Source organism: Hemitrygon akajei, chromosome 11, assembly GCF_048418815.1.
Source record: "Hemitrygon akajei chromosome 11, sHemAka1.3, whole genome shotgun sequence".
Classification (NCBI taxonomy): Eukaryota; Metazoa; Chordata; class Chondrichthyes; order Myliobatiformes; family Dasyatidae; genus Hemitrygon; species Hemitrygon akajei.
Genome location: NC_133134.1, coordinates 158,253,257 through 158,392,953, shown reverse-complemented (window position 1 = coordinate 158,392,953; position 139,697 = coordinate 158,253,257). Strand labels below are relative to the sequence as shown.

General features: G+C 40.8%; 1 protein-coding gene and 1 non-coding gene across 2 annotated transcripts; both read right to left on the bottom strand.

The window, feature by feature from the left end:
* Nucleotides 1-27,734: 27,734 nt before the first annotated feature.
* Nucleotides 27,735-98,662, bottom strand: top1b (DNA topoisomerase Ib). The gene is made up of 21 exons (XM_073062027.1): nucleotides 98,472-98,662; nucleotides 98,329-98,353; nucleotides 85,148-85,277; nucleotides 69,225-69,351; nucleotides 68,185-68,249; nucleotides 67,478-67,570; nucleotides 66,266-66,335; nucleotides 62,473-62,561; nucleotides 59,294-59,409; nucleotides 51,338-51,459; nucleotides 50,145-50,267; nucleotides 47,372-47,559; nucleotides 44,975-45,119; nucleotides 44,198-44,341; nucleotides 43,314-43,499; nucleotides 40,217-40,285; nucleotides 39,833-39,947; nucleotides 39,083-39,210; nucleotides 35,755-35,849; nucleotides 34,870-35,019; nucleotides 27,735-32,515 (listed from the first exon to the last, which is right to left on the bottom strand). Exons 1-21 carry the CDS (start codon nucleotides 98,493-98,495, stop codon nucleotides 32,413-32,415), a joined length of 2,307 nt encoding a protein of 768 aa, XP_072918128.1. The 5' UTR covers nucleotides 98,496-98,662; the 3' UTR covers nucleotides 27,735-32,412.
* On the bottom strand, nucleotides 54,583-54,701 carry LOC140736408 (small nucleolar RNA SNORA26). The gene has a single exon (XR_012100941.1). It is a non-coding gene; the product is annotated as a small nucleolar RNA SNORA26 (small nucleolar RNA).
* Nucleotides 98,663-139,697: the final 41,035 nt, after the last annotated feature.

Genomic DNA, 139,697 nt, shown 5'->3' with positions numbered 1-139,697 from the left:
TTTTCCCAGTGAGTGGTGAATCTGTGGAATTCTCTGCCCAGGGAAGCAGTTGAGGCTTCTTCACTAAATATATTTAAGATACAGTTAGATAGATTTTTACATAGTAGGGGAATTAAGGGTTATGGGGAAAAGGCAGGTAGATGGAGCTGAGTTTACGGACAGACCAGCCATGATCTTATTGAATGGTGGGGCAGGCTCGATAGGCCAGATGGCCTACTCCTGCTCCTATTTCTTGTGTTCTTATGACTTATGTAAAAGGTTGGAGAGAAAGGAATCTGATAGGAGAGGAGAGTGGATCGCAGGAGAAAGGGAAGTGGGAGTGGCTGGACCCAATCGTACTGCTCAGTTCAAATCATTAATGTCAAATGTATAAACACTGTTGTCACCTTTTTGGAATAATTTCAAGACAAATCAAGTTCAAGTTCATTGTCATTCAATTGTGTACATGTATACTGCCAACATTCCCCTGGACCAAAGTGCACAACACAGTACATAAAATGGCATGGTCGTGTATTGGTTAGCACAACACTTTACAGTACAGGCAGCTTGGGTTCAATTCCCCTCATTGCCTGTAAGGAGATTGTATGTTCTTGCTGGACCATGTGGGCTTCCTCTGGGTGTTCTGGTTTCCTCCCAAAGTCAAAGGCATACCGGCGGGTGCGTTAATTGGTCATTATAAATGGTCCCGTGATTAGGCTAGTGTTAAGTCGGGGATTTCTGAGCAGCTTGGCTGGAAAGGTCAGAAGGCCCTATTCTGTGGAGAATCTCAATAAAATAAATAAATCACACACTCCACAGTGGAATCCATTCAATTTGGCCATTGATTAATCTGGGCCAGCTGCTTATTTGGGACAAATCCTAAAGAACAAAACTATTTTCTAATAGCCAGGTTTCCTTCATCTATTTGGGGCACTATGCCACACAATTGGGACAGGAACAGTTCCTACCAGTGTCAGTTGTGTGCAATTGTGTGTGGCCATTAAGCCCTACACCATGTTTAGAGTGAACAGTTTTTAAATAGCTTCAGTTTCATGTGCTTGTGTTCAAAAAGCAGCGATTTTTGTTACTGATATTTGGGAAGAAATAAGCAATAAGACCATTCAGAACTCTTCTGTTCACTGCGGTTTCAAGCATTCAGGATTGGGGATGCTAGAAACAGTTATGAGAATGAAATGATTTTACTACTTCAACAAGTTGAGAACCATGAAGAATTTGAAGGTATCAGCAACCATCTTGAATGTTACAATGAAAATGAAAATTTCAATGATGCAATTGTCAAAAGGTTCGTAAGAAGGCAACCCAGCTTCTGCACTTGGTGTCTGTGCTGATTTTGTTCTTTTGCAGCCAATCAAAAAACAAGGAAGCATACACTGGATGAATTCCTCTAATGATAACTATTAAGAACTAATACACAGTTTTATAGTACAGTATTAGTAGTGGTAGCGTTCTAGATTGTTCTGTTTTTCAGTTAAATATATCATTTGTTACTCAGTTAAATGGTAGTTTGTCTTGTTTAAAGCTTTTTAACTATTTCCATGAAACTTTGACTAATTGGGGCAAAAATGTACTGGTCCCAATGTGCCCCAATTAACTGGAATCCACTGTATTACTGCAAATAAGTTGACAAATATATTCCAGAAGGTTGATGTTTAGCATAAGGAGCATTTACGACACAGAAGTAAAATGTATAACGCTACCTGTGCTTCATGATTGATGAGACGTGGGTGGCGGCAGACAGTTCAGTGGTCTCAGGCCTGAGAGATAAAGCTGCTTCCCATCCTAACAGCTCATGTTCTAACGTTATGGCACCTTCTGACTGTTAGAGGTTTCCTCGGATTCACTTTGGGAAATAACATGTAAAACCTGTAGAAGAAAACCTATGTTTATCCACCAAGAAGTGTAAGGGTTTATAGTCAATTACATCAAATCATCTCGCTAATCTCACAGACCACATATTTCTCTGCACTCTGTATGACAGCTTCAAATATGCCAATAATTTTTCCTCAAAGAAGCTGGTTTAATTATTCTTCATGGCATTTTGAAGACTATTGGGGATGGGTATTACATCTGGGATTTGTTCCGTGCCTAAAAATGTAGAGACAATACCTTTCTAAGACAGGGTGGTGTTACGGATTCAGCAACAATAAATATATGAGTGAGGCAGGGTTTCTTATAACAAATAAAACATTTATTAAACACTGAAAAACAAACCCCCAAAAGTAAACAAACAACTAACGCAACCGGAAATCAGATGTTGTGCGGCAGCTTAAACAGTTCTTAAAGCGATAAAGCTTAAACAGTTCTTAAAGGGATAAAGCGAAAACAGTTCTTAAAGCGATGTTGCAAAACCAGTTCTTCAAAGTAGTACTGCAAAAGTTCAAAATGCTTACAGTCCATTAAAGGAGAGACTTTTTAGACGATTTAAATTCTCTTTCACGTCGTGTTGCTGCAGTTCACAGTCGAACTATACTTTTCCCGGAGAATTTACGAAGATGAAAATGAAACGGCTTAAAGGCACTGACCTTTCCTCGACAAAACTGTACCCAACCCTTTCTGCTATTATTTGCAGGGGTGACCACAGGCACAGCCAACGAATTCCTTCTAAATGAGGATCAAACAAGGTCGAACCTGTTTCACAGTCGAAATCAACTTTCCTTGATCTTTTAGCTCCCGAACTCCGACCTTCACTCTCCACTGATTTTTAACTGGCAGTATTATAAAGAAACTGCCGGCAATGACCTTCTAAACTTTAGGCATTAAATAAAACTCCACCTTTCAACCAAACTGCGTCATAATATTGGACCACGCAGTGGCATGGAGTCAAAATGGCAAATCCAGCCACGAACTGCCCCTCCTCACAGGGAGGGGTCCTCCTTTTATACCCTGAAAAAAAACCTGTCACATGACCTCTACTGGCGGGAAAATGACGTCACTCCACCATCACAAGACCACTACCTTAAGTCCAGTATAGCTTCAACACCACTGTCATGTGACAAGTACAAGATACCCATGGGTATATAACAGTGGAAATGGTCATAACTCTATGCTTAATATAACCATATAACTATATAACAATTACAGCACAGAAACAGGCCATCTTGGCCCTTCTAGTCCGTGCCGAACGCTTACTCTCACCTAGTCCCACTTACCTGCACTCAGCCCATAACCCTCCATTCCTCACCTGTCCAAACACCTATCCAATTTTACTTTAAATTCACGACTACGTTGAGTGATTGAATTTGTACTGAAATTCTATGGACGTCTATCCTCCAAACACACTGGGTTTCTGCTCAGATTGGGAGATGATGTATTTGCCTTTTTGAATTCATATTTATCTGCTCATTAAGGATTCAACATCAAAGCACGTTTATTATCAAAGTGTGTATGCAGTGTACAACCCTGAAATTTGTCTTCCCGCTGACAGCCATGAAACAAAGAGACACCATGGCACCTGTTCACAGAAAGCATCAAACACTCAACGTACAAAAAAAAGGAACAGATTGTGCAAATGACAAAAAAAGAATGAAAAACACACTGAATATTAAACATCAAACCACAGAGTCCTTGAAACAGCCTAGGAATGTTCAGTTCAGTTCAGTTCAACTGCGCTGTTCGTTGATTTGCAAAGCCAGACTGCTCTGACCAAAATCGCACAAAATTGCAACAATAAGGGGAATAACCAGAAACACATAAAACATGATCTGCAAAATTCTCTAACAATTCACAAACCACATGAATCAAACCTTGTCCAAGACCCAAAACCCCTGCACCTTCCTCTGGCAGCAGCAAACGAGAGGGAGAGAGAGGGAGATCAGTCAAAAGCAGGCAGATGGCGCTGAACATCTACTCACTTTCTGCCCTCATCCTCTGTGATTTCAATCTTGCCCGGTGCTTTAATTGGCGAGTTGGTTGAGAATTGGAGTCGATCATGGTCTTGCGCTCCTCCATTAGTCCGCAAACTCCATTCTCAACCTTGCTCTCAACCACACTGAACTCCCTCAGAGACAGCAAAAGCACCAGATCGCTCTGTTGGCCCAAAGAACGGGTTATCAAAGTGTAACTTTACAGGCTCCAATGGCACACAGATTAGTAGCAGAAGCATATTTAAAAGAAGAAGGAAAAGAAGTAGATTCGTGAACCGCCTGCAGGATGTCAACCTTAGTCACATCGGTTGCTGGTGCCCCCTTGAGAAGATAGACTGTTTACTGAGTAAAAAATAATGGTTTGTTATTATTATTGTTGCCACGTCTATCAAAATACAGTGAAGAGGTTTTGTTTGTCTGTCATTCGGCAGATCACAGCGTACACAGGAACACTGAGGTATTGAAAGAAAACAGAATGCAGAATAGAGTGTAGCATAAGAATATAAGAAATAGGAGCAGGAGTCGGCCACCTGGCCCATCGAGTCTGCTCCACTATTCAATAAGACCATGGCAAATCTGGCCATGGACTCATCTCCACCTGGAGTAAGTTTGGTCTGTATCTTTGCTATTTCCTGGCACACTCTTGGGCTCGGTGACGGTACCAATGCGCCTTTTTTTCCTGGTGGGGGAGGGGGGGTTGTTGTTTGCTGCATCTTACACGTGGGAGGGGGGAGCTGGGGGGATTTTGGGGTTCTCACATTTAACTGACGTTCATTCTTTGGGGAACTTCTCTGTTTTTGTGGATGTTTGCGAAGAAAAAGTATTTCAGGATGTATGTTGTATACATTTCTCTGACATTAAATTGGACCTTTGAACCTACCTGTCTTTTCCCTATAACCTATAATTCCCCTACTATGCAAAAATCTATCCAATCCTGTCTTAAATCTATTTACTGAGGTAGTCTCCACTGCTTCATTGGGCAGAGAATTCCACAGATTCACCAGTCTCTGGGAAAAGCAGTTCCTCCTCATCTCCATCCTAAATGTACTCCCCTGAATCTTGATGCTATGTTCCTTAGTTCTAGTCTCACCTACCAGTGGAAACAACATTCCTGCCTCTATCTCATCTATCCCTTTCATAATTTAATATTTCTATAAGATCTCCTCTCATTCTTCTGAATTCCATTGAGTGCAGTCCCTGGCAACTCGATTTCTCCTCATTGTCTAACCCCCTCATCTCTGGAAACAACCTGGTGAACCTCCTTTGCACCGCCTCAAGTAAGGAGACCAGAACTGCACACAGTACTCCAGGTGTGGCCTCACCAGTACCCTGTACAATTGCAGCATGACCTCCCTGCTCTTAAATTCAATCCCTCTAGCAATGAAGGCCAATATTCCATTTGTCTTTGATGCACCATCAATAACTCTCGGAGACGTGAGGCGAGATATAGGCTTTTATTGGCTGGAAGAAAGAACAAGCAGCAAATGACCACCACACTGCATCCTGGAGACTGAGGCCGGGGCTGTGTCTCCAATCGCCTTTATACCGGGGTCCGTGGGTGAAGCCACGGTCTGTGGGAGGAGCCACAGGAACAGTCAGCGGTGGGGGGGGGGGGGGGGAGCGTGTCCAGACAGGTATATGTAGTTCACCACAGTCTTCTTGATAGCCTGCTGCACCTGCAAACCAACCTTTTGTGATTTATACACAAGCACTCCCAAGTCCCCCTGGAATATTTACCATTTAAATAATTATCTGCTATTTAATTTTTCCTTCCAAAGTGGATGGTCTCGCACTTACCAACATTGTACTCCATCTGCTAGACATTTGCCCACTCACTTAACCTATCTATATCTCTGCAAACTCTCCATATCTTCTGCACAATTTGCTTTTCCACTCTATTTAGTATCATCACCAAACCTAGATACACTACACTCAATGCCCTCTTCCAGATCATTACTATATATCATGAACAGTTGCTGGTCCAGCACTGACCTCTGCAGCACACTGCTCACCACTGATTGCCAACTAAAGAAGCACCCATTTATTCCAACTCTCTGTTTTCTGTCAGTTAACCAATTGTCTATCCATGCTAATACATCACCCCAACTCTATGCATCCTTATCTTATGGATAAGTCTTTTGTGTGGCACCTTATTGAATGTCTTCTGGAAAGCCAAGTCAATAACGTCCATCTGTTCTCCTCTATCCACTGTGCTTGTAATATCCTCAAAGAACTCCAGTAAGTTTGTCAAACAGGACCTTTCTTTGCTGAATCTATGCTGCATCTGCCTGATGGACCCATTTCTTTCTAGATGCCTCGCTATTTCTTTAGTGATAGCTTCAAGCATTTTCACAACTACAGATGTTAAACTAACTGGTCTACAATTGCCTGCCTTTTGCCCACATTGTTTTCGAACAGTGGCGTGATATTCACTGTCTTCCAATTCGCTGAGGTCTGCCCAGAGTCCAGAGAATTTCGGTAAATTATCACCAAAGCCTCTACTATAACTTCTGCCATTTCTTTCAGTACCCTGGAATGCATTTCATCAGGACCAGGAGACTTATCTATCTTCTGGCTCACAAGTTTGCTCAGCACTAGCTCTTTAGAGATAGCTGTTGTACTGAGGTCCTCACATCCCGTCACATCCATAATATCTCTCTTGGCATGTTGACGTGTCCTCCACCCTGAAGCCGAACACAAAATAGTCATTCAAAGCCTCTGCTATTCCCTCATTACCCAATACCAATTGCCCCTTCTCGTCCTCCAAGGGACCTGCATTCACTTTAACCACCCTTTTCCACTTTATATAATTATAAAAACTTTTACTATCTGTTTTTATATTTTACGCTCGTTTATTTTCATAATCTGGCTTCCCTTTCTTTATTGCTCGCTTTGTGGTTCTTTGTTGCTTTTTAAAGTTTTCCCAATCTTCCCGTTTCCCACTACTGACTTCCCACGAGAGAAAGTGCAGTGCAGATGACTAATCAGAATGTAAGTCATGACAAGGTATTTTGGGAAATTGAGAATTCATCTTCAGCATAAAAGAGGTCTGTTCCTGAATTGGACAACAGCAGAATAAAAGCTGTCCGTGAGCCTGGTGGTACGTCCTGTCATAATTTTCTATCTTCACCTGACGGGAGAGAGGAGAGAATGTCTGGAGTGTGAGGGACCCTTTGATTATGTTGACTGTTTTTCCAACATGGCTGGAAGTGAATGCAGAGTCAGCAGAAGGAAGATTGGATTGTGTGTTGGACTGAGTTGCATTCACAACTCTCTAACTCCATGTGGTTCTGGACAAAGCAGCTGCCATACCAAGCTGTGTTGTGTCTGGGGAGCGATGAATTGAAGTTGCACACTACGCAATCAAATTCCTTCGCATAGACGACAAACACACCTGCCAATTCCCTGGCTACCACAGATTTGTCAATTGAATTTGTGGAAATTCTGGTTTGTCACACAAGGTAAGAAAGATTTTTGCATCATCCCTAATTTATGGTCACAGCATGTTATAATCTGTCTGCGAACATGAGCCTGAGTGAGCGAATGCTGTGGCCAGTTGCCAGGCACATGCCTTCTCCACCCCCGCGGGGAAGGAGGATGCGAGACAACACTAAAGTGGGAGGGAAGCTCAAATAAAATAAGCGAAATTTTATATCAGAGAAAACTTTGCAGATTTCTACAGATGCACGGTGGAGAGCATTTTGACTGGCTGCATCACTGCCTGGCCTGGAGGTTCCAATGCACAGAATCACAAGAGGCTGCAGAGGGTTGTATCCTGGTATTGGAGACAAAGGACAGCACAGATGCAGGAATCTGGAGCGACACACAATCCGCTGGAAGATCTCAGTGAGTTTGAACAGCACTTGCGTGTGTGAGTGTGTGTGTCGTGGTGATTGGTGGCAGGGTGCAAAGGAAATGGTGGTTTGGTTTAACCAACCCCTGCACAGGGTTTCAACGTGCCATGTTGACAATTCCTTTCCTGCCTACAGATGCCGCTGGACCCTTGAGTTCCTCCAGCTGTTATAAGACTATCACATAGTTCTACAGCACAATAAGTTGGACTCTTGACTTCACAATCAACTTCATGATGATGTTACAAAGATTGTTTACCTGCATGCCATTTTCTCCCTAGCTTTTATACTTTATTTTGCATTGTTATTATTTCACCTTGTTCTAGCTCAGTGCACCGTGTAATGATCTGATCTGTACGAACAGTGTGCAAGACAAATGTCTCACTGTATATTGGCAAATGTGATAATAATAAACCAATTCCAATTCTAATTGTGGGCTTCCTGACATTAAGGCCATAATTCAGTTAAACTGCCGAAAAAGACAGTGTTACTCTGGGGCCAAGGTGCAAAAAGACAGCACTAAGCACACGCATAGCACGTACAAGATATCAGTAAATAACCGCCACTACAAAAAATGTAGCCTGAGCACTGAGTCCATGAATGCCACAGAAATCTGCAGTTAACCACAATACCACTTGTCTTCTCCCAAATGAACACTGGGGGCAGCACTGACTCCAGCCTGGACAAGAGCTACACTGCCCCTGGACATAGGAGCAAAATAAGGCCATTTGGCCCATCGAGTCCGCTCCACCATTCCATCATGGCTGATTATTTATCCCTCTCAATCGCGTTCTTCTCCCTTCACACTGTAACCGTTGATGCCTGACAAATCAAGAACCTATCGACCTCCACTTTAAATATACCCAATGACCTGGCCTCCACAGCCACCTGAGGCAATGAATTCCACAGATTCATCACTCTGCCAAAAGAAAATTTGCCCCCACCCCCATCACTGTTCTAAATGGACATCCCTCTATTCTATGGTTGTGCCCTCTGGTCCTAGACTCCACCATTATAGAAAACACCCTCTCCACATCCACTCTGTCTAGGCCTTTCAATATTCAATAGGTTTTAATGAGATTTCCTCTAATTCTTTCAAAGTACAACAAGTACACCAGAACCATCAAACATTGCGCATACTTTAACTCTTTCATTCCCAGAATTGTTCTCGTGAAACTCCTCTGGACCCTCTCCAATGCCAGCAATAATTTTCTTACTGCTCTCCAATAATTTACCAGCAAATTTGCTGATGACACAAAGCTGGGTGGCAGTGTGAAATGTTAGGAGGATGTTATGAGAATGCAGGGTGACTTGGACAGGTTGGGTGAGTGGGCAAATGTATGGCAGATGCAGTTTAATGTGGATAAATGTGAGGTTATCCACTTTGGTGGCAAGAACAGGAAGGCAGATTACTATCTAAATGGAGTCAAGTTAGGTAAAGGGGAAGTACAACGAGATCTAGGTGTTCTTGTACATCAGTCAATGAAAGCAAGCATGCAGGTACAGCAGGCAGTGAAGAAAGCTAATGGTATGTTGGTCTTTATAACAAGAGGAATTGAGTATAGGAGTAAAGAGGTCCTTCTGCAGCTGTACAGGTGAGACCTGGTGAGACCCCACCTGGAGTATTGTGTGCAGTTTTGGTCTCCAAATTTGAGGAAGGACATTCTTGCTATTGAGGGAGTGCAGTGTAGGTTCACAAGGTTAATTCCCGGAATGGCGGGACTGTCATATGTTGAAAGATTGGAGCGACTGGGCTTGTATACACTGGAATTTAGAAGGATGAGAGGAGATCTGATTGAAACATATAAGATTATTAAGGGATTGGACATGCTGGAGGCAGGAGGCATGTTCCCACTGATGGGTGAGTCCAGAACTAGAGGCCACAGTTTAAGAATAAGGGGTAGGCCATTTAGAACAGAGATGCGGAAAAACTTTTTCACTCAGAGAGTGGTGGATATGTGGAATGCTCTGCCCCAGAAGGCAGTGGAGGCCAAGTCTCTGGATGCATTCAAGAGAGAGTTAGATAGAGCTCTTATAGATAGCGGGGTCAAGGGATATGGGAAGAGGGCAGGAACGGGGTACTGATTGTGTATGATCAGCCATGATCACAGTGAATGGTGGTGCTGGCTAGAAGGGCTGAACGGCCTACTCCTAGACCTACTGTCTATTGTCTATTGCTCACAATACTCCAAGTGTGGTCTGACCAATGCCTTATAAAGCCTCAGCATTACATCCTTGCTCTTATATTCAAGTACGCTTAAAATGAATGCTAACATTACATTTGCCTTCCTTACCACCAGTTCAACCTGCCAGTTATCCTTCAGGGAATCCTGCACGAGGACTCCAAAGTCTGAATTTTAATTTTTTTCCCCATTTAGAAAATAGTCCATACCTTTATTCCTTCTACCAAAGTGCATGACCGTACACTTCCCTGCACTATATTCATAACCATCTGCCGCTTCTATGCCAGTTCTCCCAACAGGAAAACTGCTCCAGACCACTCCATCAGGTGGCTGTGCTGAAAAAAGTTGATAGTAAATAATTAAGATGCAGACAAGACTGAACAACAGCCAGGTGATGTAAGTGAAAGGGCAAAATGTGATGCAATAAATGGGACCAAACAGAGTAGGTGGGGAAAAATACTGAGCTACATTCAGATCAATGATTGCACATTTTGTGCACAAGTGTCAACAGCACCCCCTGGAGGTAAGGGCAGTGTAAGTCCTTCTGATACTTCCTTTCAACTGTTTCACGTTTTCCAGCAAATTCAAAGTTCAAAGTAAATTTATTATCAAAGTATGTATACGTCACCATATACTACCCTGAAATTCTTTTTTTTTTGCAGGCATTCACAGTAGAATAAAGTACAACAGAACAAAGGAATACAAGAGAATCAATGAAAAACTACACACAAAGATTGACAACCAACTGTAAAAAGACAAGCTGTGCAAATATATAAAAACAAATAATAATAAATAAATAAATAGTAAATAAATCATAGAGAACATGAGTTGTAGAGTCCTTGAAAGTGAATCTAGAGGTTGTACTGTCAAAATGAATCCAAACTCAGGTTGGAGGAACAACACCTTATATACCGGCTGGGTAGCCTCCAACCTGATGGCATGAACATTGACTTCTCTAACTTCCGTTAATGCCCCTCCTCCCCTTCTTACCCCATCCCTGACATATTTAATTGTTTGCCTGTTCTCCATCTCCCTCTGGTGCTTCCACCCCTCCTTTCTTTCTCCCAAGGTCTCCCGTCCCATGATCCTCTCCCTTCTCCAGCTCGGTTTCACTTTCGCCACTCACCTTTCCAGCTCTTAGCTTCATCCCACCCCCTCCGGTCTTCTCCTATCTTTTCACATTTCCCTCTCCCCCCATTACTTTCAAATCTCTTAGTATCTTTCCTTTCAGTTAGTCCTGACGAAGGGTCTCGGCCCGAAACGTCGACAGTGCTTCTCCTTATAGATGCTGCCTGGCCTGCTGCGTTCCACCAGCATTTTGTGTGTGTTGCTAGAGGTCGTGGAATCAGTTCATTTTTGAAGTGAGTGAGTTTTGAGGTTATCCATACTGGTTCAGAAACCTGATTGCTAAAGGGTAATAATATTATTCCAATGCTTCTATAAGATAGATGCTTTAACCTGTGCAGTCAAACATGGACCACTTATACCTTATTCACAAAAGCTGCTATTTCAGTAGAAAATTGACTAATTTGATTTCTTCAAAGGAAGAAGAGCTTTCAGTTGTTTGTGTTGTATTACTGCCATTATAAGACCGAAAAACCATACGATATAGGGGTAGAATTAGGCCACTTGGTGCATCTGCTCCACCATTCCATCATGTCTGATCCATTTTCCCTCTCAGCCCCGATCTCCTGCCTTCTCCCCGTATCCCTGTATGCCCTGACCAGTCAAGCATCTATCAATCTCTGCCTTAAATATACATGAAGACTTGGCCTTCACGGTAGCATGTGGCTCCAAATTCTACAGATTCACCACTCTTTGGCAAAAGAAGTTCCTCCTCATCTTCATTCTAAAAGGATGCCCCTCTATTCTGAGGCTGTATCTTCTTGCTCCAGACTCCCCCACCATACCAAACATCCTCTCCACATCCACTCTATTGAAGCCTTTCAAAATTCGATAGATTTTAATTAGGTCACTCCTCATTCTTCTAAATTCCAGTAAATAAAGGCCAAGAGTAATCTTTCTTCATATGACAAGCTGTTTAATCCTGGAGTTGTTGAAAGCCTTCTTTGAACCCTCTCCAGTGTCAGCAGAGCCTTTCTAAAATAGGGCCCAAAGCTGCTCACAATACTCTAAGTGAGGCCTCACCAGTGCTTTATAAAGCCTCAAGTCCTTCTGTAGCCTCTCTACTTCCTCTAAACTACCTGCCCCTCAACTTGCCTTCATATCGTCTGTAAACTTTGCAAAAAAGCTATCAATTCTGTCACCCAAGTAATTGACTAAATAATATAATGTAAAAAGGAGCGGTCCCAACACAGACCCCTGTGAAAGACCATTAGTCACTGGCAGCCAGCCAGAAAAGACTCCCTTTATTCCCACTCTTTGCCTCCTGCCAATCACCCACTGCTTTATCCATGTTAGTATCTTCCCTGTAATACCACGGGCTCATAGCTTGTTAAACAGTATCGTGTGTAGAACCTTGTCAAAGCCCTTCTGAAATCCAAATACACAGCATCAACTAATTCTCCTTTGTCTATCCTGCTTGTTATTTCTTCAAACAAATCTGTCAGGCAAGATTTTCCCATGAGGAAACTATGCTGACTACAGCCTATTTTATCATGTACCTCCAAGTACCCTGAAACCTCATCTTTAACAATCAACTCCAACATCTTCCCAACCACTGAGGTCAGGCTAGCTGGCCTATAGTTTCCTTTCTTTGGCCTCTTTCCCTTCTTGAAGAATGGAGTGACATTTGCAATTTTCCATTTTTCTGGAACCATTCCAGAGTCTAGTGATTCTAGAAAGATCATTACTAATGCCTCCACAATCTCTTCAGCCACCTCTTTAAGAACCCTGGGGTGTACACCATCTGATTCAGGTGACTTATCTACTTTCAGACCTTTCAGTTTTCTAAGAACTTTCTCCCTAGTAATGAAAACTTCACACACTTCTGACCCCTGACACACTTGAACTTCCACCATTTTGCTGATGTCATCCACAGTAAAGACTGATGCAAAATACCTATTCAGTTAACTCACCATTTCCTTGTCCCCCCCCCCCATTACTCCCTCTCCAGCATTGTTTTCCAGTGGTCCAATATCCACTCTCATCTCTCTTTTACACTTTATATATATGAAGAAAATTTTGGTTTCTTCTTTATTACTGGCTAGCTTACTTCCATATTCCATCTTTTCCTTCTTAATGACTTTTTTCGTTGCCTTCTGTTGGCTTTTAAAAGCTTCCCAAACCTCTAACTTCCCACTAAGTTTTTGCTCTATTATATGCCCTCTCTTTGGCTTTTATGTTGGCTCTGACTTCTTTTGTTAGCCACAGTTGTGTCATCTTGCCTTTAGAATACTTCTTCCTCTTTAGGATGTATAACATCCAGTGCCTTCCGAATTGTTTCCAGAAATTCCAGCCATTGCTGCTCTGCCATCATCCCTGCCAGTGTTCTTTTCCAATCAATTCTGGCCAACTCCTCTCTCATGCTTCTGTATTTCTCTTTATTTCAGTGATACATCCAACTTTTAACTTCTCCTTCCCAAATTTCAGGGTGAAGTCGATCATATTCTGTTGACTTATCCCTAGGGTACTTTTACACTCAGTGGCCACTTTATTAGGTACACCTGTACACCCGCTAGTATGTAATCAGCCAATCACGTGGTAGCAACTCGATGCATGAAAGCATGCAGACATGGCCAAAATGTTCAGCTGTTGTTCAGACCAAACATTAGAAAGGGTAAGAAAAGTGACTCTTGGCTGGAATCATTGTTGGTGCCAGACAGGGTGCTTGAGTATCTCAGAAACTGCTGATCTCCTGGGATTTTCATGCACAACAGTCTCTAGAGTTTTCAGAGAATGGTGCTAGAAAAAGAAAAAAAAATCCAGTGAGTGACTGTTCTGTGGGTGAAAATATCTTGTTCATGAGAGAGTCAGTGGAGAATGGCCAGACTGCTTCAAGCTGACAGGAAGGTGACAGTAACTCATGTAACTATGCATTACAATAGTGGTGTGCAGAAGGCCATCCCTGAACATACATGTTGAATCTTGAAGTGGATGGGTTACAGAAACAGAAGACCACAAACTTACAACCCGTGTATTTTTACTCAGAGTCTGAGATCCAAAACTCATTGTCTAAAATCACAGTAGAGGTAGATCACCTCAGCACACCTGGATGTGTATTTGAAAACCTGTGGCCTGTGGGGCTATGGTACTGGGTGCTGGAATAATGTGACATCTTTCTGAACCATGCACCTTCTGTGATTTAAATTATTTACAGTTCCACAATTCCAAAGATGCTCTGTGTCCTTTAAGTACTACTGAAGCATGACCACCAGCAAGGGGGGTGTGGCAACCAGTTTGCACTGATGATAAGACAGAGGAACAAAAATAGGCCATTGGCCAATTGAGGCTCCTCCACCATTCGACCACAGCCTTGCTCCCCAAACCTTTGACACCCTGACTAATCAAGAACCCATCAACCTTCACTTTAGGTATACCCAAAGACTTGGCCTCTACAGCCACAGACTCGGCACCCTTTGGCTAAAGAAATTCCTTCTCATCTTCTGAGGCAATGCCATCTGGTCCTAGAATCCCCCCACTATAGGAAACAGCCTCTGCACATCCACTCTGTCTGAGCCTTTCAATATTTAGTAGGTGTCAACGAGTTAACACATTTCACAACATTTAAGACCATAAGACATAGGAGAAGAATTAGGCCATTTGGCTCATCGAGTCTGCTCCACCATTCAATCATGGCTGATCCTATTTTACCCTCCTCAACCCCATTCCTCGGCCTCCCCATAACCTTTGATGCCATGTCCAATCAAGAACCTACCAATCTCTTGCCTTAAATACACCTAGCGACCTGGCCTGCACAGCTGCCTGTGTTAACAAATTCACCACCCCTGGCTAAAGCACTTTCTCTGCATCTGTTTTAAATGGACACCCTCCATCCTGAGGCTTTGCCCTCTTGTCCTAGAATTTCACATCATGGGAAACATCCTTTTCACATCTACTCTGTCTAGGCCTTTCAACGTTTGAAAGGTTTCAATGAGATTCCCGCCCCCTCCCCCCTTAGCTTTCTAAATTCCAGTGAGTACAGACCCAGAGCCATCAAATGTTCTTTGTATGATAACCCTTTCATTCCCGGAATCACCCTTGTGAACCGCCTCGGGACCCCTCCAATGCCAGCACATCTTTTCTGTTCACAATACTCAAGGTGAGACCTCACCAGTACCTTATAAAGCCTCAGCATCATATCTATGCTCTTGTATCCAAGACTTTTTGGAATGAATGCTAATATTGCATTTGCCTTCCTCAACACTGACTCAAACTGTAAGTTAACTTTTCAGATTCAGATTCAGAACTTTTAGGATGTTCTGCACAATTCTGCCAAGTCCCTTTGCATCTCAGATTTTTGGATTTTCTCCCCGCTTAGAAAATAGTCTGCACATTTATTTCTACTAACAAAGTGCATGACCATGTATTTTCCAACATTGTATTTCATTTGCCCATTCTCCTAATCTGTCTAAGTCCTTCTGCAGTCTACCTGTTTCCTCAACACTACCTGCCCCTCCACCAATCTTTGTATCATCTGCAAACTTGGCAACAAAGCCATCATCTAAATCATTGATACACAGTATAAAGAGAAGTGGTGCCAACACCGACCCCTGAGGAACACCACTAGTCACTGGCAGCCAACCAGAAAAGGATCCTGTTATTCCCACTTGCTGCATCGTACCAATCAGCGACTGCTCTAACCATGTTAGTAACTTCTCTGTAATACCGTGGGCTCTTGTAAGCAGCCTTGAGTGTGGCAACTTGTCAAAAGCTTTCTGAAAGTCCAAATATACAACATCCACTGCATCCCTTTTACCTATCCTACTTGTAATCTCCTCAAAGAATTCCAACAGGTTTATTAGGCAAGATTTTCTCTTAAGGAAACCATGCTGACTTTGTACTATCTTGTCCTGTATCTGCAAGCACTCCATAACCTTATCCTTAACAATTGACTCCAACATCTTTCCATCCACTGAGGTCAGGCAAATTGATCCGTAATTTCTTTTCTGCTGTCTTCCTTCTTTCTTAAAGAGTGGAGTGACATTTGCAATTTTCCAGTCCTCTGGCACCATGCCAGAGTCCAGATCATTACTACTGCCTCCATAATCTCTACTGCCATCTCTTTCAGAACCCCAGGGTGCAGCTGGTGATATTAATCCTGATCCCAATTCTGATTCTGGGATCCACCCTCATTTTTCTAAACTTCATCAAGTATAAGCCCAGAGCCATAAAGTGTTTCTCATACATTAAACATTTTAATCCTTGGATCATTCTTACAAACCTCTTATGGACCCTCTCCACTCGATTATAACCTTAAACCTAATCATGTTTTCTTGTGAAACTTGTGTATAATCTATGTTTAATTTATAGTGAATTCTGCTTGTACGGAAGCATTGCTCTGGTGCTTACACGTCCTTGTGCATTTGACAATAAAGTTGACGTTGAACCACATTAAACACTTCATTCAATGCATGGCTAACAGAGCCATATCAGTTTAGGGAAATAAAGGTCAAACTTTACGTCATCAGGGGCCAGTATTGGCAACAACTGCAAAATTGTAACACTGATCAGACCGATCCATGTATTCAATCGACTTTTTGAAACAGTGAACGTTGAGACTTGGAAATCACAGCAGGTACTCATCAGTTCTTTAGGTTAAGAGGACCGTATCAGAGATATCATGCTAATGAGTCCCATTTCTCAAGTTTCTCAAGTGAGTAGCACACACAAAATGTTGCTGCAATTCAGCGGGTCAGGCAGCATCTATGGAGGGAAATAAACAGTTGACATTTTGGGCTGAAATCCCTTCATTAAGGACGCCCATCACCCAGGACATGTCCCCTTCTCATTGCTGCCATTAGGATGGAGGTACAGGAGCCTGAAGGTACACAATCAACAGTTCAGGAACAGCTTTTTCCTCTCTGCTGTTTGATGTCTGAATGGTCATTGAACCATGGACACTACCTCACTTCTTTTTTGCACAACTTATTTAATTTAAAAAATATTATATGTTTACCGTAATTCAAGTTTTTCCTATTATGTATTGCAATGTACTGCTGCCTCAAAAACAACAAATTTCACAACATATGCCGGTGGTATTAAACCTGATTCTGATTTGTCGGGACTGGAAAGGAAGGGGGAAGAAGAGAGAATGAGAAGGTGGGGGTGGAAAAGGTGCATAAACTAGCAGGGGATAGGTGGAATCAGATGAGAGGTTGTGAGGTGATAGGTGGAAAAAATAAAGACGGGCTGAAGATGGAATAGGAGAGGACAGTGGACCAAGGAATAATGTGAATGATGTGCCATACTAGGAGGTGGTGATGGGCAGGTCATGAGAGTGGGGAGAAAAGGATAGAGGGAAGGATTGGGGAAGGAATTGTTGTTGCGTGAATGAAATCCTCGGAGAGAGTTACTAGTAGATACATAGAAACATAGAAAATAGGTGCAGGAGTAGGCCATTGGGCCCTTTGAACCTGCACCACCATTCAGTATGATCATGGCTGATCATCCAACTCAGAACTTTGTACCTGCTTTCTCTCCATATCCCCTGATCCCTTTAGCCAGAAGGGCCATATATCTAACTTCCTCTTAAATATAGCCAATGAACTGGCCTCAACTGTTTCCTGTGGCAGAGAATTCCACAGATTTACCACTCTCTGTGTGAAGAAGTTTTTCCTCATCTCGGTCCTAAAAGGCTTCCCCATTATCCTTAAACTGTGACCCCTCGTTCTGGACTTCGCCAACATCGGAAACAATCTTCCTGCATCTAGCCTGTCCAATCCCTTTAGAATTTTATATGTTTCAATAAGATCCCCCCTCAATCTTCTAAATTCCAGTGAGTATAAGCCTAGTCAATCCAGCCTTTCTTCATATGGAAGTCCTGCCATCCCAGGAATCAATCTGGTGAGCCTTCTCTGTACTCCCTCTATGGCAAGAATGTCTTTCCTCAGAGTAGGGGACCAAAACTGCACACAATATTCTAGGTGCGGTCTCACCAAGGCCTTGTACAACTGCAGTAGAACCTCCCTGCTCCTGTACTCAAACCCTTTTGCTATGAATGCCAACATACCATTTGCCTTTTTCACCGCCTGCAGTACCTGCATGCCCACCTTCAATGACTGGTGTACAATGACACCCAGGTCTCGTTGCATCTCCCCTTTTCCTAATCGGCCACCGTTCAGATAATAATCTGTTTTCCTGTTCTTGCCACCAAAGTGGATAACCTCACATTTATCCACATTAAATTGCATCTGCCATGAATTTGCCCACTCACCTAACCTATCCAAGTCACCCTGCATCCTCTTAGCATCCTCCTCACAGCTAACACCGCCGCCCAGCTTCATGTCATCCGCAAACTTGGAGATGTTGCATTTAATTCCCTCGTCTAAATCATTAATATATATTGTAAACAACTGGAGTCCCAGCACTGAGCCTTGCGGTACCCCACTAGTCACTGCCTGCCAATCTGAAAAGGTCCCGTTTACTCCCACTCTTTGCTTCCTGGCTGCCAACCAATTCTCTATCCACATCAATACCATACCCCCAATACCGTGTGCTTTAAGTTTGCACACTAATCTCCTGTGTGGGACCTTGTCAAAAACCTTTTGAAAATCTAAATATACCACATCCACTGGCTTTCCCCTATCCACTCTACTAGTTACATCTTCAAAAAATTCTATAAGATTCGTCAGACATGATTTTCCTTTCACAAATCCATGCTGACTTTGTCCAATGATTTCACCTCTTTCCAAATGTGCTGTTATCACATCTTTGATAACCGACTCTAGCATTTTCCCCACCACCGATGTCAGGCTAACTGGTCTATAATTCCCCGGTATCTCTCTCCCTCCTTTTTTAAAAAGTGGGGTTACATTAGCCACCTTCCAATCCTCAGGAACTAATCCAGAATCTAAGGAGTTTTGAAAAATTATCACTAGTGCATCCACTATTTCTTGGGCTACTTTCTTAAGCACTCTGGGATGCAGACCATCTGGCCCTGGGGATTTATCTGCCTTTAATCCCTTCAATTTACCTAACACCACTTCCCTACTAACATGTATTTCCCTCAGTTCCTCCATCTCACTAGACCCTCGGTCCCTTACTATTTCTGGAAGATTATTTATGTCCTCTTTAGTGAAGACAGGACCAAAGTAGTTATTCAATTGGTCTGCCATGTCTTTGTTCTCTATGATCAATTCACCTGTTTCTGACTGTAAAGGACCTACATTTGTCTTGACCAATCTTTTTCTTTTCACGTATCTATAAAAGCTTTTACAGTCAGTTTTTATGTTCCCCGCCAGCTTTCTCTCATAATCTTTTTTCCCTTTCCTAATTAAGCCCTTTGTCCTCCTCTGCTGGTCTCTGAATTTCTCCCAGTCCTCAGGTGTGCCGCTTTTTTTTGCTAATTTATATGTTTCTTCTTTGGACTTGATACTATCCCTAATTTCCCTTGTCAGCCACGGGTGCACTACCTCCCCTGGTTTATTCTTTTGCCAAACTGGGACGAACAATTGTTGTAGTTCATCCATGCGATCTTTAAATGCTTGCCATTGCATATCCACCGTCAACCCTTTAAGTATCATTTGCCAGTCTATCTTAGCTAATTCACGTCTCATACCTTCAAAGTTACCCTTCTTTAAGTTCAGAACCTTTGTTTCTGAATTAACTATGTCACTCTCCATCTTAATGAAGAATTCCACCATATTATGGTCACTCTTACCCAAGGGGCCTCGCACGACAAGGTTGCAAACTAACCCTTCCTCATTGCTCAATACCCAATCTAGAATGGCCTGCTCTCTAGTTGGTTCCTTGACATGTTGGTTCAGAAAACCATCCCGCATACATTCCAAGAAATCCTCTTCCTCAGCACCCTTACCAATTTGGTTCACCCAATCTATATGTAGATTGAAGTCACCCATTATAACTACTGTTCCTTTATTGCACGCATTTCTAATTTCTTGTTTAATGCCATCCCCAACCTCACTACTACTGTTAGGTGGCCTGTACACAACTCCCACCAGCGTTTTCTGCCCCTTAGTGTTATGCAGCTCTACCCATATCGATTCCACATCCTCCAGGCTAATGTCCTTCCTTTCTATTGCGTTAATCTCCTCTCTAACCAGCAACGCTACCCCACCTCCTTTTCTTTCCTGTCTATCCCTCCTGAATATTGAATATCCCTGGATGTTGAGCTCCCATCCTTGGTCACCCTGGAGCCATGTCTCTGTGATCCCAACTATATCATATTCATTAATAACTATCTGCACATTCAATTCATCCACCTTGTTATGAATGCTCCTCGCATTGACACACAAAGCCTTCAGGCTTGTTCTTACAACACTCTTAGCCCTTATACAATTATGTTGAAAAGTGCCTCTTTTTGCTTTTTGCGCTGGATTTGCCTGCCTGCCACTTTTACTTTTCACCGTACTACTTTTTGCTTCTACCCTCATTTTATACCCCTCTGTCTCTCTGCACTTGTTCCCATCCCCCTGCCACATTCGTTTAAAGCCTCCTAACAGTGCAACTGTTAACAGTTAACTCCTAACAGCAGTAGCAATGTCCCCTAGGACATTGGTTCCAGTCCAGCCCAGGTGCAGACCGTCCTGTTTATACCGGTCCCACCTCCCCCAGAACTGGTTCCAATGCCTCAAAAATTTGAATCCCTCCCCCTTGCACCATTTTTCAAGCCACGTATTCATCTGAAATATCCTCCTATTTCTACTCTGACTAGCACGTAGCACTGGTAGTAATCCAGAGATTATTACCTTTGTGGTCCTACTTTTTAGTCTATCTCCTAACTCCCTAAATTCACCTTGTAGGACCTCATCCCGTTTTTTACCTATATCGTTGGTACCTATGTGCACCATGACCACTGGCTGTTCACTCTCCCATTCCAGAATGTCCTGCAGCCGCTCAGAGACATCCTTGACCCTTGCACTAGGGAGGCAACATACCATCCTGGAGTCTCATTTGCGGCCGCAGAAACGCCTCTATTCCCCTTACAATCGAATCCCCTATCACTACAGCTCTCCCACTCTTTTTCCTTCCCTCCTGTGCCGCAGAGCCACCCATGGTGCAATGAACTCGGCTGCTGCTGCCTTCCCCTGATAAGACATCTCCCCCAACAGTATCCAAAACAGTATATCTGTTTGGGAGGGAGATGACCTCAGGGGACTCCTGCACTACCTGCCTACTGCTATGCTGTCTAGAGGCCACCCCTTCCCTTTCTGCCTGTGTAGCCTTTACCTGCGGTGTGGCCAACTCACTGAACATGCTATTCACGACTTTCTCAGCATCGCAGATGCTCCAGTATGAATCCAATCGCAGCTCCAGACGCTCAATGCGGTCTGCCAGAAGCTGAAGTTGGACACACTTCCTGCACACATAGTTGTCAGGGACACTGGAAGTATCCCTGATTTCCCACATGCTGCAGGATGAACATCTCAGCTGCCATGACCTACCCAATACTTGCCTCAACTTTTGAAACTTTCTCCTTTGAAAGGAACTTACCCGGCCTTACCTCACTTGGAGTGAAGCTCGTCCTCAGCCTCTTCTCGTCGAAGCCTCTTGAGTCAAATCCTCAAATCTCCACTCCTTCACTGGCCCACTCACTCACTGGCCACTTTCCACGAAAGCGGTGTCTTTATTCGACAAAACAAGGTACAGCAGGCATCACACCGAGATGCTTTCGGTGGAAAGGTCTGCTGGCCCAACACGTGGCTTGATATTTATTTGCTAACCACAAAGGACAATTCCATATTTACAAAGTATAGACAATGCTTTCTTTTGAAGCTGCATACAAACTTCACACCTGATTTGCATCCATCCCACAGATGCCAGCAGGTCTGTGGACTGGGATTCACAGCTTCCAGGAATACATTGTTCCAAGTTAAATCCACAAGACATTGTCAAGGAACAGAAGACTGGTGGCCAAAGCCATTTGCTAAATGTAAATGACCTAAACCCAAAAATCACTCTAACATGGATAAACAGAACATGGGGGGAGGATGGAAAACAAAATGATTACTGGAAGTTCAAATCGAAGAGAAGAGAAATTGAAGTTTATGTAATTGGGTTAACCCAGATGAAAGCCAGGGAAGAACTCCCTCAGTGGCCTCATTGGCAATAACTTTCTTGGGCCTCATCACTAACTACACAGCCACTCAACCCTGCTTCACCAGACAAGTTCAAGTTTATTGGCATCAGACTATATATATATATATATATATATATACACACATAAATACATACATACACACAAACGATCAAAACAACATTCCTCCAGACCATGTTGCATCTACAAAATATATATCACACATAGCAAATAAAACAAATAGCCAGCCAGTGGTGTAGTGGCATCTGCACAGGACTTTGAGGCAAGTAATCCCAGTTTCAAATCGGGCCAGCTCCTTGCACACTTTCCATCTGCGCTGTGTTGAGCATTGAGCTAGCGACTTGGTCTACAAAATGCTAACGAAATGGCAAAGTTGATCCCCCATGCATTACAAGGCGCGGAGAGAACAGCACCATAAAACAAATTTTACCACAAATAAGTTAATAAAATATAATTCAAATGCATGTGAAGTGCACAGCACAAGTAAACAGTACAGTAAATAGGTTGCTGTCCCAGTGATGAGACCTTGTTAGTGGCAGTGTATTTATTAGTCTCACAGGCTGCAGGAAGAAGCTGGTAGTCCCTAGTCCTGATGCTCCTGTGCCTCCTTCCTGATGGTAGTGAATCAGAGATTGTGGGATAGGTGGTAGGGTTCCTTAACAATGCTTCGGGCCTCAACAGCATCAAGGTTGAACACTGACCTCAACTCTAATTTCTCAACCAATCCTATAAATCCTCACCATCTAGAAATCTCAAGCCTTGAATATGCATCATGACTCAGTCACAGATGAAAAAACTGGGTTGATCAGAGCACTGTGGAAAGGTGAAATGACTCAAAGATCATGTGATTGTGAATTCATCAATATTTATGAAGTGAGACATCACTTCACGTGAATTGATGTGAATTGCCAGCATCTCTATACATGGCACGAACTAGCACAACACTTCATAGTACAGGCTACAGTTACAATTCCTGCCACAGCTTGTATGAAGTTTGTATGCTTTCCCCATGATTGTGGGTTTCCTTCAACAGTCCAAAGACTGTGAGGTAATGCTACAGCTATATAAGACCTTAGTTAGATCCCACTTGGAGTACTGTGTTCAGTTCTGGTCACCTCACTACAGGAAGGGTGTGGATACTATAGAGAGAGTGCAGAGGAGATTTACAAGGATGTTGTCTGGATTGGAGAGCATGCCTTGTGAGAATAGGTTGAGTGAACTCGGCCTTTTTTCCTTGGAGTGAAGGAAGATTAGAGATGTATTAGATGAGAGACATTGATCACATGGATAGCAAGAGACTTTTTCCCCAGGGCTGAAATGGCTAACACGAAGGGCACAGTTTTAAAGTGCTTGGAAGTAGGTACAAGGGGGATGTCAGAGGTAAATTTTTCAGAGATATTGTTGGGTGCGTGGAATGCACTGCCAACAACGGTGGTAGAGGTGGATACAATAGGGTCTTTTAAGAGACTCTTAGATAGGTACATGGAGCTTAGAAAAATAAAGGGCTATGCGGTAGGGGAATTCTAGGTAACTTATAAAGTTACATGATCGGCACAACGTTGTTGGCCAAAGGACCTGTAATGTGTTGTAGATTTCTATGTTAATGTGCTGTATTGGAAAAAGACAAAGATCCATTTCATTAATCTGAACTGGGGCTGGACAGTTCGCTTGCTTTTAATGTTGGCACCATCTTCTTAAAACTCTATTTAACATCTTTATACAAGTAACATGCTGCTGAGATGTATAAACTTGATGATAATCAGACTTTCGTAGAAAAAGCTTCAACAGGAGTAGGCTATTGATGGCTGAAGAGATTGAATGACATTGAATCTTCGGAAATCTCTATGTAAGAGGGCTGTGGAGAATCAGTTGTTGAGTATATTCCAGACGGATATTATGGGAATCAATGGACATAGGATGAATGCAGGGAAGTGGTGCTGATGTGAATGATTAGCCATGATTTTATTGAATGGGGTAAGATGGCAAGGCTCTTTCCCCCCTCAGATAACATCAATCTCCAACTTTGAAAATCAACCAGTTATCCCCAAAGTGGGGTTTAAAATGCAAGGGCATTAAACAAGTTCCAAAGCTTTGCCTTGCAAATTTTAATGTTTTACATATTAACCAGTTAAGAGTCAATTGACTCAGAGGCAATGTTAGAAGGAACTATAGATTACTAAATATATAAAATTCCTTTTTGCTGCTCATTTTATCCTTTGGTTGAGAGGCTGTTAACCTAATTCAGTCTATAGCCATATACTATGCTGTTACAGAGATTCTGTGGTTCAGTGAGTAATCTGAAGGGATTGTGCTGGATTGTGATGATTAAATGCACAATGATGTCTCTGACCCCCAGCACAACTGTGGGCAAATGTCTTGAGCTAATTTATTTAAAGGTGAAGGGCCCCACATCTGATAAAATGAATTCTAACCCACATTCAACCCAAATAGGTTGTTAATTACATGTTAGGTTTGTGATCAAAAGGCTTCTTGTACTCTTGTTGTTCTGCCTAGCTTCGTGGATATGCTATGCTAGTGCCAGAATATCTGGTAATATTTGCGAGCTGCCCCCAGCACACCCTTTGGTGTGTTGGTTGTTAACACAAATTACACATTTCACTCTGTTTCGTTGAATGTATAGCAAAGTTGAAATCTGGAAAGACCACTAAACATGTTTAGTTTTTATGCTGTTTCTCAATAGTTTAAGCGAATGAAGGAAAAAAAGATACCCTGCTTCATCTTCACTCAGTTTAGACAAATTTCTTGAAGGTATACTCATTTTGGGCATTTCAATACTTTATCTTCTAGAATAAAAACACCCCACCTGCTTCAGTCAGTACTTGACAAAACCCACAGTGCCTATAAAATGTATTCACCCACACTCAGAAGTTTTCATGTTTTATTGTTTAACAACATTGAATCTCAGTGGACTTAATTTGGTAAAAACAGATCTCTACAAGGTCATCTGAATTAATTACAAATATAAAACAAAAAATAATTGTATATCCCCCCCTCTAATATGACACATCAAATCATCATTATGTAAGCCAATTGGTTTTAGAAGGCACATACTTAAGATCACAAGACATAGGAGGAGCAGGCCATTTGGCCCATCGAGTCTGCTCCACCATTCAATCATGGGCTGATCCAATTCTGCCAGTTATCCCCACTCTCCTGCCTTCTCCCCATACCCTTTGATGCCCTGGCTAATCAAGAAACTATCTCTGCCTTAAATAATGATTTGGCCTCCAGAGCCACTCATGGCAACAAATTCCACAGATTTACCACCCTCTGACTAAAGTAATTTCTCCACATCTCTGTTCTAAATAGACGCCCTTCAATCCTGAAGTCGCGCCTTCTTTTCTAGACTCTCCTACCACGGGAAATAACTTTACAATATCTAATCTGTTCTGGCCTTTCAACATTCAGTATGTTTCTATGAGATTCCTCCTCATTCTCCTGGGCTCCAGGGAATACAGCCCAAGAGCTGCCAGACATTCCTCATATGGTAACCCGTTCATTGCCGGTACCATTCTCATCAATCTTCTCTGAACCCTCTCCAATGTCAGTATATCCTTTCTGAAATAAGGAGCCCAAAACTGCACACATTACTCCAAGTGTGGTCTCACAAGTGCTTACAGAGCCTCAACATCGCATCCCTGCTCTTGTATACCTCTAGAAAAGAATGCCAATATTGCATTTGCCTTCCTCACCCTGGAGGTTAACCTTTAGGGTATCCTGCACAAGGACTCCAAAGTTCCTTTGCATCTCTGCATTTTGAATTCTCTCCACATTCAAATGATAGTCTGCCCATTTATTTCTTCCACCAAAGTGCATGACCATACACTTTCCAACATTGTATTTCATTTGCCACTTCTTCACCCATTCTCCTAATGGAGATGTTTTTGGAGACCTGTCTGCAGTCAAGGTGTTTCAATTGATTATAGTAAAAATACACCTGTATCTGGAAGGACCAACTGCTGGTGAGTCAGTATCCTGGCAAAACAACACCGTGAGGACAAAGAACATTTTGCACAAATTGAAAAGCACAAATCAGAAGATGGATACAAAAAAAATTCCAAGTCACTGAATATCCTTTGGAGTACGTTCATCAATAAGTGGCAGTAATATAGCACAGGTGTAAATCTGCCTACAGCAGGCCGTCCTCAAAAGCTGAGTGACCATGCAAGGGGAATAGTGAGGGAGGGCACCAAGAGTCCTATGACAACTTTGGAGGAGTTACAAGCTCCAGTGACTGAGATGAGAGAGACTGCACATAGAACTGTTGCCTAGATCTTCACCAGTCTCAGCTTGATGGGAAAGTGGCAGAGAAAGCCGCTGTTGAAAAACTCTCATGAAATCTCAGCTAGAGTTCGGCAGAAGGCATGTGGAAGACTCTGAAGTCAGCTAGGTTCTGTTGACAGATGAAACCAAAATTGAGCTTTTTGGTCATCAAACACTGCACATAATCAAAAACACAGCATCCCTACCGTGAATCATGGTGGGGCTGCATCATGCTGTGGGGATGCTTCACTGCAGCAGACCCTGGAAGCCATGTAAAGATATAAGGTAAAATGAACGCAGCAAAATACAGGGAAATCCCAGAGAAAAACCTGATGCAGTCTGCAAGAGAACTGCAACTTAGGAGATTCGTTTTCCAGACTTCAATCAGGGCTGTTCACTCACAATCCCCATGCAATCTGACAGAGCTTGAGCAGTTTTATAAAGAAGAATGGGGGCAAATTGCAGCATCCAGATGTGCAAAGCTGGTTGAAACCTATCCACACAGACTCAAGGCTGTAATTGCTGCCAAAGGTGCATCTACTAAATACTGACTTGAAGGGGGTGAGTAATTATGCAATTAATTATTTTGTGTTTTAGATTTATAATAGAGTGCAGAGAAGATTTATTAGAATGTTGCCGGGTCTTCACTTGAGTTAGGGGGAAAGATTTAACAGGTTAGGACTTTATTCCTTGGAGCGTAAAAGAATGAGGGGGGGGATTTGATACAGGTTTACAAAATTATGAGGGGTATGACAGAGTAAATGCAAGTAGGCTCTTTCCACTTAGATTAGGAGAGGCAAGTATGAGAGGACATGGCTTTAGGGTGAAAGGGGAAAGGTTTAGGGGGAACTTCACTCAGAGTGGTGGAGTGTGGAATGAGCTGCCATCTGATGCGGTAAATGTGGGCTCACTCAAGAATAAATTGGATAGATACATGGATGGGAGAGATCTGGAGGGTTATGGACTGGGTGCAAGTCAATGGGACTAGTGGAATAAAGTTTTGGCACAGACTAGAAGGGCTGAATGGCCTGTTTTCTGTGTAGTGTTTTATGGTTCTGTATTTGTAATTAATTTAGATCACTTTGTAGAGATCTGTTTTCACATTAACATGAAAGTCTTTTTCTGTTGATCAGTGTCAAAAAAATCTCATTAAATTCACTGATTCAACATTGTAAAACAATAAAACAGGAAAACTTCACGGTTGTAGGTAATGAATACTTTCAGTCAGCACTGTAAGCAATCTGCTAACTTAAAACCAATGCAGCTTCTTCACACAAACATCAAGGGCACAGAAATGGTCATGCATTTGAAGCATATAGAACATTCAAACATTTCATTCAAAAAATCATTAATACACACTCCAATACTGCATTCATAATGTACAATGTGTTTATTTAAAAATACAAATGAGCACAGTTCATCGCAGTATGTTAAATTTACAGAAATAATCTGTAAAAAAAACCTGGTACACATCAGTCTGTGTATGCTAGCTCATCGGTTAAAGCACATACTAAAGAGAATTTTAGGCAAGAGGAACAAAGAAAAATGTAGAATTTTCCCCATTACAATTCAGACTGAATAAGCATCTTTTAATATATATTTATATATACGTTGGCCAGTTTCACAAGTACATGATAAATGTGCTACAACGTTTCAACAATGATTTATAGACAGGGAACAGGATTACCTAACTGGATAGCTGAAGCACAGGAACATGCTAAAAACTGGTGCCCAAACACATCACCAACGCAGCGGCATGCTATGTAAATGATGAAAGAAATCCAGTTTAAATTAATTAATAATTTTTTTAATTTTTTTTTAAAAAGCCTGCATTTTAAAACTAAGCAGCTCAGTTTATATATGGCTCAACACCCTTTCAGGTAAGATCTAAACGGCAACTCATCTCCCACCCACCCTCCCAACATTAAATTGCAAAAATATTTCATTTCCTATAATGAGTGCATCTTGTAACAAGCTTTTTTCCCTACTTAACATGAAATTTTGAGGGTTGGGTGAAGGGATAGTGAAATAATGTTTACATGGAAAATGTTCAAGAGTTTAAAATGGAAGTGGAGATGGTCACAGCATGACAGGCTAACAGAAAGAGTTCCAGATCTTCATCCAGGACAGCAGGGAAGGAGTCCTAGAGGTTGGTGAGATGATGACAGCACCTGCCCAATGTGGATTTGTTTGTTTGTAAACAGAGGTTGGCCTGATAGTAATAGATAGCCTCCAACAGCTCCACAGCTGTTGATTTTAGACATCAGATTCCATTCCCTATCCAACAGTGAGGTGACAACAGGCAAAAAAAAAACATTTGTCCAACACTGCAGATCACCCAGATTTAAATATTGGGGCTGCTAATGATACCATCTGGAGTCCCAATGGCATAGCAAGAGTTCAGTGCAGATATTGTATTAATTTTCCACCACCCAGTCAATGACACACCAAATAGGGTTATAAGCACAGCAGAAAGGTCTGCAACAACTGCAGAGTTCAAGGTTTGTTAAGTATGAAGAGTGGATTGCATAGGGACAAGTTGGGAGAAAAGAAGATTTAGTTCCATAACACCCCTCCCACACTATATGCAATTTCAGTACCTAGATTTTAACAAATTCTAGGTTACAGGAGGATAACCAAACAGTTGGCTTTAAATCAGAATAGGCAATATTGCTGTGTATTAGCAAGCACACTCAGTTTCCACCATGGGAAGATTCCTTACTGTATGTTTAGTCAGTGCTGGCCCTGAGTGATTAACACTTTCTCCTATAGTGTCAGCTTCAAGTATTGTCAGTTTACATTAGCACAAGATGCAAACTAAAGCTTTTCCTGCAATACTCTTAATAAAAATGCATAGCTTTACCCCAAACCCAGTAAATAAACCCCACTTCCTAGTCATTCCATTCCCCTTTCATATGCCACCTTCTGGCCTGTGAAGCAGCCTACCTGTCAGTGTTGGATTAGGTGTTTGGTACCCATGGATGAATATATCCCCGAGTTGCAGTCTGTCTGCTTCCCTACCTCCAAAGTTACAAGTTACCCTTAATAATTGGTAATCCAGGACAGATTTGAACTGGGTCCAAAAAGGGAAAGAATCCAACCCTGTGCCCACTCCTTAGCTTCCCAAAAATCATGGAAATGGTTCCTAAATCAAATAAATTCCACTTATAATCCTGTTCTAGAATTCTGGATAGATAATGCAATGGTAGGGTATGGTGAAACCACCCTGTAACTTTGTATCATCTAATGCTGTGACATTTTGTTCTGCACATTGTCCTCTTGAAATGTCAATTTAAAACAGTATTATTCTTCTCCAACCTCTTTAACACCTAAAACAGGAATTCCCAATCTTTCTTATGCCATGGACCTCAACCATTGACTGAGGAGTCTGTGAACCCCAAGTCGGGAAGCCTGATTTAAAACAAAGCACAATTACCAAACAAGCTGTGAGAAGGTATTCTTAGCAACAGACACATCAAAATTTGAATCTGAAATCTGTCAAAATTCAATATTATTTACTCAGAGTATGGGCAAAGTAGTCCATACCATGGATGTCAAGAACGAACTGAGAGCACCAGATGGGGTGGACTCTTGCCAAAGACGACAGCATCAAGTCAGTTGGGTGGCCAAAAGGACATTGAGTGTTTGGTTTAGGGGAAGGTTGTGTGTGTACATTGGTTGGTTGGGGGAGGGGGGAAAAGAGTGGAAATCAGGAGAAAAGTTTGTTCCGCCTATTGATGTCTAAACTGAGCAAGCACCACCATATACAAACCCCTCCTAATTACAGCAAGCGGCACAGCATCTAAAATCGAGACAGAAAGAGAAAAATAAATAATGATGACACTCCTGATTCAGATTTCTGGGTCAGCTGTCCAGTTAGGCAAAAATGGTGCAGAGTTTTTAAATGGAAAAGGAAAAAAATATCACAAATACTGGAATTGTAGGCAAGTTCATTCTGGTACCCTTTCTCACTCGCTCGCGCACTCTCTAACCTGAGTTGAAGCATTAAAAAGTTGCATGTCTCATAAAAACAAAAGGAAAACCATTCACAGTTAAAAAAAAAAGAAAAATTATCAACTTAAACCAGTGGACACATTTAAATCAAGTCCCCTTTCTCTTTGGTGACAGGGTCTCTGAACGAGTTAACTTGTCTACTTCTGTTTTCCCCAAGTCAAGCTGAAATGCTTTTTTTTAAACTTTATAAATACAACAAAATACATATTCACAGCAATAAAGGCCTCTTAAGATGTCCTTTTCTCAAAATGGTTCAGTATCTGGAAATAATTATTCAGACAACCCAAATAATTACTCGATGGAGTGCAAGGAGCCTTTAAAATGCACTAGGAAGAAAGTACTAATTAACAGCACACCTTTAAAATTAATTACAATCGTAGTAAATTAAACCTCGAGCTGCAGGTACTTCCCACTGACAAAAGTCGAAAAAACTAAACATACAGCTTACAGCTCTGCAAGCCTCAGCTGGCTTGAAGCTGCTGTTGGGTGTTAATCACTATCCAATGTCTCTGTCTAAAAAGGATTTAATCTCAGTCACATATAAGGAAACCTTTTTTTTAAAAAAAGGGTTAAGAAACACAAGCACACACCAGATCTAAAAAGGTCACTGTTTACCAAATGCTCCCCCACATTACAGTTTGCTTGGACTGTTAGCATGGGAAATGCAACGGCACACTTACCACATTATTATTAGTTTCACAGTTTTTAAATGTTGCTCTGGGGTTTGTTTTTCATTTCTTTTTATCCCCCCCACCCCAATATTTCTTGGTGGTCCATTTACCTGCTACAATATTTAAGATAGTACCAATATTTCACTGCTTTTGACCTATTAAACCCTCAAAGACTTATTTCTCTCCATTTGCCCTTAAAAGAAACTGTATACAAAACCTCCCAGAGCAACAATCAGAGACTGAAAGACCATGGCTGTTCAAACACATGGCTCACATGGCATGGTCACTGAATGTGAACTACATAGATGATGTGACCCCATAAATTCTTCAAGTATTATGTTTTTTTGTTCTAGTGGGCTTCTTGCAACACAGGTGAAGTAGTTTCGAATCCTCTTCAGATTCAACTCAGTTCACCTGCAAATGGGCAACTTTCCCCAATTAATAAAAAAGGATTTTGTTTTAAAAGCATTACATTGTAGATATTGAAATAGCCTGCAATACATCCATTAAAAATCTATTTTACCAATTTATGGGAGAAGGCAACACACAATTTTAGTGGCAGAGCAGGGTAGTGGAGAGGTTGTTCAAAACACCTTGGGGTGGAGCTAGGGTGGGTGAATTGACTGTTCCCCGCAATGTCTTTTGACAGGCCAAGCTTAGGGCTCCAACTGAGTATTTTGCTCACTTAACTACCCTTTCTTTGCCTCCAGTAGTGGTACAAGATGTACCATACCAGCAAAAGGGGGAAGGGTAGGGTTGCTCTGCTCAAAGGACAATTCCTATAGATGACAGGCTCACCCACCACACCAAAAGCTCCAGGCTCTGCCACTGTGTCATTCCTAAAAATACATTGACATCAAATCATCCTTCTGGTAAAAATCTAAAATCATTGCTGTAAATACAATAGATTTTGCAGTTTACCACATCTAATGAATGCCAGGGTTTGTGTTCTAGTTAGCCATTGAGGGCATGGGTCAGAACAATTGTTTTAAGAAATAAAGAAAAAAAATACAGGATAATATGCATTCAGTCTCTAGTTCCGGCGGAACAGTCACGATTCCTTCCCAGAGCTCAACAGTGACCAGTTCTAAAGCAGGTGCACTTTTGATATATATATTTATTTTTTTTTAAAACAGGACCGTAGTTCTCAATTTAAAAAAAAGTTATTGCAAGGTTCTAACAGTATAAATGCACCAATCTAATCAGTGCGAATATATATATATATATTTTTGATTTGCTTTTCTTCCTCTTAAAACAGTAGCTACAGAACCACAGAGTTCTCCTCGTATCTGGTTACATAAAAATGCATCTCCTCCAGCAGGGAGGTGGCTTAGGCTGCGTTTCACCCAGCTTCAGCCACTTCAATGGTTAAAATTCGAAGTCTTCGTCAGCCATATCAATTGCCCAAGCAAACTTCTCTCGCTGAGTTTTGTTGTAGATCTTCTCCACTGGGATGCCCCACTTTTTACACCTAAGCCATGAGTGGAAGGAGGGAGGGAAAACGGACAAGTAGAAAGAAGTCAGCACTGAATAGTCCACTGCAAAAACTGCATCCATTTCTGTCATGTCACACTTTTCTACTTCAATCAATTTCCTAAGGTTTTAATAATACTGATACAGAAGGCTGCCCCATGCATCTTGATGTTCCTGCTCAGTAAATATGGTGAACTGACACTTTTTATTTAATTTTTATTAGGAAGTGGTTCAGGCAAAAGTAGAACATCACTCACACTGAAAATATTAGCTTTATTTGTCACACATACGTTGTTTGCATCAAATCAAATCACAAGGTTTGTGCTGAACAGCCCAAAAGCATCGCTATGCTTCTGGCACCAACAGTGTTCTCTTAACTCACCAATCCTATGCCTTGGGAAGGTGTGAGGAAACCCAAGTGGTCATGGGGAGAGTGGAAATTGAACTCTGATCCTACAGGTGGCACTGTACAGCGTTATGCTAACCACTATGCTACCATGCTGCTCACAGCTTTACTCCACAGCTTCACCTAATAGTTTGAAAGGTTTGCAGGGAAGCACAAGAGCATGGCAAAAGTACTTGTGCAAGCAACATTAAGCACACCCTACTTTTCCGTGCAAACAAAAGCCAATCATTCCCCACACCCTTTGACATCAAATGTAAATGACCTTCTCTTGTAGACTTTTAGTTTAGAGTTAAGAAATATACTGACATTTAAATCAAATTTCTTTAAGATATTCTTAGCACTGGTAATGTGATCTGAAATAGCACTCACAAAATGAAATGGAGGAAGACAGGTTTTGGTATTCTGATGAATAAATACACTTAGTGGTCACTTTATTAGGTATCTAATAAAGTGACCTCTGAGTGCATGTTTCTGATTTTCTGCTGCTGAAGTCCATCCACTTCAAGGTTCAATGCATTGTGGGTTCAGAAATGCTATTCTGCACACGACTGTTGTAATGCACAGCTGTTTTGAGTTACTATCGCCTTCCTGTCAGCTTAACCCAGTCTGGCCATTCTCCTCTGACCTTCTCAGTACTTAGTGTTCTTTTGTTTTTCGCACCATTCTCTGTAAGCTCTTAGACTATTGTGCATGAAAACCCCACAAGACCAGTAGTTTTTGAGATACTTAAACCACCCCACCTGGCACTAACAATCATTCCAGGGTCAAAGTCACTTAGATCACACTTCTTCCCCATTCTGATGTTTGGTCTGAACAACACCTGAACCATGTCTGAATGCTTTTATGCATCAAGTAGCTGCCACATGATTGACTGGTTAGATACAATCTCTGGAGTTTACAGGGTGAAAATGCTGTGTTAAAGAGAAGTCAGAGGAGAATGGCAGGACTAGTTCAAGCTGACAGGATGGCGACAGTGGTGTGTAGAACATCTCTGAAGTGGATAGGATTCAGCAGCAGTGACCACAAACATGTACTCAGTAGCCACTTTATCAGGTACAGGATGTGATTAAATAAAACCCTTCTTTTTCTTCCACCCAAATACCTCACTGAACTCAAGCCTATATCTGCTCAATAACCTCTGCTTCAGTTCAGTTCTTCAGAGCCCAGATTTTCTGCATTCTCATACTGGCAGCCACATCTCCAGCTTCCTTGGCCCTAAGCTGAGAAATTCCTTCTCAGCTTCTCTACCTACATTTTACCTCTTAAAAATTATTTAAAAATCTTCACCCTCTTTGTGATATCATGGAAGCACTTTGTGTCAAGTTTTATTTAACAAGGATCCTATGAATTGGCACAGGATGTTATTTTTTTTTATTACATGCAAGACAAATGCCCAGGCAGGAACACCAGGATGGATTTTTGTAGTGGTTTCCTCAACTATCTTTTTGTGCAGAATCTTACAAAGTCCGTGCAAATAAGAACACAAAAACAAGAAAAACATTAGATTTTTCAGATGGCAGATTGTGTGAATCAGGAACAACTTTTTCCAATGCCTGAGCAATCCATTCCCTCCACCCCCCATAAAAAGGTAAACCTAAACACAAGGGAGTTTCCAGATATTGGAAATCCAGAGCAACACACAGAACGTGGTGGAGTAACTCAACAGGTCAGGCAGCATAAATGGAGAGAAATACATTGTCAACATTTTGAACCTAGACCCTTCAAGCTAAATCTATCTTTTAAGTAAATTAAATCAAGTCTGGAAATTTTACTCTGAATGTTCTAGTTACTTTGTAGCTACTTAAATCCCTTTACCTGGAATTTTAAAATTGGGGGTGTTTAATAGCACCACCAGTAGGATTAAGTTACCAGAGAGGGGGAAACTCCCCAACAGGAGGCGGTTGACTGAATTACATCCTCATAGTGAGGCCTTTTTATGCACTTACCAAGCAATGCTGATTCTAGGATCAAGATAGTTGAGTTTGGAAGTCCCAAGAGCTATCTGCTTATTCTCTTCTCGGTCAGTAGCTTGAACTTCCAATTTCATCAACTGATCTTCAAGTCTCTGGAGGGCTTTCTTCTTGCTTTCCACAGATCTATGCAGAAAATACAAAATAACTCTCAACCATTAGTTCACTAGCAACAGCTGTTCTTTCTGCACAAAGGAATAACAGATCATTTCTCAAACCAGAGTGTGTGTGTGTGTGTGTGTGTGTGAGAGAGAGTGACTGAGTAAGTACGTGTGTAGGAGAGGGGGAGGGTGGTAAACAAAGAAAGGCACAGGAAAATTTAAACAGAGAACTAATGTTAGCAAGCAATATTCAAGTAGCCAGTTGTGCAAAAGTCCCACAGAGTCCTAAAGAACTCAAAAATGAACATTAATTTTCTAGACATCTCGGCCCACCTGGCTGAAAAGTTGAAGACAGTTACACCAAATTCAAATTGCTCTGTTACTGTTAGTTAAAGGTAACTTTAAATCAAATTTTATTGCACAAAATAAGCTATTAAATATTAGTAACGAAGATGATATACAAATGCAAGCTGGATTTTCTTGCAAGGGTTGGGGGCACCATGATTTATTACTTTCTGATCCATAAGCCAGAAAGTGGGAGAATCTGAAGGGCATCTGTAAATTGTATCCTAAAATACTCATTATAACAAGAGACCAGTGAAAAGGAGATAGTGAAAACCCAGGTGATTTACACTGCACTTAGGTTTTTTTTCAAACAGGTTCTAACTTAGCTTTTTGTTCCAAGTTTGTGTCACTAATCTAGACAGCAAATTAATGCTGTAAATAGAAATGAAGTAGGAATTAGTAAAAAAAAACTTACTTTCTACACTTTTCATCTTTTTTGACTTTATAGTCAGCTTTAGCACTCTTCAGTTCTCTTCTGGCTAGGCCAATTTGATCTTTCTTTGCATCAATCTAAAGAACAATGAGGGAAAAGAAGTTGCTTAAAACAGAGAATATAAAAATAGATTCTACTCAGAGGTGGTGGGTGGGTCGCCTCATTGTTGCGTTGGAAAGGGGTGATTAACAAACCCATTCATTATACTGCTCTCTGGCTCAATGGAACCAAACCATCGCATTTGCCCACTGCTAACGCCACATCAAAAAGAGGCTCCCTTTTAATTTGTTCTAAGGATGTGAGATTGTGGCAAGACTAGGTTCTAGAGTCCTTGACGTGGGCACAATCAGCCTTGAATTTCTGCAATGCTTGTTATTCACCCAGTTTCAGGATTTTAATCCAAGAACAGATCGAGAGAGCAAAACAGTCAAAATGCTGGAGGAACTCAGCAGGTCAGGAAGCAGCAGCCCCAATGAAAGGACTCACCTTGAAATGTTGACTGATTATTAATTACCATAGGTGCTGCCTGGCCTGCTGAGTTCCTCAAACATTATGCGTGTTGCGCTCTGTATTTCCAGCATTTGCAGAATCTCATGTTTATTGAAGAGCAAAAATAGATTCTGTGCCCTTATTTCAGGATAATAGTATATACTGGCAATAATTTCCTGTAGACGTTTTAAATAACCAGGCATTAGTGTAACTCTGTACTAACAGTGCAGCAAATAAAGGGTACTGGTCACATGTGCACTTACACCAAGCTTCCTTACATAGGAGAAAGACATTCTGCCCATCAAGTCCATACCCATTCACAGAGCAATCTCCCCTTCAATGGTCCCCAGATTCTACCATTCATCTATATAGCAGGGACAATTTATAATGGCTTGTAGTGGAAGAGTCTAGGACTAAAGGACACAGCCTCAGAATACTAAAATGTCCTCTTAGAACAGTCATGAGGAATTTCTTGGCCAGAGGGTGGTGAATCTGTGGAATTTAATGCTACAGACAGTGCAGAGGCCAGGTCATTGGGTATATTTAAAACAGAGGCTGACAGGTTCATGATTTTAGTAAAGATGTCTAAGGTTATGGGGAGAAGCAGTGGTTGAGAGGGACAATAGATCTGCTATGATGGAATGATGAAGCAGATTCGATGGATTGAATGGCCTAATTCTGCTCCTATGTCTTATAACCGATGTAGTTGTGGGTGGAAACTGGAACACTGTGGAATCCCACACAACAAGGAGAACAGCATCGAAGGATGGAATTGAAACTGGGTTGCAGGAGCCACGAACCACGGAATTCATTCCTTTCATTAAGCCAGCTGGAGGCATTTCACCGTGTGGTTAAATGAAAGAAGAGCAAAGACAGTACAAGCTCGACGATGCTTGCAAGTAACATTTTAAATCAGGACCAGCTCCTGTCACAAACAGCAACAAGCCTTGCTCCCCCAACTGCTACCTTCCATCAATACAGCTGAAATTCAAATCCGACTTTGCAGTGAATCTCAAGACACAGAACTATCTCTTCCCATATTGCTAATCTGCGTGCAATTTTGATTACAGTGCCCCAATAGAATGCAACTTTAATCAAACTCTGCAGAAACATTAAGTTCAAAGCAAATTTATTGTCAATTACACATACATCACCATATTTTATCAAGATTCATTTTCTATTGGGCATTCACTGTATTATCAATGAATCAATAAAAAAAACTACAAATACTGATAAACCACCAATGTGCAAAAAAAAGACATATCATGCAAATACATAAAAGGTAAATAAATAAAGAATAGCGAGAACATGAGTTGTCGTGTTCTTGGAAGTGACTACACAAGTTATGGTGAGTGAAGTTATCCATGCCGGTTCAGAAGCCTGATGATTGAAGGGTAATAACTGTTCCCTAACCTGGTAGTGTGGGATCTAAGGCTCAGGTACCTCCTTCCCAATGGCAGCAGCAAGGAGAGAACACGGCCTGGATGATGGGGGTCATTGGTGATGAGTGCTGATTTCTTGTGGCAGCAACTCTTTTAGATGTGCTCAGTGGTGGGGAGAGCTTCCCTGTGATGGACTGGGACTGTATTATTTCTAAGCCATGAGGAGGCACCATGAAATGGGTCAAAAAATTTACTCAAAGCAGAAAGCTTTTAAAACAAAATCTTTGAAAAGAAAGTGTGGCAGCAAAATTCAACAGCCCGTGATGTGGTGGTTCTAAGAATAATGGTGTGGCAATGAAAACTGAAGAATGCACAAGTGATCAGAACTGGATACACAACGATCTCAGAGGGTTACATGTCTAAGGGAATTTACAAACATGATGGGATTATCAACATGAGTTCAAACCAATGAGGATTTTAAAAGTGTGGTGGTACAGTTCAGAAGTGAGGATTGGTCAGCAAGCTCAGGTATGGGATATGGTGACAGTCAGGGTCAGATGTCTGTATGACCTCTTGCATCAAAGGTTGTGTGATACTGCAAACACCGGTTTTTGAATTTGAAGCTTGCACTTTTTTTTGGCGAACTTAAGTCTTACCAGAAGCTGAGCTTTTCAGAAGGGGAGGGGGCACGGTAGCATAGAAGTTATTGCTACACTATCACAGGTCGGGGCATCGGACTTCGGAGTTCAATTCCGATGCTGTCTGTAAGAAGTTTGTATGTCCTTCCTGTGAAAGGTGGATTTTCTCCAGGTCCCCAATTTCCTCCCACATTCCAAAGGCGCACTATTTAACTGGTTGATTGGTCATTGTGAATTGTCCTGTGATTAGGCTAGCATTATATAAGTGGGTTGCTAGGCAGTGCAGTTCATTGAGCAGGAAGGGCCTGTTCCATGCTACACCTCTAAATAAATAAAAAAATACACATAGAAAGACTTGGCTTACCTCAATTTTATTGAGGATGCCAAGTGAAGACTAGGTAGGATATCCAGGCAATAGTCATGCTCAGTGGTATGGGCCAATAACATTACACATTCAATCATCACTACACTTTCTTTTGTAGATCATCTTGCCTCTCGAGCTCAGGCCCCTCAAGGACTGTATGGGAAATCAGTAATTACCGACAGGATGATCAACCAGTATATTAGAAGTGATCAAATCGACCACACGTATCAGCCTACATTTCTAGTACTTGGTAGTAGAAATGTGGGCTGATATTTCCTCTTCCTGGCATATTAGGAGGGGCCTGTGTACCACATAACTCAGCCAAAGAATGCAATTCAAACCAGCTATATGTGGCTCCCGGTGGAAATTACAGGGTCCTCAACAAACAATTTCTTTGTACAGGGATTAGTGGGTGGTCAGGAAAAACTCCTACTCACTTTGGTCTGTAGGTTTTGCATCGACTTCTCAAATGTTTTTGGGGGTGCTCTCTGATGGTTACAAAGGATAGCAACTGCTCGGTTGGCACGATTGTAAGAGAGTATTTTTGCTGCAACATTTTCATCCGCTATAAACAAATAAGACAGATTATTAGGAGCTATGCAATCACGTTAATAAGTTAAAATATAGGAGGTATTGAGACAGTAAATAGTTAAAATAGAAGAGATATTGCCGCAGTGCAGAACACATCACCTGTTACAGTAGTCCAACACCACCATAAGGGCCATATTGAAGGGTTATTGAATTCAAAATTTATGGCAACAAAATGTCATGGTATTAGCTCTAAGACAGTAAATCCTTGAGGTCTATCTCCACTCAAGTCTGGTTCATTTGAACGTGAGCAGTATTCCTCTTGTAACTTTGGCCATCAAGGTCTCTATGGTCTGGCTTCATTAGGTTAAGTCTTATCAGCTGCACGAAATTCTGGACTCAAGAAATAAAAAATTGGTCCCTTAACTGAAGCATTAAAAATTCTCCCCCTGGAAGATGATGCAAATACACTTAAACCAGGGGTTCCCAAACTGTGGTATGCCATGGACCAATACCATTAAACAAGGGTTCCATGGACCCCAGGTTGGGAACCCCGATCTAAACAACTGAGACAAGCTCAACGAATTAAACCCATACTCAAAGGGTATCCATTCCCCACTTCAACAGTAGCATTAAGTAACAGTGCAACTAACACTTACGGTTGGTCAGTTCCTTCAGCTGCTGCTGCAGGGTGATAGAAGCATTGTAGGTACGGAATACTTTAGCGGTAAGTCCGTCCATTAGCTCCTGTAGATGCTTGTTGAGGATTGATGTCTATATAAAAAAAATTCAAAAGCATCAGGACTACATGTAACTTGAACCTGCATGTTTACTTTGTACAAAATGGCTCAATTGGCATCCCAAGTTATGTATCAAAATCCTACAACAGGGACTCAATCTAGCCGACACTCACAGAAAGGGAGTAGTGCCCTTTTGCAGGTACACTAACCCGCAGCAATAAATATATGTACTGGCAATTGATGACACTATCTGAAATAATCTTTAACAGTCAATGGCTCCTTGATCATGGCAGAAGTACTTACATTGAGTCGGTCAAAAAGGTCGTCTTCAGGTTGCTTGTTCTCCATAAATAATTGAAGATTCTTGAATACCTGAGAGAAGAATAATACCATGAGAAGCAGCAACCTCATTTACCAGAAGGTATTCATTTTATCAAAAGACCACCCCCCATGTTAACCTGGGTCCCACTGCCTTTCATCTGTTGGCACTTTCTCATCTCCATCCTTTTATTATCGAGGTAGTCTTGAACAGGATTGCAGCTGAATTAGATCAACTTTATCATAGACTGAATGGCTTATTTTTATACTGCAAATTCTATTTTAACTGAAAAATATTCTATAATGCATTTGGAATTTTTAGTTGTGGATGTTTTAGAAGGTTGCAGAGATTAGGAAATACGAGGCGGCATAATTTTAAGGTGTATGGAGGAAAGTATGGGGGGGGGGGGGTGGATTTCAGAGCAGGGGATTGTGCTGCCAGGGATGGTAGTAGAAGCAGATACACTTGAACACTTAGGAAACTCTTAGGCACGTGAATGAAAGAAAAATGAGGGACTATGTAGAGTGAGAACTTCACCATGGACAGTCCTAAGCCTGGCTGAGAGGAAGGCTGGGCATGGGGCTAGCAACCCCATTCTGTAAAAATCCACAGCGACAGAAACACCCATAAAAGCTCCAAAGACCTCACTCCTGGGAGAGGAAGGATCTTCACCGGGAGGTTGTGTGGTGAAAGCTGAAGCTACAGGGCTGATCTATTGGCCTTAGGACAAATCTGGCGAGCTTCTGTTGGCCCCAGTAGGGTGTGATAGGCTTAAGAAGATGTGGGAGAGAAGGGTAAGATTGATTTTAGATTGTCAAGTCAGTATAATGTTGTGGTCCAAAGAGCCTGTACCATTCTATGTAATACCTGATTGAACTGGAGTTTCCTTCATTTTAGTAATATTGCATACCAATATACAGACAACCAGAAAGTGATAGACCTACACACAGTGGCATTTCTCACATGGGGCTAGCATTTTATTTCTAGTTTCAAAAATAACATGGAGATTTTGTTTTGCATGTTACGCAACAAACTAAGTGCCGTGGTAGGAGTATAGATTGTATTGAGCAGTGCATACTAAGAGTACAGTTGGGGTTGGTAAACAGATTGAAAACGAAGTCTTCAGAGAAATGTTGTTAACTACAGATCAACAATACTGAAAAGGACTTACCAGTACCATTTTCAATGGCAAGACTTCAAATCTCCACAATATTTGGAACACGCAAGGCAGCATATGTTATCCATCAAACAGATAAAAGCCACATATTCATGGTACTGTGGACTATAATATGATTGCTTCTACAGACCCAAATAGCAAAAGGGATATTTCAATCTTGGTGTGATGTCCGGTAAATAATAGTCAATGCCAGTACACAAATAGTACAAAACTTCAACTATCATTAGCCAAGGGTTAAATAGCTAGGAAACATCTTGACATTGACAATGGCCTGGCAAAGCATTCTTTAAAAATTCAATCTGTTTTGAGCCTCACTGAGAAACAGGATGTGCTTAACTGATCTGCAGAAAGTCTTAATATCTTGCATACCACACAGAGGTCTGCAATGGACAGAGCACCATTGGCAAACTTATTATGCAAAACCTTATCACTGAATTACAACTATTCAAATCAGGGATCTGACAGATTCTGAGTTCAGATGGAAAACAAATTATATTCAGGGGCTATAGATATAGCATAGATCTTAAAGTTAAACAACTATTAGAAAAAAAGTTTTTAATATCTGGAAATATCACAAAGTTAGGTGGTATCTATAGAAAGAAAAATTAGGTTAATCAACCCAACTTGCAGAAAATTTCAATTTTAAAAAAGTTTCAGGCTTCTGGCATCAGAACTTACAAAAATTAAAAGAACAGTTCTGACTGCATTCAACTATTCTGCTGTTAAAACAATCTCTAGTGTGGTAAAAATAAATATTATACCCAATTTCTTTACCTTCCCCTCTAGATTCTGCACTTCACTATAGTACCTAGTAAAGCAAACGAGGTATTATCATCACTGAACTATTCAGCTGCAAAGCCTCACTGTGGAGACTCATTTAAATTCTCAAACCTTTTCAGAAGTAAAACTTGAAGCTGGTTAATTAGAAATGTTATTTTCTCTTGTATTTTCATTGTAATTTTACTTTCCTCTGCTTGCTTATTGCTTATAATTACAAATATACATTCAGAAGCCAACTTTATTAGGTACACTTAAAGAACCCAGTGTGGTTTTCTGCTGCTGTAGCCCAACCACTTCAAGGTTCCATGTGTTATGCGATCAAAGATGCTCTTCTGCACAGCACTGTTGTAACATATGGTTATCTGAGTTACTGTCACCTTCCTGTCAGCTTGAACCAGTTCAGCTATTCTCCTCTGACCTCCCTCATTAACAAGGCGTTTTCTTCCCCCACAGAACTGCCACTCCCTGGATCCTTTTTGTTTTTCTACATAATTCTCTGTAAACTCTGGAGTCGGTTGTGTGTGAAAATCCCGGGAGTTTTTGAGACACTCAAACCACCCTGAGACCAACAATCATTCCAGTCAAAAGTCACTTAGATCACACTTCCTCCCATTCTAATGTCCTGAATATCAGCTGAATTTCTTGACCATACTTTTATGCATTGAGCTGCTGCCACATGATTGGTTGTTTAGGTATTTGCACTAACAAAGTGTACAGGTGAACCTAACTGTTCAGTAAATTTTCAAATAATTGTAGCACAGCTGATTCTGTATTCTCTAGAATCTTCATGATCACATCTTACCAATGGAATGGGTTTTATCTCCAGTCTGAGTATGAGACAACCACTACTACTTCCTTTTGTCTCCTTTCAAAGTTTATCCTTTTATTTGCCAAGTTTTATGCCCCATTCTTGACTTCTGTAGAACCTCTGGAACAATATTACCAGATCCTACAAATCCTAATCCTGGGCACCCAATTTAGGAATAATCTTAGGCAAAAGGTCAGGGCCTTTTGGAAAACAATGAAAAGATCCTTCCTAGACTGTGCTGATGACTTGCTTATTGTTATAACTGCAGCGTTAGGCTACAAAGGATGAAAAAAACAATGGTCTTGCCAGATCTTACCCTTTTTTCCACTGGCACTTTGTTGTAATACCGAATGGAATCTTTACCCAAGAAATCAAATTCAACCACGTATTCCTGACCATCAACCTCAGCGTGCAGGTTTATATGTTCCACTCGCAGAGAGCAACAACCAACTGTGTCTGCAGTCTCTCCTTCTTCCTTCTCATTACCAGCTCTCAAAGCTAGCTGCAATTTGGGGGGGGGGGGGGAAGAGAACAAACAGGAAATAATTAACTGAAAAGTACTAATGTTAAAGATAGCAAGAAAGAAACTGCATAGATCATCTAGCACAAGGGTTCCCAACCTTTATGCTATGGACCAATACCAATTAAGCAAGGGGGCCATGGATCCTCTACTCTAGGTAAAGGCAGTGAATTAAACTTTATTCCGTGTTCGTTGCTCTGTACAGGGCAGAAGTGTTATCTACTGGATCAAAAGTAAAATTCTGAATTTCCCAACAGTTGGGAACCCCAGATCTAGGTAGAACATGCCCTCTGCACATTACTACCATCAGGAGGGCATGCTGGAGCCTAATGACACACATTCAAAGTTCTGCCCCTTTGGCATCAAATTTCTGATTATTCCATGAACTCATGAACATCACCTCACTTTTAGCTCTCTTTTGCACTATTTGTTAATATTTCTTACTGTAACTTGTAAAAAATGTATTACACTATACTTCTGCTACAAACAAATTTTGTGACCTCTGTGTGTCAATGATAATAAATCTGATTCTGAGCAATAGAAAAATGCAAGGGTGGGTCCAAAAGTGGAAGTAGTAGTCAAGTCTTCCTCCTGTCCTCCATCTCCGCCATCCAAGTCCATCTCCAACAGGGCCCACAGCACAGACAACATCTGCAGAGTATTTTGTGGCTCTCACTCACCTTGTCAATAAAGTAAAGTGCAACAGCACGCTGTCGGACTTTCATTTCCTTTGATTTCCAGTCTTCCCTGTACTGTGCACGTATCTTGTCAACGTGTTTCTTCAACGTCCGAGCAGTCTCGTATTTCTGCCAATCCTTTTCACCCTATTCAAGTAGAAAGAATATAATTAGATTCCCCCCTCCAATGACTGAGATTTGGGATTATTGATCGCAGGAAGGTCCTAAGCGAGGAACATGGCACCAACAGAAATCATGGGGATAAAATAACCAAACTCTGACAAAGGGATTCAGCAGATCAAAAGATGAAAACTAATGGGCCCTTACAGAAAAGACTGAATAATTACATTAGAAGAATGGATAAAGCAGAAAGTTGAATCAATATCTCTGCTTTAAATCAGACACACGATTAGTTAAGTTCAATATTCTTACCAATTCTCACCTATAATGATGCAATAGATCAAGGGCCATACCCCATCACTACCTATCCACTTCCTAGACCGGCAGCAAGATTCGTAAAGATATCAACAGTAATTCTGCTGATTTTAAGACTGTAATTCTATCACCTTTATTCTCTCATTGGTGCTACCTCCCTCCAGTTCTCACAGCTGGATAACATTCACCCGGACTTTCAACAATCCAGTCACATGTAAAAAAAATAATTTCTATAGAATAATGTTGACCAACATTAATATAGACATCAATACAGCAGATTAGCTGCAGGTCACTGTCCGTCAAGTAAGCAGCTCTCTCAGCCTAAAACAACAAATCTCATTATACCTTAATTCTGGAGCTGGGGTTCAGCATGATATATTTGATAGAACCCTGGATGTTCTCTGTCCACGAGACCAGCCATGTCACCTTGTTGTCGTGGCGGACCTCTTTCCATTTTTGGCCTGGAGGTGGTTGTGGAACCTTTGAGTCCCTGGAGACAACAGGGAAACAAGTCAGTAACACATTGCCAAAATTATTCATCAATCCAATTGTATCGTTAAAATGAAAAAAAAACCAAATAATTTACAAAACTCTAGTCTTCAAGGGGTTCAATGGAAGATTACTGCATATGGTTATAATAGGCCAATAAATGTAGTAGCAGTTTAGTTTGTTCTGTCGCTTCCAAAAGTTCTTTTTTTAAAAAAAAGTATTTAATAGTAAAAGCAATTATCACCACTCATGTCCAGCAAATTTGTCTGACCATTGTCTGCATTGTTTATGACTCTTAAGTTTCATTTACCCATCATCTCAAACATGCTCTCACCAAGACTTTGAAATTGAGTCCGATTTTGGTCCATGAATCAGCATGCTTTTGCCACCACTTGAGGGAGCACCCTCCAAGATCCAGCAATGCAATATCAGGGGTTTGGTTCATCCATAGAGCAACAGTTGGCCAAAACACTTGCTTCCCGAACGGCAGCAGAATTAAACTGAAAACCACTCACTCAGTATCCTATAGACCTTTCTAATCTTCTGAGGTTTCAAAATCTGGTGCTGCTGGCATGGGCAGCACTTTTGGCAATCCCTTAACACCATAATGGCTTCTGGTGAAGGAACACTCAAGTACCATTGGACAGAGAGTTCCAAGAACTAGATCAAGTATTACAAAGTAAAACACTAACAGCTTTTGGTGGCAGCAGCACGTAAACTCAATACCATTCTTATCAAATCTGTTAAATAATACATTCCCAAGTCAAAGTGGAAGGGCCAAGAAAGATGAAACAATCACTCAATGTCTGTAGTGAGATGCTGAAGATGTTCTATAGGTCAGTTGTGGAGAGCGCCCTCTTCTTTGTAGTGGCGTGTTGGGGAGGAAGCATTAAGAAGAGGGACGCCTCACGTCTTAATAAGCTGGTAAGGAAGGCGGGCTCTGTCGTGGGCAAAGTACTGGAGAGTTTAACATCGGTAGCTGAGCGAAGGGCGCTGAGTAGGCTACGGTATATTATGGAAAACTCTGAACATCCTCTACATAGCACCATCCAGAGACAGAGAAGCAGTTTCAGCGACAGGTTACTATCGATGCAATGCTCCTCAGACAGGATGAAGAGGTCAATACTCCCCAATGCCATTAGGCTTTACAATTCAACCGCCAGGACTTAAGAACTTTTTAAAAGCTATTATTAATGCTTTTTGAGATAGTGATTCAGATGCATATCATATTTTTTACTGAGTTAAGTATTGTATGTAATTAGTTTTGCTACAACAAGTGTATGGGACATTGGAAAAAAGTTGAATTTCCCTATGGGGATGAATAAAGTATCTATCTATCTATCTTAATTCTGATATCATTACAGTCAGTGTGGAAGTGTACATTCAGTGGCCACTTTATGTGATCTTCTGCTGCTTAACTCATTCACTTTAAGGCTCGACATGTTGTGCATTCATAGATGCTCTTCTGCACATCACTGTTGTAACATTATTCCCGTCAGCTTGAACCAGTCTGGTCATTCTCCTCTGATCGCTCTCATTAACAAGGTGTTTTCGCCCGTGGAACTACCATTCATTTGATTTTTTTTTGGTGGAAAATCTAGTGACCGTTTTTTTTTGAAAAATCACAGATTAGCAGTTTGAGATACTCAAACCTCCCCGTCTGGCACCAACAACCATTCCACAGTCAGAGACACTTTTGATCACATTTCTTCCCCATTCTTCTGTTTGCTCTAACAACTAAATCTCTTAACTATACATATTTTTATGCATTGAGTTGCATTGCTGCCAAATGATTGGTTGATTATATATTTGCATTAACATCCTGGTGTAGGTATACAAGTATATCTAATAAAGTATCCTTTAGTTTGGGGAAGTGATAATCTGTCCTGCAACTTTCCACAAACTAGGCCTCCTTTATGTACAAGGCACAAAGGTATCAATTCCATAAAATTCCAAGATGTCCTGAGCCAATCTTCATAAAACGCAAGCAGTAGGAACCAAGTAAAATTTAACAATAAGAACCCTTAATAAATCCACACCCCCACTAAGCTTCTCTAGATCTAGAGCCAACAAACAACTAAATACAGGCAGAATGTTGCTCAGCACAACAAATTAAAAATTGTTATTCCGTATTAGTTTGCTCTGTGCAGGGCTATAGTATCATTTACTGGATCAATAGTGAAATTCTGAATTTCCAAGTTTGCATGTTAACGATGCAATGGCAAAACCCCTGGCTTCTTTGCAGATACTCACTTGCTACAGTTGATGATGATGTCCTGAGGCCTGATCCTTCTCTTCAGCATGCCCATCTTTGGGTGGTTCCCACGGCCACGGAAGAGCCCTGGTGGCTCAATTCTGAAGTTTGCAATCCGCTCTTTATGGTTGTCCATTATACAATATCCATATTCCTGTACAAGCTTCTCATTTTCTTCTTTTAATTTCTGGGATAGGTAGGGCAGTGAAGGAAAACTTAAATCAGAAAAATCCAACTTCTTCCAGTTTTTTCTCCCCACAAGTCTAGCATCATACTTAAAATAGCAAAGCCTCAGAAATTACTGGCCACACAGTCCTAAGTTCAGAAGTTCACCCTTGGCACAGTAGCACAACAGTTAGAGTGAAGCTATTATTGCGCCAACAGCCTAGATTCAATTCTGTTGCCCAAAAGGAGCTTGTATGTTCTCCCTACACATGTGAGTTTCCTCCTGGTGTTCCAGTTTGCTCTCGTATGTCAAAGATGTACAGGTTAATAGGTCACATGGATGTAATTGGGCAGCGCAGGTTTTTGACCTGATACCGTGCAGTTTCTCTGAATCTAAATCGTGCAAAGTGTCTCTTAAGTTCTCTTTCAGTGACTCCCAGGGATCACCGCTTACCACTTTATAGCTTCTGGCAAAAAGCCCTGCAAATAACAAATACTACTAATTCTTTTTTTTTGTTTTTCCTGCTGCCAAGTTGCAGTTTCATTTTAAAGTTAATCCCACATTTAGGGGGAAACCTCAGAGAGGGGGTTCAATATCTGTATTTGTCATTTGACTGTGATTCCCAAGCATGTGTTTAATTTTCTGGGGGTGGTGAAGGAAGACCGAGTGGGTGGGGCAAATTACTATGTGAGTGATTCAGAAGCATTATCTGGCAGTCCAGGGAAACGAGTTAAAATGCATTTAATTAAATAATGTACTACAATGTTCATAAAACTCCAGGATTTCCTTTGAGCTGAGGGTAGAAAGAGAATGGAAGAATGTACTGTTTTTAATCAGTATAATAATCTTGTTGTATTACATTTGCTACGTTAAGACAGAATAACAAAGATTTACACTTTACAGTATAAGTGACCAAGGTTCAATTCCCACAGCTGCCTGTAAGGAGTTTGTATGTTCTCCCTATGATTGCATGTTTTCTTGAGGTGCTGGTCATTGTTAAGTCGACCCATGATTAGGCTAGGTTTAAATTGGGGGATTGCTGGCGGAGTGGCTCGAAGGGTGTATTCCGCATTGTACGTTAATAAAAAACACTGTAAGATCAACAATTAGCTTTATTTGTCTCATATACAGTATATTGACATATATAGTGAAATGCACTGTGTGTGTTAAACCAAAACAGTGAGGATTGTGCTGGACAGCCTGCAGGCGTTGCCATGTTTCTGGTGCCAATGTAGCTTGCCCACAAATCACTAACCCTATCCATACATCTCTGGAATGTAGGAGGAAACCCAGTAGTCACAGGGAGAATGTACAAACTCCTTACAGACAGTGGTGGGAACTGAATCTCAAACTTTTAGCTGACGCAACAAAGTGACTGCACAACTGCTACTGCACCGCCCACTTGATTTAGGGACATGAAACCAGATGCATCATCTGTCACTGATTTTGAAAATGAATTTCAATAAAGCAGAACTGCTCCTGATCACCATTACAGAGTAGTACAAAGAAAGACAAAAACAGTAAGCCACTAACTGCAGCTACCCTCTTATGCTCTGTTTTAACATCACTAGGCCCTCAGCATGGAACTTTCAAACATATGAATATCTGCATCACAAAGACAATGGCTTAAGGAGATGTCTCGTTTGGGAGAGCAATGTAAGTTGACCATGCCAGCAATGGACAAGATACAGAATAAAGAACAATACCTTGATAGCCTGGATGCACATACACTATCTTTTCAGTAGATTTATGTTGAAACACCGTATAGTATTAAGAGTGTACAGCTTAGGAGAATCAATGACATCTTGCATCTATGGAAGCAGCTCTATTTTCATCTTTAATATCTCTATTTCTCCCTTTCAGGGTTCTTCTGAAGACCCTGACCTGGAGTTACACACCGACTATGTTTCTTTGTGGAAATGTGCTCTCGGGGTTTCACGAACTGCTGTTATTCGGCACGCCAAGGGTGCGGCCCAAAAGTTTCACTTGCCTTTGGAGGACCGAATTTCGTACTACGGGGGGGGGGGGGAGATCGGGATCGGAGGTCAGAGCGATCGGTATGTTATGGGAGAGGGAAGATCTAAGGCTGTGTGCCCAGAGACCTGAGCTCAGAAAAAGTGACGCAACAGACTTTTAACATCGTAAACCAGTGAGTTGTTTGTTGTCTCACCTCTCGCTGTGAAATGGAGACACCTCTTTCTCCCTTATTGGGGTGGGGGGAGGGGGAGTGGGAGGAGAGAGCCTGTGGAATGTTGAGTATCGGGTGAAACACAAAGTCTTTGGGGTAACTGCAAATCTGTGGTTTTGCTGTTGCTTTGCTCACGTTTGAGTACTCGGTGCTGGGCGCCAATGCTCACTGCTGCTAACACGCAGGATGGAGGAGAACTGGGGGGGACTTCGGGGTTCTAACATTCAACTGTCATTCTTTCGGGGCACTCCTTTTTTTGTGGATGATTGTGAAGAAAAGCATTTCAGGATGTATATTGTATACACTTCTCTTGACATTAAATGTACCTTGAAATAGTGTAGATTATTGTCACAGTATCTGTAACCAGCAGACATTCACCAGAGTTAAATCACTGGTGAACCCCTCTCCCAGTACAAACCTGTTTCTCCTCTTTGGACATCTGCTTTCGAGCCTCAGACTGTGCCTTGAAATATTGGCTCATTTCTTCAAAGTTGCATTTGTTGAGATCTGTTATTGCCGCCTTCTCTTCTGGTTTCATTTCCTACAATGGATTAAGACCTTAATTACTTAAACTGCAGCAGAACCAAGAATGTAAGAAACTTTGGATCACAGTGCAAACATCCTAATATAGGAATAATGCATTCACTGGGTGTCTTTTTCATCAAATAGTATTCAACCACAGATGGAACTAGCTCAACCAACAAAGATGTTGGAAGAAGTTCAAAGAGCAATATATCGATAATAACAAGCAAACTGAAGTATTTTACGAAGAATTCGGCTAGGGTTAATCTGAGGGATGGGTGGTCGGCGTGCCTGGAAGGGCATATTTCACGCTGAATCTCAATAAATAAGATGGGAAGAACAAATGGCATATATGATAATTATCTATGATGAACAAAAAAACTATTTCAACTATGAAGTGGTCAGTTCTCAGCAGTGCAGTACCTTGAACTAACAGGATCAAGCACCAATCCAGGCTTTCAGATTTGCTGCAAGGTCATTTTCCTATCTATTTAATTTTATTTTAGCCTCTTTACTCTTGCAGCAAAATTTCCATGCATTCCCTTTCCCAAAAAAAAAGCACACTGGCACTTGAGGAATGCTTGCTAAAAGTTGATAGTTTAGGTGACAGAATAGCTCAGTTAGAAATGGCCTGAATTTAGTAGGTTATAGGCTTGAAGCCATCCTCAATATCCATGCTGACAAACCAGTACAGTCCTGGGAAATTTATGCATTGCTTTTGAAATTATTCTAATTTGAGAGAAAAAGAAACAAGCTCATGGAAATAATAACATGGAGCAGTAGATAGGATTTCAGAATTAATTCACAATCTAAAAGTAGGCTATAAACATACCAGATTCTGCAGGTGCCAGAAACCCAGAGTAACACATACAAAATACTGGGGGAACTCAGGCAAAGCAGCAACTATAGAAAGGAAAAAGAGTTGACGTTTTGGACTGGAAAAGGAGAGAAGCCAGAATAAGGTGGTGGTGAGAAGGGAGTACAAGCTGGAAGGTGTTAAGTGAAGTCAGAGAGCAGCAGAGGAAGTAATGGGAGAGGGTCTCAACGAAGTCCTGTCAAAGAGCAGACTGCTCTAGTCTGCAAACTTACCTTTCTCCAGTCCTTGAAAAAGTTCTTCCTAAAGATATCTTTCGTAGTGTACTCATGATCAAGCATTTTAGCGAAAAATGTTGCAACCTCTTCACTCTGAGGGCTCAACTTCATGGGCTTCCCTAAACATAAAAGATTGAAATTAGACACCACAAAAGCTAAGGTCAGCGGAGTACAAAGTTAATCAACAACCTCATCGACCTGTTCAATAATAGCTTAATTTATTGACTTAAAAGATTCTATGAGCAAACTAATACTGGATTACAAGACCATAAGATATAGGAACAGTATTAGGCCATTTGGCCCATTGAGTCAGCAACGTTGGGATTGCCGCCTGTGCCACGCAACAGTGAGGCAAGCAATAGAATGAGGTGGCAGATAAATGTGGCTGAAGAATTGGAGCAGGGGGCAGGGATTCAGATTTCTGAATAATTGGGATCTCTTCTGGGACAGGTGTGACATATTCAAAAGGGACGGGTTTGCACTTGATTCCGAGGGGACCAATATTCTTGTCAGCAGGCTTATTAGAGCTGAGGATGAGCCAGCAGGATTACAAGTAGATGATGAATGTAAGAAGAATGTAAGGAAGGACAAGCCAATGACTGGGTACAAATGCAGGCAGAGCCAAGAGTTAAACTGTACCACCACACAGGGAAAATTCAAAAGGGTAAAGAATACAGTACTGAAGGTATTGCACTTAAATGCACGTAGCCTTTGGAATAAGGTGGATGAACTTGTGGTACAATTAGAGACTAGCCATATGACGTTGTGGGCATCACTGAGTTGTGGCTGAAAGGCGGCCATAGTTGGGAGTTTAACGACAAAGGATATACTTTGTATCGAGAAGACAGGCGGGAAGGCATAGATGGTGGTGTGGCTTTATTGATAAGAGATGGAATTACAGCTTTAGAAAAAGGTGACATATGGTCCGAGAATACTGAATCTTTGTGGGTGGAGCAAGGCACAGGATAGATATGTCCCACAGATGTAGCAGTTCTCAAATGACAGGGGTGGACAAACGTGCTGACAAGGGAAGTTAAGGACTGCATAAAAGCCAAGGAAAGGGCATATAAGGTAGCAAAAGTGTGTGGGAAGTTGGATGATTGGGGAAGCTTTTAAAATCCAACAAAAGGTACCTAAAAAGCTATAAGGGAAAAGATGAAATATGACCATGAATGTCAGGGAGCAGGAGTGAGTGCCATTGCTGTTACAAAGGAAAAAGTGCAAGGCAAACTGAAATCTCTTAAGGTGGATAAGTCACCTGGACCAGATGGACTACATGAGAGAGGTCGCTGAAGAGATAACGATGCATTGATCATGATCTTTCAAGAGACATGATTCTGGCATGGTCTCAGAGGAATGGAAGATTGCAAATGTCACTCCATTTTTTAAGGCAAAAAAAAGGAATTTATAGGCCACTAAACTCAGTGGCTGGGAAAGAAATCTTACCTAACAAATCTGTTAAGAGTTCTTAGAGGAAATAACAAGCAGACTGGACAAAGGACAGGTAGTGGATGCCATTTACTTGGATTTTCAGAAGGCATTTGATAAGGTGCCACACATGAGACTGCTTAAAAAGGGAAAATCCCAAGGTGTTGCAGGCAAGTCTCTGGTATGGTTAGAGGAATAGCTGATAGGCAGGAAACAGCCAGTGGGAATAAAAGGAACCTTTTCTGGTTGACTGCAAGCGACTCATGGTGTTCCTTAGGGGTCAGTATTGGGACCGCTACTTTTCACATTGTTTGTCAGTGATTTGGATAATGGAATTGATGGCATTAAGGATAGAGGAGGGCAATTAATATGATTGCAACAGGACTTAAGACAAATTGGAAGAACGGCAAGAAAGTGGCAGATGGAATACAGAATTGGGAAATGTACGATAATGCATTTTGGTAAAACGAACTATAGTGCAGACTATTATCTAAGTGGGGAGAAGGTTCAAACATCAGACGTGCAGAAGGACTTGGGAGTCCTCGTGCAGGACTCCCAGAAGGTTAACTTACAGATTGAGTCTGTGGTAAAGGCAGCAAATGCAATGCTGACAGTTATTTCAAGGGCAACAGAATATAAAAGCAAGGAGATAATGTTGAGACTTTATGAAACACTGGTCAGGCATATTGAAGTATTGTCAACAGTTTTGGGCCCCATATCTCAGAAAGGATGTGTTGTCATTGGAGAAAGTCCAGTGGAGATTCAAGGGGATGTCTGTGAATGAAGGGGTTAACATGAGGAGCATTTGGCAGCTCTGGGCCCGTACTCACTGGAATTTAGAAAAAGTAGGATTTTTTTAAGCCAGAGAGTGGTGAATCTGTGGAATGCTCTGCTACAGACTGGGGTGGAGGCCAAGCCTGTGTGTATATTTAAGGCTTAAGTTGATAAGTTTCCTGATTGGTCAGGACATCAAAGGATATGGCGAGATGACAGCTGTATGGGGTTGTGTGGAATCTGGGATCAGCCATGATGAAATGGCGGAGCAGACTTGGGCCGAGTGGCCTATTTCCGCTCTTATGTCTTTTGGTCTTATAGGGTCTACTCCACCATTTCATCATGGTGGATCCATTTCCCTCTCAGCATCAATCTCCTATCTTCTCCCCATAATCTTCCAACCTCTGCCTTAAATATACACTATGACTGCCTCCACAGTCAATTATAACATAGTACTTTAAGATGCCAAGCCATAGATCATCTGGAAGCAATCCTGTATGCAAACTAGGAGGTCAGAAGCCAAATCCATTTGAGTGACTGGATACCAAGGCATCACGATCAGAGAGGGGGACACCATTCCTTCAACACTGATGTACAGTCTGTACACCACTGGAAACTCAGCTATGTAAGTCAGTGTAACTGAGTAGGGTTGTTTTACATAATGTACTCAGAGTGAACAAACCAGACTTGCATCAGAAACCCAGCCTCCACACAACTAATCCTTCCAAAAGGATGTCAAGAGATAGATCAAATATTTCATTCCAATTGATATCAAGCTTAGGCTAGCCATGAATGTACAATGGGAAAAATATCAGCAGGTGCACAAGCTCTGGAGAGCTCACAGACATCACTGTTTACATTCGCTCAGTGGAAGTTAATTAAGTAGCAATGCAGCATTTTATATTTCTGGGTTTGGCATCCTAATTGAGTTATTTTAGGCTATAACATTTTCGTTAACTATCAATCCCACAGTGTAGTTTTTAAAGCAGTATCTTTTTTTTCTAACTACTGTCACTTCCAGGTTAATGATACAACAATAATTTTGTCCTTCCTGACAGGAATCAAAGCATACAGTAGCTGATGCTCTGAGTTTTAAAGAAGAGTTTTTCTATCCCTTATTCATGGCCACTCAAAGAACAGAATTACAATGAGTGGGCAAAGCTAGAAGGGAAGTGTTCATTAAGTTCTTCAATAAATCCAATCACTTTCAATCCTATTGCTAATAGCTTATGCGAAACAGTAAACAACAGTACTGGCACCGAACGGCAACACAGCGAGTTCAAATCCCAGCAAGGAAGTAAACTGGTTAGGCTGTAGACTAAAAGACATTGAATTCTTTTCTTTCTTCCCCCTCCTTCTCTTAGAGGTGACTAAGCCCACCTTTACCATAGCAAGTGCTGCCATAGCAATTATTGCTGGCTGTACGTAATGGGGAAATCAAACAAAATACAGTCGGCCCTCCTTATCCGCGAATTCAACCAACCGCGAATCGCGAAAACCTGGAGGTGCTCTTCCAGCACTTGCTCTTCGAGCATGTACAGACATTTTTCTTGTCATTATTCCCTAAGCAATGCAGTGTAACAACTATTTTACATAGCATTTACACTGTATTAGGCATTATAAGTAATCTAGAGATGATTTAAAGTATATAGGAGGATGTGCGTGGGTTATTGTGAATCGGGATCGAAAAAAATCAGAGGTTCTCTTACTAAGCAAGTTGGAACAGGTACATCCGGTATTATTTAGCGTCAGTTAGTCAAACGTTTGCCTTAGTATTATAGCATATATTTTACCTCTCTATGCATATGAGACACTTAAGAACGTAAAGTTTCAGCGCCGGGCTCAGAGTTTGATCCAGTGACAGAACGCTCCCGAGTGCGCTCTCCACCGTGCCAGGTTGATGTGGAGGATCAAAAACCAAAAACCCAATAATTAACCACTGCGTTGCTTAGTAATAATTGTAGCTTTCATCGGGGCAGGGCCTTTCTCACTTTATCCTTTAAGATTGTTCCGATTGTTGACCGACTGTAGCCTAATGCTTTTCCAATGACCGATGGCGTTTCACCTCTTTCCAATTGCTTTATTATTTCCACTTTATTTTCAATCGTGATTTTGATTACTTTCGTGAACAGAAACACTGTGGATTTAGAGCTCTACCGCCGGGTCCTAAGGTCCACCGCATTGAGACAAGTTGAATAAGGGACTTGAGCATCCGTGTTTTTTGGTATCCATGAGGGGTCCCAGAACCAATCCCTCGCGGATAAGGAGGGCTGACTGTAGATGAACGACAGGGAGATTTGTACATGCTTTGTTTTTGACATATTATTCATCTTCCATAATGAAGCAGCACAACCAATTCAGTTCCCATCCTCATGACCCCCATTTCTTATCACTGTGTAGATTTCTAATATTTTGCTTAATTTAGCCAGTTCTCTACTGACATAATTACCCTTTCTACTAATCCCAGTTGCTCCCAACAAATCATTTAAACACTTAAAATGTGGCCATCACTAGTAATTATCCATCTTTAATTACACTGACGTGAGGGGGCCAGTTATAGCTGACCACTTTGGTTTCTTCATAGTTATAATCTATATGTCATACTGGTAAGGACACTTATTTCTTTATCTGACGAATATTCCAAACATTGATTGAATTTGAACTCCTCGGCTAAAGAGACAGATTCAACCTCATGTCAAAATTAACAGCTCATGCTTCCAGATACTAATTCCATCACTTAACTACTGTATTTATAGTACCCACCACCCAAATTGAACCTACAACTGAATTCCATGTCTTTGATGACTCCCTCTTTTGCTACTCCTTGTCTATTTACTATACCACAACAGGGATAAGCCATACAATTAGATTGTACCGATATTTCTACCATTCCTTTATACACCTTGGTAACTCCCATCCAAAACAAAATCTGACATTTTCAACTTCAGCAGCATTTTAGGGAAGGTAACTTCCGATTTTGATCAGTTGTACAGCAATCCTCCTCCCAGTCCCCACCCTTACCTGGAATTTTCTCCCGGTGACCGCCTCTCTAATTACATTGCTTTCCCTGCAGAAAGCAATTGGGCAACAAATCCAATTGACGTCCAAATTAAACAGACAGGCTTATACTACACAAAAATTACTGCTCCCTTAACTGAAAACCCTCCCTTCAGACGTGAGAACAATTGCACATCTGGGCACAGTACATTTAAGGATTACTGGAAAACGGAAAGGGGAAAGGGCAGAGATCCCACTCATAATTTGATTATTAAATGACTTAAAAGCACAGCATTATTGAACACCTCTGTTTCCCCACAGACAAACGACAATCATTCTGCCAACAGCTAGGGCTGATGCCGTCTCAAGGCAACTCCCACAATCCCTGCTATTTAGCCAATGACTCAATAAAAACTGAGCCTTTGCATTGAGATACTGAAAAACAATGAGTTAAAATTAGCATATTGGGAACAAAGACTGAGACTACGTCCACACCATACCAGATAAATCCATAACCGAAGCCTTTTCTCTTCATTTTTACCCTCCGTCCACACTAAAACGGCGTTTTCATCCCCCGAAACTGGAGCTTTTCAGAAACGCTTTCCAGGGTGGGTATTTTTGAAAACGCCGATTCGGCAGATCAGTGTGGACGGGGTAACCGGACAAATTTAAAACGCTGTCAGACGGTAGCGCGCCATTTCATTGTTTTCTTGAACGCAGCCTAACAATTTCAGAAGACGGCAACGAGACTGAAGCCAGAAGAGTTAGAAATGTACTCACCAAATACTTTGACCCATAATTTACTGAAGAAATAAGTATACTCACTTTGCCCTGCTTTCTGTCCTTGCTCGTATGAAGGTGGTTTACCTATTTATGCAAGTACTTCTCTGACAATAGATGTGCAACATACAATGTGTAACATTGTATGGAAATACACAATAATACTGATGCAGACACGTTTTACACATTTAACAAGGAACTCTATTAATGCAACAGAGTTTGTCAGTTTTTCGATGTTTGTCGTCAGCCGGGTCATACAGCCCATGAACTCCCTGTCGGTTGCCTCCATATGCTCCAGTATTTGTGTTTTTTTTTTACTTTTAAGTTCTCCTGCATGAAAGCCAACAGCTGTCCATCATTTTAAGTTTTTCTAGTCCGTAACTACACAAATGTGCACTTTTACAGCGAGATTCGACACGAAACATGTCGCTTGTTTTTGGTAGATGTGTTCTGCGCATGCACAGGAGGAGATTCGCCGAAATCTTCGTTTCAATGTGGATAGAGTTATTTTTAAAAACGCATAGTGTAGACGCCTATCGTTTCTACACGAAACTGGCGTTTTCAAAATTATCCTGTCTAGTGTGGATGTAGCCTGATAGGTGAGAACAGAATGCAAGTAGCTGCTGATACAGTCTTGTGCTCCCTATACCTGATGCTCAACATTCAATTCCTCAGCTTGCAACACAAATATCACTTAATGCCCAGATGCATCATGCAGACCTGAATGAAGTTACAACTGTCCACCCTCTACCTGGGTATAATTTCTGCAAAAAAAAAACCCCCGTCCATTTTGAGGAAAAGAGAACCAACATATCTAAAAACAACTGAACACTTAGAATATGTGCTTCTCACAGATTAATTTTCTCTCTTTTAAATACAAGTTGCATGGCCTGAAATTCCACATGCTTCTAGTATCTATTTCATCACCACAGCAATTAAGCAGGAAAACTTCCAGGGGGGAAAAAAAAAATCACAATTATAAAATTCTCAATCCGGTAAGAAAATTTTGTTTGGTCAGAAAGGCAGGTTATTTGCAAAATTAGCTTTTCTCCTCCCCTCCCCCCTAGAAAACTATAACCATTACTTACAGTAATGAAACAAGATGACAAGTTGTCTGTATCCTATGTACCACATTTACTCTACTACAGGAGGAGATTGGTTGTCTGCCAAAGCTATCAATTATAGCTGGTGTAGGCTGAATGACCCTCAACATAAAAAGCCACTTTGAAGCAAGGCTGTGGTTTTATAAGATGATAATGTGAGCAGAGCAGCCTTCAAGTCACACTGTCTCCCAACAGGACGAATATTGAAATTGATGGGAATCAGTTCTACATGTCACTGGTGACATTCGGTCAATTCCACTTACAACAGCAAACTGCTGGGGATATGGGCACCACATCAGAACATCTAGAGCCACAAGTGGAGATGGCACTGAACATACGAGGTCCTTCTCAAATTAAAAAAAATATTGGTTTTAACTGAATTGATCAACACTGCTATCAACTGTGAAGGGAGGATGACCAAATCTACACACAAACAACAACTATTTTGCCAAAGGACACGAGTTATCACCTGCACCCAAAATCCAGGGCTGTCACAACTCAATATACCATGAATCACAGTGAAGGTCCAGCCCAGCTTGTAAATGTCTGACTCGTGTGTAACCTGTAACATGGACAAGCATTTGGTGAGATGGACTTGCTGATTGCCAGGGGGCTGCAGGCATCTGAGACTCAGTTTGCGGCTAACATTTTCAACTGACAAACTATTCTGGTCATTAACAGCTCTCAGAAATGAAACCCTGCCATGAACTCTGAACAATCTGTACCACTTTCTAACAGCCTATCTTTGTTGTAATTGTATCTACAGTGATAAAGTTCCATGTATTCAACTCCTGATTTTGCTTTTCTCAGCCACCCCTCTGCTATAAATTGAGTACTGGAAACAACAGTATACTTATTTTTGCTCTCTTACCATCATAATAGAATTTAACATCATCTGGGAGTGGAATGTAGGGCGGAGCAAACACTGGGCCCTTGTGTTCCAAAAATTTCCATTTCACACCATCCGTATAACGTTCTTCTTCCCACCTGCACAAAATAAAATATACTTGAGATTGTCTAGAATTTAACTATACTACTGCCATGATGAAACCATCAATTCACTTCCTCATCTAAAGTCTCATTAAATGTTAGGCTTGTGATATGAAAATTGCTTGATATTGCATTAACCCCCTGAAAATTCTGTTCTCATCATCTTCTAGAAGCAGCAACTATGATATCTGGGGTCAGGTTCTCCTTAGTATGCATACTGAGTGCTGAGAATTGCAAAGGTTGCTCCAAGCAAGCTAATCTGCACTCATCCACACCCTACTCAGTACCAGCCGAGCAACACACACAAAATGCTGGAGGAATTCAGCAGGTCAGGCAGCATCTACAGAGGGGAATAATTTCCAGCATCTGCAGAATATCTTGTGTTCACGACCAGCTGAGCAAGTGGTTTCTCTCTTCCTTGACCCAACTCTCATCTCTAGTTCGCTAATTCCCTACCCATTTCTCCATGATCCACTGTGGGTTCAATTCTCACCACTGTCTAAAAGGAGTTGCATGTACTCCTCATGACCACATGGGTTTTCTCCCACATTCCAAAGACATACGGGTTAGGGGTAAAGTATATAAGCATGCTATGTTGATGCGGGAAGCATAGTGACACCTAGTGGACTATCCAGCATAATCCAAATGTGACAAATGAAGCTAATGTATCTGTTCCAGAATGATATGGTTCCTTTGAATTTCGCATTCAGCTGGGCTTTCAAACAGCTGTGAATGTGCCTCTCCCTTTCCTTGGGTATTTGAAAAAGGTCTCACATTGTTTCAATTTTTTTTAAACTTCGAGGAAGTTTGATATACTTTTTTCAATTAATATGACTAAAATGCATGAAGCAACATAACTGAAATTCTGAATAGTTTCCTAAATCAGGTCTAAAGAATTCTCAATTACATAGTGCACAAAGAACAAATTGGCAGCTACTAGAACCCAGCCCCAATTTTAATCCACTGTGTGGTCAAATACCAATTTCACAATAAGTGACATCTTACTGCTGTTGGATAAACAGAAAAGCACAGCACAGACCCTTTGGACCATGATGTTGTGTCAACCTTTTAACCTACTCCAAGATCAATCTATCCCTTCTCTCCCACAGTGCTTCTTTCAAACTTTCAGCTACCCAGTATATAGTACAAATGACAATTTCATCAGCTGTCTTTTCAGTAGTTTGGCATCAAACCATATTGAAGCACAGAAATAGTGCACTCTATGGAGATCATTTTTTAAAAGTGTAAATTAATGGAAGGAGCAAGAAATCCAGTCTGACAAATGCAGTTAGATTTATGGTGTTCAGTCTTATTACTGGTAGGGAGAGATGGGAAATGTTTTAGATTCCACTTAAAGACCCATGCTCAAAGTAAGAATAACGTCAAAGTGGTAAGAAACAGAGAATGCACTATTGTTGCTGAAATTTAAAAAAGAGAAATCTTTCTGCATCCTTCAGCATTTGAGATTTAATGTTATAGCTTAATTTAGCAAAACCATGAAGGTCAGTCATGACTGAGAATACACTGTCTAAACAATGGATGCAAACTTTTAAAAGGAAACAGATAAATACATGGAATCTGAAAGAAAAGGATCCACATCGAGAAAGGAGAAGTTTCTTCAGAGTTAATATGGCACAATAAACAAAATACTCTCCGTGCTGTTAGCCTAAAATCCTAACGCTATGACACTACTTATTATTTCAACTAGATGAACAAATTTTTGTTAAAGCCATGAACAGAAACTGCTTAGATGCTTTGACAGGGCTAATTCAAATACTAATGGTGATCTGTTTAATAGTAGCAGTAATGAGAAGAAACTTGCCACCTGACATTTTTTATAAGTGTGTTTTAAACTCAGACTAAAAATCCTGGAACAACACAATATTTAATAATGGAAAAGTAATTAGCTTTTGAACCAATTCTACTATCAACAAGGTTACTTCAATCTTATTGTATGAGCTTTGCTGTACAACCAAATATTAGATAGGAAAACATAGCAAAAAAATCTGTATATTAAAAAAAAATCAAGCTCCAGAGCCTGTGATGAGAAATGATGAGGGTATCACGATCATAATGGAAGAAACTTAACTAAAGAAATATGCCCATAAATGTGGAAACACAAATTTCTGTCAATACTGTTCAGCCTAAGAAACTAATGCATTACAAAGTAACATTTACAAACTATTTCTTTTAACATCCAATTCATTACCACCCCACTCCCCAAGTTACTAGGTCAAAGTCTATAACCAACAGTAAAGATAAAGATTAGCTTTATTTGTCACATAAACATTGAAACATGATGAAATGTGTTATTTGCATCAAATCAGCACGGATTGTGCTGGGGGAAGCCCTTGAGTGTCATTCTTCCAGTGGCTTCGTATAGCATGCCTACAACTCACTAACCCTAACCAAAAGGCTTTGGAATGTGGGAGTAAACCGCGATGGGAGTCGAATCCAGACCTTTCTAAAGCTGGCACTAAATTAAGTGTCATCCCAGTATAGGTGTTCCACCCCCAAAATGTGTACACAAGGGTTTTCTAGAAGTAGCAGTTACAAATGCTGGCCTTGCCAACACAACGCATTTAGAAAAATAAGTAAGAAGCATTTTACAGTCTGTTGTATAGTTATATGATTCATTTAGGCTCTTAAGCAACATAATTATTAATCCATAATTATTGCTTTACCTCTCTGGTACGTTGGGTGAATTGTCACCATATTAACTATATTTCAAAATTAAATTTGTCCTAAAACAGGCATCTTAGCTTCTACATATTCCTATCTTTATTTTCAGGACTGTTAAGTTATTAATTAAAATTAACATTGTGTAAGAAGGACTTTAATACGATTCCTCAGTCAAAAAGCTTAATGATATCATACTAGTTGGATACCAGAGATGTCACAGGACTGGCAGCCAACAACAAATACCACTGAGAAAGTAAAAATCTGTGTCAGAGTAACTTTCTCACAAAAAGATTCAGGAACAAGCAGGCCATCCAACTTCATACGTAGGCGGGGACAGGGTGCGAGGAAGAAAGTGACCAACATTCTACACAAGCTCACCATTTCCATTTATCCTCTTCCTCTTTTTTCTTCTTCTTTTTTCCTTGCCCATCACCTTGCACTTTGACTTTAGACTTTTTGTTTGATTCCTAAAAGGAAGATCAATTCTCAGTGACAGTGTAATACTCAGATTCCAGAATCATTCCCGCTGTACCAAATACAGAAAGAGAATCTCTGCAACCCAAAATTTAAGGCTGCAATCATTCAATACATAAAATGTTAGCTAGCACAAAAATAAAACTGACACTGCATCAAATAGAGTACTTCATGGGTATCATGTTAAAATACTCAGCACACAATAATCTAGTTTTAAGTGCAGTCACCATTGCTGTGGGCACCAGGATACACAACTGTAGAGATTAAAAAAATATGCACATGAAAACGAGATGCTGAAGGGTAGTGGAATGCAAAGAAGATGAATGATATTGGTTTAGTTACAGCATGTGCATAAATCTGGAGCAAAACATCAGTTGAAAAGAACTTCAGGTGAACCAATGGAATACTATACCACAGATTAGGTTATTAAATATATTTTAAGAGTACAGAGTCTCCCATGTACAAATGGCATTAAAGTACTGCAAGAAAGCAGGAGATCTTTGTTTTGTTTTTGCACTAGTTATTTATTTTTATATATACTTATTGTAATTTATATATTTTTATGATGTATAGCAATATACTACTGCCTCAAAACAACAAATTTCATGACACATTTCAGTGATCAAATCTGATTCGGAAAGCAGGAAATCTCAAAATTGCGATCAAGAATCAGCTATGATATCGTCATATAATTGAGATAGGCCAATGCACTGAGCAGTTTGTTTCTGGTTTTATTTCCCATTCAGGAAAGATTGGATGAAGGGAGTCAGAACAGTGCTGAAAGATACTGTCATGTGACGGGAAAGAAATGATGCAGAGAATTCAAAATTTATTTTGTTAGAATTAAGGAATAATACAGCAGTCATTACAGTACATGCTGCCAGATTACACAGATGGAGAGGTTAAAAGCAAATTGAGAAAGATGCAAAATATTTGTTATGAAAATAGTAACTTCAATTACTCAACCCCATCTTGGATATTACAGCATTAAGGGGAGGAATTCTAGAAATAAGTATAAACACCTTCTTGACTAATACCTTTCATCTGACAAGGAAACTAGTAGTACAGGGTTGGATTCTAGGGAATTACGCAAAGTAATCTTCCATTAAAACACATGGGAAATAGTGAACACATTATTTCATTGACAGAAGTGCGAAATTCAAAGCATTGAGAATTATGTCAGTTACATTAAATCAAAAGATTGGCAAATAAAACAGTAGGTTAGAAAAACACAAGAACAAATGCAGACTAATCACTAACAAGCAGTTCTAAAGCATGACCAAGCAAAGATAAACCATTGCAGCAAGAAAGGAAACATATGTGATTGTTTTCCAAACCAGTTAACTTTGCAAGCGACAAATTAAAGCAAAATTAGTAGATAACACATTGAGGTTTAAAAGTCTTAAACATTCAGATAGTAAAGGTATAGTAAGGCTGAGCTACTGAGTATGTGGCAACCACTTTCAATAGGTCTTGCCGATATATAAAACAGTCTGTAAAGAAACAGACAGGAAAATTCTTATTCTTTGTAGACAATTATAAAAGATACAAACCCCCCCCCCGAAGAATAAATGACAGGAAATGTTAAAACCCCAAAGCCCCCTTCTCCCCACTTGCTCTAGCAAAAACATCAACTCTCCCCCACCCACCATGCAAATAATGGCAAAGCCCCCAAAGAGACCATGATTTAGAGTCCATCAAAAATTACTGTCCATCCCAACACTTTGGCATCTCAAACAGGCTCTCTTGTTTGTGTTACTCTGGATTTCCAGCATCTGCAGACTCTCATGTTCATAAACTGCTTGCAGATGCAAGGTGAGAAAGTAAACTATGTAGCACAATTGCATTCTGAAAAGGACCTAGAGTGATGGAAGCAGATTTAAAATAACTTCCAAAATTGAAAAAATCTATTTATTTCTCAAAGAAAACTGATGGAGCTATGAGGAAGAGGAGGGAAAAAGGTCTATCTGAAGGGTGGCATGGTAGCATAGTGCTAAGCACAGCACTTTTCAATACCAGCAACCCAGGTGCTCCAGTCTCCTCTTAGTTCAGACTTACCAGCTGGTATGTTAATTGGTCATTTTAAATTGTCCCGTGGTTAGGCTGGGATTAAACTGGGGGATTACTGGGCAGTGTGGCTTGAAGGGCCAGGAGGGCCTGTTCCATGCCGTACCTCAATAAATTTTTTAAAAATGCGGGTTAGTCAGCTAACATAGATGATGGGCTAAAAGGTCTCTTTCTACACTACCATTATCGACACACCAACAATTTAGTACCACAATCTGCAATGAAAGGAACAGTCAAAGCTCTGATTTTAGTGACACTTTTGGCGAGGGAACCAGATGTTTGCCAAAACACCTGAACCATGTTCCTATTTTGTACGGGGTCATTGTATTGCAGCATCCACATCAACTTCTCAGCTCTCCAGAGACCCAAACCCAACAGTGCAATACAGAAAAAAACTGCATAGTGCACAGCATTGCCAGCTCAATTTAATTCAGGGTACACAAAGGAGATTGAGCCTGCCAGCTTGTGACTCAGAACCCTGCGGTAAATGAGTCAAACTGACTAAAGGCTGAGGATCATGTCTTTTGGCTACATTATTTCTTTATGCTTACTTTCAAAGCCACATTATGACATTTTCATAGGAATTACATTCAAAGCAAAGACAGGTTCAGACTCCACTCTCCTGATGTAAGCAAATGCAACTCCCTTACAATATCTTGAATGACGAGCCCAAAAAGCAGCTGCCAAACAACAGGCTGTGTGCCAGATCTATTGGGCACATTCAAAGCAGCTTACAAAAAAAAAACAAGGAACCAAAATAAACCACCTACTCTATTAAAATGAAATGAGGAAGCAGGAAGTATTGAACAGATGGACAGATCACCAATTTCACCACTTTAAAAACTTAAAAATTGGAAATTGATTTTTTGTATAATCAATAATAATTTTTTTCTACACAATTTCCGATTATGTTACATAGTTCACTCATCTCTGGTCTAGTTTAAAGATTCTTTTCGTTGGGCCACCTTGTGGACTGGATTATTGCATCAAATTGTCCATGGCCCATGCTGAGTACCTGCTCCTGAACCACTGTTGCAGATGTTTACTCAAATTCCATTAGAAGAAAGCATTTTAAAAACCCCAACAAACCAAGTAAATAGTGGAGTAACACATCAGATCCTGAAATTTCCCAGTTTTAAGGTAGCCTTTGATTCTGCCTCTCCAATTACAAACAGTACAAAAATCCAGTGCCTATGTGCCTATAAACTTGTGTGATGATGAGTGATAGTGTAATAAACTACTCTGCACTGGAGCACCTTACAAGTTTTATTCAAGACAGGAAGCAATTGAACTTAAACATACACACATTTTATACACACACACAAATAAAAGTCACAAGGTACAATATTTCAAATCACTTAAGCCTTGGTTCAAATATTCACCCATGTATAAAGATTTCAGATGCAATTAGGTCACAAAACAGAAATGATGTTTGATTCCACTGTTTCACTGATGTTGGGAGACCATCACTAGGTGAAGGCTGTTTATGTATGGTTCATCAGAGCTCAAATCTGGCACAAGACTTCTACTCATTTAAGCATGAATTTCTAAAGCTATGAAAACCATTATCAAAATTCAACCATTTCAACAGAAAGGACAGAATCCTGAAGAAAACAAAATCATTACACACCATTTCAGGTTTTCGCTTTTTGGCTTTCTTTGCATCTTCGGTTTTGATCTTCTTGGGTTTAAAATCAGTACTATGGTAGAAAGAAACATTGAATACAGTCAAAACATCTCATAAAGATAGCCATCACCTTTTGCCACACCTGACTACAGGTTTAACAACTCAGCTTAGGATAACTTCTTAATACCTTACAGTAACTTTTTAAAAACGGGGTGAGGAATCACTTACTTTTTAAACTTTGTATTGTACCATAAGACTGCTGGAATTTATTAAAATCATGTGCCTGTTATTACTTTAAAAAATGGAAGCAATGCCAAACAGGTCTGGGGAGGTTTATCCCTTATGGTCATAATGCATACAGCATGAAAAGCATGAACTTTTTCATGTTTACATCATGCCCAGTTTATTTAGGCTGTTTGCTTCTTTAATTCTGAAGTTCTGATTACTTATGTTTTCCCTAAAAAAAAGTGAGACTTTAAAAAAAATCATGGGATTAGAGAAGTCAGGCAGGTCAACTGATCGGTTAGCAATCCAACCAGACCAGATACTGTTTCTGCATCTGTTAGCAGAAGTCAGGCAGGAATGCACTCTTCTATGTTGGTCACAAATAAAAACCATGAAGAATAACCCTCAGTAACAGGCCAAAAGTTTACAATGATTCATATGCAAATAAATACAAGAAGCTCTGTTCTACAAACAGGATATAGAAGCAAAATGCATGTGGGACAAAACCTTAGAAGAGATGCTGACTCACAGTTCATAGAAACAGCTTTTAGCAGAGGATCACCCAATACCTTGGGAGTTTTCCCCCCATTTCAAGACAATTTACTAAGACTTAAGGGAAAACATCCCTCAGAAAATAATTTCATTTAGGGATCCAGTCTTTAGCTTAAAACGCACCTCAGAATTAGTAAATTATGGATTCAAACATTACTGTAGTTTTGAGCTAATGCAGCGTCTTGGGGCTAGGACATAGAACGATAACTCTTCCTGCACTTTCAGCTGAATGCAAAATATCACAGGTCTTTAAAAGCCACACAAGCTGATTATTTCCTACTGCTGTTTGAGGACATATGTGATAAGTGTACTTCCAACCTCCATCCGGAACATTCCTTTCTTGCAACCAATTTCCCCTTTCCCCCCAAGAAATTGCCTTTCCCTCTTTGTTCCTATACAAACTGAACAGAAATGTAGAGCCTCAATAAAGAAACTTACTCATCATCTTCGTGAACTCTCTTCATCGGCTTATTTTCCACCTTAATGGACGGAACATAATCATCGTCTGGCTCTTCCTTTATACGAGGAGGGCTAAGGAGAGCAGGAAGACAAAAAGATGAATAAAAGAGAAATTGAGCTCTTATATAACCGTTGTTTCATAGGGCAGGCTGTCTTAAATAAACAAAGCCCTTGAAATCCAGAATAGCCATCTTATCTGCACAATGGTATTCATATGCAGGAAGACAATTGGAATCCAGAAGCAACATGTTCTAAATCAAACTTCTCATCTGAATACGAGTCCAAGTACTGCAAATTCAGGTGACTGCCAACACAATTACTCTTTTCCAGCGAGGAATACTTAGAACGGTTATAAATTTATATTCCAGACATCCTTACAGCACAATCTTTCTAAAATCAAATGGCTGGATCCCTTCTACAGCCAGATAGATATTTTTATTTTGGTAGGCAAAAGATAAAAAAAAAATTGATGTGACCATTGTCATTGACCACTCCAAAAACGAGGGATTTATCTGGCTTCTGTTCAATATCTGCTACAGTTACTCTTTCCTCCCACCCAGTTCTCACATTTCAAACAGATGCACCCAACTGGAAGAGAAATGCAAGTGAATAATTAAAAGACATTCGAAAGCCAATGGGTAAAACACATTGGTAAAACAGATATGATTAAGGTGAATACTGTATACCTTGTGAAACCATTCTCTTTCTTGACTTTGTCTCCAGAACTGCTACTTGAGGTGTGAATCTTGTCCTTTTAAGAGAAACAAATCCATTATCAATGTAAAGTCTCTTCTGCAGATCATTCCAAATAAACCACTATTGACTTCTGCACAATGTCATCATTTGTGTATCCATCAGTGCCATAATGCTTCCTTCAAATATCTAACCACAGAACTCTTCTCTACTTCGTGGGAATGGGTATGTGCAAACTTGAACACAGAACCAGAAATCCCTTATGTTTTTTTTAATATATGAAATATACTTGACCTCAAAAATGCATCTCAGAAAACTGCCTCTTGTAAATAGCTAAGGGACCTTTTGAAATCTCAATCAGAGCACTGAATTTTTAACTACCACTTCCTCATTCATAGAACTAAAACTAAAATTGATGGCACTGTACCATCCGATTCCTAAATGGACATTGAAGCTTTGGACACTACCTCACCTTTTTTGATATACAGTATTTGTTTTTTTCTGCACACTTCTTTAAAATCTATTCAATACAAGTAATTGATTTACTTATTTATTATTATGCTTTATTTATTATTTTTTCCTCTCCCTCTGCTAGATTATGTATTGCATTGAACTACTGCTGCTAAGTTAACACAATTCATGTCACATGCCAGTGATAATAAACCTGATTCTGATTCTTTGTTTGGTTAATAAATCAGGGAATCACGCAGCAGTTTTCACTGGAACAGGTTGGCCCTGCATTCCTATCTGGCCACTCTACATCAAGTTTAAAAACATCCCCGGCTACACTAATTAACAGAACCAAGCAAATCTTGTGAAATACTGAAAACAAATTATGCATGCAACTATGTGTGTGTGACCATGAGATATGAACAGAGGATGGGCACGTAGGTAAGCAAAAGAGACTGGATGTGCTCGAATCAATTTCTAACTTCAATTAATACCAAATTACCTTGGGGGAAGTAAAGTATTTCCAAGGTTTATACAAATGGCACCAGGAAAGAGGTCAGATAAACAACTTCAACTCAAATACCTTTTCTTCCTTTCTTTTCTCTTTGTCCTTGTGTTTGTGTTTGTCAGAGCTCCCATCTCTGTGCTTTAATCTGTCCTTTTCCCTTTCTTTATCCTTGTGTTTTTTTTCCGAGGAATCTTTGTGCTCACTGAAAAAGAGATGAGGAGAAATGTCTTTAACCAGAGGGCGATGAATCCGTGGAATTCAATGCCACAAATGGCTGTGGAGGCTGGATATATTTAAAATGGAAGTTGATATGCTCTTGAATATTAAGGGTGCCAAAGGTTATGAAGAGAAGCAGAGAGTGAGATTAGGTTAAGATTTAGACTAATGATTTACATGCCGCCCATTTCTGCTTTTTTCCATTTCTTGCCTTCACTTGTTACCTACCTCACTGAAAAAAGTTATTCAAATGAATGAAAACAATGGATAATTGAAATGGTTATTAAATGTGTGGAATCCTAACAATAGACTTTGATATTTTACACATAAATTCAGTTTTAAATCAGTTCATAGTGAACACAGCTATAGATGAACTAGTAGTTTTAATGCCGGAGTTTCAAGGTCCTGGGGTCAAAGATCTACACAGATGTTCTACGTGGTGATGGGAATGCTGCATATTGGAAGAACTGCTTGATCTTTTACAGATTATGTCAAAAAGCCCACTGCTCTATTGAAGAGGAAGATGGAAGTTATTTGTGTTCTAGCAAATGTTTTCTTTAGTTAAGATTACCAAGAAATCATGGAGCCGTTTCTCCAAAGCTGGTTACATGCAAATTAGCTACTGCACTTGTTAAGTACTTCATTGCCTGCAAAGCACTTTAGGGCTCCCTGAAAGAACACCAGAAAGAACTTTAGAAAGGAGTCTTATTACCTTTTCAGGTCAATTAGTCAATGCAGTCTTAATTCAGTTAGCCAAAGGCACATAATAGTTGCTTTTACATGCAGGTACAGAGGGCATGGACAAGAATAAGCTACTGTCTTCCCTCTTGTTCAACAGGTTGGTGCTGGGGGCAGAGGAGAAAAGAACTAAGCTAAGAAAACAAAAAAACTGGACAGAACTAAACTCACTCATTTCAGGATTTAACAACCCTCTTAAAAGGAAAAAATGATTTCGGGAAACAGATTGAAAGGACTGGATTTTTAGCCTGGAGGTTAACTCTCAATAAACAGTTCAGATGGGGGCAAAATACTGGAGTGAGGGGAATGGGAAGCTGTATGGTTAGAAAAGTAAACATTAGAAAGCTTTCCAAATGTCCCACTAAATTTAAATGTAGAAGTCCTTTTAAGGCAATTTCACTCACTGAAGACCTGTTTTTTCCAAGGCTAGTGGCTTGGCAACATAGCCACATGAGCTTAAAATATAAAACCAAGAAATTAGGGTTTCAGCCCAAAACATCGTCACTACCTCCTCCCATAGATGCTGTCTGGCCTGCTGAGTTATGCCAGCATTTTGTGTTTTCATTTATTTCCAGCATTTGCAGATTCACTCGTGTAACCAATAAATTAGGCCTTTTCTCACCTCTGTTACGTAAAGTATCTGAAATGCTTCACTCTGGGAATTACATTTAATGGCATCTATTTCTCCAATCAGAGGTCTTGTTTTCTTTCCACCCCTCTCCAACTTCCTTCCAACATGTAACAAGATAGGGATCTGGGCTCAAATCTTTGTCAGTGCTACCAAGGGGAACACATCAGATCTTTATATAAAAGGTGTAAAAACCCTAATTTCTTGATATGCAACCAAATTCATGGGGCAAAAGAAAAAACTCTAGACACACAACTTGGAATTAATTTCAAAATTCCTAGTCAGGAGAATAGAGACAAAAAAAGGCATGAAAGTTGAAGTTATATTTCAATTAATCTACCTTAAAGTTTAATGATATTAAAACTGTATAGCAAAGCATGGGAATCCTCTTTTGTATAAACGCAGTGCACAATAATAATTTATTTTGCAATTTGAACTTAAAGGACCACATTGCCCAACAATAAATTCCACTCATTTTACACACTTCCTACACAGAAGTTCAACTCAAAAAGTATTTCAGCATTTGGTTTTAGTACCCTTGTCAGATTAGTCAGGAAGGAGTTAATGCAATATCTCCACAGACAAGGCCTAACTGAATGTACAGGGCATATCACTATGCTGCTTGAGCCCCGAGATTTCAAACACAGGCCTCAGACTGGCTGCTATCATCCCATTTCACAAAGATGGGCTAGGTCTTTGGCCTCCCTGGCTGACTACTGCTCACTGCCAGCTTGGTCAAATTTTTTGCCAACACACCATCTAGTTGCAAAACAGAGGCTCATTGACACTACCATCACCTCAGAGTCCACATTGCCACCTTCACAGACTGCCTATTAAACCTACATCCTGGGGAGGATAAACACTGATATCCAGAAACCTTAAAAGCAAGACATCAGGAAAGTAAATGCTGCGCAACCCACTGAGTTCCTTCTGCAAATTGTTTGCTACACAAGGACAGAAAAAGCCATTCAAATGATCAAAACCAGGCACCTCTGCCAGCTCAACTTTCCAGTTTGGCACCCATGTACATTCTATACAACCTCAGCTACACTGCTCTGAAAATTGCTCTAAATATTTCATATGCCCATATAACTGACCTAGTCATGTTAACTGATTCAGATTTTATTGAAGTATTTTGCCACTCACATCATGTAATCCTACTGTCCAAGAAGAAATCAGTATTACTTCATTTGCATTACTTGATATTCAAAAATGTTACTTAGCCTGAGTATTGGATCACTTTGTGTTACTTTTACTAGGCAATGCAGGATGCTCTGCAACAAAAAAAAGATGTGCCTGGCAGAAAAATACCTTTCAATGTAATGGTCACAGCTGGTGAGAGTACAGGGCAAGTTTTATATGAAAATCAGCCCAGCCAATGGGACACAGCAACTACCACTGTGTCCATAGCACTGGTAGACCAGTAGACCTGTAATTCAATGCTGAACTACAAAAAAAAATTGAACAAATGATTTGTTTAAAATTAAAGTACATCTTTCAAGGTTTAAAAAGCTTTAGAAGGTGTGAAGTCCTGGCGGTGCCTATAGATGATCAAGGCCCAAGCAAAAATCCAAGAATTTAGGGGAAGCTGAAAGAGATCAAGGAAACAAAGAGCATTTGAAGCAAACCACAAATGTAATCTCTCCTGCTTGGTGGCGCAATAATATCAGCGCCAGACTCTGGAACGAAGGCTCCTGAGTTTCAATCCAAGTTGGGTTGAGCGTCAAGCTAGCAACTCGGCCTCGTAAAAACAAAAATATCTTGCTACGGAAACACCGACATGACTGCGCCCCAATAACTCCACTGCTGCGTTAAGGGCTATTCTTCTTCTCTTCTATAAATGTAATTGAAAGCGTTAAGGATAGGAATGCCAATAAAATAGTACATTAGTAAATCATGAAAGGAATACCAAAGCAGCCCTTCGTCCAATATAGCCTGCGCCTGACTATTATGCAGCATATTAGTTCCTTATGGACTAGACCGGCTAAAAAGCCTGTTTCTGTACTATAGTGTTCTATAACTTTTATAACCCCATCAGCTAGAAAATGAACTTAAAGCCAGTTAATAAAAAAATCAGTAACTATAACAGGATCAATGAAAGATCAGAGTGCAGAAGACCAAATTGTGTTAATGCAAATATAAATAAATAACAATAAATGATGTGTATGAGATAATGAACTGAAGAGTCCTTATAGTAACATCATTGGTTGTAGGGACATTTCAATGATGGGGCAAGTGAGTGTAGTTAGCCCCTTTTATTCAAGAGCCTGATGGTGAAGGGGTAGTAACTGTTCTTGAACCTGGTGGTGAGAGCCCTGATGCGCTTGTACCTTCTATCTTAAGGCACCAGTGAGAAGAGCATGGCCTGGGTGGATGGGATCTCTGATGATGGAAGCTGATTTCCTGTGGCAGCTTTTCATGTAGATTTTCTCAATGGTTGGGAAGGCTTAACCCATGATATACTGGGCAGAATCTCAGAAGGATTTTCCTTTCAAAGGCATTGGTGTTTCCATACCACACCATGATGCAGCCAGTCAATATACAGGACTCTCCACTACACATCTACAGAAGTTTGTCAAAGTTTTAGATGTCATGCTGAATCTCCACAGACTCCTAAGTACAGGCGCAGCTATGTTTTCTTCGCAATTGCACTTTGGACAGGTCCTCTGAAATAGTAACACCCAGGAAATCAAAGTTGCTAACCCCCTCCACCTCTGATCCTCCAATGAAGATTAGCTCATAGACCTCTGTTTTCCCTCTCCTGAAGTCTATAATCAGCTTCCCTGGTTTTGCCAACAATGAATAGGTGGTTGTTTTACTACCACTCAGCCACATTTTCAATCTCCCTTCTATACACTGATTCATCACCTTTGACTTGGCCTACGACAGTGGTGCCACCAGCAAACTTGAATATGGCATTGGAGCTGTGCTCAGCCACACAGTCATAGTTGTAAAGCAAGTACAGCAGGAGACCAAGCACATAGCCTTGTGGTGCACTTGTGTTGATGGAAACTGTGGAGGAAATGTTGCCAAACCAAACCGACTGGGGTCAAGAAGTAAAGGATGCAATTGCACAAGGAGGTATTGAGGTCAAGCTCTTGGAACTTAATGATTAGTTCTGAGGGGAGGATTGAATGCTGAGCTGCAGTGGTATACTGATGTATGCATCTTTGCTGTCCAGTTGCTCCAGGACTGAGTGAAGAGTCCTGGAGCATTTTATTTATTTATTGAGGTATAGCGCGTAATAGGCACTCCCAGGCCTTTAATCCAGCAACCCTGGATTTAACCTTAGCCTAATCATGGGACAGATTACAATGAACAATTAACCTACCAACCAACATCTTTGGACCATGGGAGGAAACTGGAGCACTCGGAGGAAACCCACATGGTCACGGGGAGAATGCACAAAACTCTTACAGGCAGCAACCCGGGTCTCCTGTAGTGTAATGCACCGTGCTGTCCTACTGAAGGAAGGGGAAAAGGATGTGGGACAGACTGCTCATATACAAGATGAGTATAGGACTAGTTAGACTGGCTATTTTAGAGTTTTTTTTTGTTCCAGTTGTGGTATTTGAGGTATTGTGGCTTGTTCAGTCCCTTTTAAGATTGTAACTAGTCGCCAACCTCAGTGAGTGCAGGTATGCTTGGTGATGACATGCAGACAAGATTTCTTTTTTAAAAAATATTATTTATTGAATTTTAGAAATTACAAGAATATAATAATGAAATGGTAAGAAAAGTGATATTAACCCTCCCCCCTCCCCTTAACCCTCCCCCCTTAATCCTTATCTAAAGAAAAAAAAGAAGAAAGATTGCCTGGATATCGGAGGATCCCCACATGTTCCATGGAGTTCAAAATAATTTTGATATTTATTTTCACTTTCCCCAATTACTATAATTTTATCTTCAAAGGACCTATGTATCTAATCCTATCTTTCGTAAGTATGGTGACCAAATTTTCAAAAATATCTCATATTCATTTCTTAAATTATACGTAATTTTTTCAAATGGAATACAACTATGTATTTCATTATTCCAACGATCCATAGTTAAATTTAAATCAGATTTCCAAGTAACTGCAATAACTTTTTTGGCTACTGCCAAAGCAATTTTTATAAATTTTTTCTGATACTTATTCATTTGATTGATTTATGGAATAAGGTAAATATGGACGATGAGATAAAGAAATCTTTATTAGCAAAAAGGACTTTAATTCAAAATAGGCTTATTCCTTTCACAATGGATAATAAACTTTTACATAATTGGTTTCAAAAGGGGATTAAATATATAGGTGACTGTTTTGAAGGAGGTATATTGATGTCGTTTGATCAATTAAAAAATAAATATAAAATATCAAATAACTCACTTTTCTGTTATTTTCAATTAAAAGCTTATTTACAAGAAAAACTGGGACAAACAATGTTGATACCAAAACCTAGTGAAGCAGACAAGATTTCTGACAGGTAGCACTGCCTCCTCATTCAACTTTGACAGTGAAGACATGATCCAGTAGCAGATTATTGGAGGCATTTTTTTTTAAACCACAAAACAGATGATGCAGTTTAAATTATTGAAACCAAGAACTATAACTGAAGCAGAAAGAACCACACATCAGAATAAAATCTACATATGCCCGGGGGGGGGGGAAGAAAAGGAAATCAGACACTGGCTACAGAAGCATCCCCTCATTCCAAGAATTCAAAGTTCAAAGTAAATTTATACAATCTAAGATTTGTTTCCTTGTGAGCAAAATCAGTACCTCTAAGAAACATAACAGAATCAATTCAGGACTGCATCCAACAGGATAGACATTTAATGTGCAAAAGACAACAGTGCAAATACAAAAAAAACAAAAATATGTAATAAATATCAAAAACATGAGACAGAGTCCTTGAAGTTGAGAGTCCATAGGCAGTGGAACAGTTCCTGTAACCGGAATTCCTGTATCTTCTTCCTGACGGCAGCAACAAGTGAACATGACCTGGCAGAGGGGGACTCTGGTGGTGAATGCTGCTCTCCTGCGACAGTGTTCTGAATAAATATGCTCAATGGTGGGGAGGGCTTTCCCCGTATCTACTACTATTTGTTGGCTTTTCCATTCAAGGGCATTGTTGTTTCCATACCAGGCTGTGATGCTGCCAGTCAATATACTCTCCACTACACATCTATAGAAAGTTTTAGATGTTCTTCAAATCCTTGCACAAACTTCTAAGGAAGCAGACGTACTGCTGTGCTTTCTTCATAATGTACTTACACAGTGAGCCCAGGGCAGGTCTTCTGAAATAACACTGATGAATTTCAAGTTGCTGCCCCTCTCCTCCTCTGATCCCCTAATGAGGAATGACTCATGGATGTCCACTTTCCTCCTCTTGAAGTCAATAATCAGCTTCTTGGTCTTGCTGACATTGAAAATATGGCTGAGTGGTGTCACTGCAACATCTTACTCAATCTCCCTCCTATAAGCTGACCTATCACCACCTTTGATTTAGCCAACGACAGTGGTGTTGTCAGCAAACTTAAATATGTAATTGAAACTGTGCTTAGCCACACAATGCATCTTCCACAATATCCATCAGCACAGGTGCACCACAAGACTGTACTCAGCCCCTTGTTCTACTCGCTTTATACTTATGACTGTGGCCCCCTATCCAAACTGACAGGTTTTGCATGTGAGGAAATCAAGGACCTAATTGGTCAAGGTGGTTCTGAGGTTAAAATATTGAAGTTTATTGATTAGTTTTGAGGGGATGATAATATTGAATGCTGAGGTACAGTTGACAACAGCACCCTAATGTATGCATCTTTGTTGTCCAGATGTTCCCAGGGTTGAGTAGGAACCAATGAAATGGCATTTATTTATCTCTTGTGGACCTGTTCTGCTGGTGGGCAAATCGGAGTGGATGCAAGTCACTTCCCAGGAAGGATTTGATATGATTCATCACCAACCTCTCGAAACACTTCACCACTATGGATGTAAGTGCTACTAGATGATATTCATTGAGGCAAGTTACCACGTTCTTCTTAGGCACTGGGTAAAATTGAAGATGAGTACCTCAGACTGCTGAAGCAAGAGGTTCAAGATCTCAGTGAACACTACAGCCAGTTGATCAGCACAGGTTTTTAGTACTCAAAAACACGAGAAATTCTGCAGATATTGGAAATCTAAAGCAACACACACAAAATGCTGGAGGAATTCAGCAGGTCAAGCAGCATCTATGGAAATGAGTAGACAGTCGCCATTTTGGGCTGAGACACTTCTTCAGGACTCAGCCAGGTGTCTTACCTGGGCCAGATGCTTTCAAGGGTTCACCCTCCTGAAGAATGCTCTCACACGGGCCTCGGAAACTGAAATCACAGGGTCATTGGAGGCTTTGGGAGTTTGTGATGGCTCCTTCATCTTTTAATGGTCAAAGTGAGCACAGAAGGCATTGAGCTTATCTGGAAGCAAAGTCCTGTTGTGACGTGATTTCACTTTGTAAGGGGTGAATGCATTCAAGCCCTGCCACACCCGTGATGTATCCTTCATTGATTCAAATTCAGTCCAGAGATGCCACTTAGCCTTAGCATGGCTTTCCAGAGATGGTACCTGGATGTCTTGTTAACTTCCTTGGTCACTAGTCTTGAATGCCTGACCTGGCCCTCAGAAGGCTCCAGATCTCATGGTTCATCCATATTGTTTGGAATTCAATATTTGCATTAAACCTCCTGACCTCATTCATCTTTTGCATTATTTATTTTTATTGTAACTTACAGTAAACAAGTTGCCACAAAACAAATTTCATAACATGCCAGTGATAATGAACTAGATTCTCATTTAATTGAAAAGTCACCAGGTTCCAATAACTACAAGAACAAATTAGCAACTCAGTTTTTACTGAACTGATTTTCTTGCAACATCCTGATGAAATAAATTCCAAACATTAGCTACCGTAGATTCCGGACTACAGAGCGCACCTGATTAAAATCCGCTGGCTCTAATTTTAGAAAGAAAATCAATTTTTTACTTGTACAGGCCGCACCGGATTTTCGGCCGCAGGTGTCCCACGTTGTAATATGAGATATTTACACAGAAAGATATTACACGTGAGGATTTTTTAACTTTTAATTAAATCCATATGGTAACATAAACAAATACATATTGCAAATGCTTTTTTTCGAACCGTGCCTGTAACGCGGCTACTTTTAAATATACGTTGCGTATACTTTTTTTACTGAACAACATTCCAATATCTCCTAACGACTGGTAAAAAATATATATACTGCAGCCTACCAGGAAAAGTTATTGATCGCCTTTAACTTAAAAGCAGCGTTTTCGCTCCGCCGCTCGCCCCCCTCCTTCCCGTTTATCGCAAACCGGTATCCCACAAGACGCGGCGAAACCGGGTGTGACGTCATAGCATCCCGCGATGTAGTACAGAAAACAAATATAGTTAAAACTCTTCTAACTTTAACTAGAAAATGAATTACTAAGCGAAAATATTATAAACTAAATAACTGCCATAAAGGCAGCACAATGCTTTTCTTCGAGTGTTTTCCATGTTGATGAGGGTGAGTACAAATGACTGATTTACAATAATTTAATTGTGAAAGTGCGCTTGATTTATCGTACAATTTCATTGGACCTCTGTGAACTACTCATCAATTTTATTGGTCTACTGTTACGAGGCAAAATGTTTTTGGCGGCATGAAAAAAAATAATGCATTAGCCGCTCCGTATTAAAGGCCGCAGAGTTCAAAGCTGTTCAAAATGTGGGAAAAAAGTAGCGGCTTAAAATCCGGAATCTACGGTACTAAATTTCAGAGTGTGGGCAAAAAATAACATTCAACACTGAAAGTAACCCCAGAGACTGAAAGGAATAAACAACGATCTCAATGAGTTTTCATTCCCTCCCTTCACCTTCAGTGAAGTCGCCATAAATCAATTTTGGCTTCAGGATAAATCACAGTGCAACACCGTGAGTACCCCAAGTATTCACCTAATCTGATCCTGTCTGACAATGCTTGGAAATGAATCGGAGGATCAGCTGAGTGTGAGGATAGAGTCAAGTCAACAAAAGCACAATGTTTTTTTCCCTGTTCTGAGGCATCCACATCAGACAGCATATTTTTCTCTACTATGATTATAGTGCATTATTGCAACTTATTTCCCCCAAAGCAGTCCAGTACCTTGCAAATCAAATGATTTTTTTCTTGTAGCTTGTTTTTGGAAGTGAAAACAAGAATCTTTTCAATGAAAAATGAAGTTTTATGTAGAGTTAAGATGCTCTATGCAGATATATTAACTGACCACCATGCATGAGCAGTGCCTTTGAACTATTTAAAGGATTTTCAGTATTGGGCTGAATGCAGCTACGCAAAATAATCCCCCCTTATTTATTAAAATCCGGTTCCCCAACCTTTTTTTAAGCCATGGACCAAGCATTAACAAAGGGGACCGTGAACCTCAGATTGGGAACCCCTGATTTAGATTATATAAGTACCAACAATATCTCCTTTTTTAGGAATATCAGCAACTCATTTGTTGCTTAGCTGGCTGCAGATTGAGCTAGGCCATTTCAGAGTATGCCAAGAGTGAACCATGTTGGTAGGTTCAGAGATATGCAGGCCAGATTGGATAAAGATAGCAGATTTTATCCACTGAATAACATCAGTAGGTTTATGGGCATTTTAAATGATTTTTAAAACTCATAACTGAAGTTAAGTTCTACAGATTTGAATAGAAGTCTCAATTGTTAGTCAGGATTCTATAATACATATGGCAATTTAATCACTCACTCTATCAACAACATGACTACTGGCATTTGTCAAGAATAATGTTAAAAATGAATGCAATTAAGCAATCCTATCTAATTTTAGGAGACAACCCTATTATGACAGTTGACACCAAAATTTCTACAGGCAGAGTTGCATGCAAAGTAAAAATGAGCCAGACCTAAATCTTGTTTGCTTTACCAAGAATAGTATCCTTCTTTTCTATGGAAAATACTAACTAGGAGAACACAAAGAAATAAACACGTAGACAAGTCCTATTCTTACATCAAGTTTGCCGATGACATAACCGTGGTGGGTCTCATCAGCAAGAACGATGAATCAGCATACAGAGAGGAGGTGCAGCGGCTAACAGACTGGTGCAGAGCCAAAAACCTGTCTCCGAATGTGAACAAAAGAGATGGTTGTTGACTTCAGGAGAGCACAGAGCAATCACTCTCCACTGAACATTGACGGCTCCTCCGTTGAGATTGTTAAGAGCACCAAATTTCTTGGTGTTCACCTGGCGGAGAATCTCACCTGATCCCAACACCAGCTCCATAGCCAAGAAAGCCCAGCAGTGTCTCTGCTTTCTGCGAAGGCTCAGAAAAGTCTATCTCCCACTCCCCATCCTCACCACATTCTACAGAGGATGTATCGAGAGCACCCTGAGCAGCTGCGTCACTGCCTGGTTCGGGAATTGCACCGTCTCAGATCGCAAGACCCTGCAGCGGATAGTGAGGTCAGCTGAGAAGATCATCGGGGTCTCTCTTCATTACATTTACACCACAGGCTGCAGCTGCAAAGCTAACAGTATTGTGAAGGGCCCCACGCACCCCTCACACAAACTCTTCTCCCTCCTGCCATCTGGCAAAAGATACCAAAGCATTTGGGCTCTCATGACCAGACCGTGCAACAGTTTCTTCCCCCAAGCCATCAGACTCCTCAATACTCAGAGTCTAGACTAACATCTACATCATTTATTATATTGTAGCTTGCCCTCTACTGTCCCTATTGTCTTGTTTATTAATTCTTCTACTGCCCTGCACTGTTTTGTGCACTTTATGTAGTCCTGTGCAGGTCTGTAGTCTAGTGTAGCCTTGTTCTGTCTCACATAGTCTAGTGTAGTTTTGTGTTGTTTCATGTAGCACTAGAGTCCTGGAGGAACATTGTTTCATTTTTACTGTGTACTGTACCAGCAGTTTATGGTCAAAATGACAATAAACTTGACTACTGCTGCAATGAGGCCACACTCAGGTTGGAGGAGCAGCATCTTATATTCCATTTGGGTGGCCTCCAAAAGGATGGCATGAACATCAATTTCTTGAACTTCCGGTAATTGACACACTCCCTTCACCATTCCCGTTTCCTTCTCTCACCTCATCTCCCTCTGGTGCTCCTCCCCCTTCCCTTTCTTCCTTGGTTTTCTGCCATCTCTTATCAAATTCTCCCTTCTCCAGCCCTTTATCTGGTTCACCAATCCACTTCCCAGCTGTTTACTTCACCCCTCCCCCTCTCTGTTTCACCTACCACCAATTATTTCTTCCTCCCTACCTTCTAACTCTGACTTCTCTTTCTTTCGAGTCCTGATGAAGGCTCTCAGCCCAAAATCTCAAGTGTTTACTCTTTTCCATAGTTGCTGCCTGGCCTGCTGAGTTCCTTCAGTATTTTGGTGTGTTGCTTTGGATATCCTGCATCTGCAGATTTTCTCCTGTCTGGGATAAGGTAATAGGATTGTGCTTCTCACAGAATATTGCCAGGTAAGTCACACAAGGTTTTTTGTGAGTTGGTTGGTAGGTAGGGGAAGCAAGACTAGTATGGATTGGGCTCATATTAGGCAAGTTATGATGGACTTATGTCTGCTATTTTGCATCAACTCCCAATAACTAAGACCACAGTGAATTCCTGTATGTGAATAATTTACATATTAGCATAGGGTAACCACTGCCTGTACAAATGGATCTACAGCCTAGTCTGCCTTGTGGAAAATCTTTATAAAACTTGAAAAAATTCTTGTAAATCTCAGACTATGATAAAGGTAGTAATTTTCCATTTGAAGTTTTGGGAAACTTTATTCTGAGGAAGGTAGCACAATAGCATAGTGTTAGCACAAAGCTTTACAGTACAGGCAACCTGGGTTCAATTCCCACTACTGCCTGTAAGGAGCTTACATGTTCTCCCCATGACCATGTGGGTTTCCTCTGGTTTCGCCCCACAGTTCAAAGATGTACCAGTTGGTAGGTTAATTGGTTGTTGCAAATCATCTTCTGATTAGGCTAGGTTTGAAGGGCCTATTCCATGCTACATCTCAATAAATGAGTCCTTACTCGGACACTTCTTTCACAAGGTAATATCAATTAGCACTTCAAAGAAAATGGTTAGGTCTTTAAACCGCTTAAGCTTGTTACACAGCTTCTGCATTCCTCAGATGGAGTAAAGACAAAAATCATAAGACATAGGAGCAGAATTAGACCATTTGGCCCATATAGTCTACCCTGCCATTTAATCATGGCTTCTTTATTTTCCCTCAAAGATTTCCACTATCTCATGACAAAATTACACCGTAACATTGCATCTAAATTCCTTTGTTCTAAGATATTAGATCTCCTTTGTCTGGGCACTCTTAGCAGAAAAATTTGTATACAGTGGCTTACTACACCTACACATGAACGCATATAATACTCTTGCAAGTTCTTCCCAAGCAGAATCAGAAACATTCAACATCAGCCATTTAAATAATGATTCCCACACAATTGAATTCAAGCACTGCAAAGAAAGATATCAGAAAGTTTATTCTCAGCTCCCATGTTTTGTGCCTACACTTTTACTCTCCTGATAGAATTCATGAATCATCATAGATCACAACCTTCTGTGCCAGTCTGTGGAAACAAGTGAAAGATGCCAGCTACGAAATAAGCGATGCATTAACACTTGTCATGACCAAGCTGTAACAGGGATGTGTGCTTCCTACATTCTCGAATTAGCAAGTAGAGGAGAAAGGGTCATAGTTATTTCAAGTTCAAGAGCATTTTAGTGATATCGGGAAGATGGTAACCGCTGGTGCTCTCTCAAGTAATGAGTATTTGGGACTATCCACTACACAAAGATAATGGATAAGAGCCAATTTTACATTTCAGAATTTGCTGCCCCAGAAGTACATGAAAAAAAAGGAAATCCAGACTTTAAAAAAAATTGTTAAACAGAGTAAAGTACAAAATGAATGAAGGACATGCACAGAAATTCCATGTTCTGGTGGAATCAGACAAGAAACAACTAATCTTATTATCTAATGATAGGAGCGAGATATGTTCCCCAAACGATACCCCTTTATTAAACAGATTAGACTTGGGTTCACTGTTCACAAAATTGTTCACTCATATGGATATTCACACTTCTAATGAAAGAAGGCAAGTTTATTGTTTCAGCCAAGCACCAGGAACTGCTGTCATACTTGCAGAACGTACTCTGTCAAAAGCTGGAACTTAACAGAACAGAGGATAGCAGTTAATAACAGAGCTATTAGCTCACAGCAACTAACAGCTAAGATTGCCAGAGGCTTTCTACTTCACAGTTGGCCAATAAATAAGTGCTGCCAGAAATGGTAGATGGACAAGAGAGAAGACAGGAAAATCGAGTTACAAGGTTCGCTAGGATGCAAATGAAAAATATTAATTTGAGCTCCTTTTTGCCTGGTTTAAAATAACTACAGGACACCATCAAAAAATTTACTTAACTTACTGGCCACAAGCATAACATGTATTGTTCTACCTACATCTGGGACCCCTTTTTAATTTATTACTATTAATTGGCAAAAAATTCCTGCAAAGCTAGCAGCTGGACTTTTGGCACTGGAAAAGAAAGACAGACATTAACAAAAAAGGAATTTATTTAGAGATACAGAGCAGAACCGGCTTCTGGCCCAATGAGCTACAGCTGCTAGCAACCCACCTATTTAACACTAGCCCAATTACAGGACAATCCACAATGACCAATTAGCCTATCAACCAGTACATCTTTGGAATATGGGAGGAAACGATGGACCTGGTGGAACACAAAGGACATACAAACTTCATACAGGCACTATTGAAATTGAACTCTGAAGTCCAATTACCCGATCTGTAATAGCATCTCGCTAACTGCTATGCTCCTGTGCCACCTCGTCCCAATTGTGGAAAGCTCAGCTTTCGGTAAGACTAATCCACCAACTATACTGCACGAGCAGCTAAATAAGGACACTCTCAAATAAAGTACAAGATTCAAATTCAGTAATTAGTGTTCACAGTATCACACAACCTTCGATGCAGGAATTATAGAAAAGATCACAGATCTGACCAAATTTTAAACATAGTATGGGATATGCCAAATTTGCAAACTGACTATGTTAGAGGAGCCATCTTGATCAGCAGCAGCATGATCTGTCAATTTTCAGCCACTCATAGGGCTGTTCCAGTTAGAGGGGAACTACAAGATTTTTGGGAGTGGGGGTGGCGATTTTGCCTATGAATAATCTGAAGTTGCACTTCCACATAAAAGGTTAAGCGTGGAGCTACTGAGGTATTTTATGATTGAGCAAGTTGTTTTCCCCCCTTCTTTTCAGACCACGGGAAGCATACAGAACTCTGAGAACATGGCTAGTCAGACTTCATCAAGGAAGCTAAATGTACTGAGCCTGAGTTGTTGCAGGAGAAGACCCTAGCTGAATCCTTCAATTGACTCTGAGCTACCCAGTTCTAAATCACAATATGTGATCTCGGTCAAAATGAAAGGGAGACATAAGATGGCACAGTAAAGATCCTTTGGGCCACAATTTTGTTTCCGACCTTTTAACCTACTCCAAGATCAATCTAATACTTCCCTTTCATATTGGCCTCCCTTTTTCTTTCACCTATGTGCCCAAGAGCCTCTTAAATGACCAAAATTGTATCTGCCTCTACTACCACCCCGAGCAACATGTTCCACATATCTTCCACTCCATGTTAAAGAACTCTCTGCAACCCCACCCCCCATACTTTCCACCAGTTATCTTTAAATTAGCCCCCTTCCATTAGCCATTTTTGCCCTGGAGAAAAAGTTTCAGGCTGTCTACACAATCTATGCCTCTTACCATCTTGTACACCTCTATCAAGTGACCTCCCATCATCCCTCACTCTAAAGGGAAAATGATGGACAATATATCAAGAATAAAACAGTTTCAGTTCTACCACAAATCATCATTCAGATTCACCAATGTTGCCCTACATAGCTGGCATCTGAAATACTGATTACCAAAACAAAACATACTAAATGCTGGAAAATCTCAGCAGGTCAGGCAGCATCTATGGAAATGAGTAGACCTTATCAAAGCCATGCGAGATTAAGATTTTCCTATTGGCCAATCACCAGACGTATCTTAAAAGCTAATACGTTGATAATATAAGTAATACTTGTTAATGACATAGATGATGTAAGCAGCTATCATTTAATACATACTGGAATAGCACTGGTAACCCAGGACTCAGCCACATAAGCCCCAAGAGCAACTGTGAATATGCTGATTTTTAGTCATTTTAGAATAATACAATGCAAAGCTGGTTCAAATACAGCACATTGTCATGTTTCAATTCCTGACCACACTTGAATATAGTAACCATCTACAACATGGAAAAATGCAGCACAAGTAATCAACTACCTGTTGCTATGATTCTTGGAACTGGAGGAGCTGTGCTTCGGTTTCTCACGATCCTTATCCCGATCCTTTGACTTGTGCTTGTGTTCTTTATGTTTGTGTTTTTCTTCACTTTTACTGGACTTATGGGAATCTATAACAAAATACAAAAAAAATTGTCATTGTTAGGATTTCCTTATCTTCTTGTTCAATGATTTAAACTATCTCCAAATTCAACGAAAGTTTTAAAAAAAACTCACCAGTACTTGCACAATTCCATTTTAGGACATTAAATTGTATGTTGTATATTATTTCTATCAGTTATTTTTATAGTGATCTCTATTCATACAAATATACTTCCTATTCTAATGGGCTTAATTCTCAGCTAGCTCAAGGATCCATTTACCTTTCGTCACATTTTTCACCTTTTTCTTGCTGGAACAAACTATAATCCTCCATTTAAAATCAAGGAGCTATTAGGCCTCTGCCAATGACAAGAACCTTGTACAGTTAACTTGTAGACTTCCTATTATACTTAAATTGTTAATCTTTCATTGATCCTGTTATAGTCACTAGAGGAAATTTTTATCAGAATACACGAATGTCATCACATACTATCTTGAGATTTTTATCCTGTGAGCATCCTCAACCTATAGAATAGTAACTATAACAGGATCAAGTGCAGTGAAGACAAACTGCAAATGCAAATATAAATAACAATGGTGACATATACATACTTTGATAATAGCATTTACTTTGAACTTCAAACTTTGTTATACTCACTTAACTAAAAAAGTAAAATTAACCTAATAGCACATTGCTGCATCTAGTAGAACTCTGGATTCAATCCTAATCTTGGCAAATGGCTGTCTGGGTGCGATTGATGGGAATAAGGAGAGAAAATAGGTAACAAATGGGAAATTGATGAACAGCATGGACTTGTTGAGCCAGAAGGCCTGTTGCTATATTTGAACATCTGCAGCTGATTGAAAGATTATATATACTTGAAAGAAAATTTAGATTCACAAGCATGCATTTACTAAATTGAAAAGAGAAAATGTGTTACACCTAAGACTTAATCAAGATTGATGAGCAAAACGATTTTTGAATTATAAACTTTTCAGTCTACCACCTTGAGTTCTATGTCAAGTTCTGGATACACGTGGCAGGATGACATTAAGGTCCTCAGGGCAGTTCAGAAAATTAAAATCTGCCCCAGAGTGAAAAAGACTAAACTTAAGAATGATGCCTGAAAATTAATATAATGCAAAACAGAGGAGGAAAAAAAAGGATCCAGAACATGGCTACAGGGACAGATTCAAAGCAGAATTATGACCAACACCTGCAAGATCTTAAAATGATTATCACATGGATTGGGTATTTGGGAGGAACTTAATCTGTTAGATATTGTGAAGGGGAGAGCTAGAGGGAGTTTTTGAAATGGAGTAGCTGATGGTCTTTACTCATCTGTAGTTTTTCTGAGATAGTCATCATTGCACAAAGCAATTAATAATTACCTTCCCTTAGGATATCTGTGAAACCTGGAGTGTCGAAAATGAAAAAAAAAAGCCAGAATTAACAGAGTTCTGAAAAGTTACCCAGTTTTGCACTATGGATAAAAAGCCAAGAAAATTAAAAAGCACTAAAAAAAAAGACAAATACTTTACACCCAGAAGGTCCGAGCTATATCTTATACTGAAATCAGAGACCATGGCTGCACACAACCAAATTGATCCTAGCAGGTAATACCAAGGTCAGCAGCATTTTGTTACACTGTCCCATTCAAACAAAGGACAAAACTATTTTTGAAGTTAGTGTTCCTTTTGTGCACTGAACACCATCCAGGCAATTTTTTGTTTACAAAATAAAATTGCATTTTAGTACTGATGCGAAGTCCAAGCACAATCTGACCTCATTAAACAGCAGTAATTCAACACTGTTGAAGAGGGGGCAAAAAGAAATTGGTTCATCTTAAATCAGAATCAGGATTATTACGTCGTGAAAGTTGTTTTGCAGCAGCAGTACAGTGCAATACATAAAGCCTTACTCTACATTATATTACCTATATTAAACAAGTATTGCAAAGAGAAAGCAAAATGAGATCGTGTTCATGGATTCAGTGACAGAGCTATGATGGTGGAGGGGAAGAAGCGGTTGGTAAAACATTGAGACTGCTTGAATTCATTGGAGCAAGACTGAAGAAAGGCACAAATCTAACAAGTATTATTTAATTTAATCATTTAAATCTCAGTGTTATTATTTCAGAGGACATGTCCCAAATTCAGTAAGCGAGTGTCATTATAAAGATAGCATAGAAGCACCCCTACTTTCTTCAAAGTTTGCAAAGATTACTGATTAGTTGCATCATGCCCTCGAGTAAAAAAGCCTACAACATGTAGTGTATACAGCCCACTGAGAACATCTACAGCGAATGCTGACACAGAAAAGCAGCATCTATTATCGAGAACGATTACCACCCAGGCCATGCTCTCTTCTCGCTGCTGCCATCAGGAAGGTGGTATAGGAGCCTCAAGACCCACACCACCAGGTTTAGGAACAGTTATTACCCTTCAACCATCAGGCTTTTGAATCATTCCTGCTGCTGCCTTTAAGGAGTTTGTACGTCCTCCCCATGACTGCGTGGGTTTTCTCCGATGCTCCGGTTTCCTCTCATAGTCCAAAGACATACCAGTTGGTAGGTTCATTGATCACTGTAAATTGTTCCATGATTAGGCTTGGGTTAAATTAGGGGCTACCGTGCAGCATGGCTAAAAGGGCCACAGGGGCCTGTTCTGCACAGTATCTCAATAAAATAAAATTTTAAAAATAAAGGGGATAAATTCTCATTTCTTAATTTCCTTGATATTTATTGCTTACTTATGACGATTATCTTTTTCCTTCTCTATCTTGTATTTACATAGTTTTTTCGCATGTTGGTTGTCTGTGCTTTCATTTATCCTATTATGTTTCTTGTTTTTACTGTGAATGCCCGCAAGAAAATGGATCTCAAGGTTATTTGCTGACATATATGACAATGAATTTACTTTGAATCAAATAAATTCATAAATGTGAAAAGCCAATTTAAAAATCATCCTAGACTGATGTCCTACACATCCAAAGGAAGTTAAAGTCATCACCATAATACCACCTTACAAAAGAGGGGTAGGGGATGATGTAGTGATGGTTCCAAGTTACCAACAAAAGTCAAATAAAACAAAGGATTTAAAAGGAATGACTTTCGACAACTGACTTTACGGGATCTCACCAAAATGTCCTTGATCACGGCAAATTTGAAGCCACAAGGAAAAGCAAACCCAAGCGGATCGGTATAGACTAAACAATAACCACAACGAAAACCCAGTGCTGCAAATTTTAGGCTGTCAACTGTTCTATATTTAATGGAGTACTGTATAGCATTGGAATGAAGCAATTGCCAGGACACAGTTAAGCTTAGTCACTACTGAGAAACCATGGTTACAGAATATGGAAGGAAAGGGCAGGGAGAGGAAAGAAAGAAAACAAATCATTTTGACAACGTGAGAAGCAAACACTACAAATACCTTGAATTAGCAGACAAAAGTGGATCTAATAATCAAGTGCACTTTGGTTTTGCCTTGTATAATTTTCATGCATTGTCTGAAGGTCAAGGTCTTTAAATGCTGTCTCAGCCCATTCCATGAAAAAGATGTGGGTGCTTAACTATTTGCATTTCTTCCTAGGGGAAAGTAGGAGTACTAAAGTAATATGAAGGACAGTCTTCAGTAACTCAACTCTTGGGCATGACTTAGAATAACAGCACAAGCTCTTACTCCATTAAAAAAATAAAACACCAAAAAATGAACAACTTCAGGAATGATGGGAAAGACCAAACAGACATGAAGGCCCAAGTTAATTTCTGTCTTCCTGCAAAGACAAATGACACAGCTTACCCTGCAAATGTGGGGTATCACCTCTCCATAATGATTTAAAAATTATCCTTTTGTATATCCCGAATGAACTCTTCACAGTTAAATACATTGTCTCTCTGGTGAATCAGAACTGACCAATATGAAACATACCTGCAGATTATAAATCAAATGTGAAGAATGGCTATCTGGGGAAAGTTCAGGACAGCCTCTCATCAACGAATTGGCAGCATCCAGAGACTTGGTGAAAAAGATTAATTAAATTGGAGAAGTTTTCTTACTGAAACATATGTTGCAGATGAGAGCAGAAAAAATGTCTGAGTTCTACCAGTCCACAAGATCATAAGACATAGGAACAAAATCAGGCCATTCAGCCCATTAAGTCTGCTCTGCCATTCCATCATGGCTGATTTAACATCACTCTCAACCATTCTCTTGCTTTCTCCTCATAACTTTTGGGTCCCTTATCTATCAAGAACTTACCAATTTCCTTTTTAACCATGGAATCTCATGTGGAGAGGGTGGTGAAGAAAGCTTTTGGTATGCTGGCCTTTATAAATCAGAGCATTGAGTATAGGAGTTGGGATGTAATGTTAAAATTGTACAAGGCATTGGTAAGGCTGAATTTGAAGTATTGTATACAGTTCTGGTCACCGAATTATAGGAAAGATATCAACAAAATAGAGAGAGTACAGAGAAGATTTACCAGAATGTTACCTGGGTTTCAGCACCTAAGTTACAGGGAAAGGCTGAACAAGTTAGGTCTTTATTCTTTGGAGTGTAGAAGGTTGAGGGGGGACTTGATATTTAAAATTATGAGGGGGATAGATCAAGTTGACGTGGATAGGCTTTTTCCATTGAGAGTAGGGGAGATTCCAACAAGAGGACATGATTTGAGAGTTGGGGGCAAAAGTTTAAGGGTAACACGAGGGGGAATTTCTTTACTCAGAGTGGTAGCTGTGTGGATCGAGCTTCCAGTAGAAGTGGTAGAGGCAGGTTCGGTGTTGTCATTTAAAGTAAAATTGGGTAGGTATATGGACAGGAAAGGAATGGAGGGTTATGGGCTGAGTGCGGACCAGTGGGACTAAGTGAGTGTAAGCGTCGGCACTGACTAGAAGGGCCGAGATGGCCTGTTTCCGTGCTGTAACTGTTATATGGTTATACACAAATGACTTGCCCTCCACAGCTGCCTGATGTCACGAATTCCAGATTCATTACTCTAGCGGAAGAAATTCCTCCTAAGCTCTGTTCTAAAGGGAGGTCCTATGTTGAGGATGTGCCTTCTGGTTCTAGACTAGTGTACTACTGGAAACATCTTTGCCATGTGCACTCTATCTAGGCCTTCCGATATTCGATGGATTTTGAATGAAAGGGTGACAGTGGATGAACTTTCTTAGTCAACAGTACCTTGTGCAAAGCATCAGGCTTCTCATGCCCAGTCACTTTCTGCTTTTATGACACGATTACACTTATCTATTAAATAACTGGCTCAGTTTCATTGCTGCAAGTTATCCACCTGGCAAAGACACCAAAGTACCAGCAAAGTAGAATCATAATCAAAACATCTTTTATCTTAAGATGAGACAGTGGAGGGGAGATGTATGTGGAAATTATGTGCAACTGATCGCTTCAGCTCAACCAAGACTGTCACCGAACATGCAGAATCATCCATTCAGAATCCAACAAAGCACTACTAATACAAAAATATAAGGACAGAGTAAGTCACCATTGTCCAGAGAGCACTGCTTGACCTCTGTCTACAGACTTAATTCAATGCCCACCCCCCATGACATGTACTAACGTGACCTATTCATTGTCAACATCGGAATAGCAGACCACCAAAGCTACCAATTCAAAGAGACGTTAAACTGTTGCATTTGAGACCAAGTGAATTTGCCAGTCTCTTCTGGCTAGGGACAGCATCAATGTTGCATCTACACTCTTAAGTAATCTCATTGCAAGGTATTGTTTGGCATTTGGGTGAATAGACCTTGTTATTTGACAGGCAAAAGAAAAATGGGTTATAAGATCATAAGACACAGGAGCAGAATTTGCCCATTCGGCTCAAAGTTTGCTCTGCTATTCCATCACGGCTGATTTATTATTCCACTCTACCCCATTCTCCTGCCTTCTCCCCATAATCTTTGACGCCCTTATTAATTAAAAACCTATCAATCTCCTCTTTAAATATACCCAGTGACTTGGCGTGCATATCCATCTCAGGCAATGAATTCCACAGATTCACCACCCTCTGGCTAAAGAAATTTCTCCTCACCTCTGTTCTAACCACATGGGGAAGATGCAGGAAAAGTGAGTGATCTGTAGTCAGGAGCAGAGAGGTGGAGAAAGAAGGGATCAGAGTTTAAGTATAGAAACTTCACCTGGATCAGGGTTCCAAACCTTTTTTAAAAAAAAAAATGCCATGGACCCAGGTTGGGGCCCCCTGATCTTAGATGAAATTGTAAAGATCAACTAAGAACATAGAACAATACAGCACAGTACAGGCCCTTCGAGTAATTAAGAGCAGTAATTAGTCAATACAATCATGTCACTAAATATAAACCTGTCCCCACCTTGCAACAGCTAAGTCTATTCAAAAGAGATCCGAATATTTAGTAATCAAAAATAAGATATCTGGCCATTAAACCACAGCAAACACTTTACAAAGTCACATTAAACATCTGTCAAAGCCAACATGGCTGTACTTCAAATTTAAAGGCGGTAATTCATTAGTACTCACAGAAGTAGTAAAAAAAACCAAGTTCTACATTATTTGGTATCACCCCAATTTCCCCATGAAGCTCACAATGAACCAATAATTATCATCACGCATCTTCCAAATCCCACTTACTCAAGCATCAAAGCTAAGAGTTTGAATATTAGCATTGACATCATGCCTTGGGTTTTATCAGATTCAATTAAATTGCATTTTGAATGGAGATAAAATATCCAAAATTGTTACACACTAATTAGCTTGGAGAAAAAGCAGAAATAAGAACTTCTGCACGAAGTTAACATGGATATTATTACGATACCTCAGTCATCTTTCTCTCCATTTTGTTTTCTCAAAATTTAGTTTATCGATGAACTTTTGCTTTCATGATTTCTGAATAAGTATTTTGCGTCATGATGACACCAGCAACATACCAGAAATTTGAGTGCCGAGGGCAGATTTGATCGCAGTCGCTATTACTAAGGGAAAGGTGCATGGGAAGCTGAAATATCTGAAGGTGGTTAAGTCACCTGGACCAGTTAGACTATAGCACATGGTTCTGAAAGCGGTAGCCGAAGAGTCTACAGAGGCCTTAATAATGATCTTTCGAGAATCACTAGATTCTGGAATGATTCCAGAGGACTGAAAAAATTGCAAATGTCACTCCACTCTTTAAAAAGGGGAGATAAAAGACAGGAAATTATAGACCAGTTAGCCTAATTTCATGATTGGCAAGATGCTGGAGTTGTTAAGGATGCAGTTTTGGGGTACTAAAGAGTCAATAAATGGCCAAGTCAGCATGGTTTGGTTTTGGGGAACGATTGTACTGTACAACAAACCTGTTGGAATTCTTTGAGGTGAAAAAAAAATTTGTTGCATGCAGTTTTTTCATTGATTTTATTGTGTTTCTCTGTATTTACTGTAAATGCCCACAAGAAAATGAATATCAGGGTAGTACATGGCGACACATGCATGTGCTTTGAAATAACACACGGGATAGAAAAGGAGAGTTAACTTGGATTTTCAAAAGGCCTTGACAAGGTGCCAGACATGAGGCTGCTAAAGAGCCCACGGTATTACAGGCATGGATAGAAGATTGGCCAACTGGCAGATGACTAAAAGTGGTTGGCTGCCAGAGATCAGTGTTGTTCCACAAGGGTCATTATTGAGTGCAGTACATTTCACATATGCTGATGATCTAGATAACAGAATGGATGGCTTTGTGGCCATAATGATAGGCAGAGGAGCAGGTAGGGAAGCAGCGAGCCTGCAGAAGGACTCGGACAGACTAGGAAAATGAGCAGGAAAAGGCAGGTGAAATATAGTGGAGGGAAATGTATGACCATGCACTTTGGTAAAAGGAATAAAGGCGTAGACAATTTCCTAAGCAGAGAGCAAATTCAGAAATCAGGTGTGAAGGGACTGTTTAAAGTTACCTTGCAAACTGAGTTAGTAGTAAAGAAGTTAAATACAATGAGGTTTTATAAGGAATTGGGTCAGACTTTATTTGGGGTATTATGAGCAGTTGTGGGCCCCATATATATGATAGCATGGCAGAAGATCCAGAAGTTCAGGAGAATGAAAGGGTTAATGTATGAGCAGTATTTGATAGCTCTAGGCCAGCACCTGCTGGAGTTTAGAGTCATAGAGAAGTACAGCACAGAAACAGGCTATTTGGCCCATCTAGTCCATGCAAAAACCATTTAAACTGCCTACTCACATTGACCTGCAGTGAGACCATAGCCCTACTATCTATGTTCATATCCAAACTTCTCTCAAATGATGAAATCAAGCTCACACGCACTACATGCACTGGCAGATCATTCCACTCTCACAACCCTTTGAGTGAACAAGTTTCCGCAAATGTTTCCCTTAAATTTCTCACATTTTACCCTTAACCTGCTTACATGCTCAATGAAACCTCTTGAATATAGAAAGGCCTAGATAGAATGGACGTGAGAGGATGTCCATAACAGTGATAAGGAGGAATTTCTTTAGCTGGAGGCCAGTGAGTCTGTGTAGTCCAATACCACAGGTGACTGTGGAAGTCAAAAACTGGGTATATTTAAAACATGGTTGATAGGTTTTTGATTTAATGAGTGTCCAAGGTTACAGGGAGAAGGCAGAATAATGGGGTTGAGAGGGATAATGAATCAGCCATGATCGAATGGTGGAGCAGACTTGGATCAAATGGCCTAATTATACTCCAATGTCTTGCGGTCTTTCCAAACAAAATTTATTTGACAATGTTCTACAGGCTCCCTTTCAATACCCAAGATCTCTTCCTCACTTGTACAGAAGTCAATTATAAATCTTGTTCACCCTTTATTGTATGTCTTGAAACTGTGCTGCCTACATGAGGTCCAGCAGTTAGCCACAAGTGATAAGAATCTAATCTTTCACTCTTCCTTATGCCACCCACATGTTCCAACAATTTACATCTCCACCTTCAAATCTAAAGCCCTTTTTTCTCTTCATCTACTTCCCACATCACCACCAGGAAAAATAACCAGGTCATGTGAGAAATAAGTTTCAGGAGTTTTCATGTCAGTACACATGCAAAAAGAAATTGAAATTAGGCCAGGATTTACAAAGCTATTTGAATGGATTATATTGTTTTCAGTGCAGTGCTACACCCACCCTATAAGGTGGAACATAACACCTACACAGCAGGGGTTAACACCATAACTAGTTATGCAGTGTTGATCCAGAATTATGATATTAATGGGAAATTTCAGACCATTATTTGTCTTCAAAATTATCAACCTGTTCAAGTTCAAATAGGACAATTCCCAAAAACTGTTGGCCAAGGCTTATTACCATCAGATACCAGGATCCAAATAGAAAGTAATTTGGCTTTAAGTAAAAATGCACAATAAAGAAGGGTCTGGCAAACTTAAAAAAGCAAGCACTCAATGGAAGCAAAACGACTCTCCTATTGTACTGCTGGTGATCGGGCCATACACCTGACCTCCAAATACCAAGGTGACATCTACTGCAGTCTTCTATCATATACCTGACAGTTATTTTGGTTAACTACCCTCTCAGACTTCTTAACAAGAAGGATTTGTTAGAGAAACAGCTCAGGGCATAGATGAGACATCATGATAACCACAAACTTAGGAAAAATCTCAGAATGGGGTCTTAGCCCAGTGACAGAGCTGATACGACAATGGCTATCTAAACATTACTGGGCAAATGAGCTTATTAAAATTCCTTTACACAACAATTTCCTTTCTGAAAGAATATACCAGGCAAACTGGTAGTACATCAAACTATTTAAGATTCCCCTAGTTCAGATTCTTGACTTCAGTCCCAGCCTGATCTCAATAAAGCAGAAATGTTCTATATCATGGAGAATATATGCTGTTGCACATATACACACACACACACAGCAATTCATGTTTCCTTCACTAACGTATTGCACTGTACTGCTACTGCATAACAACAAATTTCTTGACATATGCCTTTGATATTAAACCTGACAGGTGTGTTCAAAAGATACCTAAACTCACCGATTAAAAAATATAAATAATTGCCTTTACTAGATGAATCCCCTTCAATAACAGTTGCTAAGTTAACAGAGCAGCACACATGCTGGAGGAACTCAGCAGGTCAGGTAGCACCTATGATAATGAATAACAGTTGATGTTTCAGGCCGAGACCCTTCTAGGGCTTGATGTTTGATGTTCAATCAACATAACAAGAATGGCTGTGAATAATAAAGGTGGCTCTTTGATCTCTTGGGCTGAGTGAGTAAACATATTCCTCAACTCAATTAGCAACCACTGGAAAACCATGCCTATATGGCCCAATTAAATCTTGGCTCCCCACTTCTTGACCTAACCAGTCGAGGAGACCAACTTGTTAAATCAAGAAACCTTCATGAACAGTGGACACTTAATTCTAATTAGCACACCCGCAAATTTAAACCGAGAGTGAGTGGCTGGGAAGAGGAAACCAACGGCGTTGAAATCACGATACCTCAATTAGTCAGCTATCATAATCTCAAAATCTCATGTGTTTCCTATCTCTTGTTCAGATGAATCGCAGTTGGTTCTTTCCAGGAATGCAATCACATGTATAGTTTTACCTGAAAGCCTTCACAAGCCTGCTATTAGTTTATCATTTATACATTCATAAAAAGTCTACTCTGCACAATGATACTTTAAAGAATGCAAGCTTAAAAGTCAAATTCTGCCTGCCCCATTGACTTTGATAAACCTGGCTCCTGCCTCTGAACGCACCAAACTTTTCCCAGATTCAATGCACAACTTGCGGTGAATTAGCTGATCTGTTGGGAAAGGGACTTTGATGGGGATGAAAAACAGGAACTCTTTCCACACTGACATCTGCTGAAGTGTGCAAATTCAAAAGAACAGGACTGAACTCCAGAGTTTAATTTTACTACAAACTCAGCCACAACTGAAAGATGGTCACATATGTACAAAAAGACCAACACAGAAACGAAAGCACAAGATGAATTACTAGAGGTGAGAGAGAAATCTTTGGTCTCTGGTGCCAAATGCTTGTGAGTGGAACAGCTGTCAATGAATGTAGATTGGGGTGGGGGGAGGGGGGAGGAGAGAAGGATTGATGCTGGTCGTAAAAGATTCAGTTCCATTAACTTCAATAGATCTGAATACTCTGCCGAGGAGAACCAGCAGCTGATAACTGCATATGCTTAGGATTAGAAACCAGCGATTAATTTCTTTCCTGTTCCCTCTATCAAAATAATTGTGAACTGTCCAGAAACCACATCCCACTCAATGACCAATAAATTACTGATTTTCAAATTGATAATAACCCAAGCTTACTGTAAAGTCAAATCCAATACACAAGTTTACTGATCAACACTGAGGCAAGACAATTTCATAATAATTTATTTGATATTCTTCAGCCACATTACTCACCACTTTCTCCAAGAAAAACTAATATTTTGTGCATCCCCAACTGTAAAATGGATAAATTAACAGCAATTCTGACAAAGAGAATCACATTGACCTCTCCTTTCAACTTCCTCCTTGAAATACTTCTACAAACATCATGAAACCTGGTGCCAGGATGGCTTTCATAAAGTGAACTCAAAACCCAATTGGGTAGTTCAAAACTATTCAAATAGGAACCCTTTATACTTAACACAAGCTTAGTAAAGGAAGTAGATCCTTTCACACCAAAGGGACTTGTCTGTTAAAATTATAATCAGTTTATCATAATCTTATATGAATACTACTTTAGAAATGTATATAAATACACTGGATGCAAGCTCCTCTGTCCAATTCATCTAGGATTTATTTTCAGACACATAGTGAAAGTTTTTCTTTCTGTCAATCAATGCAGATTTATCATACAAGATCTTTTAATTATATATGTATTATAATTTAGTCAGTCTTTTCATAAGAAAAGCCTGTAATCAAATTAGTATTAGTGGATTCCTGGAAATAATAGACTATCACTACCACCCAGGAATACAATGCTTGTATAGTTAACAAGAATATACAGTGTGATCCTATTTGGTGTGAAGACAGGAACGTGTTAAAAATACAGATCAGAGACATATTTCTAAAAGCTGGCTTTATCGCCTTTGCTGGAGTTTTATCAGCTTCATCCACGACTTTGGGAAGGTTAAAACATATTCTGTCCTTGCAAACCAAACAAAAAAACTTTAAAAAATATCGAACAGCTGCTCTGGTCATTATTGCAAAGTTTGCACCAGACCGATTAAGATGTGGTAATCACCATCCCAATTTAAGATCTTTAAAAATTAAAACATATAAACAATAAACTCTGAGGGAACTTCTAGAAGTATCTACATCTCACTGCAGTAGCAATTATTTTTGATATAATATAATCCAATTGTTTTTGATACAATATAACCCCGGGAAATTCAAACACCCGGCTTTTATTCGTACAGAAGATTGACTCTCAAAACCTTTCATGGGGGGGGGGGGGGGGTGGAGGAAGATGATAATAGGAAATAGTTTATTTTTATTTTTTTAAAAACACTTACACAAATTATTAATGCAAATCGCCAAGTGTTGGAATTTTCAGCTTCCTCTCTCCCCAGCGAAAAAATAACCGAAATGCAACCAACAAAAGTGCATTTTTCTTACAAATTAGAAACACCAAGGTGTTGTCCTTGCTGTGTTTTGATAGAAAAAGGCTACCCTCGCTGTGCCAGGGCTTGTTTAAATGCCCTGCAACGTTTTGCGGCTCCAATGTGGTAGCCTCGCTCTTGCAACATGCACGAAGGAGCCCAGAGAGAAGGGCAAAAGAAAATGGCGCAGAGACTAAGTCCTAACGGCTGAAAAGCCGGCTTTTGCCTCGCCATCGCGGGCCGGCGACGGGCGCTAGAGACCATCCGAGCCCCGGATCCCGGACTCTGGCTCCTGTAGAAGGGGCTGAGGGTGTTTTGGGGACCAAGAGGGGGCTGCAAGGTGGTTATTTTGGGGGCCGATTTGAACAATAGGGCTTGCGGGCACGTCGACGGGACTTAGTCTCTGGACGCCATGTCTGATCCTCTTGTTCTCCACATTAAAAGGCAGAATTAAACACCGCCCTCGCCCCTCTCGGGCTCAAACACTCACCGTTCAGCCGACAATCCGCGTTGACCTACAACGTAAACCAAGAAAAAAGCAGGTTAAAACTTTTTTTTTGGAGGTACCTGCATCAAAAAAGGAGGAAAAAAAACACAAGTTTCCAAAGCGGGTTAAATAACCAATCCACCTACCTGGGAGAGATGATCAAGGCTCATTTTTTTACGGAGATTTGATTATAGGTGTTTTCCACTGCGCACTTGGCCTCTCAGAGTTTTATAATTTGAGTTGTACTCACACCAGGGAGCTGCCTCAAATTGAACCGGTCCAGCTCACCGCGCGGAGACTAAGTCCCGGTTTCGGCGCACTGCGCATGCACGGGGTGATTGGGGGGGAGCTCTCGCCGCGCAGTCTAAAGCCGCGCAGAGACCAAGTCCCTGCTTCCGCGCACTGCGCATGCACCGGGTGCAGAGGGACGAAGTTTCGCTTTCGGGCTATTGATCTGTCAATGTGCTTCTCGCAGTTCGAGGCGCCACTTACCCAGAAATGCACAGGCACTTCTTTTGCCCTGCCCCCCCACCCCCAACCCGAAGCTCCTCAACACCTCTTTGCACCATCAAACTCCATGCCCCGAAATAAACTGGCAGTGGTTTGGAAATAAATGATCCCAAACAGAATTAAATCCCAATTTTCTAAACTACCGTTAATATCTACAGTATATACAAAAATGACCCCTTTCCTCCTTTTGAAATAAAAGTTATCTAGCAGCAAAGCCCATTAAATAAAATGATGTCATAGTGGTTTCCGCTGATGTCAGTGCCTAATCATCATAAAAATCAGGTTAAATGTTCTAATGGTAACCTGCATTTAGCCAATACCTTTAAAGCTGTAACACATTTCAGTAGAGCAAAATCAGGATTGTAAGTTAAAGGCCTTAATTTAAGGTGAGTGGAGAAAAATTTTAAAGGAACCTGAGGGGCGACTTTTTCCGAAGTTCAAAAGTTCAACCTTCAAATACATTTATTATCTAAGTGTGTATACATTATACAACCTTGAGGTTCTTCTCCTAACAGGCGGCCACAAAGCAAAGAAACTCAGAAGAACCCATTTTTAAAAAAGAGGACCGTGAAACAGCCAATGTGTAGAGACAGAGTAAAAACAAATCACGCAAACAATAAACGCAATCTAAAGAGAGTCCGTCAGCAGACCCTTAGTTCAGTGCAGGGTGGAGCAGTCAGCTGAACCAGCCCATCCCTCACCCCAGGCCCTGGCACCCTGACCTTTTCAATCAGGCCTGGCACTTACATAGCTGTCCAAGCATTGGGTTTGGTCATTTTGATACGCGCTGGGTTGGTATGAGGAATGGGCTGCTGGAGGAAGTTGGAGAAGCAGGTGCAATTGTAACCATTCAAAGTGGTTTGCACAGATACAGTGATAGACAGGTTCTGGAGAGATATGGGCCAGCCGCAGGGAGACAGGACTGGACCAGACAGACATCTTGGTCAGCATGAAGTTGGGCTGAAGGGCCCCATTTCCTTTCCGAATGATTCTGTGACTCTAATGACTGTCTGCATTTCTCTATTAGTCAAAATGTACATTCCAAAACCAGGCACAAGAGAGTTACTACACCTAGGGACATCATGCGCTATCCTGACAGCTGATCCCAAGCTTTGTTTTTCTAGAGGATCCTGGAGGAAACAAGACACATAGTGAGGTCAGAATGAGAATTAATCTCACCGGCGTATGTCGTGAAGTTTGTTGTCTTTGTGGCAGCAGTCCAATGCAATACATAAACGTGTAATAGTAATGAACTATGGTGTGTGTATTATATTTACATATATTATAGTTAAATTAAATAAGTAGATAAGTAGTTCAAAAATAAAAATAAAATAGTGAGGTAATCAATGTGTATTCAGAAATCGGATGGCAGAGGGGAAGAAGCTGTTCCTGAATAATTGAGTGTGTATCTTCAGGCTTCCTGAATGTTCCTTCCTGATGGTAGCAATGAGAACAATTTGTTCCTAGAATATAAACCTTCAGCAATGAAGGACAGCACCCATACACGAGTGAAACATGCTAAAGGGTTGGAATTGGAGTAATGTTAGTTTCAGTATGGCAGGTGGAGGTGGCAAGGTGGAGATAAAGTCAGGTAGTGACTGGAAAAGAATGTACAATTTAAATTCAAGTTTGTGAGGAATCAGTGTATGAAAGAAGAAAAAGACTTTTTTTTAAAAAAGATACAAACACAAGAGATTCGATATATGCAGAGTAACACACACAAGATTCTGGAAGAACTCAGCAGGTCAGGCACATCTGTGGAAATGAATAAACAGTTGACATTTCATGCCAAGATCCTTCATCAGGACTGGAGAGGAAGGCGGAAGATTCCAGAATAAAAAGGTGAGGGGAGGGGGAAGGAGGACAAACTAGAAGCCGAGAGGTGAAACCAGGTGGGTGGGTGGGGGGTTAATGAAGAAAGAGGTTGGGAAGTAATAGATGGAAAAGGTCAAAAGCTGGAAAAGAAGGAATCACTCAAAATGTTGACTGCGATTCATTTCAAAAGGTGCTGCCTAACCTGCCGAGTTCCAGCTTTTTGTATGTGTTGTTCTCGCCTTTGTTGTGCTGTTTTTCCAAAGTCTTGGATCTCCCCAAATATTTTTACAGCCGATCTTGTCATGATTGTACTGCAGGACATAAGTACTCAACTTCCATAAAGCAAGCTCCCACAAACAGCAAGGTGATAGAGACCTGGTTATTTATGTGGTATTAAGTGAGTGATAAACCCTCAAATCTATCAGTCTCTTCTTTGAATGAGCTGAGTAAGGCAATACAGAGCCCCAGAGTCATGATTTCCAAAGATTATATATTTGCATTAATGAGCAGGTGTACCTAATAAAATGGCCACTGAGTGTATAATTCCCTTATTCTGCATGCTTGCTAGATTTCTAATTGCCCAGTGTCTTTCAGGTTTTTGTGCTTTCTACTGAGAAGACAGGGATAGTCATTTAATTCTTCGGACATTTCCTCATCTTCTATTAGAGTCATAGAAAACTACAGCACAGAAACAGGCCTTTCAGCCCATCTAGTCTGTGCCAAACCATTTAACCTGCCTGGCCCCACTGACCTACACCGGGACTATAACTCTCCATTCCCGTACCTATCTGAACTTCTCTTAAACATTGAAATTGAAATCACACGCACTACTTTGTGCTGGCAGCTCGCTCCACACTCTCACCACCCTCCGAGTGAAGAAGTTTCCCCTCATGTTCACCTTAAACATTTCACCTTTCACCCTCATCCCATGACCCATAGTTGTAGTCTCACCCAACCTCAGCGGAAAGCTTGCTTACCTACCTGGACCCCTCATAATTTTGTATACCGCTATTAAATCTCCCCTCAAACGTCTACGTTCTAGGGAATAAATTTTGACCTATTTGATCTTTCCTTATTAATTCTTTATCTTTCCTTATAAATTCTTAATTTCTGTCTATTTTGTCCTCTGTTAGTCATTTCCTTTCAACATACTGTATCTATCAAAGCTCTTCTAGTCCACTCCTATATTCTACTTGATGGATTAGTGTGGCTGATTGTGGAATGCTGCAAGCCAGGAGATTTTGATGAGATCCAGTTGCATGAAACGACAAAAGTCAGACAGTAGGGAGCCAATTATGATGGAAACAATATATGAATGAGGCAAGATGGCTGTGGCAAGGATAGGAATGGTTGATATTAAAGAAAAGTCATAATGCTTTGATAAAGGATGGTATAATGGATCAGAGTGAAATTTTACTCCAAGGTTCCGATCTGCTTGGTTTAATCTGATTCAGTGGTCAGAGAGGGCGACAGAAAGGACTGGATAGTCTGATGTGTTGGAAGAAAATTTCACCAATCTTCCCAACATTTAATTGAGGTACAGAAGAAGCCTGAAGGTCCACACTCAGCTATCAGGAACAGCTTCTTCCCCTCTGCCATCTGATTTCTAAATGGACATTGAACCCACGAACACTACTGCTCTACTTTTTTTTTTTACGAAGTAATTTCTGCTTTTTCTCTACTTACTTTAACGTTAATATACATATAGACTTACTGAAATTCTGTTATTTTTTTCTATCATGTATTACATTGTACTGCTGCCACAAAATTAACAAGTTTCACAACATATGCCAGTGACTTTAAACCTGATTCTGAAAAATGTTTATGTTACCCAACGAGCAGCCTGAAGCAGTAAAGATGGTGGAAATGTGTGATATGATCATGTTGAAAATGGCAGGTTTTACATCGATGTTTCCAGGGATTAACATGCTGATAAGAATGAAGAAGGAATAATATTTGGATCCTTAGGGACTGATTTAATCTGTCACTCTACCCAAAATTTATGTGTTTTTACTCAGACATAAGGTCATGTCAAGAAGTTCATGACAGTATTGTGTTAATTTACTGGACCAGTAATACAGAGGCCTGTTTTGGGGACATCAATTCAAATTTGACTTGTAAATCAAATTAATTAAATAATCACAAACCTAGAACAAAATTTGTCTAAGTTATTGTGACCATAGAACGATTGGAATACTTTACCAATGTGTCTCCCTTGACCAGTCTGGAAGGGGATGGGGGTTTCTGGGGCAAAGGCTAAGGACAACAAGTTAGCATAGCATTTAGCACAATTGCTTTAAAGTTCAAAGTTCATTCTGCTTGGTTCAATCTGAGACAGTGGGCAGGGAAGGTGGTGGAAAATAGTAAATAAGGATAGGAGAGTCTGATGTGTTGGAAGAAAATTTCCTCAATCTTCCCAACATTTTCAGAGCCAGCAATCACCCGTCAGGGTTCGATTTCCACTGCTGTCTGTAAGGAGTTTATACGTTCTCCCTATGATCGTGTGGGTTTCCTCTGGGTGCTCTGTAATGCACTGGATAATGATTTCATCCGTATAATATGCAAGACAAGCTTTTCACTGTTTCTTGATGCATGTGGCAATAATAAATCAATACCGAAACCTATACCGAACTAATCTCTTCTGACTACATGAGCCATATCAGTCCATTCCATGTATATACGTGACTATCTAACAGCCCGTTTGCGTGGCTCTAGTCCACTAGTCTTCAGCACTGTTGGGAATGTTCTATAGGGCCTCAATGGGAAGAAGTTCAATTAAGCAAAATGGCACTCAGGGTACCACATGGATTTCTTTCAACAGTTATCTTAGTGCTCCTTTGGACATTATAATTAAGCACGATTATAGTGCATTATTAAGTAATACAGCTAAGTGTGGAAGAGTCAATAATAGCAAAATATTTTCTACACGTGGGCAGTACGGAAACATAATGGTCAGGGGCAATTGCTTTACAGCACCAACACCACCCAATTGGGGCTTGATTCCCCACCATTCTCTGTAATAAGTTTGTATGTTCTGTCTGAGGCTGTGTAGGTTTCCTCTGGGTGCTCTGGCTTCCTTCCACTCTCAGACTTAGTCAGCTCCATCATGGGCACTGGCCTCCACAGTATCCAGGACATCTTCAAGGAGCAATACCTCTAAAAAGTAGCATCCATCATTAGGACCCTCACCACCCAGGTCATGCCCTGTTCTCATTGCTACAATGAGGGAGTGGTACAAGAGACTGAAGGCACGCACTCAACAATTCAGGAACAGCTTCTTCCCATCTGCCATTTGATTTCTGAATGGACCATGAACACTACCTCATTACTTTTTAAAAAATTTTTATACTCATTTAATTTAACCATTTAATATAGATATATTTACTGTAATTCCCAGTTTAAAAAAAATGCATTGCATTGTACTGCTACCACAAAGACAACAAATTTCACAACATTGGCAAGTGATATTAAACATGATTCTGATTCCAAAGGTCTACAATCAGGGTTAACAAGTTGGAGCAAAGCTATGTTGGTGCCTGAAGCAAGGTGACACTTGTGGGCTGCCCCCAGCACAATCCTCAGACTGTGTTGGTTGTTGATGCAGATTTCACTGTACATTTTGATGTACATGTGACAAATAAAGATGGTCTCCCTTAATTGTACTCCATCCCACCTTTCTAACTTAAAATCTTTAATTCCTGTACCAATCTTTGAATGATATGTTTTAGGTGTTATGTTTACTTTTAGCAATTTTAAATTTTACTTCAATTCCCCACTTTTCTTCCCTCAATGAAGTCAGTCTTCAGTGGCCTGGCTGTGCTACAGATCCCTTAGATATGATCACGCAGCCATACAGGCCTAATAAATGCTACGAAGCCCAGACTCTTACTCCACAACATCAATAAGCAGTTACAGCAGGCCCATGTGCAAAAGCAAGTTTCCATGCAAGGGAAAAATTATGAATTTGGCTGAATTTGTTTTAAAATAGGAAGTTCGATACCCAGTATCCATACCCGAGTCATATTAGACAAGAAAAGAAAACTGCTGTCCGAGTACCATTCTCTAATTAAAGGATCAGTTGGAAATGCTTCTTCATGGGAAGCTTTAAGCCCTGGATATAATTTACATCTGACAAGACTTGGCAGAGAGCACCCTGATCCATATTTTAGAGATACACCACGCGGAAGGCCCTTGCAGCTCAACAAGCCTAATTACACCACGTGACCAATTTACCAACTAACCAGCATGTCTTTTGGAATATGGGAGGAAACTGGAGCATCCCAGAAGAAACCCATGCGGTCATGGGGAGAACCTACAACCTCCTCACAGGCTGCAGCGTAAATGAGCCTGGGTTGGTGACGCTGTGATGCCATTTTGTTAACAGCTAGCATGCTGCTCTGATGAAATCTTTAAAAACAATCCTGACATATTCTACTGACAACTCAAGCCATAAAACAAGGAAGGAGGTTTCATTGCTGCAACATCAAAAATATGAATCAATTTGAATCAATAATAATTCGATTGCCCATCCACAAATAGACAGGCCTAGATAGATTGGATGTAGAGAGGGTATTTCCATAGTGGGGAAGTCTAGGCACAGCCTCAGAACACAAGAACAGAGATGAAGAGCAACACGAGTGAATCTGCAGATGCTGGAAATAAATAAAAAAAACACGAAATGCTGGCAGAACTCAGCAGGCCAGACAGCATCTATGGGAGAAGGTAATAACGACGTTTCGGGCTGAAACCCTTCATCAGGAGTCAACCCTCCTGATGAAGGGTTTCGGCCCGAAACGTCGTTATTACCTCCTCCCATAGATGCTGTCTGGCCTGCTGAGTTCTGCCAGCATTTCGTGTTTTTTTATTAATAGAGATGAAGAGAAGTTTCTTACTGAAACTGTGGAATTCATTGCCACAGATAGCTGTGGAGGACAAGTCATTGGGGACCTATGAAATGGTGGTTGATAGGTTCTTAATTAGTAAGGATTTCAAATGTTACAGGGAGAAGGCAGGAGAATGGGGTTGAGAGGGAAAATAAATTACCGTAGCCATGATCGAAAGGTGGAACAGACTTGATGGAATCAATGGTGTAATTCAGCTCCTATGTCTTATTGCCTGATGTTATCTGGGTTGGAATCAGATTGACTTATCTATCTGAAATTCAGATTATTTATCACGTGTACGTCAAAACAGTGAAATGCATCAATTGAGTTAACAACCAACACAACCCAAGGATGTGCTTGGGGCAGCCCAATAATGGTGCAGCCTACAGTGAAGAAGTCATTACCCTGACACAGTGCTGGCAAGAAAACAACCTCTCCCTCAATGTCACAAAAACCAAAGGAGCTGGTTGTGGGCTACTGGAGGAATGGAGACAGGCTAACCCCTATCGACATCAATGAATCTGGATTTGAGAGGGTGAACAGCTTTCAGTTCCTTGGCATATACATCACCAAAGATCTCACGTCATCTGTACATACCAGCTATGTGGTGAAAAAGGCACAACAGTGCCTCTTTCACTTCAGACGGTTGAAGAAGTTTGGTATGGGCTCCCAGATCCTAAGAACTTTCTACGGGGGCACAATTGAGTGCATCCTGACTGGCTACATCACTGCCTGGTATAGAACTGTACTTCCCTCAATCGTAGGTCTCTGCAGAGAGTGGTGCAGACAGCCCAGCACATCTGTAGATGTGAACTCCCCACTATTCAGGACATTTACAAAGACAGGTGTTTAAAATGGGCCCAAAGGATCATTGGAGACCAGAGTCACCCCAACCACAAACTATTCCAGCTGCTATCATCCGGGAAACGGTACCGCAGCATAAAAGCCAGGACCAACAGCCTCCGGGACAGCTTCTTCCACCAGACCATCAGACTGAATAATTCATGCTGATACAATTGTATTTCTATGCTATATTGACTGTACTGTTGTATATACTATTTATTATAAAACACTTTAAATTGCACATACAGATGGAGATGTAACGTAAAGATTTTTACTCCTCATTTATGAAGAATGTAAGAAATAAAGTCAGTTAAATTTAATTCAACTCAGATGTCACCACGCATTACAGTGCCAACATAGCATGCCCTCAATGTTCAGCAAACAAGACAAGCAAAAACAACAACCGCAAAAAAAAGAAACAGCAAAACAACCCCCTTTCCTCCCTCCCTCCCACATAGACACGTCTCCAACACCAGGAGAAGCCACCTCTGGGCCTCTAATGGACTCAGATACTTGTAGACATTAGGCCTCTGACTTTCAGACACTGACCCAGGGCTACGACCACCAGGGCTCGAATTCTGGATTTGCCTTTAGGCTTCGATCTTTGTTATCCACCCCAGGACTCACAGATCTCAAACTCCAAACTCACACTGACGTTTGATCCCAGGACCCACCTACCTGAGAAGGACTTTCTGATTGGAGGTTCACATGCCCTCATCCATGAAGCCCACTAACTTTGATCGTTCACCTCGGGGATAGCTGATCTTCATCCATAGCACTTGTTGACCCTACATTCATCCACGGGGATTGTTGGCCTTCAACTGCAGAGCTCTCTGATCTGACCTCTGGCCTGACCTCTAGTTCCCTTTCATCCATGTCTGTAAACCCTAACCTTTCCCCAACTCCTCATGTGCTTCCAAAACCATCCCTATAAACCACAACCTAGAAGGACAGTGAAGCTTGGCGCCATCTTGACTGCAAGTTGATTCTGCTATTGTAACCATGTCTCAGGCTTTGCTGAAAATGGAGCAGGTGACAGCGATGATGACAGAATAAACCCGGCTCTGATGTTGTTGACCTATTGCATTAGGAATGGTTAGAGAAGGTTCTAAGAGTGTTTGGCTCCCATTGAGCAATGACCCATTGTAGTAGCGGTGTATCTATTTTCTGTCTGAATTGTATTTTGTGGTGCGTTTACTATGGTAATCTGTCATGTGGGTTGGTGTGTGGTAGAAGGAAACGGGTATAAATACGTACTCAGACTCAGTTAGTTGAGAGAGGTCGAGCCATGGGGAATTTTAGTTTTGTTTATTGCTAATTACATTTAAAATCACTTAGTTATATCGCCAATAAGACTTCAAATTAGAGCATTATATCACTAATTTAGTTTCTTTAGTTTTTTATCACTATGAAATTATTCATCTTTGCTGGCTTCATAATAATGTGTTGGCATGTGGCCAAGTGCTTAAGGCGTTTGTCTAGAGATCTGAAGGTTGCTAGTTCAAGCCTTGGCTGAGGCTGCGTGTGTGTCCTTGAGCAATGCATTTAACCACACATTGCTCTGTGGCGACACCGGTGCCAAGTTGTATGGGTCCTAATGCCCTTCCCTTGGTCAACATCGGTGGTGTGGAGAGGGGAGACTTGCAGCTTGGGCAACTGCCGGTCTTCCATAAAAAAAAAAAACCTTGCCCAGGCTTGCGCCCTGGAAACTTTCCAAGGCACAAATCCACGGTCTATCGAGACTAACGAAGGCCTAACAATAAAGGATCGAACGTACATTTTTCGATTTTGAAATTTGTGATTTGGAAGCGCATTATACAGTGTCAAATACCTTGGCTTGGTCTCGCAGTGGTTTTGGTTTGCTTTTCAGTAACTGCTACACCCACCCAGAGTCACAAATTCGCATAAAGGGAAGTGATTCCTGGATTCATCTGTTGCTGGAAACCCGCTATGCAGGCTGAAGAGTAAGCTTCACAGTAATGGTGACACAGGCGTGGGAGTGGGCATCCTCCTTCACTCGGTGGGAAATCCTGCTTGAAAAGGTGACGTACCCGGAGAGTGGTCCTGCGCTTCGCAAGTCAGAGAAGGGCAAGGTGATGCCCCAAGAGGTATACCACCAAAGGGAAGTGTGATGCACAATGACTTGTTTCCAATCCAGAAATAAACATCAATGACCAATATTGAGAAAATAAAATTTCTCATCTGCTACTACTGGCTCTCTAAACTCACACACTTACCATCTCTGCAACCTTCACACATGCATCTCATAACTGACATACATTTTGATTACTCAGCCATGAGAGAAGTATGTGACATTCACAGTCCCACACACATACACCTACACTCAGATACATGCAGTGCATTGTCTTGAATTCACACTCACACACATACTTATATATAGAAATGCACATATATACATCCACACCCACAGATATACACACTATATCAACAGGCATACACACTCTGTCTCACATGCACACAGCTCATTCTATATAAGACAAAATGCTGGAGGAACTCAGCAAATCAGGCAGCATCTATGGAGGGAAACAAACAGTTGACACTTTGGGATGAGATTCTTTATCAGAACTGAAGGGGGGAAAAATAAGAGTGTATCTTTACAGGGTAGACTTTGGCAGGCAAGGAGAGTGTCTAATTGTGTTCAACAACCAAATTGCATTTACTGAGGCTGAGCTGAGGTAAATCTAAAGTACAAGAATGCCCATTCTAACGAGAACAAATTATCAACCCCAAGAAAGATAATGACTGTGCAATTTACTTAAATTTGTTCCAATAATATTATTTGATAATTAGTATGTGGATGTGCTATTTGCTTACTTAATGTAAAATACCAGTTCATGATTTTAATTAAGAATTTATACTTTAAAAAAAATCATTTGTTGTACTGAATCTTTTTCAGTGTCAGAGATTCCAAACATTCACTAGCCCTGACCACACTGACAGCTTGTGGAACTGGGGAGGCTGGGATTCACCAAAGTGGTTTTGTGAGTTTGGCCTTTCCTTTGCTAGGCCAAGTCAAAAGATTCAAGGTACATTTATTATCAAAGTATGTATGCAATATACAACTCATTCATTGACTTGAGACAGCAGCCATGAAACAAGGTCGAGCAGGAAAGGTGTTCAAAGGAAAAACATCAACTCCCCTCCCCACAAAAAGACAAATCATACAAATGGCAACAAGAATATCAAACCCACCCCCCCACCTTTCCCTTCTGTCCAGTAGTTGGAAAATGTTGTTTTATTGACACACATCCTCAAAAACTTTGCAGTCGAGAGAAAGAAATAAAGGAACATTGGAATCAAAGTACCCAGGTGCAGTGTGAGCTGGATAATATGTGCAGATATCAGTAAGTCAAAACAAAAAGGGACGAAGAAAGGTGCAGGCTGTAGCACAAAGTTGTCTCCTATTTATCTGAATGTGGATTTGTATATTTGCACCAGCTTGCTGGACACAATCTAGCAGACACCATCTAGTGTACAATCCAGAGGGAACACTTGCAAATGTAAAACACAGAAGAGTCAAGCACATTGTCACCGTGGGAGACAGGAAAAATTGGAGGATCAAGGACTTGATTAAACATGAGTCATTAAATGGAATAATATGGAATAAATCATGGTTGCAGTTCATGGTGAGAATATTCAAACACTGAGAGATAGTCAAAGAAATTGACTTACACATAGATCACTATCAAACCATTTTACATGCTTATTAACTCATAGCTCCACCTTGACCTGACATGACCCTGTGCTTATTGAAAGCCCATCCCGATATCATTATGAAACCCATCAATGAGTTGTATCGCTCTGGTTTGGAAACTGGCCTCTATTTCATAGAGGCTAAAACTCAAGCTTTATTCATCTCCACATACCTCCCAATTATCCTGTGATTTCAATCTGAGGGTGACATGAGAGCATCCTTCAGGAAGGTGAACCCATGCAAAACATCCAGCCCAGGTGAGGTACCTGGCTGAGTACTAAACACCTGTGTTGATCGACTGGCTGGCGTGTTCACTGAGATCTTTAACCTTTTGCATTGGCAGTCTGAGGTACCTATTTGGTTCAAGCAGAATTCATTTATGACGATACCCAAGAAGAACGTGGTAACCTGCATCAATGACTGTCATCCAGTAGCACTTGTATCCACAACGATGAAGTGTTTGAGAGGTTAGTGCTGAAACATTAACTCCTGCACAAGAAGTGACTTGGATCCACTCTAATTTGCCTACGAGTACAACAGGTCCACAGCAGATGCCATCTCTTTGGCTTTTCACTCAACTGTGGAACATCTGGACAACAAAGATGCATTCATCAGGATGCTCTTTACTACAGCTTGGCATTCAATACTATCATCCTCTCAAAACTAATCAATAAGCTTCAAGACCTTGGCTTCAGTACCTCTGTGCAATTCGATCCTGGATTTCCTCACGTGCAGACCCCAATCTCCTCCACAATCTCCATCAGCACAGGTGCAACACAAGAGTGTGTGCTTGGCCCCTACTCACTTTACACTTACGATGGTGTGGCTAGGCACAGCTCTGATGCCATATTCAGTTTTGCTGGTGACACCATTTTGTAGGGCAAATCAAAAGTGATGATGAATCAGCATATAGGAGGGAGATTGAAATTCTAGCTGAGTGGTGCCACAACAACAACCTCTTACTCAACATCAGCAAGACCCAATTGACTTCAGGATGATGAAACTGGAGGTCCATGAGCCAGTCCTCACTGGGGAATCAGAGGTGGAGAGGGTCAGCAACTTTAAACTCCTGTTTTATCATTTCCGAGGACCCCGTCCTGGGTCCAGCACACAAGTGCAAGTATGTGGAAAGCACATCAGTACCTCCACTTCTTCACTGAACTTCACTTGTCCCATCATTGAAATGTTCCCACCACCTATAGACTCAAGTTCAAAGGCTCATCTCTTATTCTCGATATTTACGATTTATTTATTATTACTACTACTTCCTTTTTGTATTGGTATAGCTTGTTGTCTTTTGCACACTAGTTGAATGCCTGAGCTAGTGCAGTCTTTAATTCTATTATGATTACAATTCTATTATGGATTTATTGAGTATGCTCGCAAGAAGATGAATCCCAGGGTTGTATATGGTGACATACATGCACTTCAATAAATTTACTTTGAACTTTGACACCAAGAGGAGTTGAGGGGAGGCAGAAATAGGTTCACCAAGAGAAAGTGGATCTTTGGGGACACTCCAGTTCATGGATCTTGAGAAGATGGGAAGTGGAAACAAGTTTTGTGGACTTGGGAGACTAAGAATGTGGAGGAAAGATCTTCTGCATAAATGAGTCTGGAACTATTTGGGAGATAATGCACTGCTGTTCAGAGGACTGTAATCACTCAGACTGAGGCATGTTCAAAAGGTCAAAGTAAGTTTATTATCAAAGTACATATACAATATGTCACGATATACAACCCTGGATTCATTTTCTTGCAGGCCTACTCATAGGATCAATGAATCCTTGGTCTTGCTGACATTAAGTAACAGGCTTTTGTTGTGGAACCACTCAGCCAGATAATCAATCTCCCTCTTGTATGCTGATTCATTGCCTTTATTTCGGCCTACGACAGTGGTATAGAACATAGAAATTTACAGCACATTACAGGCCCTTCAGCCTGCAAAGTTGTGCCGACCATGTAACCTACTCTAGAGACTGCCTGGAATTTCCCTAGCGCATATCCCTCTATTTTTCTAAGATCCATGTACCTATCTAAGAGGCTCTTAAAAGACCCTATTGTATCCACCTCTACCACCGTTGCCAGCAGTGCATTCCATGCACCCACCACTGTGTGAAAAACTTACCCCTGACAACCCTTCAGTACCTACTTCCAAGCACCTTAAAACTTTGCCCTCTTGTGTTAGCCATTTCAACCCTGGAAAAAGCCTCTGACTATCCACACGACCAATGCCTGCCCCTCAGCATCTTATACACCTCTATCAGGTCACTGCTCATCCTCCGTCGCTCCAAGGAGAAAAGGCCGAGTTCACTCAACCTATTCTCATAAGGTACATCCTCATCATCAGCAAACTTGAATCTGGCATTGGAGCTGTGCATATATACACACGTTTGCATCCTTGGCGCCATCGAGCACGTTGACAAGGTGCGCTGCCACAAGGAAGCAGCACGCATCATGAAAGAACCCCATCATCCAGGTCATGCTCTCTTCTTGCTGCTGTTTTCAGCAAGAAGGTGCAGGAGGCTTAGCTTCCTCACCACCAGGTTCAGGAACAGTTACTACCCTAGAACCACTGGGCTTCTGAACCGGTGTGGATAACATCACTCACAACTTTGAACGGATTCCATAATCTATAGACTCATGTTCAAGGACTCTACAACTCAAGTTCTTATTTATTTATTTTAAAAAGTTGCACAATTTGTCCTCTTTTGCATATTAGTTGTTTGCCAGTCTTTGTTTATGCATAGTTTTTCCACAAGTTCTATTGTTTTTCTTTACTTACCTGGAAATGCCCACAAGAAATGAATCACAAGGTAGTATATGGTAACATATACTACCTTGGAATAGAGTGGATGTGGTGAGGATGTTTCCTATAGTGGGGGGAGTCCAAGACCAGAGGACACAACCTCAGCATAGAGGGGTGTCCTTTCAGAATGGAGGGGAGGAGGAATTTCTTTAGCCAGAGAGTGGTCAATCTGGAATTCATCACCACAGGCAGCTATGGAAGCCAAATCATTGGGTATATTTAAGGTAAAGATTGATCGATTCTTAATTAGTTGGGGCACGATGGGATACAGGGAGAAGGCAGGAGATTGGGGCCGAGAGGGAAATAGATCAACCAGTAAGAAATGAAGTAGACTCGATCGGCCAAACAGTCCCCCTCATTCTGCTCCTCTGTTAAAGCATGCATTTTGATAATAAATTTACTTCAACTTTGACCTCTGATGTCCTCTGACATTCAGATGGATCATTGTCACACATGGTATATCTGTGGAGTTAGTGCAACAGTACACTATAGCTAAGGTCATTAAGGTTCAAGCTTCATGGATTCCTTTATATCCAGTCCTGCCTCCAAAAGTGCAGCTAGAAACTCTGCATGTGTTTTGAAAGGAGGTTTGAAGGTTGGCTTTCCCAGATTGTTCCTGTTTGACAATGAATCACTGGTTGGCTAACTTTTTTAGTATTGCACAACACCACATTCTTTCACAGGTTTCACATCATCGATTTCCAAAGTTGCTTGCACTTGGCACGGCTTAGCTTGGAAGAGAGATTGAGGAGGCAGTGTGAAACAAATGCGAGTGGAAGAGGCAATGAGAAGTAAATCTCAGTGAAACAGTGGGAGTGATGATTAACTATGACATGCAGAAGTGGGTATTGATGAGACAGCATGTGTCTATGATCAGAATTGATATTTGGTACGAATTGGAAACAAGGTCAGACCGGACTGACAAAATGATTGTAATGAGCAAAGTGCTCAGCGAGCTGAAGAAACGTGCTGATAAATTTATTTGAGGTGGATTTAACACCACTGGAGACAAAACAGAAGTCAACACAAGTCAACAGCTAGTGCAATCAAAATGTCATAAGTACCAGACTCAATGCAGTTAAGTAGCACCAAGCACGATAAGAAACTGAACGTGTACTTATGTAAAGAACGCTCATTTCATTTTTCTTTCAAGGAAGGAAAGCAGCATGGTGAATTTGTGTTATTTGGCAAATTTTATTTTTCTCATCTGTAATAAAGAACATATTGTTCTGAAAAATTTGGTGTCTTTTAGAGATTATATTTAGAATTTTTCATTAGTGAAAAGCTGCAGACATTCATATTGTGTCTAAGTTCAATTTCAAATGCACTGCATCTGTGAGGTATTGACCACAACTTTAATCAATTTTACACTGCATTCAAATCTGGTACCATTTTAAAAAAACCCTTGCCACTTCACTACATTTCTACACCTTTATATTTCAGGAACATTTCTTGTGATTCAGAGACCTTAAAAAAAAAAATTGGCTAGATTTAGATTAAATTTCAAACTTCAAACCCCGCCACAGTCAAGCCAAGAAGTATACAACCAACAAGCTAGGAAGGTACTCATGATCTTAAACAATATTTGTTTGACTGAATTCTTGGGAATCTTTTACTCCACATGTGAGACATACCTGAAGGTGAGCTGGTTTTGATTAGGCTGATGTGAATGTCTGCAAACATTGGATCATCTTTTCAGGGATGGCGAGAGATTTTAAATGAATCATCTTCCTGCTTCATTCCATTCAAATCTTGATTAGTGATGGTCACTTTGCATCAATGGACTAGATCCGTTCACTAATTTAGAAGCAAAATTCATTAGGTTAGGCAATTTCCTGCCCTAACTTAAATATATTTTATTTATAAAATACTGAAGGAACTCAACAAGTCAGCAGGCATCAATGGAAAGAAATAAAGAGTTGACATTTCAGGCCAAGACCCTTCGTTAGCCTCCATTTAAGGAAGTTCTCACTTGGGGTTCACGGACTCTCCAGTTAATAGTAGGAGCCCAGGAAATTAAAAAAAGCCAGAAACACTAGCGTTTGTGTTTTATTTGTATCCTCTTGAACAAAAACTACAACCCCATTCAAACTTAAATAGAACACTTAATATTACTTTGGAGCCATCAATGGACTAATCATGGAGCTGGCACAGTTATAATGAATAAGAAATGAAATTATGAATGACTACAAGGTAGTTACAATATACTAATCTCCAGAGATATTAATGACATTGATTGGAGTACTGAGCAGACACAGCAGAAAATCTATTAACATGAAAAGGGAGGGTGACCAGCCAGAAGTTGTGGTACATATTGCTACCAATGACATGGGTAGAAAAAAGGAGGAGCTCCTGAAGAAATACAAGGAGTTCCATAGGAAACTGAGAAGCCAAGAATAGTGATTGCGGGATTGCTGCCTATGCCACGTGACAGTGAGGATAGGAATAGAATGAGGTGACAAATAAATGTGTGGCTGAAGAATTGAAGTAAGGGGCAGGGATTCAGATATCTGGATAATTAGATTTTCTTCTGGGCCAGGTGAGACCTGTACAGAAGGGATGGGTTGTACTCGAATCCGAGGGGGAACCAATAATCTTTCGGACAGCTTTACTAGAGCTGTCGGGAGAGGTTTAAACTAATATGGTAGCGGGACGGGAACCAGTATAATAGATCTGAGAATGAGCCAGCAGGTTTGCAAGTTGATGATGGATGCAAGGTGAGTACAAGGAAGGACAAGCCAATGACTGGGTGCAAAAAGAGTTAAATTTTACCACAGAAGCAAAATTCAAAAGGGTGAAGAATACAGGACTGAAATTGTTGTATTTAGGTCTGTAGCATTCAGAATAAGGTGGATGAACTCTTGGTGGAATTAGAGATTGGTCAGTATGATGTTGTGGGCATCGCTGATTTGTGGCTGAAAGGCAGCCATCAAAGGATATAGTCTGTATTGAAAGGACTGGCAGCAAAGCATAGGTGGTGGTGTGGCTCTGTTGGCAGGAGATGAAATTGCATCTTTAGAAAGTGGTGACGTCTGGTCTGAGAATGTGGGTGGAGTTAAGAAACTACAACGGTGAAAGAAACATGATGGAAATAATATACAAGTCTCCAAATAGTAGCCAAGATGTGGGGTTGAGATTGCAAAGGAAGCTGGAAAAGGCATGCAATAAGACACTGACGGTTGTTATGGGGAGACTTCAAGATGCAAGGGGATTTGGAAAATCAGGTTGGTGTTAGATCGCAAGAGAAGGAATTGACAGAATGCCTACGAGATGGATTTTTAGATCAGCTTGTGCTTGAGCCTACTCGGGGAAAGGACATCTTACAAACGTAGATTGGGTATTGAGTAATAACCCAGATCTTAAGGAACCTTTAAGAAGCAGTGATCATAAAATGACAGAATTCATATTGCAGTTTGAGAGGGAGAAGCACAGGTCACACGTATCAGTAACATAATGGAATAAAGGGAATTACAGAGGAATGAGAGAGGAGCTTGCCCAGCTGAATTGGAGGAGGACACTGGCAGGGATGACAACAGACCAGAGGTGGCTGAAGTTTCTGGAATAGTTTATAAGGTGCAGGATAGAGATATCCCACAGAAGAAACAGTTCTCAAGTAGCATGGGTAGGAAACAGTGGCCGACAAGGGAAGTTAAGGACTGCATAAAAGCCAAGGAAAGGGCATACAAGGCAACAAAAGTGTGTGGGAAGTTGGATGATTGGGAAGCTTTTAAAATTCAACAAAAGATAACTAAAAAAAAGCTACAAGGGAAAACATAGAAAACCTACAGCACAATACGGGCCCTTCGGCCCATAAAGCTGTACTGAACATGTCCTTACCTGGGAAATTACCTAGGGTTACCCATAGCCCTCTATTTTTCAAAGCTCCATGTACCTATCCAGGAGTCTCTTAAAGGAGTTTCTAATCTGCCTCCACCACCGTTGCCGGCAGCCTATTACATGAACTCACCACTCTCTCTGTAAAAAACTAACCCCTGGCATCTCCTCTGTACCTACTTCCAAGCACCTTAAAACTATGCCCTCTTGTGCTAGTCATTTCAGCCCTGGGAAAAAGCCTCTGACTATCCACATGATCAATGCCTCTCATCATCTTGTAGACCTCTATCAGGTCACCTCTCATCCTCCGTCACTCCAAGGAAAAAAGGCCAAGTTCACTCAACCTGTTCTCATAAGGCATGCTCCCCAATCCAGGCAACATCCTTGTAAATCTCCTCTGCACCCTTTCTATGGTTTCCCCATCCTTCCTGTAGTGAGGTGATCAGAATTGAGCACAGTACTCCAAGTGGGGTCTGACCAGGGTCCTATAGAGCTGCAACATTACCTCTCGGCTCTCAAACTCAATCTGACAATTGTTGAAGGCCAATGTACCGTATGCCGCCTTAACCACAGAGTCAACCTGTGCAGAAGCTTTGAGTGTCCAATGGACTCAGACCCCAAGATCCCTCTGATCCCCCACACTGCCAAGAGTCTTACCACTAATACTATACGTATTCTACCATCATATTTGACCTACCAAAATGTACCACCTCACACTTATCTGGGTTGAACTCAATCTAGCACTTCTTAGCCCAGTTTTGCATCTTATTAATGTCCAGCTGGAACCTCTGACAGCCCTTCACACTATCCATAACACCTCCAACTTATAAAAATCACAAAGAGCAGGGGTCTCAGAACAGATCCCTGAGGCACACCACTGGTCACTGACCTCCGTGCAGACTATGACCCGTTTACAACCACTCTTTGCCTTCTGTGGGAAAGCCAGTTCTGGATCCACAAAGCAATGTCCCCTTGGATCTGAAACACAAGGGCAAACTAGCCAATAATACAAGGCAGGATACTAAAAGTTTTTTTCAATTATAAGGAGTAAAAGGGAGATGAGAGCTGATATCAGACGACTGGAAAATAATGACTGTGAGGTAGTAATGTGGACAAAGGAACAGCAGAGTAACTTAAGTATTTTGCTTTAATCTTCACAATGGAAGACCATAGCAATGAGGCAGAGGTCTGTGAGTGTCAGGGAACAGGAGTGACTGCCATTGCTATTACAAAGAAAAAATACTCGTCAAACTCAAAGGACTTGAGGTGGATAAGTCATCCTGGACTGTATGGACTACATCCCAGAGTCCAGAGAGAGCTTGCTGAAGAGATAACAGATGCATTGTTCATGACCTTTCAAGAATCACTTGATTTTGGCCTGGTTCCAGAAGACTGGAGAATTGCAAATGTCACTCCACTCCAAGAAGGGAGGAAGGCAAAAGAAAGGAAATTATAGGCCAGTTAGCTTGACCTCAGTGGCTGGGAAAGTGTTGAAGTCTATTATTAAGGATGAGGTTTCAGAATACTTTGAGACCTTTTCTCCTTGAAGCAAAGGAGGATGAGAGGTGACCTGATAGAGGTGTATAAGATGATGAGAGGCATTAATCATGTGGATTGTCAGAGGCTTTTCCCCAGGGCTGAAATGGTTGCCACAGGAGGATACAGGTTTAAGGTGCTGGGGAGTAGGTACAGAGGAGATGTCAGGGGTAAGTTTTTTAAAAACTCACGTGGTGAGTGCATGGAATGGGCTGCCGACAATGGTGGTGGAGGCAGATACAATAGGGTCTTTTAAGAGACTTCTGGATAGGTATATGGAGCTTAGAAATATAGAGGGCTGTGGGTAAGCCTAGTAATTTCGAAGGTAGGGCCATGTTCAGCACAACTTTGTGGGCCGAAGGGCCTGTATTGTGCTGTAGGTTTTCTATGCTTTTAATAAGTGAAATGCACCTTGGTTCTGTGAAGGGAAATCTTGCCTGACAAACCTGTTAGAGTTCTTTGAGGAAGTAACAAGCAGGGCAGACAAAGAGGCAATGGGTGTCATTTACTTGGATTTTCCAAAAGAATTTGATAAAATGCCACACGAGGCTGTTTAACAAGATAAAATACTATGGCATTACAGTAAAGATACTGGCATGACTAGAGGAACAGCTGACAGGCAGGAGGCACTGAGTAGAAATAAAAGGGAACTTTTCTGGTTGACTGCCAGTGACTAGTGGTGTTCCTCAGGGGTCAGTAGTGGGACCACTACTTTTCACATCGTTAGTCAATGATTTAGATAATCACAATCAGAATCAGGTTTATTATCACCAGCATGTGATGTGAAATTCAGTAACTTAGTAGCAGCAGTTCAATGCAATACATAATATAGAAGAAAAATAAGTATATTTTATTCAACACACACAAAATGCTGGTAGAACACAGCAGGCTAGGCAGCATCTATAGGGAGAAGCGCTGTCGACGTTTCGGGCCGAGACCCTTCGTCAGGACTAACCGAAAGGAAAGATAGTAAGAGATTTGAAAGTAGTGGGGGGGAGGGGGGGAGGGGGAAATGCAAAATGATAGAAGACCAGAGGGGGTGGGATGAAGCTAAGAGCTGGAAAGGTGATTGGCGAAAGTGATACAGAGCTGGAGAAGGGAAAGGATCATGGGACAGGAGGCCTCAAGAGAAAGGGGGGGAGCACCAGAGGGAGATGGAGAACAGGCAAACAACTAAATATGTCAGGGATGGGGTAAGAAGGGGAGGAGGGGCATTAACAGAAGTTAGAGAAGTCAATGTTCATGCCATCAGGTTGGAGGCTACCCAGCCGGTATACAAGGTGTTGTTCCTTCAACCCGAGTTTGGATTCATTTTGACAATAGAGGCGGCCATGGATAGACATATCAGAATGGGAATTCTTGACCCGAGAATGGGTCTCGGCCCGAAACATCGACAGCACTTCTCCCTATAGATGCTGCCTGGCCTGCTGTGTTCTACCAGCATTTTGTGTGTTGTTGTTGTTTGAATTTCCAGCATCGGCAGATTTCCTCATGTTTGCTATATTTTATTCAATATACTTTATACAGTATATGTATATTGCATGATTTTTAATTTACCCAGAAAACAGAAATACTATATATTAAAAAAGTGAGGTAGAGTCCAAGGGTTCAATGTCCATTTGGGAATCAGGTGGCAAAAGGGAAGAAGCTGTTCCTGAATCACTGAAGAATTGATGGGTTTGTGAATGATACAAAGATAGGTGGAGGGGTAGGTATGCTGAGAAAGCAATGGATTTACAGCTCGACTTAGACAAATTGGAAGAATAGCAAAAAAGTGGCATATGGAATACAGTGCCGGGAAATGTACGATACTGCATTTTGGTAAAAGGAACAATAGTGTGGGCTATTATCTAAATGGGGAGAAGATTCAAGCATCAGACATGCAGAGGGACTTGGGAGTCCTCATACAACACTCCCAGAAGGTTAATTTACAGGTTGAGTCTGTGGTAAAGAAGGCAAATGCAATGTTGGCACCTATTTCAAGGGGAAAAGAATATAAATGCAAGGAGATAATGCTGAGCCTCTATAAGAGGCTGGTAAAGCTGCACTTGGTGTATTGGCAACAGTTTTGGGCCTCATATCTTAGAAAGGATGTTTTATCATTGGATTGATCAGAGGAGGTTCAGAAGGATGATTCTGAGATTGAAGGGGTTAACATATAAAGAGCACTTGGCATCTTTGGGCCTGTACTCACTGGAACTTAGAAGAATGCATAGGATCTCACTGAAACCTACTGAATGTTGAAAGGACTAAATGGGGTGGATGTGGAGAGAATGTTCCGTATGGTGGGGGTATCCAGAACTAGAGGGCACAGTCTCAAAAGTCAGGGCAATCTTTTAGAACAGAGGTGAGAAAGAATTTTTTTTTAGCCAGAGTAGGGAATCTGGAATGCTCTGCCACAGACTATGGAGAAGGCCAATTCTATGTGTATATTTAAGGTGAAAGTTGATTATTTCCTGATTGGTCAGGGCATCAAAGGATCTGGCAAGAAGGCAGGTGTATGGGGGTGATTGGGATCCAGGATCAGTCATAATGGAATGGCAGTGCAGACGCGATGGGCAGAATGGCCTAATCCTGCTTCTATTTATTATGGTCTTGTGGACTTCACTTCATTTACACCCATCACCTAGATGCAGGGAAATAAAGGAATAGTAAGGCATGATTATTAATGTTTACATACAATACCCAAAAAGTATTCACAGCCTCTTGTAAGGTTTCATGTTTTATTGTTTTACAACTTTAAATCCACTGTGAATCAATTTAGTAGTTTTTTTTTTAAAAAAAGCCCTGATTAACAGAAAGACTCTTTCATGCCAAAGTGAAAACAGATCTCTACAAAGTAATCTAAATTAATTAGAAATACAAAACAAAATAACTAATTGCTTAATTACTCACCCTTTCAAGTCAGTATTCAGTAGATGCATCTTTGGCAGCAATTACAGCCCGAGTCTGTGTGGATAGGTCTCTATCAGCTTTGCACACCTGGACACTGCAATTCCCCCCCCCCCCCCCCCTTACTTCTTTATAAAACTGCTCAAACTCTGTCAGATAATATGGAGATCATGAATGAAGAGCCCTTTTCAAGTCCAGCCACAAATTCTGAATTGAATTAAGGTCAAGACTCTGACTTGGCCACTCTAGGACATCAACTTTGTTGTTTTAAAGCCATTCCAATGTAGCTTTGGCTTTATGCTTAGGGTCATTGTCTTGCTGAAAAACAAAACTTCTCCTAAATCAGTTCTCTGGCAGACTGCATCAGGTTTTCCACCAGGATTTCCTTATATTTTGCTGCATTCATTTTACCCTCTACCTCCACAAGCCTTCCAGGGCCTGCTGCAGTAAAACATCCCCCACCATGAAGCACCCACCCCCACCATGAAGCACCCACCCCCACCATGAAGCACCCACCCCCACCATGAAGCACCAGTAGGGATGCTGTGTTTTTGATGATCTGCAGTGTTTGGCTTATGCCAAACATAATGTTCAGTCTAATTGGCAAGCAGCTCAATTTTGGTTTCATCAGACCATAGAAACTTCTTCCAGCTGACTTCAGAGTCTCCCACATGCCTTCTGGCAAACTCCAGTCAAGATTTCATGCGAGTTTTTCCAACAGTGCTTTCTCTTTACCACTCTCCTCTAAAGCTGTGACTGGTGAAACACCTGGGCAACAATTGTTATATGTGCAGTCTCTCTCACCTCAGCCACAAAAGCTCATAACTCCTCCAGAGTTGTCATAGGTTTCTTGGGCCTCCCTTAACAGTCCCTTTCTTGCACAGGGACACAATTATTGAGGACCTATAGTCTAGGCAGATTTACAGCTGTACCATATTCTTTCCATTTCTTGATCATTGACTTAACTGTACTCCAAGGGATAGTCAGTAACTTGGAAATTTTCTTGCATCCATCTTCTGACTTAGGCTTTTCAATAATTGTGTTGCAAAGTTGCTTGGAGCATTCTTTCATCTTCATGGTGTAGTTTTTGTCAGGATACTGACTCAGCAGCAGTTAGACCTTCTAGCTACCTTTTTAACCACAATCAATTGAAACACCTTGAGTGCAGACACGTGATCTCCATTTAACCAATTATGTGATTTCTAAAATCAATTGGTTGCACCAGTGATGTTTTGGTGTGTCATATTAAAGGGAGGTGGTGAATACTTATGCAATCAATTATTTTGTGTTTATAGTTGTAATTAATTTAGATTACTAGGTAGAGATCTGTTTTCATTTTGAGATGAAAAAGTCTTTCTGTTGATCAGTGTCAAAAAATCCAAATAAAATCTACTGTGATTCCATGTTGTAAAACAATAAAACATGAAAATTTCCTGGGGGGTGGGGGAGGGTGGAAATACCTTTTATAGACACTGTATAAAGGACAAACTTCTAGGTTGATTCTTCCTCATCTGCCACATATCTTTCATTTTCCACAGAACTCCCTCAATGATGGTTTTGATTTTTATTCCAAGGATAATATCTGCAAAATTAAAGAAAACCTTCAAATTTCTGAAATAGATTTACAAAGAAGAATGAACCAATAAATTTCTTTTGCCACTTGATTCACTAAATAATGGACTTGCTGATTGAGAACCTCTTCCTCAAATATTCATCATCATCATCATTATGTGCCGTGTCGTATGTACATAACTACGGAAGTGGTTTGCCATTGTCTTCTTCTGGGCAGTGTCTTTACAAGACAGGTGACCTCAGCCATTATCAATAGTCTTCAGAGATTGTCTGCCTGGCGTCAGCGGTCAGATAGCCTGGACTTGTGATATGCACCAGCTGCTCATACGACCGTCCACCACCTGCTCCCACGGCGCTGATGTGAGCCTGATTGGGGGAGGGGGACTAAGTAGGTGCTGGACCTTGCCCAAGGGTGACCTGTAGGCCAATGGAGGGAAGGAACGTCTTTCACTTCCTTTGGTAGAGACATATCTCCATACTGCTACCCTGATTTTACTTTCCATTAATAACTGTAGTGCAGTCAATACATGAAGGATTCCCGGTATGGACCTGGGAATCACTCCAGAATTAATAGCTTAGCAACTCTGGTCTTTGGAAATTTATTTTAGTAGAATCATAGAAATGAGACAGAGGGGGGCCATTGAGTCTTTTGAATCTCCAGCAGATTGAGTCCCATCCCTTTGCTCTTTCTGTGGAGGTCTTAAACTGTTTTCTCAAAGTTATCTCTCCTTCCTGCCCATCTTCCCTCAGCCTTTATTGCTCTAAAGGAGAACAACCCTAGCTTCTCTATTCTAATGTTGTGGTCAAGATACCTCCTTCCTCAAATCATTCTCTGCACCTTTGTTAAAATGTTTCTTCGTCATTTTACCACTGGTTTCAGTATTTGGTGAGCTTCTTTCATTATCGTGTAACTCCTGTCACTCTCAGCTCATGAGGTCACTTCCTCCACTATGTAGGCAGTGGGTGCACATATCCAAATAACAGCAAGCATTTACATAGGGTCTCTACTGTTGAAAATATCCCGAGAGGGTCCACAGGAATGTAACAAACTGACACAATGCAGGCAGAGCTGACTTTAGGACAATTGGTCAAACCTCTTACCAAATGGATAATGTTCAATCAGGCACTTAAGAAGAGAAAAGACAAATAAGTTTAGAAGTGGGATGTAAAGTAGCTCAGTAAAGTAGCTTTAATGAAGTATCAAATTTAATCGCAAACTGTGAAACATAAACAAAGATCAACTTCTGAAACGTAGTTTTATTTCAGATTGCTAGCTGATTAAATTCACACCCTTAATGGTAGATTCTGAACATGGGCTTTGCATGTTAACAAATCAAAGTTCAAAGTTCAAGTAAATTTTATTATCGGAATACATATATGTCACCGTATATAACCCTGAGATTCATTTTCTTGTGGGCATACTTAAAAATCTAGAATAATAACTATAAGAGAATCAATGAAAGACCGCACCAACTAGGGCATTCAATCAGAGTGCAGAAGACAACAAACTTAGCAACTACAAAAGAATAATAATAATAATAATAATAATAATAATAATAATAATAAAAAATAAATAAATAAATAAATAAATAAATATCCAGAACATGAGATTGAAAGTGAGTCCAGTTGTGGGAACAATGATGGGGCAAATGATATTGAGTGAACATTTGATTCAAGGGCCTGATGTTTGAGGGGTAATAGCTATTTCTGAACCTGGTGGTGTGTGTCCTAAGGCTCCTGTACCTTCTTCATGATGGGGGTGTCGGATGATGGGTGCTGCTTTCCGTGTAGATGTGCTCAATGATGAGGGGTGATTTACCTGTGATGGACTGGGCTGTATCCACTACTTTTTATAGGAAAGTGATTAAATACAAGAAATAAATCCTTCTTTTAATTTTCATATAATTTTATAGTATTTATTTACTTGTGAGGCAGAATAGCATGGAGTATAATATTTGAAAATTGCACCGATTACAGAGAAGAGCATTGATCTATATCTTAAACTGCAATCCAAATACTGCTCAGTCGCAAGGGATCCATTTCAGAAATCTTCAATTGCAGCTATTTACCTTTCAATGCCAGATGGTAGCATCTTTCTTTTCACAGATGCGTACAGAACTAAAAACGGATTTAAAAATAATGGAAACAAAACCAAAAACGTGTTCAAAGGTCTAGCTATTTACAATGACACAGAGGGAGTCCATTCAGTTGATTGAGTCTGTGCTAGCTCTTGCAGAGCAAACTGTCCAGTCTCTCTTATTTCCTGGTGTCACTGCACCTCATTCCTTCTTTCATGCCCATCAGCTCCTCTTCTTGGCTTGTTTGCCATTAATCTACAGGAAGGGATGGAGGTCTGTCGGTGTGTGTGAGAAGGGGTGAGAAAGGGGCTTGTTTTGCCGATGTCGTTGTTGTTGCTACTGTTGCTTGTGTTGTTCTGCTGAACATGGTGGGTGTGAAATCTCGGCACAGGAATCTGTGGCTGTAGAATACTTCCACACTGCATTCAACACATCCTTAGGGAGGTTGGTTGGTTGCTAATGCAAATTACATCTTTCCCTCTATGTTTCAGTGTACATGTAATAAATAAATCTGAAACCTGAAATCTGAAATATACACAGCCAATGACCTTCAAGATCCAAGACTGATAATTGTTATTCTTCAGTATACGAGTGTAAAGGAGAACAAACTGATTGTTACTCCGGATCCAATTCAGCATTAAGAAAATAGTAAACATAGAAACCATAAGACACGATGATCATTGTCATTATGTACTGTGTTGTATGACATAGGCAATCATGGTCTTCCATCTATCTTTAATCTTGGAAGTTCTAATAAGCTCTTCAAAACTTTTGCCTGTCCACCCCTTGATGTAACTCATGAATGTCATGCCCTGTCGACCGTGACTTCCTTCCAACAATTTTCCCCATCACTGCAAGATGTTCAAACTTCTCTTTCCTCAGTACATATCCCAGACTAGAACACAATAAAATACAGTTCTCGTTACATGCACATGCAGTTCAACTCTTTGAGTGATAATGGAAAAAGTTTGAAGTTAATAACTCATCTCTTTCTACCTTAGGCCACTTACTTATCAATCACCCCTGCTGTGGACCACTTCTGGAGGTCCAAGACGCTGATTTCTACAAAGAAGGGATCCGTATGCTCTACGACCGCTGGACTAAGTGTGTAAATGTAGAGGGGACTATGTTGAAAAATAAATATGCTAGGTTTTCTAAAATTGACTCCTTCTACCTTAGGCCACGAATTTATCAATCACCCCTCGTAAAGTGACGCTAAGTGTAGTGGTGGCGGGGTGGGTTAATAGTGTCCGGCATGTCCTTTGAGTGTGGAAGCATCCATGAGAAAATGATCACACGGTCACAGAAATATGTACAAGCTCCACACAGAAAACACACAAGGTTAGGATCAAATCCACGTTTTAAGAAATGCTTACAGATTGAACTAGTGTGATACAGAAGTTTTAACGACAGAATTCTAGACTATGCTTTATTCATGCTTGACGTGATTTTTTTTTAAACACGGCATTTCCATGGATACAAATTATCTAGAGAAAAGGGGAGGAAAAAGAAGCTGATTGTCACCAGATGGTAGTGTGAGGCAGCAGGTGCCCCAGGGCAGAGAGCTGGGACCACTACTGTTTCTAATTTACATCAATGATTTGGAATCCAGAACTCAATGCAAAGTAGTCATATTTTCAGACTCCAAACCAAAAGGGAGAAGTGGAATCTTAAGAGGTAGTGTAAATTTACAGCATAACTTAAAAATAAATAGATCCATTTGGGCAGAACAATGGCTGAAGAAATTTAAAGTAGAAATATAGTGGGAAGGAAGTAAGCAGAACACATATTTCATACATTGTTGGCTAAGAATAATGATGAGCATGATGTAGAAACATTATGGGGATATTTGTTGGGAGGAAAGAAGTTGTTGATGTTTCAATTCAAAACCCTGCCTCAGGATAGAGAGAGGAGAGCAGAGGTGGCTAGCGTAGAGAAGGGAGGTGAAAAGAAAGGATTCTGAGGTGATTGGTGGACTGAGGAGGGGTGAAAAATGATAGGCAGGTAGTTTCAGGTAGGGAAGGTGAGCAGGGGTGGAGGTGGAAGATTGTGATGGGAGAACGATGGAGGCAGACAGAGAGAAGAGAAAGAAAAGAAAAACGAACAACAAAAAGTGGAGGGGAATATGAAGATGGACAACAGTTTCTGGAGGGAGATAACCAGAACACAAAACACTATGGATCTGGATATGGATAACTAAATGGAGAGAATGGGAACCATTAGAGGAGAAGGGAAAAGTGAACAACATTTGGAACCAGCAGGGTGTTTGGGGCTGGGGGGTGGGGTGGTGGCTAGCTAGTGTGTGAAGTGGGTGGTTGGAGCCATGATGTAGAAGGGGACAAAGATGGGTAAGAGGGGAGGCTGGGGTGGGAAGGGGTACACAAATAAGAGGAGAGCGGGGGTGCTAACAGGTAGTAAGGGCGGTTTGCCTTAAAATGGAAAGCTCAATATTCATGACATTGGGTTGGAGACTACCCTGGCAGATTATAAAGTGTTGCTCCTTCAGTTTGCATTGGGTTTCATCCTGGGAGTAGAGATGGCCAAGGATAGTCAGGACAACTCACCTTCCCATTCCCAATTATCTGGTCTGTCACTTGTGAAGATCTTGGTTGATATACACTTCACAGCCGTTTCCTGCACTAACCTCGCATTCTTTGATTCCTTTAATATCTAAAACTCAATCAATCACTTTCTTGAACATACTCCATGAACAAGTGCAATAAAACTCCTGAATAGAGAATTTCAAAGATCCACTACCCTCTGGATAAAGAATCTGGAAGCAATTTGATTCCAGACCTCATCACAGCTTTGGTCCAAGCATCGATCAAAGAGCTTATTACAGAGATGAGATGAGATTGACTACCCTTGAAATCAAGGCAGTTGAAGACCATAAGATGTAAGAGCAGAATTAGGCCGTACGGCCCATCGAGTTTGCTTCTCCATTCCATCATGCTCATCTTTTCTCACTCCCAACTCCTAATCCCATTGTCCTGCCATTTCCCCATAACCTATCAACCTCAGCTTTAAGTATACCCAATAACTTGGCCTCCACAGCTGTCTGTGGCAATGAATTCAACGGATTCACCACCCTGGGTAGCAGTTGCCCATGCTGCAAGTCACCCCTCTCCACGCCACCGATGTTGTCCAAGGGGAGGGCACTAGGCCGATACAGCTTGGCACCGGTGTCGTCGCAGAGCAACGTGTGGTTAAGTGCCCTGCTCAGGGACACAACATGCTGTCTCAGCTGAGGCTCAAACCAGTGACCCTCAGATCACGAGACCAACGCCTAACCACTTGGCCACGCGCCAACATTTATACTGTAAAAATATATACCTGTACTGTACTGTAATATACAGTTTTTATTATGATGTATTGCATTGTACGGACACAATAGCATAACATTTCATAACATATACTAATGATATTAAACCTGATTTTGATTCTGAATTTAACCTCAAAGCCAAATTTTTTTTGCTTGCAAACACAAGAGCTGGAGGCTGGACCCTGGTAATGAGAGAAGCTTTATCCGTATTTGAAAAGGTTTCGAAGATAGTTGAGAATAATGAAATGTTAAATTGCAGAATTATCTCCAACCAAATGCAAGTGCAGGACAATGGAGACTGGTTTATTAGTTAAAAGAACATGAACTGGAATGCTTTATGGAGTGGTAGGAAAAATAGGTCAAGTTAAGCTGATTAATGCTGATGGTTCTGCACAGAACAACTGGCTCTTGGCCTCTTGCATCTCAATATTTTACTTTGGGCCAGCACATTCCCACCTCCAGCTGGACCTAAATGCACTCCTGCATTCATCCAAGGAATGTCCCAGGACACTTGTGATTTTTGGAGAACCTCTGGCCATTCATCATTCATTGATGGAAGAATACAAAGCAAGTAAACGGGTTTGGAATCTGAAACAAAAAGAACAGAGATGCTGAATGTACAAGCAGCAGTAGTTGTGGAAAGAAAAGGCAGTTAAGGGTTTAGGTCAAAGACCCACAAAAAGAGAGAGAAGGCAAGTTAGTCCAGATTATAGATTAGATGGGTTCTATGAGGCTATGGTGGCCAGTGCTATCATGTTTGCTGTTGTGTGCTGGGGCAGCAGGCTGAGGGTAGCAGACACAAACAGAATCAACAAACTCATTCATAAGGCCAGTGATGTTATGGGGGTGGAACTGGACTCTCTGACGGTGGTGTCTGAAAAGAGGATGCTGTCTAAATTGCATGCCATCTTGGACAATGACTCCCATCCACTCCATAACGTACTGGTTAGGCACAGGAGTACATTCAGCCAGAGACTCATTCCACCGAGATGTAACACTGAGCGTCATAGGAAGTCATTCCTACCTGTGGCCATCAAACTTTACAACTCCTCCCTCGGAGTGTCAGACACCCTGAGCCAATAGGCTGGTCCTGGACTTGTTTCCACTTGGCATGATTAACTTATTATTATTTAATTATTTATGGCTTTATATTGCTATATTTCTTCACTATTCTTGGTTGGTGCAGCTGTAACGAAACCCAATTTCCCTTGGGATCAATAAAGTATGTCTGTCTGTCTGTCTGTCTGTCTGCCTATGCGTGAAACAAAGGAAGATGTGTAATAGGGGTCTGACAGCCTTTAAATGGACAATTAACCTTATTTGAAAGGCTTGGATAGAGTGAACATGGAGAGGATTTTTCTTTAGCAAGATATTCTAGGATCTGAGGGCATAGCCTCAGAATATCGGGACTACCCCTTAAAACTGAGATGAGGAGGAACGTCTTCAGGCAGAGTTTGGTGAATCTGCTGAATTTGTTATCACAGAGTGCTGTGGAAGCCTGGTCTTTGGATATATTTAAGGCAGAAATGGGTAGATAATTTATTGTTAAGGTTATGGGGAGGATGGGGTTAAGAAGTTGAGGTATGGTTGAATAGTGGAGCAGACTTGATGGGCTGACTCTTACAGTTTTCACCAATGCACGGGGATGTCTGGCCCAATGACAAATCCAATCGCAGAAGAGTACTGACTGCTTTAAGTCTTTACAATGGAAACTTTGGTTGGGGGGGGAGCAGGAGGGGAATGCATAAATAGCATTATGATCTTGTGGTGTGTGAAATATGTTGTTACTGTAATGATGTCCGAGTACTATGATACAGCCTTGTCCACTGACGCATGATGGCAAAGTGGGGGTTGGTTCACAAAGCTGCTCCAAGGTGTTTCCTCACTATGGGACTCCCTTTGTGAACTTCAGCTCAGAAACACTATTTGCTCGTGTTTACTGTTTGCACGATGTTTCTTTTTGCATTGTACATTGGGTGTTTGACGCTTTTTTAATGGGTTATTTTATTTCTTTTTTTATGTGTTCTTATTTTATGGGCATGATGTGGTTCTTATTCTCTGCACATTGAGTGTTAGATGGTCTTCTTTAAATATATATATGCTTCTTTTTGAGTTTCTTTGTTTCGTGACTGCCTGTTAGGAGACGAATCTCAAGTTTGGATAAAGTATACATACTTTGATAATAAATGTACTTTGAATGTTGAACTTTGAACAGGCCAGAATATATGTTATGCCCTCACTGTAGGCTCATAATGATTTAGCTATTTCTATAAATACAAACTAACAGCAACATAACCCTACAATGCATGGGGATAACAATGAAAAGGCCATTTCCAGTAAATAAACAGGTCTGGGATGGATATCGTTTGGGTAACCACAAAACATAAAAGTTTGAATGCTTCTTCTAAGGGAAAAGTAGACTGTTTCCTATATAGATAGATAGATAGATAGATAGATAGATACTTTATTCATCCCCATGGGGAAATTCAACTTTTTTTCCAATGTCCCATACACTTGTTGTAGCAAAACTAATTACATACAATACTTAACTCAGTAAAAAATATGATATGCATCTAAATCACTATCTCAAAAAGCATTAATAATAGCTTTTAAAAAGTTCTTAAGTCCTGGCGGTTGAATTGTAAAGCCTAATGGCATTGGGGAGTATTGACCTCTTCATCCTGTCTGAGGAGCATTGCATCGATAGTAACCTGTCGCTGAAACTGCTTCTCTGTCTCTGGATGGTGCTATGTAGAGGATGTTCAGAGTTTTCCATAATTGACCGTAGCCTACTCAGCGCCCTTCGCTCAGCTACCGATGTTAAACTCTCCAGTACTTTGCCCACGACAGAGTCCGCCTTCCTTACCAGCTTATTAAGACGTGAGGCGTCCCTCTTCTTAATGCTTCCTCCCCAACACGCCACCACAAAGAAGAGGGCGCTCTCCACAACTGACCTATAGAACATCTTCAGCATCTCACTACAGACATTGAATGACGCCAACCTTCTAAGGAAGTACAGTCGACTCTGTGCCTTCCTGCACAAGGCATCTGTGTTGGCAGTCCAGTCTAGCTTCTCGTCTAACTGTACTCCCAGATACTTGTAGGTCTTAACCTGCTCCACACATTCTCCATTAATGATCACTGGCTCCATATGAGGCCTAGATCTCCTAAAGTCCACCACCATCTCCTTGGTCTTGGTGATATTGAGACGCAGGTAGTTTGAGTTGCACCATATCACAAAGTCCTGTATCAGTTTCCTATACTCCTCCTCCTGTCCATTCCTGACACACCCCACTATGGCCGTGTCATCAGCGAACTTCTGCACATGGCAGGACTCCGAGTTATATTGGAAGTCTGATGTGTACAGGGTGAACAGGACCGGAGAGAGTACGGTTCCCTGCGGCGCTCCTGTGCTGCTGACCACCGTGTCAGACCTACAGTCTCCCAACCGCACATACTGAGGTCTATCTGTCAAGTAGTCCACTATCCAATCCACCATGTGAGAGTCTACTCCCATCTCCGTTAGTTTGTGCCTTAAGGTCTTGGGCTGGATGGTGTTAAAGGCACTAGAGAAGTCAAGGAATGTAATCCTCACAGCACAACTGACCCCATCTAGGTGAGAGAGTGATTTGTGCAGCAAATACGTGATAGCATCCTCCACTCCCACCTTCTCCTTATACGCAAACTGAAGAGGATCCTGGGCGTGCCTGGTTTGTGGCCTCAGATTCTGTATTATCAGCCGCTCCATGGTCTTCATCACGTGCGACGTCAAGGCAACAGGTCTGAAGTCATTCAACTCCTTTGGTTGTGGTTTCTTCGGTAACAGACTCCCATGCAAATTTAATGTTTGCCAGGAAACAATAATTTAACTCACACAAGCATAGACTTAGATTGAAATTGTATTGACAAAGTATTTTAAACTATAACAAACAAAATAAAGAAAAATGCCTATATTATTAAGTGTATAATGTAATTAAAGGAACTCTTTAGGAATGACTGAGAGTTCCTGACTGGCTGTATCACTGCCTGCTGCCTGGTGTGGGAACTATACTTCCCTCAATCGCAGGACTCTGCAGAGAGTGGCGTGGACAGCCCAGGGCATCTGTAGACGTGAACTTCCCACTATTCAGGACATTTACAAAGACAGGTGTGCAAAAAAGGCCCAAAGGTTCATTGGGAATCCAAGTCATCCCAACCACAAACTGTTCCAGCTGCTACCATCCGGGAAACGGTACCACAGCATAAAAGCCAGGACCAACAGGCTCCGGGACAGCTTCTTCCACCAGGCCATCAGACTGATTAATTCATGCTGAGCAACTGTATTTCTATGTTATATTGTCTATCCTGTTGTACATAATATTTTTATATATTACTATAAATTGCACATTTAGACAGAGACATAATGTAAAGATTTTTACTCCTCATGAAGGATGTAAGTAATAAAGTCAATTCAATTCAATTCAATTCACCTTTTTGTTATGTAGATCTGGATATTGATAAGATCTGCAGAAAATAAAATGCTCAACATTAAAACTGTATTAATAAAATAAAGCATGGTCTTAAACCAGAGTATTACATATACAAATGAAAGAAACAATAAAGGATTGAAGAAAGATCAACATAAATGGTTAGTCCTGATACAAACAGAAAGAAAGAGCAGAGATCGCAAATGCAGGAATCTGGAGCAAAACTCAGACTGCTTGAGGTATTCAACAGGCTAAGCAGCATCTGCGAGGGAATTGGACAGTTTAGGATCAACTCCACAGTTACTGCTTGAGCCTCTGAGTCTTCAAAAGCATTTTTTTTTGCATTAAGAACGAGCATGTTATCTGAGAATTCAGTGTGAGCACTATATCTGCAATGTGTGGATGAAGAATAACTGAACTGTATTGTGCTCATGCTTTTCTGTCCTCTGGCACTCAATCATCTATACAAGTCTTGAAAAACTGTTTCAATGCACAGTCATGGCGTCCTTGAGAAGTATTAAAATGAATGATTAGCCTACTTAGAAATGTTCATAAATTTTTCCAAGAACTCCTGAACCATGCAACAAAAATTACAATTGAGAATATATAGTTAAATAAAACTGGCATATTGTGGAGCACAGTAATCATAAAGATGCATAATAACTATCAATCAACCCAGCATTGGTTCATAGCTAACTAAATCCAACATGAGAGAACAATATTTAAAGGAATTCATTTCTTCAAACTCAGGTAACAAGGTAGTGAATAAACTCTCTCTCCATCATCAGATTTCTGAACGGTCCATGAACACTACCTCATTATTCCATTCCTTCACACTATTTATTTAACTTGTAATTTATCGTAATTTTTATGTCATCGTGATCTATTGCTACTGCAATGCAACAAATTTCACGCCATATAATAAACCTGCTTCTGATTCTCAAGAGCAAACACGAGGAAATCTGCAGATGCTGGAAATTCAAGCAACACACACAAAATGCTGGTGGAATGCAGCAGGCCAGGCAGCATCTATAAGGAGAAGCACTGTCGACGTTTTGGTCCTGACGAAGGGTCTCGGCCTGAAACGTCGACAGTGCTTCTCCTTATAGATGCTGCCTGGCCTGCTGCGTTCCACCAGCATTTTGTGTGTGTTGTTCTGATTCTCAATGCCAGTTCACTTCATCTCACAGGATGTGGAAGAGCTCTGGTTTGATTGATCTGTGTTGCAAGAGGTATTGAAGTTGGAAGTACACTCAATGGCTACTTGATTACATGGAGGAGGCACCTAATAAAGTGGCCACTAAGTGTATTTCTGTATCTTCATGTACTTCTGCTGCTGTAGCCCATCCAGTTCAAGGTTCAACGTGTTGCACATTCGGAAATGCTCTTCTGCACACCACGGTTGTAATGTGTGGTTATCTGAGTTACTGTCACCTTCTTGTCAGCTTGCGCAAGTCTGACCTCTCTCATTAACAAGGCATCCACAGAACTGTCACTCACTGGGTGCTTTCTTTGTTTTCATACCACTCTCTGTAAAATCCAGAGACTGTTGTGTGTGAAAGTCCCAGGAGATCAGCAGTTTCTCAGATACTCAAACCACTTTGTCTGACACCAACAATCATTCCACAGTCAAAGTCACTTAGATCACATTTCTTCCCTATTCTGTTGTTTGGTCTAAACAACAACTGAACCTCTTGACCTTGTCTGCATGCTTTTATGCATTGAGGTGCTGCCACATGATTGGCTGATTAGATATATGCATCAATGAGCAGGTATACAGGTGTATTTAATAAAGTGGCCACCGAGTTTACATTTCCCATTGTTGGCCTCAGTCCTCAAGTCTCCTGATGGTTGTAATTGTTAAATGACTTAGGAATTATGTTTCTTTATGCTGATGCCTTTCACTGTCTATCTGATACTTAGCTATTTTTATTTTTTTAATAAAATCTTTATTCATAAAAAACTATATACAAATAATAAACATTCTTAGTGTCATGGTCAATACATTCAGAATGTTAATATTATTTTTCCAAACCATCACGCTATTGCTACCAATGTGCTCCCTCCGGTTGATACATCCCAGAGAGTGGTAGTAGTGGTACTGACTGGAGGCCTGTGACTAGTGGTGTGCCGCAGGGATCGGTGCTGGGTCCATTGTCGTTTATCATCTATATTAATGGTTTGGATGATAACGTGGCAAACTGGATCAGCAAATTTGTGGATGACATCCAGGTTGAGTGAGACTAGAACCAGCGGTCATAGATTAAAGGTGAAAAGTAAAATGGGAACCTGAAGGGGAACTTCTTCACTCAGAAGGTGGTGTGAATGTGGAAAGAACTGGCAGCAATAGTAGTGATGTGGATTTGATTGCATCATTTAAAGTAATCTGATTACACCAGAGCTGGGCTGGCGTACAGGCACTGTTCCCCTTTCATCTGACTAGATTGCTGGAAGAAGATAAGGAAGCACTTGTTTGTTCATTATATGCCGTGTCATATGACCACAGAACACTACAGCACAGTACAGGCCCTTCAGCCCTCCATGTTGTGCCGACCCATATAATCCTTAAAAAAAGTACTAAACCCACACTACCCCATAACCTTCCATTTTTCTTTCATCCATGTGCCTGTCCAAGAGGCTCTTAAATACCCCTAATGTTTTAGCCTCCACCACCATCGCTGGCAAGTCATTCCAGGCACTCACAACCCTCTGTGTAAAAAACTTAACCCCTGATGTTGTGGGTGATCTTTCCATAATCATGATTGTTCTGGGCAAATTTTTCTGCAGGCACTGTTCCCCTTTCATCTGACTAGATTGCTGGAAGAAGATAAGGAAGCACTTGTTTGTTCATTATATGCCGTGTCATATGACCACAGAACACTACAGCACAGTACAGGCCCTTCAGCCCTCCATGTTGTGCCGACCCATATAATCCTTAAAAAAAGTACTAAACCCACACTACCCCATAACCCTCCATTTTTCTTTCATCCAAGTGCCTGTCCAAGAGGCTCTTAAATACCCCTAATGTTTTAGCCTCCACCACCATCGCTGGCAAGTCATTCCAGGCACTCACAACCCTCTGTGTAAAAAACTTAACCCCTGATGTTGTGGGTGATCTTTCCATAATCATGATTGTTCTGGGCAAATTTTTCTGCAGAAGTGGTTTGCCACTTCCTTTCTCTGGGCAGTGTCTTTACAAGACGGGTGACTCCAACTATTATTAAAACTCCTCAGAGATTGTCTGCCTGGTGTCAGTGGTCACGTAACCAGGACTTGTGATATGCACCGGCTGCTCATACGACCATCCACTCCCTGCTCCCATGGCTTCACGTGACCCTGATCGGGGCGGGGGGGGTGGGGGGGGTGGGGGTCTAAGCAGGTTCTACACCTTGCCCAAGGGTGACCTGCAGGCTGGCGGAGGGAAGGAGTGCTTTATACCTCTTTTTGGTATAAACTAACTAAGGCAATGTTCCCTTTGGTAGAGATGCATCTCCACCCTGCCACCCAAAGGGAACATTGCCTTAGTTAGTTTTTAACTATTTGCCAGCTTTATTTTAATTATTCCTTGACAAATTATATAAATCTATCAGAATTGTTTCTGACTCCCTTCACCAACTTCCTTCCCTTTTTCTGCGAGTGAGTTATCAAAAGCATCAGGCCACTTTGAGGGTTATACCTCAGAGGTTGATGTGGTGACAAATCCTGAGGTTGTAACAGATGTTCTGGACTCTCCAAATACCAGCAACCTCCTCTTGTTTATGTACTGTCTAGTCTTGTTAGGATTTCATAAGTTCCATGAGATCCCATCTCATTTTGTACACCACTGAATATAGGCCTAGCCAAAACAATCTCTTGTTATATTTAAATCCTGGCATCTCAGGAATCAGTCCGAGAAGCATTTTTTGCACTCAGAAAATTCTTTAACGACCACTCACCCGATTGATAAGTAAATAAAAGCCAAGCATTCGGAGGACACACTACAATTAACAGCATACAGACATTGTCTCCTCGTATGGTGATGAAATGTTTGCAAGCAAGTTACCAGGATCAGAGAACAACTCAACCTAACCAATTCTTCCTCAGAGAAGGAGATCAGACTCCTGACGTGGTCTCACCAAGGCCCTGTACAGTGGTAGCACCTTGCACTTAAATCTGTTTTCAAACCACTTGCTTTTCTCACTGCTTGCTGTTCCTGAGTGCTTCCTCTCAGTGACTGGTGTATAAGGGCAGCCAGGGACTGTTCTTGCTTCTCACCTATCTCCATTCAGACAGAATCTGCTAGTTGGTTTATTATTGTCCCGTGAATGATGTACAGTGAAAAATTTAGATTTGCATCCCATCGCATCAGTACATCAAGACAGTACATCCTTGGCTTTGGGCTGCTGAAATTGAAGAAGTAGCATTTGCAACGTCGAAGCCAAAATCGAGTCTATTGTCATAAGGCACAGATAAAAACAAAAACTTCCTTGCGAAAGCAGCATCGCAGCCACAAAGCAGCATTCACAAGGAAAAGCATGTACTAAGCGCCAGTTTTACAAGAAAGAGCACAATTGGGACAAAAAGAGCCAAGTACATTTTAGTGCTTCAAAGTGATCAAAGTGGTCATGGGGTGCTTACACTGTAGTGGTTAGGGTTGTGTTGGGTGATTCAAGAACTGAGTCTCTGAAGGGAATTAGCTTTTGATGAACCTGGTGGTGTGGAATCTCAGGCTTCTTTACCTCCTGCCCAGTGGTAGCTGCAAGAAGATAGCTTGGCCCAGATGGCGGGGATCTTTGATGATGGACGACAGTTCGTCCTGTAGATGCTACTTATGGTAGGCGGGGATGTGTATGTGATATATTGGGCAGTGTCTACTACTCTCTGCTGCTCCTATTAAGAATCTTGTGTCTATTTATCAGAAGAACACAGAAATTCAGCTAAATGATGAAAGATTCTTTTGTTCGTTACGTGCCATGTCACATGACATTGACGATCATGGTCTTTCCATGACCATGGTTGTTCTTGGCAAATCTTTCTACTGAAGTGGTTTGCCAGTCCCTTCTTCTGGGCAGTGTCTTTACAAGATGGGTGACCCCAGCCATTATCAGTACACTTCAGAGATTGTCTGCCTGGCGTCAGTGTCAGTGGTCACATAACTAGGACTTGTGATATGCACTATCTGCTCATATGACCATCAATCACCTGATGATGGCTTCACATGACCCTGATCGGCGGTAAGGGGGATGGAGTGGTTGCTAAGCAGGTGCTACACCTTGCCCAAGGATGACCTGCAGGCTAGCGGAGGGAAGGAGCACTTTACACCTCCTTTGGTAAAGATGTACAGTGTCTCCACCACACCACACAGATGAAAGACTATAGATCATTATAAATCATTCTGGGCAGGATGCAGAAGCTATAAAGAGGATGCAAAGGATCCTTACAAGGAGACCTGGATTAGAGAGCAGAGCTTCTGAGGATAGGTTGAGTGAGCTAGGCCATTTCTTCTTAGAGTGAAGGAGGATGAGAGGTGACTTAATAGAGGCCTACAAGATGAGAAGAGGATTGAGTGAATAGCCAGAGACTTTTTCCCAAGGTGGAAGTGCCTAATACGAGGGATCATAATTTTAAAGTGACTGGAGGAAAGTATGGGGGTTGGTCAGAGCAGAGGTACATTCTTCAGCAGAGAGTGGTGGATGAGTGGAACTCAGTGCTGGGTTGGTGGTAGAGACTGTTACATTAGGGGCGTTTAAGAAACTCTTAAATAGGTACATGGATGATAGACGAATGGAAGGCTATTTAGAAGGAAGGGGATAGATCGATCTTAGAGTAGGTTATAAGTTTGGAACAGCATCATGGGCTGAAGGGCCTGTACTCTGCTGTAATATTATTCTATGTTTAACATGTCATTCAGAAAGGTAAGACCACATTCTATGTTCTGAGTTCTAAATACACCCCTTCACTACCTACCCATCTGTCAGCCCATCAAACACTTCCTGCCCATCTGTTGTAGAGTCTGCTGTTACCACATTGACCTCGTTATTCGCTTCAGAACCCACAAAACAAAAACAGATCCCTAAGACTGCCTAGAAAGAAGACTATGTTCTGGCTCATTCAGGGAAAAGCCAAGATACTCTGGCAATGTGAAAAGATTTATTTTTTTGTAGCATTTCTTTACTCCTTGAGTCCTGAGAAATTATTGACCCCCTTCACCTCACCCGCATTTATAGATTGAGAAGTTTGTCGAGGTGTTGCCATTTGTATGTGTTCTCTTTCAGTCTCTCAGGCACACTGCATGATTCAACAAGTGGGCTTGTGCGTTCTGAAGTAAAATGTTTTCCATTTCAAATAAAATCTTGTTGAACTTTGAAACTTGGGGGACTTATAAAAAAAGCTGTAACTTCGTAACTTGAATTGGGAAACAGATCTCAGATTGTTGTATACTCTGCAGATTTTAGGGAATACCCAGCATTCCCTTTGTCCATTTGTTCTCTAGAGAATATGCAGCTTCTTCCTTTGAGGCACAAGTGAGTAAATGCTGTAATATGGAGCAAAAAACAAACAAACAGCAGGTCAAGCAGCATCTGTGGGGGAAAAAAAGCAGTGCTAACGTTCCAGTCTGAGGCACCAACAATTCCTCTCCCCCCACAAGATACTGTCCAACCGGCTGAGTTCCTCCAAAAGATGGTTACTCCTTTGAGAACTGGATTTATTGGAATGACGTGTAGAATTGTTATTTTTCTTGTAGTTTAACCTTGTTATGCTTGTTTGTATTTTTATTTAACACCAACAGTATATACATGTAATTTTTTCAGCGAGTTTTCCCGTGACTGCAGTTACCTCTGTATTTTTCTGGAAACTGCTTGGTTTTAGTGGCAGGTGTCATATTACTTACATCTGGCTATCTTATTGGTTAATTGTTTACAATGGAAATTTCTGTAATCGGTAGTTTGGTATGAGAAGACCACATTATTACTTTTAGTCTTGCCTTTTTCTTTGTCTCTCACCATCCATCTTCTTCCACTTCTTCTTTGCTCTTGTAACATTTAATAAAACCATTGTTTTATGCCTCTTTCTTGACTTCCGACGAACCTTTGGACCGCAAAGGCATCAGGATTCAA

What these genes read in the sequence shown, in the direction of transcription:
- top1b (XM_073062027.1), bottom strand. Translation starts at nt 98,495, where the DNA reads ATGAGCCTTGATCATCTCTCCCAG. An exon ending in TGTTAAATTCTATTATGATG is followed by an intron (nt 51,460 to 59,293) that starts GTAAGAGAGCAA and finishes TTTTATGTTTAG; the next exon opens with GGAAGCCCATGAAGTTGAGC. An exon ending in ACCTTTTTGACCGACTCAAT is followed by an intron (nt 39,948 to 40,216) that starts GTAAGTACTTCT and finishes TTTTTTATATAG; the next exon opens with ACATCAATCCTCAACAAGCA.